The 142956-nt window shown below is 46.1% G+C and overlaps 3 protein-coding genes, 1 long non-coding RNA gene and 2 pseudogenes across 13 annotated transcripts; 3 read left to right on the forward strand and 3 right to left on the reverse strand.

Moving 5' to 3' along the window:
• The first annotated feature begins 257 nt into the window (after positions 1–257).
• On the forward strand, positions 258–46785 carry LOC105465826 (uncharacterized). 2 transcript variants are annotated; one of them, XR_011613835.1, is made up of 13 exons: positions 258–437; positions 5939–6069; positions 6805–6939; positions 7169–7333; positions 8480–8598; positions 31854–32015; positions 37295–37449; positions 39940–40014; positions 41331–41452; positions 41909–42374; positions 42563–42651; positions 43001–43088; positions 43330–46785. It is a non-coding gene; the product is annotated as an uncharacterized lncRNA (long non-coding RNA). The 2 variants fall into 2 exon arrangements; XR_011613836.1 differs by having other exon boundaries at positions 41909–42049.
• Positions 46786–48062: 1277 nt separating this feature from the next.
• Positions 48063–48656, reverse strand: LOC139355407 (coiled-coil domain-containing protein 74B-like). The gene is made up of 3 exons (XM_071079874.1): positions 48519–48656; positions 48393–48449; positions 48063–48193 (listed from the first exon to the last, which is right to left on the reverse strand). The coding sequence occupies exons 1-3, from the start codon at positions 48617–48619 to the stop codon at positions 48124–48126; spliced, it is 228 nt and encodes a 75-aa protein (XP_070935975.1). The 5' UTR covers positions 48620–48656; the 3' UTR covers positions 48063–48123.
• On the reverse strand, positions 48190–68364 carry LOC105465828 (sphingomyelin phosphodiesterase 4-like; annotated as a pseudogene).
• Positions 68365–69467: 1103 nt separating this feature from the next.
• On the reverse strand, positions 69468–77665 carry LOC105465824 (tubulin alpha-3 chain). The gene is made up of 5 exons (XM_071079875.1): positions 77554–77665; positions 75067–75289; positions 73971–74119; positions 72636–73316; positions 69468–69850 (listed from the first exon to the last, which is right to left on the reverse strand). The coding sequence occupies exons 1-5, from the start codon at positions 77554–77556 to the stop codon at positions 69554–69556; spliced, it is 1353 nt and encodes a 450-aa protein (XP_070935976.1). The 5' UTR covers positions 77557–77665; the 3' UTR covers positions 69468–69553.
• A 176-nt stretch (positions 77666–77841) lies between these two features.
• LOC139358937 (uncharacterized) lies at positions 77842–83236 on the forward strand. 9 transcript variants are annotated; one of them, XM_071080954.1, is made up of 5 exons: positions 77842–77951; positions 79591–79681; positions 80461–80653; positions 81139–81256; positions 82896–83236. In XM_071080954.1, the coding sequence occupies exons 4-5, from the start codon at positions 81224–81226 to the stop codon at positions 83100–83102; spliced, it is 240 nt and encodes a 79-aa protein (XP_070937055.1). In that variant the 5' UTR covers positions 77842–77951; positions 79591–79681; positions 80461–80653; positions 81139–81223; the 3' UTR covers positions 83103–83236. The 9 variants fall into 9 exon arrangements, 4 of the variants coding, with proteins under 4 accessions (XP_070937055.1, XP_070937054.1, XP_070937053.1 ...); XR_011614418.1 differs by lacking the exon at positions 80461–80653 and having other exon boundaries at positions 81139–82724; XR_011614416.1 differs by lacking the exon at positions 80461–80653 and having other exon boundaries at positions 81139–82228; positions 82579–83236.
• A 10609-nt stretch (positions 83237–93845) lies between these two features.
• LOC105465822 (L-lactate dehydrogenase B chain pseudogene) lies at positions 93846–95009 on the forward strand (annotated as a pseudogene).
• The last annotated feature ends 47947 nt before the right edge of the window (positions 95010–142956 follow it).

Below are 142956 nucleotides of genomic sequence, written 5' to 3' on the forward strand. Positions count from 1 at the left end.
ATATACTGAAGTTAGGCAAATGCGGTTCCTGGACTAAATGTTCTGATTGGACAAGAGAAAAACTTCTAGGCCTATTCTGATTGGACTTTATTTTCACGCTGTGATTGGTTGTCTTAAGACTTGCTCTTGTCCAATCAGAACATGATAATAAAGTCCAATCAGAGTAAGCCTGGAGGTTTTTTTTCTCATCCAATCAGAACATGCAGTCCAGGAACCTTCATTTGCATAACTCAGTGTATGAAGATGCTGAAGGGAAATCGTGCTTTTCCAAGTTATGGTATCTTCTTGTTTAGCTGCTGGGTGCCTGGCTTAGAGGACCAGGAGTCCTCTAAGGAGGCTAGGCTGTATGCTGGAGGCTAGAGACGTGGCACCGCAACACCATCGCTCGCCTAGCTGCCGTTGGTGGTGACAAAGGAGACTGCTTCACACCTGGAGCGGTAGGAGGAGGAAAATAGTTTTGGGAAAGATGGAGGGGATTAAAGAGGGTTGTTAGTGCCAAAAGGAGAAAAGGATAGCGAGTAAGAAGAACACACTGCCAAAAAACGGCGGGGAAAAGATGGTGGGGGAAAAAAGTGGGTAGACAGACGTGGAAAAACAGGGTGGAGAGCGGAAGGGAGGGAAGATTTTGCAGAAAGACGGTGGGTAAAAAGTTTGTGGGTAGATGGAGGGGGAAAAGAGGGTGGCAAGTGGGAGGAGGAAAGAGAGGGTGGTGAGGGGGAGAAAACATGGGTGAGCAGTAGGGAGAGAAGCTTTTGTGAAAAGACAGTGGGAAGAAAAGTTTTTGGGTAGATAGAGGAGCAAAAGAGTAAGTGGGAAAAGGAAAAAGAGGGTAGCCAGCAGGAGGAAGACAAGGCTTTGCGAAAAGACAGTGGCAGAAAAGAAAGTGAAGAAACAAAACATGGCGGGTAAAAAGTGGGTAGATGGAGGGGGGAAGAGGGTGGCAAGCAGGAGCAGGGAAAGAGGGTTGGGAAAAAGACAGGAAAATAGTTTTGGGGTAGACGGAGGGCAAAAAAGAGGGTGGCAAGCAGGATAACAGAAGAACGAGTAGGAAGTGGGGAAGACTTTGTGAAAGGACGGTGAGGAAAGTTTTGGGGGGTAGATGGAGGGGGAGAGAGGGAGGTGAGCGGGAGTGGGGAGAAGGCTTTGAGAAAAGACGGTGGGGAAATGTTTTTGGGTAGATGGAGAAGGGAAAGAGAATGTCAAGGAGGAGCGAGGGGAAAGACGATAAGGAAAACAGTTTTTGGGTAGATGAAGGGGGAAAAGAGGGTGGTGAGCAGCAGGAGTTGGGAGAAGGCCTTGGGAAAAGATGGAGGAGAATGTTTTTGCTTAGATGAAGGAGCAAAACAGGGTGATGAGAGCGGGAAGGAGAAAAAGGGTGGCCAGGGAGAAGGGGAAAAGATGGTGGGAGAAGACAGTGGGGAAAGTGGGTAGTGGGATGGGGAAAAGGGTGATGAGCGGGAGAGTAGAGAAGGCTTTGCGAAATGACGGTGGGGGGAAATGGTGGTGAAAAAGTTTAGGAGTAGATGGAGGAAGAAAAAGGGTGGCGGGAGGAAGAAAAAGGGTGGCGAGAGGGAGGGGGGCAAAGGTGGTCAGGAAAGGAAAGCAGGTAAATAATGATGGGGGCAAAGGTTTGGGGTAGTTTTTTTGTTTTTGTTTTTTTTAAATAAGAGGATTTGTATTTTTCCTTTTGAGCAGTTTGAATTCTTCATGTTTTGTGTATTAACCGCTTGCCTGATGGCGTAGTTTGCAGATACTTTTTTCCATTCTGTGGGCTGTTTCTTTATTCTGATTGCTTCCTCTGCTTTGCAGAAGCGTTTAAGTTTACTGTAATTACGTCTTTGCTTTTGTTGGCTTGTGCTTTTGATGTCTATTTGAAAATTCCTTGTCCTAACCAATTTCGTGAAGCGTTTATCCTATATTTTCTTCTCTAGTAGTTTCATAGTTTCATAGTTTCATGTCCTGCATTTGAATCTTCATTTTGAGGAGACGTTTGTGTATGGTAAGATAACAGCCTAGATGGATTCTTGTGCAAGTGGGTTTTGGGTTTTCCTAGCACAATTTATTGAAGAGATTGTCCTTCCCGAATGTGTGTTCTTGGTGCCTTTGTTAAAAATTTGTTAACAATAAATGCGTGAATTTATTTCTGATTTCTCTATTCTGTTACACTTGTCTGTGTCTTTCATTCCTCTCTTTGCCTCTCACCCCTTTTATTGATAGTACCACGCTGTTTTGATAGAAACGTACTTACTGTAGATCTGTAGTATAATTTGGAATCAGGTAATGCGATGCCTCCAACTTTTCTTTTTATTCCAGATTATTTTGTCTATCTGAGGTATTTTGCATTTCCATGTGAATTTTAAGATGGTTCTTACTATTTTTATGAAGAATGTCTCTTGTAGTTTAAGAGGGATTGCATTCATTCTGTAGATCACTTTGGATGATATAGATATTTTAACAATATTCTTCTAGTGCATGGACATGGGATACCATTCTATTTACTTGAGTCTGCTTTAATATCTTTCATCCATGTTTTATAGTTTTCATTGTGGGATCTTTTGCCTTTTGGATTAAGTTTATCTCTAGATATCATTTTTTTCATAATGAAATAACTTTCTTGATTTCTTAGGTATTTCACTATTGGTGCATGGGCGTGGTACTCATTTTTATATATTGATGATTGTATCTTGCAGTTTGACTAAATCTATTTCTAGTAGGTGTTTTCTGGAATCTTTAGGGTTCTTTCTCTATATATATATGTTCATGTCACCTGCAAACAGAGACATTTTGACTTCCTTTTTTCCAATTTGGTTGCCTTTTATTGCACTCTCCTGTCCAATTGCTCTAGCTAGGACTTCCAGTACTGTGATGCATAAAAGTGATGTAAAAGTAGCCACACTTGTTCCAGATCTTAGGGGAAGAGCTTTTAACTTTTCCCCATTGATTATGATGTTTGCTGTGGGTTTGTCATATATGGCCTTTATTGTGCTGAGATATGTGCCTTGTGTACTCATGTTGAGTTTTTTTTGTTTTGTTTTGTTTTTTTGAGACAGAGTCTCGCTCTGCCACCCAGATTGGAGTCCAGTGGCGCGATGTCGGCTCACTGCAACCTCCACCTCCTGGTTTCATGCAATTCTCCTGCCCCAGCTTCCCGCGTAGCTGGAACTACAGGCACCCGCCACCTTGCCCAGCTAGTTTTTTTTTTTTTTTGAATTTTTAATAGAGACGGGGTTTCACCATGTTAGCCAGGATTGTCTCGATCTCCTGACCTCGTGATCCGCCCGCCTTGGCCTCCGAAAGTGCTAGGATTACAGGTGTGAGCCACCGCTCCAGTCCATGTTGTTGAGTTTTTATCATGAAGCAATGTTGATTTTTTTCAGCATCTACTTAAATGATTATATGGTTTGTGTTCTTGATTTTCTGAATGTGGTGTCACACATTTATTTATTTGTGCTTATGGAATCATCCTCATATTCCTGGGATGAATCCCACTTGATCATGGCAGATGATCTTTTTATTGTGTTGTCAAATGCAATTTTCAAGTATTTTGTTGAGGATTTTTTGCATCTTTATTCAATAGGGATATTTGTCAGTGGTTTTCTTTTTGTGTTGTGTCCTGCTCTGGGTTTTGTACCAGGGTCATGCTGTCCTCATAGAACAAGTTTCAAAGCCTTCCTTTCTCTTCATTTTATGGGGAATATTTTGAGTAAAATTGGTATTAGCTCTTTTAAAAATGTTTGGTAGAATTCGAAAGTAAAACCATGATTCTTCCGTTTTTCTTTGCCGGGAGACTCTGTATTACTGCTTTAATTGCATTACTCATTATTGGTCTGTTCAGGTATTTTTTATTATTCTATCTTGGGAATTCATTATGTGTCTAGAAATTTATTCACTTCTAGATTTTTAAATTTGTTTATATATGGATGTTTTTAGTAATCTCTTACAAGCCTTCATATTTCTGTGAAGTCATTTGTAATGTCTTCTTTTTCATCTGTGATTTTGTTTTTTTCTTATCCTTAGTATAGTTAAAGCTTGCCAATTTTGAGTTTTCTGAAACACCCCAGCTCTTTGTTCGTTGACTTTTTGGTTTTCTTGTTTCTGTTTTTAAAATTTCTTCTCTAATCTGTATGATATTTTTTTCTACGAATTCTAGTATTTGATTTTGCTTGCTCTTTACTGGAACTGTACAGTCGGGTCGGCTATTTGAGATCCTTCTACTTTTCTGATGTGTAGGCATTTATAGGTATGCACTTTTCCTCTTACAGCTGCCTTTGCTGAATCCCACAGGATTTGTTATGCTGTGTTTCTGTTCTTATTTGTTTTGATAAATATTTAAATTTCCTTTTTATTTTTTTCATTTATCAGTTGTTCATGAGCATGTATTTTAATTTCCATATATTTGTATCGTTTTTAAAGTTTCTCCTGTTAGTGATTTCTAATCCTATTACGCTGTGGTCAGAAAAGATACTTGATATGAATTCAGTTTTTAAAGATGTATTGTGACTTGTTTTTTGGCGTAACACATAGTCTGTCCTGGAGAATAATCCATGTGCTACTCAGTAAACTGTGCATTGTGCAGTTGTGAAGTGGAAAACTGTTAAGTCCATTCACATAAAGTTTAACTGTTAGGTCCATTCATGTAGAGTAAAGTTTAACTGATGATATTTTGTTGTCTGGATGATCTGTTCATTGACGATAATGGGGTGTTGGTTATAGTGGAGTGTGGAGGTTCTCTATTACTATGTTGCAGTCCATTTGTCCTTTAAGGTCTGTTAATATTTGCTTCTGTATTTCGGTGTTTGAGTGTTGATTGCATATGCACTTATAATTGTTAGACTGCTGTTTACTTCTTTCTCATTATATATAATCTTTATTTTTTATTTTTTTGAATTAAAGTCTATTTTATCTTAGTATAGCTACTCTTGCTTTTTTGTTTCCATTTGTGTGGGATATCTTTCATCATCCCTTCGCTTTCAGTCTCTGTATGTCTTCATAGGTGAACTGAGTTTCTTGTAGGCAGTATATAATTGGGTCTTGTCTTTTAATCCATTCAGTCACTCTTTAATTCATTGACATTCAGGGTTATTACTAACAGGTAAAAACATACTACTGCCATTTTTTACTTGTTTTCTTGTTGTTTTGCTACTTTTTTGTTCCTTTTCTCTTCCCTGATCTCTTTTTCTTTCTTCCTTTCTTTTCTTTCCTCCTGGTCTTCCTTCCTGTCTTTATTTGTAGTGAAGTAATTGTTTCGGGTAGTGTGTTTTAATTCCTTGCTGCTTATGTTTAGAGTGTCTATTACTGATTTTTGTTTTCTGGTTACCATGAGGCTAAACAACATAATTATAATAAGTTACTTTAAACTGAAGAAAACTTAACTTTGATTGGTCTCAGCTACTCAGGAGGCTCAGTTGGGGAGGATTGCTTGAGCCTGGGAGGCCGAGGTTGCAGCCAGCTGAGATTGCACCACTGCACTCTCCAGCCTGGGTGACAGAGTGAGACCATATCTCACTAAATAAATAAACAAATACATAAATAAATAAAAATACAGTAGCTTATACTGAATTCTGATTGTAAATTTTGAGATGATATTTTAAGATATAGAGAAGAAAGTGAAAATCATTCGTTATCTCATTACCCAAAGATAACTACTTTTAATGTTTTGGTACATATGCTTCCTAATTCATAACCCTCTCTCTCACACATACACACAAATGTACACATAAAATAGATAAATTTTTCACGCAGAAATTTTATTGTAACATTTTCAGAAACACAGTTTTGTAATTTTTTATTTAAAAATACTGTGATTAAGTTTTGTGAATAATATATAAAATATTATACAGCTTAATTTTAAGGTTTTGTTTTATGCTCTTTGGGGTGGCAGGTTCACTTCTTGCTAAAATGAATCGTCTCGGTGTCTGATTTTCCTTCTCTCTTCTAGGCTGTTGCTTTTGAAAGGGGAGCCTGGATCTCCCTCCTGTTTGCTTGGGGGCAAACACATAGTATCATGGCCTTGTGAAGACAGGTTGCCTGCACCAGATAGCGACACTGGCTGTAGTTCTGAAAATAAAGGTAGTGTAAGAGTTTTTGTCCGGTGATTAATATAAGATGTAAAAGTGGTTTCAGATAATCATAGCAAATGATTTAGATAAAACCGTGCATTTTAGATCATTGTAGCCAATGATTTAGATTTAACTCTATGTGTACCTTTTAATTAAGAGCTCAAGATTTCTATGCAGTATGTTCATTGTCTGCTTTATCTGTAAAGCATAAAAGCTGATACCAGGTGAGTTAAAAAAATGGATACATTTTGCTATCGGAAGGAAAAGGTATTACCCGTACAGTCTTGCCAAGGAGGCACGGATTACTGAAATTGGCTTCTGGATATTTCAGTTTGGGTATGATAGCCTTAAGTTGAATTTTTTGGTTACCGCTTGATAATACTTATTTTAATAACTGATTGTGTGTGTTTAGTAATTGTGTTAATGAACCCTCCTGTCCTAAAAGCAAAAATGAAGATGTTCAAGGGAGCATGAATTGTTAACATCTCCTTTAAACAAATAGGTTAGGTTAAAATTTTTTTACAGAGATTTACAGTATTACATGTCAGTTTATTACAGTATTACATGTCAACAAAAATGGCAGAAGCTCTCTTAACTGACTGGCCAGATGGATTAGATCTCTCCATTCACTCAATAAAATGTCCAGGATTTCATACTATATTTTCAATTAATGAGGAGTGTTAGACTTTATGTTGCTCCAATTTATGGATACCTACTCTCTTGTACTTTATATCCAAATTTATAGATCTATTTGAAGAATTCAGAGAATCTATGGAAGACAGCTCTGCTTGCCCTGAAGCAAAGAAACCCAGGGACCTGGCTCCGCAACCTCTGAAGTTGATGTTAGGTCCAGCTAATGTTTGTCCTCTAAAAAGAGTGAGTAAGTAAAGCCCAAACAACTTGCATGGCATTCTTTCGTTAAATCAAAATAATAACCATTCAGATCTTAAGAGGAGATTATAGATGTTTAAATATATGTCAGTTACCCAGGATTCTATGTAAGCCATATTCAGATTCCTTTATTTGAAACACTTTAATAGCTGCTTTTATATTTGTGGTGTGTAATCTGTTTAGTCTATCAATAGACTGTTTTATTATCTTTTTTTTAGAAGTGGAATTTTCTGTCAGTTATACTAGTGCTGCATTCCAGTAGCTACACTAAAGAATGTGGAAAAAAGATGAGTCTTTCTGATTGTCTGAATAGAAGTGGATCATTTCCACTAGAACAGCTTCAAAGCTCCCCCCAACTTTTACACAATATCCATTGCTTAGAGGTATGTGACTGGACCATGTGTTTCTTTGCTTTTTTTTTTTTTTTTTTTTTTTTTTTTTTTTTTTTTGAGACGGAGTCTCGCTCTGTCACCCAGGCTGGAGTGCAGTGGCCAGATCTCAGCTCACTGCAAGCTACGCCTCCCGGGTTTACACCATTCTCCTGCCTCAGCCTCCCAAGTAGCTGGAACTACAGGCGCCCGCCACCTCGCCCGGCTAGTTTTTTTTGTATTTTTTTTAGTAGAAACGGGGTTTACCGTGTTAACCAGGATGGTCTCGATCTCCTGACCTCGTGATCCACCCGTCTCGGCCTCCCAAAGTGCTGGGATTACAGGCTTGAGCCACCACGCCCGGCCTTGAATTTTCTATTTGAACTTCCTTCATGGCCTTTGTTTTTGTTTTTGTTTTTGTTTTTGAGACAGGGTCTTACTCTGTCACCCAGGCCATGGCACATTCATGGCTCACTGCTGCCGTGAACTCCTGGGCTTATGTGATCCTTCCATATCAGCCTTCCAAGTAGCTGGTACTATAGATGTGCACCACCATGCCTGGCTAATTAAAAAAAAAATTACATCAGGCTGGGTACGGTGGCTCACACTGATAATCCCAACACTTTGGGAGGCCAAGGCGGGTGGATCAGTTAAGATCAGGAGTTTGAGACCAGCTTGGTCAACATGGTGAAATCAAATCTCTACCCAAAAATACAAAAATTAGCCAGGCGTGGTGGTGCACGCCTGTAGTCCGAGGTACTCAGGAGGCTGAAGCACGAGAATTGCCTGAACCTAGGAGGCAGAGGTTGCAGTGAGCCGAGATCTCACCACTGCTCTCCAGCCTGGTTGACAGAGTGAGTTTCAGTCTCTTAGTATGTCTGTCTCTGTCTCTCTCTCTCTCTGTCTGTCTGTCTGTCTGTCTATCTATCTATCTATCTATGTATGTGTGTGTGTATGTGTGTGTATTTTAAAAATACATTGGCCAGGCTGGTCTCGAACTCCTGGGCTCAAGTGATCCTCCTCCCTCAGCCTCCCAAAGTGTTGGAATTATAGCCATTAGCCACCATGCCCACACTATTTTTGTTATATATTTTCTGTATGATGATTCCCCTATCCACTTTTCAGATACCTAACTGTTGATCAGTTGTGCTGTCATTGCAGCTGCCCTCTCAGATGGGCTCAGTGCTAAACAGCTGTGCTGCTTCACTACATTAACTGTCAGAGATGAGCCAGTCTTGCTGAGGTCTTACTCTAGTGATTGAGACAAACAATACAAGAAGGTAAGAATTGAGTGAGGCTGAGACAAGATAGTTTACAAATGGGTTTCTTTTATAAAGGTGCCAAATTCTAGATGAGAAGCGCCTTCATATGCTGTCATTATGTCTGTGGTAATCATATATTTAGAGCATGAATGTTTCTGTGGTAATTTCAAGGGAGTAAGAAGGGAGAGGGATTTTGTTAAGGAAACACTGCTGGATGGCCACCAAAACTCTCTGGGTGACTCTAGTTTGATGACTATCACAATCCAAGGATTCTTCATCTTTGTATGTCCAGAAACTTGCTGTTAGGCCCCCAGAGTCATCCTGTTAATTGTAATGAAACTCAGAGGAGACTAACATACAAGCCAGATTGTCAGCTGATAATAAAATTAATTATTTCTGGTAAGCAAAATGCTCATATCTGCCAACTAGAATATTCCTTCCCTGCTATCAGCATGTATCGGAGCCAAATTTGTCATTGGAAGGTTTCTTAATTATAGAATTAAAGGAAAGGGCAGTGAGAAGTCTTTCATCCAGGCCATAGTAAACCGTGAGCATTTCATTCCCCCAACGGTGGAGGGCAGTGGGGAGGTGATATTTCTATTCACCAAATTGAGTGTTTCATTACTGGATGAGCAACTCCCGATTCTTCTAATGGTTAAAGTTGCTTTTAGTTGGTTCCAGGCCAATTCTCTTCCTCCTACCCTGAATCTTTTAAACAGAGTATGATAGTTTATTAGATTTCCACTTACTAAATTTCTATCATTCTTAAATTATACCTAGCCTTCCCTAATTGAACTTTAGGGTATTCTAAAACTTTCAATTCAGATGTTTATACTTTCTTGGATTACTGTGTGATATAAAGCTTATCTTATTATATGTGAATTCTCTCCATTTATGTTTTCACTATAAGCTTTTCCTATATTACCAAGTTGCTGAACATCTGTTCTAGTCTACGTCATGAGTTAGCTAGGACGTATGAGACTAATGGCTTTTTTACTTTGTCATTTACTTGTCACTTTAGTGATAATTATGTTTTTTGCACTTTTTTATTGTGGCACAGCTAGATGCTTACATTTACTGTTTCTGCTTTAGAATGTATTTGGTAGAAGGTGAATAATTATAAACCTGGAAAAGAATTTACCAACTTTCTGGATACTATCATCAGGGCAGAGTCCTTCTTACAAGTACGATTTCATTTGCTGCTTCCACACTCCACCACTCTTCACTAACATTTATTTAGATATCCATTGGCTAGGTGTGGTGGTTCACACCTGTAATCTCAGCACTTTGGAGGCCAAGGTGGGTGGATTGCTTGAGCCCAGGAGTTCAAGACCAGCTTGGGCAACATAGCAAAACCCCATCTCTACAAGGAATACAAAAATTAGCCTGGCATGGTGGCATGCACATGTAGTCCCAGCTACTCAGGAGGATGTTAGGGAGGATCACTTGAGCTCAGGAGGTCAAGGGTGCAGTAACCTGTAATTGTGCCACTGCACTGCAGCCTCGGTGACAGTGAAATCCTGTCTCAAAAACAAAAATAAAAGCCGTTTTTTCAGTACCTGACACCTTTTGTAGATAACATTTGTTGAATTTGAAACTCATTATAAATAGAGCTGAGTTAGATTTTTATCTTTGCACTGTTGGATTTGAAGAAAGAATATGTAAAAAGAAAAGAATAGTAAGAGATTTTGGTGTGGTTCAGTTCAGGTTATGACAGAATCTAGTGTGTGTCTGTGGGAGTGGGTAGCTAAGGTGGGGTGAAGGTGAAGGTTCTTTGATTCAAAGTCAAGGAACTGTGAAGCTGAAATGTTGGTTTCATTTGCGTGGACACTGGTGTCACTGAGATGTTGATGACAGGACATGATGCAGAGTTCTCAGGTCCTCAATCTGGATGAGTTTCCAAGTGATAGCAGAGATATGAGAAGATAAAATAGAGGGTAGTGTAACTGGATAGTATGAACAAAGGAGAAAGGGTTTTTTACACAAGGAAGGAGGACTAATGGTTTGGAAATAGGGTTGAAGATAGCTTTTGTGTTGTATTCAGAAAAACAAGGGATAGTCATGAGAAAAACTGACCGTAGCAAAATGCAGTGAAAATATGAGGGTCTTTCATCTTAGCCTAACAAATTCAGCTTTTAGCAGTAATTTGGCTAATGAGGATCTTTCTGTAGCTCACAAAGTATTTGTAAACTTTTTATTTTTTATTTTATTTTTTGAGATGGAGTCTTTCTCTGTCGCCCAGGCTGGAATGCAGTGGCGCTATCTCAGCTCACTACAACCTCAGCCTCCTGAGCTCAAGCGATTCTCCTGTTTCAGCTTCCCGAGTAGCTGGGACTACAGGCGCGCACCACCACGCATGGCTAATTTTTTTTGTATTTTTAGTAGAGACGGAATTTCGCCATGTTGGCCTTGCTGGTCTCGAACTCTTGACCTTGTGATCCACCTGCCTCAGCCTCCCAAAGTGCTGGGATTACAGGCGTGAGCCACCATACCCGGCCCGTAAACATTCTTAAACAAGACAATTTTTTTTTTTTTGTGGCACCTGATTAAATAGAAGATCCATTTGATTTCTATATGTTATTAGCATTATTATTATTTTTAGATGGAATCTTGCTCTGTCGCCCAGGCTGGAGTACAGTGGCGCAATCTTGGTTCACTGCAGCCACTGCCTAGCGAGTTCAAGTGATTTCCCTGCCTCAGCATCCTGAGTAGCTGGGATTACAGGTGCCCACACCACGCCTGGCTAATTTTTCCTGTTTTTTAGTAGAGACGGGGTTTCACCATGTTGGCCAGGCTGGTCACAAACTCCTGACTTCAGGTGATCCACCCACCTCGGCCTCCCAGAGTGCTGGGATTACAGGTGTGAGCCACTGTGCCTGGCCTATATATTATCTTTTAAGTCTGATTTCCTTGGATTTATTTCTGATTTTATATTTACCTTCTCAAAGAAGGGGCTTATATTCTGCTCCACATTAGCAGTGGGAAGCTTGGTATACGGCAGTGCTTACTTCTGGTTGTTAAGGTGGGATATGGAAATGTATTCAGAGGAAACAGTATCCTGGTTTGGTGGTGAAGGTGAGCTAGAAGATGATTAAGAAGACAGAGAAAGCATACTTTGTAGACTATGAAGGTGTATGTTTAGGCTACCACAGAATAGAGGTTCTGGAGACTGCAATTGAGATTTGGAAAGGATAGGATCAATTAAATGGGACAAGAAGCATAGAGACAAGGAAGAGTAAGTGACTAAAGGGGCTTACATATTGGGAAGTGACTAAGGGTAACAGGAATGTGAAATAAGGTAGAATTAGCTAAACATTACTTTCTGAGGCCTGTAGTAACTAGTTATTGTCTTGTTGTATAGCTTAACTACCCAGCTCTGTCTAATAAATGAATAGTATTTTTAAAGTCTATTAAAATATTTTTACATTTTCAGTGTGTTTTGTATGGGCCTGGTCAGTTACACCTATCAGCAAACAATTTATTTTCACCGGAGAATTTTGCATGGGAAAGTCCCCACAAATCCACACTAATGTTGTTATATTTATTTTGGAATGTTAATTTTTCAATCTGTCCTTATTGATTTATCATTTTCCATACAGTTACAACCATAGTGGACATAAATTTAAAAATCAGAATATATAATTAACATTGCATACTAATTTTCATGTTTCCACATAGTCATAATGTTAGTAATAGTGGCGCCATAGTCCTTAGTACCTTAATGTATTTAGTAATTTATTATTTCTCTCTCCCTTTTAGAGACAGGATCTTGCTCTATTGCCCAGGCTGGAGTGCAGTGGCATAGCTCACTGTAACCTTGAACTCCTGGGCTCAAGAGTTTCTCCCACCTCAGTCTCACAAATAGCTGTGACTACAGGCGTGTGCCACCAAACCTGGCTAATTTTTAAATTTTTTGTAAAGACAAGGTCTCACTATGTTGCCCAGGTTGGTCTCGAACTTCTGGCTTGAAATGATCCTCCCACCTTGGTTTCCCAAAGTGTTGGGATTACAGGCATGAGCCACTACACCTGGCCTCTATTATTATTTCTAATTTCTTTTGTCAGAATAAATAACAGTGTCGAGCATCTTCATAATGTAGAATATTTTTAAACTCTTCCCTTGGCATCCATTTATAGGAGTGAGATTACTGGACGAAAAGAAAGGTACTGCTCCTTTGCCAATGGGATGTACATTGCAAATTCTTGGAAAGAAGGAGGATGCAGTGGATGGAGTGCTTAAATAATGAGTCTAGCAGCCATGAGGAAAGAATTGGGGTTTGGGAGATATACAGTGACGGAGACTAGTGATAGGAGGATGAAGTGGCCTCAAAGATGTGAAGGCCTGGTCTAGGATAGTTATGGTGGGATTGGGAAGGAAATGAATAAGGATATTTTGAAGGAAAACAAAATTGATAGGATATGGTGACTGAAGATAAAGTGTGAAGGAAGCAAGATGACGTGAAGCTTTCCAACTTGAGATAGTAAATGAACTAGGGATATTTTGCCGGGAGGATAAAAGACTTAAGATTTTCTGGTTCCCCTCCAATATTTGAAGGATTGTCACATAAAAGGAGATCTCTGTGAGGCTGCAAGGAACAGGTAGATAGACGGCAGTATCTCATTAGAGGTAGAGCAGACTTATGATGGAATAAAGAACTTTCAGAGGTGATAGATTTCTTGACAGTGGAGTAGGTCAGGCAGCGGTTTAATGACTGCCTATTCAGGATGTTTATGTAGAAAAGGTTCACACGGAGGGTAGAGCTGTGTTTCTCAAAATTGTTTTTAAAAAGAAAAAAACCAGCTGGGCATGGTGGCTCAACGTCTGTAATCTCAGCACTTTGGGAGGCCGAGGCGGGTGGATCATTTGAGATCAGGAGGTAAAGACCAGCCTGGCCAACACGGTGAAACCCCATGTCTACTGAAAATAGAAAAATGAGCCAGGCGGTGGTAGCACATGCCTGTAATCTCAACTACTCGGGAGGCTGAGGCCAGAGAATCGCTTGAGCCTGGGAGGCAGAGGTTGCAGTGAGCTGAGATCATGCCACGGCAACCCAGTTTGGGCAATGGAGCGAGAACGTGTCTTAAAAAAAAAAAAAGTAAAATCCTATGTCCCCTTATCATGTGAACATAAAAACATCATACCTTTCTTTCTTTCTTTCTTTCTTTTTTTTTTAATTTGAGACTAAGTTTTGCTTGTCTCCCAGAGTGGAATGCAATGATGTGATCTCCGCTAACTGCAACTTCTGCCTCCCGGGTTCAAGTGATCCTCCTGCCTCAGCCTCCCAAGTAGCTGGGGTTACAGGCTCCCGCCAACACACCTGGCTAATTTTTGTGTTTTTAGTAGAGACAGGGTTTCGCCATGTTGGCCAGGCTGGTCTTGAACTCCTGACCTCAAGTGATCTGCCTGCCTCAGCCTCTCAGAGTGTTGGTATTACAAGCATGAGCCACCGTGCCCGGCCCCTCATACCTTTCTTTAATATGGTGACAAGGGTAGGGTAGGTGGGGAAATAAAGATTTTTCCTTTTTTTTTTTTCGATATGGGATCTCATTCCATTGCTCAGGCTAGTGTGCTAGTGTATGATTTGGACTCTCTGCAACCTCTGGTTGCTGAGCTCAAGTGATCCTCCCGGCTCAGCCTCCTGGGTAGCTGGGACTACAGGCATGTGCCACCATGCTTAGCTAATTTTTATATTTTTTAGTAGAGACCAGGGTTTCACCGTGTAGCCCAGGTTGGTCTCGAACTCCTGGATTCAAGGGATCTGCCCACCTCAGCCTCGCAAAGTGCTGGGATTACAGGCATGAGCCACTGTGCCTGGGCAAGATTTTTCTTTTCTTTTCTTTTTCTTTCTTTCTTTCTTTTTTTTTTTTTTTAGATAGAGTCTCACTCTGTCACCTGGGCTGGAGTGTAGTGTAGTGGTGCCCTCTCGACTCACTGCAACCTCCACCTCCCGGGTTTCAGTGATTCTCCTGCCTCAGCAGGAGGAACCTGGGATTACAGGTGTGCACCACCACGCCTGGCTAATTTTTGTTGACCTTTTCTTCATCTATAAGACCTTTCACCTTTCTCTTTGATTATTTTTAAGCAAAACTCAGCTCCCATTTCAACTGTAAAAAAAAAAAAAATGGTACCATTATGACACCTAAAAAATTAATAGTACTTTTTTTTGGACAGAGTCTCACCCTTGCCCAGGCTGTAGTCCAGTGGGGTGATGATAGTTCATTGCCACCTCTGCCTCCCAGGTTCAAACAATTCTTCTGTCTCAGACTCCTGAGTAGCTGAGACTACAGGCTCATGCCACCACGCCCAGCTAATTTTTGTGTTTTCACTAGAGATGGGGTTTCACCATGTTGGCCAGGCTTGTCTTGAACTCATAACCTCAAACGATCCACCCACCTTGGCCTCCCAAAGTGCTGGGATTACAGGCGTGAGCCGCCGTGCCAGCCAATAGTTCTTAATATCTTCAAATACCTAACCAATGTTCAAATTCCCCTTAGCTTCAGTTATAAATAGCTGGTGTTTAGCTTAGTTAAAAGATGAGCCCAGACTGATTTTTCTGTATGTTCTTATCCCTATAGCGGTTTCCTACATTGGTAGGAGAATAGAGGGCAGAAGTTTCTTAAGGCCTGGAAAATTGTTTTTAATTTTTCATATTCATTATTACATTGTTTCCATATACATCTGATCACTTTTAGACGGAAATGGAGCGTTGGTGGGTAGTAAACATCTTGCAAGACTGTGCTTCTCAAAATACGGTCCTTGGATCATCAGCATAACGTGGAAACTTGTTAGAGATGCAAATCTCAGGCCTTGCCCTAGACCTACTGAATTAAACTCTGGAGTTGGGGCTCAGTAATCTGTTTTAACACTACCGTAATTCTGGTGCAAGCTGAAGTTTGAGAACCACTATTATAAAGAAACTCAAATATTTGTTTAATCTCTTCTGCCTAAATTACATCAAGAATTGTACGTTTGAAATTGCCCCCCACCCGCCTTTTTTTGAGACAGGGTCTTTCTCTGTCCCCCAGGAGTACAGTGATGCAGTCAGTCTTAGCTCTCTGCAGCCTCGACCACCTAGGCTCAAGCGATCATCCCACCTCAGTCCCTGAGTAGCTGTGACCACAAGCGTGCACCACCACACCTGGCTAATTTTTTTATTTTTTTGTAAAAACCAGGTCTTACTGTGTTGTCCAGGTTTGTCTTGAACTCCTAGGCTGTCCTCCTGCCTTGGTCTCCCAAAGTATTGGGATCACAGGCATGAGCCACCACATCCAGCCCAAAATTCCTGTCTTTTATTTGTGGTTCTCCCTAACCTGCTTTCCCTTCTATGGGCTGCTGAGCCTGGACCCATATTTATTCATTCTCTATTCCCCAGATGAGCAAGAGATTTTAACAAAATATTATGTTTGCATCTACAATATTTGGCCAACTTGCAGTGTAAGTCTCTGGTACCCCTGAAATAGCTGCCTTACAATTTTCTGTATTCTCTCCCCCCAAAATCTTAGGGTTCCTCTTTTATTAGTGTCATAAGTAAGGGAGACAATTTTAAAAGGAATTCTGCTTTCTAAAGTTCTAAATAAATGGACATACATGTGGATAATTTGGTTGTCATATCAGTATTTGGCATTATATAGTATAGCTCAAGTTTTCACTTATTCTTTTTATTTAGTAAACATAGGTGTAATGCCGTATTTCTGTCATGTGACCATATTCTATATCACTGTCAAAAAGGGAGTAAATTGTAGTTATATATCATAAGACAAGGGTAGAAACCTTGTCAACAGTGGTCCTCGAAGCGGAGACATTTCTGGTTGTCACAGTGACTGGGAAGAGGCTGCAACCATCATTTAGTATGTGGCAGGTGGGGATGCTCAGTGTGCTCCAGTGGGTAGGTAATAAGAGGCAGTCCTGAACACTGAATTGTTTCATCCAAATGCCAAAGAGGCTGCTCTGAGCAATCATCATTGCTTCAAATTGTTTCAGACACGGTTGTCAAGTACTGCCAAAAAGTTCAGGTACAGGTACGCCTGTAATCCCAGCAGTTTGGGAGGCCGAGGCCAGCAGATCACTTGAGGTCTGGAGTTTGAGACCAGCCTGGCCAACATGGTGAAACCTTGTCTCTAGCAAAAATATAAAAATTAGCTGGGTGTGGTGGCGCATGCCTGTAATCCCAGCTACTCAGGAGCGTGAGGCATGAGAATTGCTTGAACCCAAGAGAAGGAGGTTGCAATGCTTCGAGACTGTGTCACTGTACTGTAATGTGGGTGACAGAGTGAGACTCCATCTCAAAAAAAAAAAAAAAAGATACAGTTTTGCAAATAACTGGCTATGTGCAGATGCTCGCCTGTTTGAATGGTGTCCTGATTCTTCCTTGATTGCCCTGGCCCTGAACTGTCATGGTGGTAGGCAGTAGTAGAGTCATCATCATCTCTGAAACTCTTTAAGATTATACATTTACTTTTCCTTGTGCATAACCATTGTTGAGTACCTAGATAGGAGGGTAAAGCTATGAATTCAAATTTGTAAGTCTTTACCTAATCCATTTATCGTGGGATTGAAGGGCACGGGTGAGTAGATGGATGGATTTAACTAATACCCATATGAGCTGTAAGAGGCTCCATCCATTGATCCGGGGAGAATATCAAATAGCTGGATAGCCAGATCTGTTTTTCACTAGAAGAATGAAAAAATTGTGCTAATTCCCATTTAGGATTCAATTGAATTCAAGTGAAAATTGCATATATATTTATATATATTTATATATTTAAAATATGAATATATATAAGAATATATATTTAATATATATAATTTATTTTAAAATATATATATATATATATTTTTTTTTTTTTAAACCGAGTCTCATTCCATCATCCAGGCCAGGCTGGAGTACAGTGGCACAATCTTGGTTCACTGCAACCTCTGCCTCCCGGGTTCAAGGGATTCTCCTGCCTCAGCCTCTTGAGTAACTGGGATTACAGGCGTGAACCACCATGCCTGGCTAATTTCTTTATTTTTAGGAGAGATGGGGTTTCACCATGTTGTCCATGCTGGTCTTAAACTCCCAACCTCAGGTGATCTGCCCCCCTCAGCCTCCCAAAGTGCTGGGATTACAGGTGTGTGCCACTGTGCCTGGCCAAATTCAAGTGAAAACATGTTTTAACAGCATTTTAGCTCAGGAATTCAGGCAAAACTGAGTTTTGATTTGATTTTTGGTTTCCTTCCATCTTTGTTGCAATGTTAGTGACAGTATAGGAAATGATTCCTAAAGTGATTTTAACGTTTATTCCTTTAAACCATTTTGATTTGGTTGGGATAAATTAGTTCAATTTTTTTTTCTATTTTACTGTACCATTTTGTCCATTTTCACATTTTATTCTGAATTTTGCTCTTGAGACAGAATCTTGCTATATTGCCCAGGATGGAGTGCAGTGGCATAATCTCGGCTCACTGCACCCTCCACCTCCTGAAGTGATTCTCCTGCTTCAGCCTCCCGAGTAACTGGGATTACAGGCACCCACCAGCACACCTGGCTAATTTTTGTATTTTTAGTAGAGATGAGGTTTAACCATGTTGGCTAGGCTGGTCTCAAACTCCTGACTTCAGGTGGTCTGTCCACCTCAGCCTCCCAAAGTGCTGGGATTACAGGTGTGAGCCATACACCTGGCTGGAATTTTTTTTTTTTTTTTAAACAGTCCTGCTCTGTTGCTCAAAATAGAATGAAGTGGTATAGTCTCACTCACTGCAACCTTTGCCTCCCAGGCTCAAGCGATCCTCCCACCTCAGCCTCTTGAGTAGCTGGAACTACAGGCATGCACCACCACCCCAGCTAATTTCTGTTTTTTTTTTTGTTTGTTTGTTTGTTTGTTTGTTTTAAGACGAGCTTTTTTCCATGTTGCCCAGGCTGGTCTCAGACTCCTGGATCCAAAATACCTACCTGCCTTGGCCTCCCTAAGTGCTGGAATTACAGGTGTGAGGCACTTGCGCCCGGTCCTGAATATTTCATGTCACTTTTATGTGAACTTTTTTCCCCCCTTAACTGTTAACGGAATACTTGTTTTTCTAGTGGTTTTTGTATCTCTCACGTGAGAATTTTCGTACCTGCTTGGAGCTTAATAGATATTTACTAGTAGGATCTGGTTGGTTAGAATGTTCAATGAATTCATTTTAATGGTTCCCTGGAAGGCTAAATGTAGTTTTATGATTAATCACTGTGATTTTTTAAAAAGTGGTTTATACATTGGAGCACTGATAGTTTTACAACCTTCACCAACATTTTCCTTTATATTCAACTTTAGCTTGGAAATTGTGAACACTTTTGCTCCTCTGTATCTGAATATTATGGTTTCTTATTGCAGAGAGAGAACTTTGGGTGGATCTGTGAACTTTGTATCTAGTGTGTAGGGTGTGTAGGGTAGCTCCAGTGTGTAGGGTAGCTGTCCACTACTGCAGTGCGCTTGAAGAGCAACTACTAGTATTTTCTTGCTGCACTGTATTTGAATTTCTATGGGAAGGTAGTACACATTACATTTTCCCCATTTGGATTTTTGTGAAGGCTGTCCACTTTATTGGCTTATTATTTAAATTTTATGCACAAATATTAAGGTGGGCTATGATCTTATTAGCATTGTTAAAATAACCTCACATTTTCGAGTTTATGATTTTTTTCTCATCAGAATAACAGACTTTCATAAAACAAGTGAAAAAACAAATCCTTTTCTTCAGGTCCAGGTACCACTACATCGACCTGTGTTAATACTGGCCCTAGGCAGAAGTCTGTTGTTAGCGCTACTTTTTGTTCATCCCATTCCCAACTCCTGGCAGAAATGAAAAATACCTTGTTGCTTCTTCACGTCTCCATTTCTGCCTTTTAACTGCCCTAATTCTCTTGGGACCTAGTACCCTCTTATTGTTTCATAGTATATGATCTGGACAGAACTATAGGTTGGTGGAAAAGTAATTGTGTTTTTTGCTATTGTTTTCAATGGCAAAAACTGCAATTACTTTTGCACCAACTTAATATTATCCATGAAGTGTCTGTTATAGTCTCCCGTTTCCCAGCTTCCTATCTCTACTAATACCTACATGTCTTGTGTTATACATTTGCCTAGAGGCAAATAGGTTTAAAAAATAGTGATAATCTTTGAAGCCAGGGGGTCAGATTTTTTTTTAATTGATGTGACTGTTTGCTTGTGTGTGCACAGAATGTTAGACTTCTCTGGTTGGAAAACTGATGGTCACTTCAAGCTAAATATGCCCCCAGCCAAACTCCTGAGGTTATCTTTGATTTGCTCCTTCCAAAATCTTTCTCATTTCAGGTACTGGTATCTATGTCTTTCCAGCGCTGTCCAGAGACTTTTAGCATCACTTTGGACTCTGCCTTCTCCGCCTACCCCTGCCTGCCGAACTCCATATTTAGTCGGCAAATGCTGTCTGCTCTATCTTCCAGATGTGTCCCATGTCCCATTACTTCTGTAAAGATGCTGAATGATTGGGTCCCCACTGCACCTACACACTCTGTACCTACACCCTCTGCGCCTACCCTTTCTGCACCTACATCACTGCATCTACATCCACTGTACCTACACCCTCAGCACCTACAATCTCTACATCTACATCCACTGCACCTACACCATCTACACCTCCACCATCTGCACCTACACCATCTGCACCTACAGCCTCTGAACCCACATCCACTGCATGTACATCATCTGCACCTACTACCTACTACCTGCTGCACCTACATGCTCCGCACCTACACCCCCGAACCTACATCTACTGCATGTACATCATCCGCACCTGCTGCCTACTACCTGCTGCACCTACACCCTCTGCATCTACCACACTTTCTTGTTTATGCCACTTAGCCACAGCTGGCTGGCTTACACACACCAAGCATGCTCCTCCTCAGATCCCTTATGCTGGAATATTGGACTCTGGATAACCACATGGCTGTTTCTCTCACTTGTTAAATGTCTCTGCTCAAATACCACCTTATCAGGCCAGGTGCCTGGCTCACACCTGTAATCCCAGCACTTTGGGAGGGCAAGGTGGGAGGATAGCTTGAAGCCAAGAGTTTGAGGCCTGCCTGGGCAACATAGTGAGACCCTACTGCTACAGAATTTTTTAAAAAAATATTAGCCACGCATAGTGGTTCACATTTGTAGTCTCAGATATTTGGAGGGCTAAGATGGGAGGATTGCTTGAGCCCAGGAGTTTAAGGCTGCAGTGAACTACAATCACACCACTGTACTCCAGCTTGGGCAGTAGAGTGAGACAGACCCTGTCTCAAAAAAAAAAAAAAAAAAAAAATGGGCCAGGTTCGGTGGCTCATGCCTGTAATACCAGTACTTTGGGAGGCCAAAGCAGGAAAATCACTTGAAGCCAGGAGTTAAACACCAGCCTAGGCAACAAAGTGAGACTATCTCTACCGAAAAAAAAAAATTCAAATCAGCTAGATGCTAGGTAGAAGCACTTGGCTTCTACAGGTAGAAGGATCTCTTCAGCCCAGGAGTCCAAGACTGTAGTGAGCTAGGATTGCAGCACTGCATTCCAGCCTGGTCAACAGAGCAAGACCCTGTCTCTTAAAGAAAGAAAAATCACCTTACCGGAAAGACCTTTCTGACCATTCTATATAAAAATTTTTTATAAAATAAAATCCTGTTCCTCCTTATCCTTTTTGCTCTGCTTTAGTTTTCTTCTTTCTACCCATTTATTTGTTTATTGACTGTATCTCCTGCTTCGAATGTCAGCTCCAGCAGGGCAGGGATTTTTGTCTCCCTCTCTCTCTTTTTTTTTTTTTTGTTAATCTGAGGCGAGATTTTGCCGTGTTGCCCAGGCTAGCCTCGAAATCCTGAGCTCAAGTAGTCCTCCTGCATTTGCTTCCCAAAGTTCTGGGATTATAGGTGTGAGCCACCATGCCCTGCCAGTGCTAGAACAGCACCCAGTGCACAGCAGGTGCGTAGTGAATATTTGCTAAATAAATGAATGAATGAAACATCAAAGAAACTGGAAGCATTGGTTCCCCTGGGGAAGGGAACTGGCTGGGGCAAGACTTTCCACCAGTAATCTTTTTATATGTTTTTGAAGTTTAACAATGGGAATTTTATAAAAAGTTTTAAAAAGTAACTTTTTAGTAAAAAAGGGAGAACTTGTTAAACAGCATTGAATTCTGCTGGAGAAGTCAAGGTTCAGATTGAAAGAGGTATTTTGAATGTGTAATGTGGAGGCCACTGCACTGTTAACAAGAGCTGTTTCAGGGGAGTAATAGCAGTGACAGCCAGTTAGAGCTGGCTGAGGGTAAGGTGGGGAGGATAAGATGAAGAACAGATCTTTCTCCAGGGATTTGATGTGAAAGCAGGAGAGGAATTGGAGGGGCCTGATGGAGTGGACTGTGGGGACATTGAAATATTTTAATTTTATTTTTATAATTTAAGTTATTGAATAGATAATAAAGTCACCTATTTCCAAATTCACAAATTATAAGGCCTTAGCCATAGACCACCTGTGAATTGCCTGGGCCAAACCAGGCAAAACACTTTATGAAATAATGCTTCAAATGAAATGATTCATGGAGTTCTAGCCCTGAAATTCTCTACTGAGTCATGATTAATTTTGATTTCTAAGTAGTACAGATACTTGTTACATAGATGTGGTTAATAATAATTACTGGAAAGAATTTCATTTGCTTGGCATTATGATTTCACTCCAATACTTAGGTGTACTGATAAGTGCTTACTTCAGCAGCGCAGATATCAAAATTGGAATGAAACAGAAAAGATTAGCATGGCCTACATGAGCAGATTCAGTATATATTCTTTCAAAAATAGGTGACACACACTTTTATTAACCCCAGTGGTAACTTGCAGTGGCCAAAACTGATTTTTTAAATTATAATTTCTTATTACTATTTTGAGACAAAATATTGTTCTTTCACCCAGGCTGGAGTGATGTGGTGTGATCACAGCTCACTGCAGCCTCAAACTTCCCAGGCTCAAGCAATCCTCACAACTCTGCCTCCCTCATAGCTGGGATCACAGGTGCTGGCCGCCATGCCTGGCTAATTAAAAAAAATTTTTTTTCTAGAGTTGGTGTCTCGCCATGTTCCTCAGGCTAGTCTTGAACTCCTGGGCTCAAGCAGTCCTCCTGCCTCAGCCTCCCAAAGTTCTGGGATTACAGGCATGAGCAACTGTGCCCAGGCTATGATTGATTGATTGACTTACTTGAGACCAGGTCTCACTCTGTCATCCAGGCTGGAGTGCAGTGGCGTGATCACGGCTCACTACCACCTCAACCTCCTGGGCTCAAGCGATCTTCCCACCTCAGCCTGCTGAGTAGCTGGGACTACAGGCACACGCCACCTTGCTGGGCTAATTGTGTGTGTGTGTGCGTGTGTGTTTGTGTGTGTGTGTAGAGATGGGGTTTCACTATATTGCATAGGTTGGTCTCAGACTCCTGAGCTCAAGTGATCCACCCGCCTCGGCCTCCCAAAGTGCTGGGATTGCAGGCGGGAGACAACATGCCTGACCTGATTTAAATGCTAGAACTTAAAACATTAACTGATTAGCTCTTTTCAAAGATAAAATAATGATGGCTTTTCTTATTTATAGTTTTATTTTATTGCCCCAGATTTTCAAGAGTAACCATAGTTTTATCATTAGAAAAACAAAACAAACAAACAAAAAAACACCCTAAACATTAAAAAACTCCTTGGAACGCCATCTGTACTCCTCCATTATGTCATTTTTCTTTTTTTTTTTAATTTATTTATTATTATTATACTTTAAGTTCTAGGGTACATGTGCATAACGTGCAGGTTTGTTACATATGTATACTTGTGCCATGTTGGTGTGCTGCACCCATCAACTCGTCAGCACCCATCAACTCGTCATTTACATCAGGTATAACTCCCAATGCAATCCCTCCCCCCTCCCCCCTCCCCATGATAGGCCCCGGTGTGTGATGTTCCCCTTCCCGAGTCCGAGTGATCTCATTGTTCAGTTCCCACCTGTGAGTGAGAACATGCGGTGTTTGGTTTTCTGTTCTTGTGATAGTTTGCTAAGAATGATGGTTTCCAGCTGCATCCATGTCCCTACAAAGGACACAAACTCATCCTTTTTTATGGCTGCATAGTATTCCATGGTGTATATGTGCCACATTTTCTTAATCCAATCTGTCACTGATGGACATTTGGGTTGATTCCAAGTCTTTGCTATTGTGAATAGTGCTGCAATAAACATACATGTGCATGTGTCTTTATAGCAGCATAATTTATAATCCTTTGGGTATATACCCAGTAATGGGATGGCTGGGTCATATGGTACATCTAGTTCTAGATCCTTGAGGAATCGCCATACTGTTTTCCATAATGGTTGAACTAGTTTACAATCCCACCAACAGTGTAAAAGTGTTCCTATTTCTCCACATCCTCTCCAGCACCTGTTGTTTCCTGACTTTTTAATGATTGCCATTCTAACTGGTGTGAGATGATATCTCATTGTGGTTTTGATTTGCATTTCTCTGATGGCCAGTGATGATGAGCATTTTTTCATGTGTCTGTTGGCTGTATGAATGTCTTCTTTTGAGAAATGTCTGTTCATATCCTTTGCCCACTTTTTGATGGGGTTGTTTGTTTTTTTCTTGTAAATTTGTTTGAGTTCTTTGTAGGTTCTGGATATTAGCCCTTTGTCAGATGAGCAGATTGCAAAAATTTTCTCCCATTCTGTAGGTTGCCTGTTCACTCTGATGGTAGTTTCTTTTGCTGTGCAGAAGCTCTTTAGTTTAATGAGATCCCATTTGTCAATTTTGGCTTTTGCTGCCGTTGCTTTTGGTGTTTTAGACATGAAGTCTTTGCCCATGCCTATGTCCTGAATGGTACTACCTAGGTTTTCCTCTAGGATTTTTATGGTATTAGGTCTAACATTTAAGTCTCTAATCCATCTTGAATTAATTTTCATATAAGGAGTAAGGAAAGGATCCAGTTTCAGCTTTCTACTTATGGCTAGCCAATTTTCCCAGCACCATTTATTAAATAGGGAATCCTTTCCCCATTTCTTGTTTCTCTCAGGTTTGTCAAAGATCAGATGGCTGTAGATGTGTGGTATTATTTCTGAGGACTCTGTTCTGTTCCATTGGTCTATATCTCTGTTTTGGTACCAGTACCATGCTGTTTTGGTTACTGTAGCCTTGTAGTATAGTTTGAAGTCAGGTAGCGTGATGCCTCCAGCTTTGTTCTTTTGACTTAGGATTGTCTTGGAGATGCGGGCTCTTTTTTGGTTCCATATGAACTTTAAAGCAGTTTTTTTCCAATTCTGTGAAGAAACTCACTGGTAGCTTGATGGGGATGGCATTGAATCTATAAATTACCTTGGGCAGTATGGCCATTTTCACAATATTGATTCTTCCTATCCATGAGCATGGTATGTTCTTCCATTTGTTTGTGTCCTCTTTTATTTCACTGAGCAGTGGTTTGTAGTTCTCCTTGAAGAGGTCCTTTACATCCCTTGTAAGTTGGATTCCTAGGTATTTTATTCTCTTTGAAGCAATTGTGAATGGAAGTTCCTTCATGATTTGGCTCTCTGTTTGTCTGTTACTGGTGTATAAGAATGCTTGTGATTTTTGCACATTAATTTTGTATCCTGAGACTTTGCTGAAGTTGCTTATCAGCTTAAGGAGATTTTGGGCTGAGACAATGGGGTTTTCTAAATATACAATCATGTCATCTGCAAAGAGGGACAATTTGACTTCTTCTTTTCCTAACTGAATACCCTTGATTTATTTCTCTTGCCTAATTGCCCTAGCCAGAACTTCCAACACTATGTTGAATAGGAGTGGTGAGAGAGGGCATCCCTGTCTTGTGCCAGTTTTCAAAGGGAATTTTTCCAGTTTTTGCCCATTCAGTATGATATTGGCTGTGGGTTTGTCATAAATAGCTCTTATTATTTTGAGGTACGTTCTATCAATACCGAATTTATTGAGTGTTTTTAGCATGAAGGGCTGTTGAATTTTGTCAAAAGCCTTTTCTGCATCTATTGAGATAATCATGTGGTTCTTGTCTTTGGTTCTGTTTATATGCTGGATTATGTTTATTGATTTGCGAATGTTGAACCAGCCTTGCATCCCAGGGATGAAGCCCACTTGATCATGGTGGATAAGCTTTTTGATGTGTTGCTGAATCCGGTTTGCCAGTATTTTATTGAGGATTTTTGCATCGATGTTCATCAGGGATATTGGTCTAAAATTCTCTTTTTTTGTTGTGTCTCTGCCAGGCTTTGGTATCAGGATGATGTTGGCCTCGTAAAATGAGTTAGGGAGGATTCCCTCTTTTTCTATTGATTGGAATAGTTTCAGAAGGAATGGTACCAACTCCTCCTTGTACCTCTGGTAGAATTCAGCTGTGAATCCATCTGGTCCTGGACTTTTTTTGGTTGGTAGGCTATTAATTATTGCCTCAATTTCAGAGCCTGCTATTGGTCTATTCAGGGATTCAGCTTCTTCCTGGTTTAGTCTTGGAAGAGTGTAAGTGTCCAGGAAATTATCCATTTCTTCTAGATTTTCCAGTTTATTTGCGTAGAGGTGTTTATAGTATTCTCTGATGGTAGTTTGTATTTCTGTGGGGTCGGTGGTGATATCCCCTTTATCATTTTTAATTGCGTCGATTTGATTCTTCTCTCTTTTCTTCTTTATTAGTCTTGCTAGTGGTCTGTCAATTTTGTTGATCTTTTCAAAAAACCAACTCCTGGATTCATTGATTTTTTGGAGGGTTTTTTGTGTCTCTATCTCCTTCAGTTCTGCTCTGATCTTAGTTATTTCTTGCCTTCTGCTAGCTTTCGAATGTGTTTGCTCTTGCTTCTCTAGTTCTTTTAATTGCGATGTTAGAGTGTCAATTTTAGATCTTTCCTGCTTTCTCTTGTGGGCATTTAGTGCTATAAATTTCCCTCTCCACACTGCTTTAAATGTGTCCCAGAGATTCTGGTATGTTGTATCTTTGTTCGCATTGGTTTCAAAGAACATCTTTATTTCTGCCTTCATTTCGTTATGTACCCAGTAGTCATTCAGGAGCAGGTTGTTCAGTTTCCATGTAGTTGAGCGGTTTTGATTGAGTTTCTTAGTCCTGAGTTCTAGTTTGATTGCACTGTGGTCTGAGAGACAGTTTGTTATAATTTCTGTTCTTGTACATTTGCTGAGGAGTGCTTTACTTCCAATTACGTGGTCAATTTTGGAGTAAGTATGATGTGGTGCTGAGAAGAATGTATATTCTGTTGATTTAGGTCTGCTTGCTGCAGAGATGAGTTCAATTCCTGGATATCCTTGTTAACTTTCTGTCTCGTTGATCTGTCTAATGTTGACAGTGGAGTGTTGAAGTCTCCCATTATTATTGTATGGGAGTCTAAGTCTCTTTGTAAGTCTCTAAGGACTTGCTTTATGAATCTGGGTGCTCCTGTATTGGGTGCATATATATTTAGGATAGTTAGCTCTTCCTGTTGAATTGATCCCTTTATCATTATGTAATGGCCTTCTTTGTCTCTTTTGATCTTTGATGGTTTAAAGTCTGTTTTATCAGAGACTAGTATTGCAACCCCTGCTTTTTTTTGTTCTCCATTTGCTTGGTAAATCTTCCTCCATCCCTTTATTTTGAGCCTATGTATGTCTCTGCGTGTGAGATGGGTCTCCTGAATACAGCAGACTGATGGGTCTTGACTCTTTATCCAGTTTGCCAGTCTATGTCTTTTAATTGGAGCATTTAGTCCATTTACATTTAAGGTTAATATTGTTATGTGTGAACTTGATCCTGCCATTATGATATTAACTGGTTATTTTGCTCATTAGTTGATGCAGTTTCTTCCTAGCCTCGATGGTCTTTACATTTTGGCATGTTTTTGCAATGGCTGGTACCGGTTGTTCCTTTCCATGTTTAGTGCTTCCTTCAGGGTCTCTTGTAAGGCAGGCCTAGTGGTGACAAAATCTCTAAGCATTTGCTTATCTGTAAAGGATTTTATTTCTCCTTCACTTATGAAACTTAGTTTGGCTGGATATGAAATTCTGGGTTTAAAATTCTTTTCTTTAAGAATGTTGAATATTGGCCCCCACTCTCTTCTGGCTTGTAGAGTTTCTGCTGAGAGATCTGCTGTTAGTCTGATGGGCTTCCCTTTGTGGGTAACCCGACCTTTCTCTCTGGCTGCCCTTAAGATTTTTTCCGTCATTTCAACTTTGGTGAATCTGGCAATTATGTGTCTTGGAGTTGCTCTTCTCGAGGAGTATCTTTGTGGCGTTCTCTGTATTTCCTGGATTTGAATGTTGGCCTGCCCTACTAGGTTGGGGAAGTTCTCCTGGATGATATCCTGAAGAGTGTTTTCCAACTTGGTTCCATCTTCCCCCTCACTTTCAGGCACCCCAATCAGACGTAGATTTGGTCTTTTTACATAATCCCATACTTCTTGCAGGCTTTGTTCATTTCTTTTTCTTCTTTTTTCTTTTGGTTTCTCTTCTCGCTTCATTTCATTCATTTGATCCTCAATCGCTGATACTCTTTCTTCCAGTTGATCTAGTCGGTTACTGAAGCTTGTGCATTTGTCACGTATTTCTCGTGTCATGGTTTTCATCTCTTTCATTTCGTTTATGACCTTCTCTGCATTAATTACTCTAGCCATCAATTCTTCCACTTTTTTTTCAAGATTTTTAGTTTCTTTGCGCTGGGTACGTAATTCCTCCTTTAGCTCTGAGAAGTTTGATGGACTGAAGCCTTCTTCTCTCATCTCGTCAAAGTCATTCTCCGTCCAGCTTTGATCTGTTGCTGGCGATGAGCTGCGCTCCTTTGTCGGGGGAGATGCGCTCTTATTTTTGGAATTTCCAGCTTTTCTGCCCTGCTTTTTTCCCATCTTTGTGGTTTTATCTGCCTCTGGTCTTTGATGATGGTGATGTACTGATGGGGTTTTGGTGTAGGTGTCCTTCCTGTTTGATAGCTTTCCTTCTAACAGTCAGGACCCTCAGCTGTAGGTCTGTTGGAGATTGCTTGAGGTCCACTCCAGACCCTGTTTGCCTCAGTTGAAAATGCAGAAATCACCGGTCTTCTGTGTCGCTCGCGCTGGGAGTTGGAGACTGGAGCTGTTCCTGTTCGGCCATCTTGCTCCGCCCCCCCCCATTATGTCATTTTTCATACAACAATCAGCTGAGTTTAATCTACAAAATAGATCTCTTGGTACCTAAGACTCGGGGAAAACTAATGGATTGAAATGACTGAGATCAGAGAGCAAAGTCTAACTAGCTGAGCTTACCTCTCAAAATGATATTAACTAAGTGTGGAATTAGATAACTGATTGTTATAAAAAGTAGATTATAGAAATATATTTAGGCCAGCCTGGGCAACATAGTGAGACCCTGTCTCTACAAAAGATTTTTAAAAATTAGCCTGGCATGGTGGTGCACCCCTGTAGTCCCAGCTCCTAAGGAGCCTGAGGCGAGAGGATTGCTTGAGGTTGCAGTGAGCCATGATTGTGTCACTTCACGCTGTGCTCAGCCATACAGTGACAGAGCCTGTCTCCAAAAAAAAAGAAAAGAAAAGAAATACATTTAGGAGCATGATGTAAATCAATGGAATGTGGAGATTATCCTGCTTCACGAACTTAAACTGTTATTAATATAAAATGATCTCTAGCACTTGAATCACAGAATTTCTCTGACTTTGAGGATATCTCAGTTATCTACTTCCACTCAGTGAAAACCCCCAAACTAAGTGGCTTCAAGCAACAATGAGTTCTACGTGGGTGGGGCTCAACTGGGTGATTCTTCTCTACACGGTGAAGCTGAAGTCACATCTGCAGCTTCATTCAACTGGAAGCCTAGCTTGGGCTGTGACCCTGAAGATGGCTTCTCATTCTGCAGGGTCTCTCTCCACTGGGAACCCATTATCCAGTAATCTAGGCTGAAGCTCTTGACATCATGGAAGCTGGTTTCCAGGAAGGAGCTTTTCAAGAGGACAAGGGAGTATCAGGCCTCTGCTTGCATCATGCTTACTTTTTTTTTTTGAGACGGTGTGTCTCTGTGGCACTGACTGGAGTGCAGTGGTGCTATCTCAGCTCACTGCAGACTCCCACTCTGGGCTTAAGCATTCCTCCCACCTCAGCTTCCCGAGCAGCTAGGACTACAGGTGCATACCTGGCTACTTTTTGTAATTTTTGTGGAGGCTAGGTTTTCCCATGTTCTCCAGGCTGATCTCAAACTCCTAAGCTCAAGTGATTCACCTGCCTTGACCTCTAGTGCATGAGCCACTGCACCCAGCTGCATGTTGCTTTCTAACATGAAAAAAAAAAAAATCATGTTACCAGGTCCAGACTCCGTGTGGAACAGGAACTGAACAAGGGCGTGAACACAAGGATGCATCATTCATTAGGGGCCACCAGTGTGACACTCTACCCATGAGCAGTCACAGGCCTTTTGAAATTCTAGGCACTTGGATGTCTGGCCTTTCAGACGACGGAATAGCTAATAGCTGAGGCATGGAATCTTTCGGCCCGATTTGGTTACTTCCACACTGGACACATACGTGCTTGAGAATCTTCCATAACTCCTTTTTTAATTTTTTTAAAGAATGGGGTCTCACTATGTTGCCCAGTCTGGGCTCAAATTTCCGGGCTCAAGCTGTGCTCTTGCGTCTGCCTCTCCAAGTACTGGGGGATTACAGGTGTGAGCCACTGCACCCGGCCTTATAGCTCTTTTTCACCTTTTTGAGGCTTTTTTTTTTTTTTTAACATCCTTGTGTTTTACTCTGAGTTGTCTTCTGCCCCCATATGCTCTATATAAACTGCTGTTTTAGAAGTGGTTAGATTCAGTGACAATTTTATTGCTTTTTTCCTGTTTATGTTACTTCCTAAAGATACTATCAGTGTAGTGATGGACACACTAGGTGTCTTTCCTTCTTCCTCCCTTAAAGTTTTATTATTTCCTTCCAGTTATGATCCAGATGACTAAGCTACCCTTCCTTCATTCTGTATTAATTGAGTGCCTACTATATTGCCTTATTGGGGAGCAGAATAAATAAGCATTTGTTTTGCGGAGCCTATATTAGAGTGTGGGGAGTTGGACAGTAAGAAAATAACCAGAACAAAATAATTTCAGCCAGTGATAAGTGCTGGGGAGAATATAAAACAGGATAACATGATAGGGAGTGCGCCTGGGGTGGAGGTGGGAGCTCTTTTAGTTTAGGGGGCAGGTAAGACCTTTCTGGGGAAAGACACTTGAGCTGAGATCTGAAAGATAAGCCCTCTATCCTGAGAAGGTAACCAGCTATCCCAGTTTGCTTGGGACTGAGGGCTTTCTCAGGACATGGGACTTTCAGTGCTAAAAGTCCCAGGCAAACTGGAATAGATGGGTAGTCCAAGAAGAGAGGGAACAGCAAGTGCCAAGACCCAACATGAAGAAGCAGCATGGTATTTTGGAGGTGTGACAGAAGGCCAGTGTGGCTGAAAATGTAGTGAGAGAGGGTTGAGTTGAGGCAGATGATGCTGAGGAGGTCAGCAGATACTGGCCCTTTTGAGGCCCTGTCAGTAATTTGGATTTTATTGTAACTGTCTTGGAAAATAGCTCCAGGGTTTTAAACAAGGGAAGATATGGTTTTATTTACTTTTTGGGTGTTGGGGCTGCGGATACGATCTTCCTCTGTTGCCAAGGCTGGAATGCAGTGGTACAATCATGGCTCACTGCAGCCTTGACTTCTGGGGCTCAAGTGATCCTCCCACCTCAGCCTCCCTTGTAGCAGAGACTACAGCTGCATGCTACTGGACGTGGCTTTTTTTGTTGTTGTTGGTAGAGACGGGGTGGTTTCAAACTCCCAGGCTCAAGTGATCTTCCCTCCTTGGCACCCACAAAGTGATGGGATTACAGGAGTGAGCCACTGTGCCTGGCTTTATTTACATTTTCAAATGATCACTGGCTACACAGAGAGGAAACCATTGAGATGCCCGTGGAAGTGGGGAGACAGGTTGGGACGCTGGTCCAATCATCTGTCTTGAGATGATATTGACTTGGCCCAGAGTGGTTGGCAGGAAGAAAGCCCCTTGTGATGACAGACTCCTTCTCACTCCTCCCAGCTCTTCCTCTCCTTCCTGAATCAGCAGCTTCTTTCCCTGAAGAGCGTCTTTGCTGAAGCAGGGATTCCCAGCAGATTTACCATTTTGGAGCAATCCTCAGCCCTACTTGTGTTGCACAGGTGCTTTATCAGCTTTTCTTTGCAGTCTTTTCAAAGTACGCAATTACAATAATACAGCATTTTGTTTGTCTTTAAGGTATCCATTGATTTTCTCAGAGGACCGGATTGATAATGCTTCTGAATGCCAAGCTTAAAATCATTGATTTTTATCTTGGATGCCTTTGAAGAGGTATATTTAGAATTGTGTGACATAAATGGAGCTATACTTGCTAAAGGTTAACCTAGCAGGAGCGTTGAGGTAAGACAATGAAGTAAGAGGTGGACGTGTTGAGTTTTAGGTGACAGGAGGCTGTTCAAGTTGAAATTGTCAGTGTGGAGGCTAAATGAAGCTGAATTCCAAGATTGTTGAGTTGGAAGAGACATGAGTGGGATAAGCTTATGGTAAGTGGTCTGGATCTTTTTAGCAATACAGAAAGTCAGTTGGAAAAAAAAAAAAAAGCAAGCCACGATGCTGCTGAAAGTCAAGCTTAATTGCTGCAGCAGTTTTGGAGTTACCACTCCAAAGGTTTTTCTGGGGACTAACCAAGTGAAGAATGAAGAAACTGCCAAGCACCAGCAAAGATCCACTTGAAGTTGACATGTGTTTTTAGCAAAGTCAGCCTTTGATCAGGCTTACTCTGCCAGGGGCCGAGCAACTGGTGCTAATGTTAACTACTGTTCAGAGAGTTTGGATTTTAGTCACTGATACTTTGAGAAGACGTTATTCTCATGTTTGTTCTTAACAGTAAATAAAAGACTGATTTGTTGTTTTCCTCTTTTTTCACTTTGACCTGTCAGGGGCCTGTAAGTAGTAAGCATTGCCTGTGGAATCCAGTATAAGGAATTTTAATCAACAATTTTTCATAGACCTATTAAACTTGGCTTGTTACATTTAGAATCTGAGCTGTTAGGAAAAATGAAAGCTCTCAAACTTAGCATAATCGCTTTTGTTTGTAGTAGTTTCTATAGCATATTGAAGTTTTAAGGTATATGTCTACTCAGGTGCAGTTTTTGAAATATTTTTGAGGAACTACTACTCACAATAATATCCTGAAGTAGAAATTTGCTAACTGAATGGAAACAGACACCATGTTAGGACCTCCTTTTTTATATATATTAGGTTGAAAATGGTGTATTTGTAGCCAATCCAGTTCAGGAACGTACAATACTAATGAGAAAAGAGGGCGAGTGTGCAAAAAGCATTAATGAGATGCTTCCAACTAAGTAGACTTTCTCGATAGAGTCTCCCCGTCAGCAGCACTCGCTGCCATGGCTGGTCCCACCATCTCCAACACTCTGAAACAGGATCAAACAGCTATGTTGCTCTGAGCTTCCCAGACTTGTTCCCCTGTATAGCCCTGTTCATCTGTGTTTTATTGAGCACTTACTCTGTGCTTTACAAAGCCCTTACCTATGCATACTTGACCGTCTTTTTTCTTCCAGTCATTGTCCAGATTTTTATTCCAGTCAATACACGTTGCAAGCTATGGACATAAATTTGCATGAACCTATAAGAATGCAAAACGGCCCCATTTTTAACTGTAAACACTTTATCATCATCACTGTTAGTATAAATTAGTTGATTTCCTGTTTTGCATATGCTTTGTGAATGTGGAAACCTGATACTTAGCATCATCTTTGCTAAATACAGTCTTGACCAAGCAAGTAAAAGCTTTCTATAGGAGATACTTTGTTTTTAGAATTTACCATTATTTTTGTAGTTTAATGTTTTAAAATAGATGTACAGAGTGTGAAAGTCAAAACAGTGTACAAAGGTTTATGCAGAGAAGTGTTATTCCCACACTGTTGATGAATTCTATATTCTGCCCCCACAGGTAACCACATTTGTTTTCACTTATTCTTCCAGGGTTTCTTCATGCAAATATAATCACATTATATATGTTCTTAATTTCTACCTTAATAGAAGGTAGCAAACTATATATGCCGTTGCGTACCTTTTTTTTTTTTTTTTTTTTTTTTTTGAGATGGAGTTTGACCTTGTCACCCAGGCTGGAGTGCAGTGGCGTGATCTCAGCTCACTGCAACCTCCGCCTCCCGGGTTCAAGCAATTCTGCCTAAACCTCCCGAGTGGCTGGGATTACAGGCGCTCACCACCACGCTTGGCTAATTTGGTGTATCTTTAGTAGAGATGGGGTTTCATCATGTTGGCCAGGCTGGTCTCAAACTCCTGACCTGGTGACCCACCTGCCTCGGCCTCCCAAAGTGCTGGGATTACAGGCGTGAGCCACTGTGCCCGGCCCACTGCACTTTTTTTAAAGTAGGAGGAGTTCTTAACCAGCATAAACCTTTAAGGGATTATGAAACACACTCCCTCAAAGTTTTAAATACCATTTTATATGTTTCTGGTCATAACTTTCATCAGATTTTCAAAGTCATCTGTGACCCCCCCAAAAGATTAAAAATCATCATTCCATAAGAGTTTACACATAACATACGAAAATACCTGGATTTGTAACAAACCATGAGCTGTAGTAAAAAGACAAGGCTAGAAAAAGATGCCATATGTAGAAAAATGCATCTGAATTAATATGTATTTAATGAATTCAGTGTAAGTTTATGCTTTACTTTTATAGTTGGAAATGCTAGAAACGGAAAATATTTATGATTAATTCATTATGAGACTACGAAGTTAAATACTTACACCAAATGAAATACTTATTAGTCCACACTAGAATTTAAGAACAGTATTTTATTTTCATAGGCTTCTATTGTATCAAATATAAATGATAAAATGGTTAATAGTGGTTATAATTTGCATAATTGGATACTTTGAACTGTAGAAAATACTTTTTAGAGGACAATTTGTTTGTTTTACCTGAATAAACATTGTCATGACAAGTTGAAGGCTTGATCTGGGCTTGTCCCATGGGAGAAAATTAAATCTTACTCTAAAAAATGGAAATACTAAAGGAATGCTTGTTGAAAATGTGTGCAATATAAAAAAAAAAAAAAGCCTTCAGAAGGCAAGGGTATATTTAGAACTTGGTAGAAATTGGTTTGTAAACATTTAATTTCAGTGTATTTTTTTTTTCTTTTTGAAAGACGAGCTCTTGCTCTGTTACTCAGGCTGGTCTCGAACTCCAGGGCCCAAGTGAGGATTGTACTTTTATATGCATTCTCTGTTTATTAATAACATGATGTCACTACATTGAAATTCACCAGTTATAAACTGAATAAAGTTTTGAAAATTAGGTGAACATTCAGGAGGTCTGTAAGTTTTTATTCCTTTATAAATTACTACCTATTACTATGTTAATAAGAGTGTGCCTGTTAAAAACATCTTGGTAAAAATGTTATGCTAACAAAGTTGCTAATTTTTCAGTTATTCTCCTTTTTGGGTTTCTTACCAGTGGAAATTTATCCTCTTGGATTTATGTCCTGAATGAAGAATATACATCTTGGGGCATGCAGCTTAAAAAAATGAAGCTTTTTAGAAGCACAGGCATTCAAAACAAATACCAGACAGATTCATTTTTACTTACTTTTCTAATCTAAACCATTTAAAAATGAATTTTCATCTATCTAGGCTACTTTTTTTTCTTCTGAAGATGGAATCTTGCTTTTGTCACTCAGGCTGGAGTGCAGTGGCATGATCTCAATCTCAGCTCACTGCAACATCTGCCTCCTGGGTTCAGGTGATTCTCCTGCCTCAGCCTCCTGAGTAGCTGGGATTACAGGCATGCACCACCACAGCCGGCTGATTTTTGTATTTTTAGTAGAGATGGGGTTTCACCATGTTGGCCAGGCTGGTCTCGAACTCCTGACCTCATGATCTGCCCACCTCGGATTCCCAAAGTGCTGGGATTACAGGTGTGAGCCACCGCGCCCAGCCATTAAGTTATATTTTGTAGCCTGACAACTTTCTAAGTGAACCACTCTGATTTTCTGTTGACATCATCAGTTCTCACTAGGCTTGTGTACGGAAAATCCATAAACTCACTCCATGTTTTAGATATGCCAGTAAGGGAGATTAAAGTACATTTTGCGCCTCTTCACTAGAAACAATAATTATTTTCCTAATGATAGTTGATTTCATTGAGTCTTTATAAAAGAAAAATAAAATATATATAAAGGGTTATAATAAGTTACACAGGTATAAAACTGTTATGTAATATTTGAAAGCTTTCATTGGGGTGAAACTTTTGGCTGATTTTATGTTGCAAGCTGTTAATGAGTGTAGTATCACAAACCTGTCAAGAATTTGTGCTGTATAAAATGGAAAAAAAAGCCCAAGATCTTGATTGGAATACAGGTTGTTCATCCCAAAGCAAAAAATCCAAAGTGCTCTGAAATCTGAAACGTTTTGAGTGCTGACGTGATGCTCAAAGGAAATAATTTCACTAATCTCAGATGTAATAAGTAAAAATAAATAAAAATAAAGGAAATGTTCATAGGAGTATTGTGGATTTTTGATTTTTCTTTTTTTTTTTTTTTTTTTGAGACGGAGTCTCGCTCTGTCGCCCAGCCCAGGCTGGAGTGCAGTGGCGCGATCTCGGCTCACTGCAAGCTCCGCCTCCCGGGTTCACGCCATTCTCCTGCCTCAGCCTCCCGAGTAGCTGGGACTACAGGCGCCCACAACCGCGCCCGGCTAATTTTTTGTAATTTTTAGTAGAGACGGGGTTTCACCGTGGTCTCGATCTCCTGACCTTGTGATCTGCCCGCCTCGGCCTCCCAAAGTGCTGGGATTACAGGCGTGAGCCACCGCGCCCGGCCGGATTTTTGATTTTTCAATTAGGAATGTTCAACTCTTCTTTTTTGTGATGGAGCCTTGCTCTGTCGCCCAGCCTGGAGAGCAGTGGCGCCATCTTAGCTCACTGCAAGCGACGCTTCCCAGGTTCATGCCATTCTCCTGCCTCAGCGTCCCCAGTAGCTGGGACTACAGATGCCCACCACCACGCCTGGGTAATTTTTTGTATTTTTAGGAGAGACGGGGTTTCACTGTGTTAGCCAGGATGGTCTCAATCTCCTGACTTTGTGATCCGCCCGCCTCAGCCTCCCAAAGTGCTGGGATTACAAGCATGAGCCACTGTACCTGGCCAAGGAATGCTCAACTCTTAAGTGTAATGCAAATATTTCAAAATCTGAAAAAATCTGAAATCCAAACACTTCTGGTCCCAAGCATTTCAGATAAGTGTATTCAACCTATATCGGTTTTTTAGTGGAAACACAAATAGAAGAAGAATCTCTTATTTTGAGATTTAGTCCATGTGATAATTTTTTTGGAATAATTTGTAGAGAGGCATGAGGGCATATTGAGGATTGGGAACACCTTCAAGAAATGTTCAGATCATATCATAGGAGGCCATATAATAATAGGCCATATAATTGGGGTCAGGCTGTGGAGTCAGAAGATAATTATTTTTTTTTCCTTATCTATTACTTCTTGCTCTGTTTTCCTAATCTGGATTTACATTAGTTTCAGTTTGGGGCTCCCTCATTATACCCAAATCTGTTTTGGTAATCAAATTAATTTCTGTGTCAAATATTTGGACTTAGCGTTTTCATTCCTTTCTGCAGCAAATACTGACTGTGGGCTGCCTCTCTAAAAGTGCTGCAGAAGGCGCATACCTATGGCACCAACTTGGTGATGCTGGTGCCTCCTCCAGGGGGATCAGGCAGCTTTGCCACTTGCTGTCCTTTTGGTGGAACAGATGGTTTGTGATCTTTGAAAAGTAAGTGATTTTTACTTGTGGCTCATTCCTTGATTTATCTCAAATTCTGAAATTTAAGGCTTTCCTGTTATTTTAAACTTACTTTGTTAAACAGTTGTTTGTGGCCGGGCGTGGTGGCTCATGCCTGTAGTCCCAGCACTTTAGGAGGCCAAGGCGGGTGAATCACCTGAGGTCAGGAGTTCAAGACCAGCCTGGCCAACATGGTGAAACCTCATCTCTACAAAAATACAAAAATTACTTGGGTGCCTGTAATACCTGCTACTTGGGAGACTGAGGCAGGAGAATCACTTGAATCCAGGAAGCAGAGGTTGCAGTGGGCTGAGATCGCACTGTTGCACTCCAGCCTAGGTGACCAAGTGAGACTGTCTCCAAAAAAAAAAAAAAAAAGTGTGCAATAGCTCTGATTACAAATAGTACCAATTATCAATATAAGGTAGGAAGATTTAAAAATATAATTTTTGTGGTTGACATAATAGTATAGTTTTGAAAACTCTCCTGTAAAATTAGTCGAGATAATAATCAGTTCAACAAAGTTTTAGAAAATAAAGTATTTTCACACATTATTTTCGGATGACAGCAAGAACTCTACTCACTATGATAGAATTTCAAAGCTATTAAAATAAGCATGTAAAACACCTGTTTTAGGACACATACAAACTATTAAGCACACAATATAGAAAAAATGTATAGAAACATTTTTTTGTTTTTTTTTTTTTGGTTTTTAACTTGGAGATATGATTTTAATAACTAGATAAGAAATATAGGAGATTTTTATTGGTTAAACTCTAAGTAACACAGGACAATGCCGGAGAGAAGCAGATATTTTAAAAATTGGACTCAAGCGGCATGTATATTCACGTCTTTACTCTTAAACCTGTCTGAAAAACACTTAGAGAAATAGCATTCTTGGTATTATGTTGGTCCAGTGAGGATGAGAAGGTATTTTGACCCAAACATATGGATACAGGCTTCAAGGACACAGTGAGTTATACCATCTGAAGAAACGGGAAACGAAAAGCTGTGTGGCTGGGAATCGGCAGTTTGTAACAACAGCTGGTGCTGTGGGCAGCAGTCTAATAGGGAAACTACTCAGCAGCAAGCCTTGCACACAGACAAAACAAAATCCACACCTGTGGTTGTTTACAAAGGGCAGAAGGGGCCACGGAAGACACATCGTTAATATGGTGGAGAGCACCATTAGCGGTTCTAGCAAAATAAAAAAGAACATGACATACTTTGAAATTCAGAGCCTGACATTAACAAGCTACAGTTTTGACAACTCGTAGAAAGAGATGGTCTCTACAATTTTGAATCTCCAGCACATTTCACAATGCCTGCCTGGCACATACTATGTACCAGGTAAATGTGTGTGGAATTGAAATCAACATTATGTCATATGCACAAATGTTTATACCTCGTTCCAAAAAGGGATAGGGAGGTATTTTGTGGCTATAAGGGAAGAATTGATAAAAACATAAATGTTGATCATGGAGATTTGGAGGAGAAAGACCTCCTGGATTTAAAGCCTGGCTCCTTAACTGTATGACCTAGATAAGTTATTTTTCCTCTTGGAATTCTTAATTTTTGTAAAATGTTCATAATGATGCTTATCTACTGGAGTTGTTAAAAAGATCGGATGCATTTTGTAGACAAAGGGTCTTGCAAAAGGTCTAGCACATAGAAGAGTCTCCGTAAAATTAGGTCCTCTTCTTTACATGCTTCAATTGTGTGTCACTCTTTTTTACCTTTATTAGATTAGTCTAAAGCAGGAGTCAGCAAACCATCCCTCTCTGGCCAATTTCAGCCTATTTTGGAAGTAAAATTTTATTGTAACATTGGCGTGTCCATTTGTTTATGTGTTGTCTGTGGCAGCTTTATGTATGTAACAGTGGAGTTGAGTAGTTGCAGCAGCATCCTTACGGCTTGCAAAGCCTAAAATACTGACTTATTTTTAAATGTACATATATTTTTATAAGGAGACACACTATAGTAATTAAAGCAGTGTATTTTTGGTTTCAGAATGGGCACATAGTTAAACGGAATAATGTATAGAAAAAAAATGTTCCTCAGGCCGGGCTCAGTGGCTCACTCCTATAATCCCAGCACTTTGGGAGGCCAAGGTGGCTGGATCACCTGAGGTCAAGAGTTTGATACCAGCCTGGTCAACAGGACAAAAGCATCTCTACTAAAAATACAAAAATTACCCAGGCGTGGTGGCTCGCCTGTAGTCCCAGCTACTCGGGAGAAACAAACTCAAGAGACACAGTGCTAAAGTTGTGTTTGAAAGTGGCAAATGGAATAAGATCAATGATCAAAACTTGTGTGTGTGTGTGTGTGTGTGTGTGTGTGTGTGTATGCATGCTGGTGTGGATCGTTAATTATTGACACATTTAACTCATGTAGTCTTCACAATAACTGTATAAGGTAGGTATGTACTTTTATTATTTCCACTCTACAAATGAGAAAACAGATACTCCATGACTTTCCCAGGGCCACCCAAAAGTGTTAGAGCCGGAATTCAACCTCTGGAGCCTGAAGTCCATGCTATCGCTGCACTGTCCTGTGGTAAGGGAAAAGGCCAAGGTGTCTCCTGGTTTTAGAGCTAGTATTTGGAAGGATTGCAGCTGAGCTATGTTTGCATGTATACCAAACCTTATTGAGCACTGACAAACTACAAAGTGTTTCTTACAAACATTTTTACCTTGTGATGTTAATGATCGTAACCCCCCTTGCAGTTACCCTTTTGATAATTCATGTATATCGGGAAAAGCCTTCATGCAAAAGTTGCCATTTTGGAAACACTTTGAAAACTCTGGTTCAGTGTTAAATTTAGGAAGATGTGTGGTGACAGTTTTCTTTCTGTGGTCTTATGCGTATATTTTCCATCTCTTTACCACTAATTACCACTAATATGCAACAACAACAAAAGGGTGTGATTGTTAGAAAAATCTTGTAAAGAGCCTAAAACTTTAAAACTTTGAAAATAATCTCCAAACTCATTAAACAGCTTAATATTTGTTTCCAAAGTCCTAGCCTCTGGCTTGGTGTATCATATTTTGGATGGTCAGTTTACAAGTCATGTAGACCTCATTGCTGCTGAGAGCTCACTGGGCCTTAGTGTTCTTGTACCAGGATTGCATAAGAAATAAACACGTTTCTTTGGAAAATTGAAAATTTTAGCAAATTTTTCCTGAAATATCTTGCCAGTTCTCTATGGCATTCTAGTTTCCTTGAAAAGAAAGAAATTTTGTTTTGTTCTGTTTTAAGACAGAATCTGTCCTGTCACCTAGGCTGGAGTGAAGTGGCGTGATCTTGGCTCACAGCAGCCTCCACCTCCGGGGCTCCCCGCTCAGCCACCTGAGTAGTTCAAACTGTAGGCACGCACCAACATGCCCAGTTAATTTTGTTTATTTTGTATAGGGCCAAGGTCCCACTATGTCCCCCAGCCTGGTTTCAAACTCCTGGGTTCAAGCAGTGCTCTTGCCTTCACCTCCCAAAGTGCAGGGATTACAGGCATGAGCCATCGCACCCAGCCAGAAAGAATTTTTTGTACTATTTAAGTCTGGGACCCAGTATAAGAAATTTCCATATGCGAAATCACTCTGAATAAACTGCAGTTGAAGATACTGTTCATTAGGTTGTGTGATGGCGCCTGTAACAAATTATCAAGGTTTATACCATAAAAAGGTTTATTTCCTGTAAGGAACTGGTACATTTGTTATTCTGAGAAAGGGAACACTATGTAATACATTGGATTTTCTATTTGCCCTGGCTGGTAGGAAGCTTATGTCTAAGTGTTGGGCTCAGTTACTAGGGCTTTTTGTTGTGTATTAATGTTAATTGGTCTTCTTTTATCTGGTTTTTTTTTTTTTTTTTTTGAGATGGAGTCTCCCTCTGTCACCTAGGCTGGAGTGCAGTGGCACAATCTCGGCTCACTGCAAGCTCCGCCTCCCGGGTTCATGCCATTCTCCTGCCTCAGCCTCCCTAGCGGCTGGGACTACAGGTACCTGCCAGCTCACCCAGCTAATTTTTTATATTTTTAGTAGAGACAAAGTTTCACCATGTTAGCCAGGATGGTGTCAATCTCCTGACCTCATGATCTGCCTGCCTCAGCCTCCCAAAGTGCTGGGATTACAGGCGTGAGCCAATGCGCCTGGCCTTACCTGGATTTTTAATGTAAATTCCTTATATCCTTTTTGGAATTAGGTCACACATAAATCAATTACTATCTATTTCTGTGAGACTTAACTCCTTCTCACATAGGAGTTAAACCACATTAAAAATTAAATCCTGGCTTTTTCCAAGTCCCAGCCTAGGGCTTTGCCATGTAAATCTGTGGGAGTAGGGATGTGGGTTTTCAACATTAAACAGCCCTTGTATCTTTGAGCAGTGCTTGTGTACAATGTGTGTACAGGTAGCTAGTGGCATCACAATTGAATAAAGTATGCTGTTTTTGCAGGCACGTGTTAGGACTCAGTGAACAACATGTTATGGACGCGCTCGAATGAATCTATCAATCAGTGGTGTAACCCTGGGAATCAAGCCTTCCATTACGTCTGCCAGAGACTTGGAGTCTGTCACATCATCGCTGAGCCCAAAGGTGAGGTGCACTCATGGTCTTGCACCACCATGGTCATCCCATCACCTCAAAGCTATTGCAGGGAGGCCAGGCAGGAAAGAGACCCCGCCTACTGGGAAGAAGGCAGGCGTGAGCAGACCAGGCAACCAGTCCGCAGGAGCCACAGGCCAGGCCTTCCTAAAAGATACACACCTGTTCCTGTCTTGCCTGTGTGAATGCTGGGGGCAGCGTGTGCTGCAATCAAGGGAGCTCCAGCTTAACTGACCTACATGGCTCGCTCTCCCTGCGGAGCAGCAGTGTGATGAAAACCTTTCACAGGATTCCATCTCTTAGTACGGAATTGTTGGTAAATGTTTTTAAAGATACCGTTCACATTTCTGTGGTCTTTCTCCTCTTGTCCCCAGCTTGAAGTTGTTGAAGTTGGGGCTTGTCTCTTTGATCCCACATATGAAACCTGCATTGTGCCACACAGGGACAGACCCTTGCCTTGGGAGGGACTGAATGATGACTTCATGTGGCCCCTTCATTTTACAGAGGAGGAATCTGGGTCGTACCATGCTGGCAGAGTTGGTGCAGACCACTCAGAGAGCAGGAACTAGGAACTAAAGGCCAGCTGCTGCCCGGTAATCTAATGCATACTTCCTTCAACTTGAATGGGTTGTGAGCCATCCCTAGGGGCTAGCCCCCCACCTCCTCATGCCAGGGGTTTTTGTTTGCTCCATGGCAACCATCTTTCCTGTCCCTTCTTTCTCATCACCCTGCTCGCTTTCTCCCTGCCTCAGTGGCCTGTCATTGCTCTCTATTGAGTGCCCCTTCCTTCATGGCTCTCCTGGACCTCAGCCAGGCTGGTGTGCTGGGTGGGGACAGCACCTTGTCACCAGGGACAGCTGCTTTGCAGGGCCTGTTGGCCAAGGTCCCGCAGCATTGGACTCAGTGGTGTGTGCAAATCTCTCTTCTCCTTTTGTGTTGCAGCGAAGATGCCGTGAGGAAAGCTGGCATGGCGCACAGTAAATCCAGCAATGATACGGAGAGCCATGTGTTCCTGAAGGCCAAGCCCCGGGTAAGTCCATAGCGGGTGAGTCCCTCTGGCAGAGAGGCTGGGAAAGGAGAGTGTCACAGGCTCTGGAACCTCTCTGTGGGGGGTTCTAGGGAGACGGAGTGGTGTGGTTGCTCGTTGATTGATCACAGGGAGTCGGGATGGGGTGGTTGCTCATTGATGACTGGGAGTCTGGGTGGGGTGGTTGCTCATTGATTGATTATAGGGAATCAGGTTGGGGTGACTATTCATTTATTGATCACAGGAAGTCGGGGCAGGGCCTGTTGGCCAAGGTCCCGCAGCATTGGACTCAGCGGTGTGTGCAAACCTCTCCTTTTGTGTTGTAGCGAGGATGGCAAGAAGAAAGCTGGCGTGGCGCACAGTAAATCCAGCAACGATAAGGAGAGCCATGTGTTCTGTATCTATCTCTGTGTCCATGGCTTTGGCCTCTGAGCGCATGGCTCTGCCCTGATGGTCATCTTTCTTTTCTTAAAGGGTAGCACATGTTTGAGGTTGAGTAGTTCTATCAGCCTATTTCCTGCCTCTCTAGTTTTGGGAGTTCTTTGATTTTGTCTAGTCTCTAAACTTTCTGGTCCAAGCTGGCAGTGTTTCTGCTGGGAGAACATTCTAAAATCCTTGTGGAACTTCTCCGTATGTGATGGAATTCATGGCATCAGATGAGGTTTCTCCACAGATCTTTCCTGGATAATTCTGTCTCTCTTCCTCACTTCTGTGAGATGATTGAGGGGATTCAGGAGTCTCATGTGTAATCTCTTTGGCACTAGGGAAATTTGCAAGACATGCCACACCCTTGGCATTCCTCTACAGAACACACTTTCCTAACAGTGAATCTCCTAGTTTTAGGATTTTGGTTTTTTCCAATCTAAGCAGTCTGAGAATTTCCCAAATAATCAAGTCTAGGTTCCTTTGGCATAACAGTTCTTCCCTCAGTTTATCTGGTTTTTTGTACTTTTAAATTCTTTATATTTTTTATTATACCCTCTATTCTCTTTCCTCTTGCATTTACTATAAGCAGGAAAAAGAAACCAAGCTGAGTCGTGAATGCTTTGATTGGAAGTCTGCTGAGCTGAATGTGCAAGCTCATTACTTATGATTCTGCCTTCCACACAGCTATAGGACACAATCCAACTAAATTTTTGCCATTATATAACAAAGATCATCTTTGGTCTAGTGTCCAATAACGTGTTCCTTGTTTCCTCTGTGCCCTTAGCATCACCTTTAATGTCCATGTGTCTCAGCATTCAGTTTATGATAATGTGTGTGTTCTTGAAGAGAACACAGACTTTCTGTATGAAGTTGCTCGTTTCCTTTAAGGCAGAGTCTGGGTGACAGAGTCTTTAACATCCACATTTCTATAAACAGTGTGTTGGAAGGCATCCTAGGCCTTTTCTGTCATGCTTCTCACAAGTCTACCATCGCTCCTTCATTATCCAGTTCCAAAGTCACTGCCACATTTTTAGGCACCCCACTCCTGGTAACAAAATTCATGTTTCCTGTGGCTGCTATAACAAGTTACTACAAACTTAGTGGCTTAAAAGAACAGAAATTTAATCTCTCACAATTTCCAAGACCAGAAGTTCAAAGTCAGTACCATGGGCAAAAAATCACAGTGGCAACAGGGAGGCTACAGGAGAGGAACCTGTTCCTCACATCTTTCAGCTTCTGGTGACTGCTTGTACTCCTTGGCTTGTGGCTGTATCACTCCTGTCTTCAGGGCCAACATCACAGAGTAAATAAATTCTCCTTATGTTCCATCTTCACATTGCCTTTTCCTCTGTGTGTGAATTTCTGCCTCCCTCTTAGGAGGATACATGCAATTGCACTTAGGGGCCACATATAACCCAGGATAAACCTCCATTTCAAGATCTTTAACTTCATCACACCTGTAAAGAACCTTTTCCCAAATAAGGTAACATTTACAGGTTTCAGGAAATAGGACCTGATTTCTTTAAGGACTGTTATTTAGCCTCCCACAGATAGAAAGTTAGTGATTGTCAAGGGCCAAGGATGCTGTTGGGGGAAATGGAATTTTCATTTGGAATGATGAAAATATTCTAAAATTGGACTGTACATGGTGGCTCATGCCTATAATCCTAGCACTTCGGGAGGCCTAGGCAGGCGGATCACTTGAGGTCAGGAGTTTGAGACCAGTCTGGCCAGTATAGTGAAACCCCGCCTCTACTAAAAATACAAAAATTAGGAGTCGTGGTGCACATCTGTAGTCCCAGTTACTCAAGAGGCTGAGGCAGGAGAATCGCTTGAACCTGGAAGCGGAGGTTGCAGTGACCTGAGATCATGCCACTGCACTCTAGCCTGAGTGACAGAGGGAGACTCTATCTCATAAAAAAAAAAGGAAGAGAAAAATGTTCTAAAATAGATTTTGATAATACTGCACAACTCTGAATGTAGTACCAGAAACCACTGAATGGCATGCTTTAAATGGGTGAATTGTCTCTCAGCCAACCTATTACATAGAGATTTGTAATGGAACCAGTAAAGGTGATGGATAACAGGTCTGTCCTTCCTTGGTGGCCAGGTCAGGACAGGCATGATCTCCTTGGGTAGGGGGCACTGCTGTGGCTGCCCAGTCCCTTAATAATGAAATCTCACACTTGGACAGAACTGGGACAGAAGCAGTGGAGCAGGCTGTCTGGGGGCATTGGCCATCTTAGAGAAGGCCCTCCATGTGGCTTCCTCCAGGAATCCAGATCTTTGGGCTGCCTTTTGTTTTTTTTTTAATTTAATTGCAAGATTTAATAGAGTGAAAACAGAGCTTCCATGCAAAGGGAGGGGACCCAAAGGGGGCTGCCGCTGCCTGCTCGAATGTCTGGGTTTATATCCTGATCATTGTCCCTCCCCCTGTGCTCTTAGGCGATATACATGATTTGACTATTTCTTTACCTCCTGCTTTAGCCTTATTTGTATTTTACTGAGTCCTCTTTACTACCTGATTGGGTGTGAGCTGAGCTACAAGCCCCATGTTTAAAGGTGGGTGCGGTCTCCTTCCACAGCTAGGCTTAGGAATTCTTAATCGGGATCCTTGGGCTGCTCTTGCTGCAGCCTGCCCATGGTCCGGGTCCATCTCAGCTATGTGAGGGCACACTCGGTGGTGTTAGAGTGTCTTGTGTGTGCTTGACACACCCCTACTCACTTCTATAGGAGAACACAGAGGACATAGGAAACCTTTAAAACATACATGTGATTTTCTGGTCACAGTGTTGGGTTCAGGCTGAGCTGCTTGGGGCAAGTGGGGCACCCCCCAACCCCCGGGGGAAGCCCAAGTCCAGGACACCGGCTGCCCCTCAGAGGGAGGGCTGGCTTGTGGGGGCTGCCGGCTTCCCAGCACCAGCTGGGCCTCAGCCCTCCCGGCATTCCTGCTGAGCACTGTGGGGCACCTGTGCTCAGCGGGGCACAGGGGCATCAGGGATCCTGCTGCAGGCACCCCTGTGCCGCTCGCATGAGGACCATGTCCTCACCGTGAAGGATGAAGAGCAAGACCCTCAGGACCTGCGTCCTCAGAATACCATGCACTGCACCACCCATTGAGAGGCGACCTGACAGCTGGCGGGGCCATGCAGTGAGTGCCTCCCTGTGCTGCCCGCCACTCTGGGCAATGGCCTGCAGCCCTCTGGTGATAAGAGGGCTCCCCTTTTTCATGTGTACTACCCCATCATTTGTGATTGTTATGATAAAGTCATGATTCCTGTGTGCATCAGGAGTTGTCACTGTGTGCCCTTCTCCATGAACCTGGGCCTGCTGTCCTGTCAGGAAGCTGTCAGCCTTGGGGCCAGCCCTGACCTCAGCCCTCCTTTTCTGACATACTGTCCCATTACTTGGCTTGTGGTTCATCCTCCAGCTTCCTGGCAAAGTTCCCGCCCCCTGAAGCAGGAAGAGGCTGAGATTAATGCCAAGGAAATGGGGCTGTGGGCCTGGGAGGACTGTGCTGCCTGCCGGGCGAGGGTGGCACTGAGCTGGCCACTTCCAGACAGTGGACACAGCTGTGCTGTGGTGGGAGGGGCGGCGCAGGTGTGGCCACGGCACTCTGGAGACAGCCTTCTGAGGCCTGTCAGCGATATTGTCAGGGCGGGAGGGGACAGCGTCTTGCCCCCAGGAGAATACAGTCTGGGCAGGAGACCCAGAGTGATCGTGTGTTTGGAAGGCAGCTCCAGCCCAGCTAGGGGACCAGGAAAACCCTCCTGCTTCCAGGGGGGTGTGTGCGGCTCTGCCTATGCCTGTCTTCCAGGGCAGTTGGCAGGTCCCAGGATAAGCAAGACTCCTTGCTGGCCCAGGAAGGTCCCTGAAGGCAGCAGGGGCTATGAAGAAACACCTGATAGCCAGTGAGGAACAAGGCACATGACTAGGAAAGAAAGAGCTTTATTTTCAGTCTTCAAAAGGTAGGGCAATACTTCTTTTTTCTTTTTTTTTCCTTTGAAACAGAGTCTCGCTGTGTCGTCCAGGCTCGAGTGCAGTGGCGCGATCTCGGCTCACTGCAAGCTCTGCCTCCCAGGTTCACACCATTCTCCTGTGTCAGCCTCCCGAGTAGCTGGGACTACAGGCGCCCGCCACCATGCCTGGCTAATACTTTTTGTATTTTTTTTTTAGTAGAGACAGGATTTCCCCATGTTAGTTAGCCAGGATTGTCTCAATCTCCTGACCTCGTGATCTGCCCGCCTCTGCCTCCCAAAGTGCTGGGATTACAGGTGTGAGCCACTGCGCCCGGCCAAGGTAGGGCGATACTTAACTTCGTCGTGTGCTTTTGTGTAAATACCAAATAGCAAAATACTAGAACACAAAACAGTTTGTCAGTTTGGAGATCAAGTACTTTTTCTATATTGAGTGTCATTTATCTTGGAATTTAGCTGGGTTGAAAAGTAGTGGAATTAATCAGGAAATGCTATGGAGAGCCAGTCTCCAGCTGCAGGTACGTGTGCTTGGCACTGACCAGCTGCAGACACAGATGCAGGCGGCTCAAAGCACCAAGCGGGGCAGGTGCCAGTTCTGCAGTGCCTGCAGCCTCTCCTGCCACTTGGCAAAGTTATTATTCAGGGTCTGCTTCAGTTCCGGGCAGGAGGGCACGTACTGTCACAGGTGTGGGGCTCAGAAGCAGGCTGGGGATGGGTGGAGGGACTGTCACCTTGAGCATCCCCAGGAGTGGAGTGTGCTGGGAGTAGGGCCTGCATGGCCCTCACTGGGACCCAGTGAGACCACAGCCGCCTCTGTTTCTGTGCTGCCACCCCTCCTTCCCCACTCCCTCCCTAGGGCCCAGGCTATAGGGCTGACCTGCTGTCTCCATGCCAGGGGACTCACCATTTCTTGAAGAGGCTCTTGGTGGAGACCTTGGGGAACTGCACAGCTTCCTGGTGCCTGGGTGTAGGAATAGCAGTGAGCCCCAAACAGGCCCCAGGGATGGGGCAGGGGTGACCAGACACTCACCTGGGAGAGCTAGACCCAGCCTCCTCTGGGGCCACAGGGGCTTCTGGCCCTTTTCCAGGAGGGACTTGAGGTACGCAGCCAAAAGACAGGGACGTCAGCATGGTGGGGCCCGCGGCAGCGCCAGGCTGCCCAGGCCCACCCCCACCACCCAGGGCCTCACCTCTTGGGCCTGCAAGATGTTGACGTTTCACAGCTGGCAGATGAGCACACGGTGCGGAAGTGTGGTGGGCTTTTGCAGGTGTGGGCTCAGGGTCTTTGGGGGGTGTGCACCCATCATCTCCCAAGCCCAAGGGTGGAGCTGTGTAGCAAATGCCCCCAGCCTTCTCTGAAGACAGCAGCTGACATCGTCAGGGCTGCTGCAGCTTCCCCACTCAGTTAGAGGCAGAGAGGACATAGCCCAGGGCAAGCAGCAGTGCCAGGGAGGGCCAACTCAGAACAGAGAGGCCTCAAAGAAGGCCAGCAGCAGCCAAAACAGAATCTGGTAGCTACTGAGGCTGAGCCTGGGGCCATGGGTGTGGCCAGCTGCCTGCTTCTGCCCATGAGGCTTAGCAGGTGCCTGCTGGCCACCGCAGGCTAGTGAAACGACAAGAGACAGAAGCTGCCAAGGAAGTCGTCCCAGGAACACAGAGTTGACCGCAATCTGGCCTGCAAAGTGATGCACAGACAGAGGCAGGAGGGCATGGGGTGGTGGCACCACAGACCTCAGGACAGCAGCACCCCACCCCCACAGGCCACCTTGGGCAGGAGCATTGAGAACACTTTCTGAAGAGGCCAGGTTGTCCCTCCTGCCCGTTCTCTGTGGTTGATGGCAGACGACCACTGGAAGAGCACACAGACCAAGATGGCAATCTTGTAGCTCCAGATGGGCTGCAGCTCTGGGTGCCCCTGGTACTCAATGTCAAACATTTGCAGCGCATTGATGATCTAGAAACTCAGGCCACAGGGACAGGTCAGAAGACACAGCCCGGACACAACTCAGAGGAGTGGAGCTGCATCTGCTCATAGGGGAGGAAGGAGCTGGGGACAGTTAAGGGCCCAGCCTGCACCTCTGGGACAGGGGCTTCTCACCTGGTACTGACCCGGAAACAAGAGGGTGAGTCTGTCCTCACCCCCAATGCAGTCAAGGAGCTGCTGCTTTCTGTTCCCATCCTGGGTGGTGCCCAAGGCAAGTGAACTGTGTGAGCTGTGCTCCACTGAGTTGCCAGAAAGAAGCACCAAGGAGAAGGGTGGGGACTGGTCTTCACCCCACCAGCCACTTAACAGTGAGACATGACGCTCAGGGTGTGGGCCTACCTCCCACAACACTGGCTCCATCTGAGTGGGGCCCGGGACTGACCACAGGCTGAGGGGGAGTGGATCCTTTGAGGAAGGAGACCCTGATGGCCTGAGGCAGCTCCATAGTTCGTACCAGGAATATCTGGCGCAGGTACTCCAGGGCCGCCCCCAGGTACTTGTCTGTCTCTGGACACTGTCCTGCCCTGTCTTGTCCAGGTCGTTGGCTGGGTAGGAGCCGTTGGTGTCGTGGGGCCAAAGCCCGGCCATGACAGGAAGGAGTAGCCAGGGGGCTGTCTACACACTGGTCTGAGATGGACATGAGGATCAAGCAGAGGATGAGGGGAAGGCAGCCCCTGCTCTGCTCTGTGCTGGTGAGGGTCAACGGATAGTTTGGGGGTCACCGAACATATGTCTGGGCCAGAAGGGAGAGGAGACAGGGCCAGATAGGTCACCCACTGCTTCCATGAGAAACCGATTCTAGGGTCTGGCAAAGTTGAGTCTAGGAAGGGCTGGTCTGTGCTCCACAAAGCAGGGCCTGGGAGAGGAACCCAGGAGGCCACCTGGGCCAGGGCCAGGCTGACCCCAGCACAGGCCGCTGACTTGGTCTCCAACCACTGGAGCAATGTCCATGCTGGGGAGCCAGTGGCATGGCTGTGAGGAGAGGGGCCGAGACTCACCATTTCTCCAACACACACTGGGACTGGGAGTCGCTACCTGGAGCCTGCTTGTCAGGCGCATACCGCCATGGCTGCAGGTAGCTCAGTCACATTTCCAGGACCTGTGGGAGGCGTGAGCTGAGGGCCCAGTGGCTGGGGGCCAAATCCTCCGTTGGCCCGGAGTCTGGTCCCAGGCGGCAGCTGGGTGGGACTGGCTCTTCCCACGTCCCCCAGAGGGCGCAGGAGAGACTCAGCCCTGTGAGGTGTGGCTCTCTTGCCGGCTCTTCAGAAGCCAGGGCCTCGGGTGGGCTTTCCCAGCCCAGGGGGCCCAATGCTCCCTGGTGGGGTAACGGCTACAAACTTGCCTGACACTAGAGAGGTGGGACAGGGCAGGGCTTTCCTATACCTGAGGGTTGGCTTTGGAAACTGAAACGGAACCATGTGGCCCTCCAAGAGCTCCCTCTTCTCCAAGGATCCCTCCTCTCCAAGGCCTCATAACAACACTTGTTCTCCTCCGCATCCACTCCAGGGGACCTCCCTCATTAGGGTACACAGAGGACACAGGCACCCGTTTGACAGGGCCAGTACAGCTCTGAACAATGCGCCCAGTGGCCAAAGCAATGCTGCAGGAAGAGGTAGCGTTTCTGCTGGATGAACCTCGGGACGGCGTTCGTTCCTGCAGGGAATAGGGTGGGTCACCTGCTGCTTGCCCAGTAAGGAGGCCCTGCTCATAGATGAGTCCAGAACTCATCAACAAGGGTCGGATCTGCTGGGGGAGAGCATGCATCTCTGAGGTATGCTCAGAGCTGGCCTAAGCTTCACTCCTCAGAGGAAGAAACCAAGGTTCAGAGAGGTCAGGGAACCTCCCAAGAACACACAGCACGCAGGCGGCCAAGCCAGTGCAGCTCCTGCACACACCTCACCTCAGTCCCACACAAATAGCCCACTCTGCTGGCCCTGGTGGGGCTGGGAGTCAGGGTCACCCCAGCCCTTCTCCAGACAGGTGGGGAGGAGCAAGAGATGGCAGCACAGTGGGGCCTCTCTGGCCAGTCTGGAGAGAGGCTCTGGGAGCTAGAGATCAGCTGGCAGCCCCACCAGGCCATCTGGGCAGGGTGAAAAAGCACCTTCCTAGCCCTCCAGAGGCCTCTCTGCTCTGTGGGCAGGAAGGGATTCCTCCTCACCCTGCCCCCCACCATGCCCTGGGGTGAGGTTGCTGTGGGCGACACCTGAGGAGGGTAAGAGGAGGAGACAGCAGCTGAGGGAAGCCGCAAGGGCCAGCCACCATTTCAACTCCTCCAGGGCGCTGGTGGCATGGAAGTGGGAGGAGAGCGAGGCCTGCTCTGGCTTCAGGCTGTTGGCAAAGGCAAGCAGGTGCTTCAGCAGCATGCACACCACCAGCACGTGTTCCCCAGTGGGCCTGAACCACTGCTAGGTGGAGAAGGAGGAGTCAGAGATGGGAAGGACTGTGGCACCCACAGCACTCAGCCTCCAGGTCTTACCACATCCTGCTCTGGGCCATTTGCTCTACTTTCCCACAGGAGGCACAAACCAGGCCGGGAGTGGGGCGACTGTGCCCTGGGACACCACTGTGCCTGGTACCCAGCGGATCTACCTTGCACTGCTTGGCCTAGACGGCAGCCAGCTCATGGTAGGGAAACACTTGGCCCAACACCCACACAGCCCACCCTGGGCAGGGCTCACTAAGAGAGACACATCTGTGGGGGCCCTCCCACCCCTGACCTCTCCCCTCCCCACTGCTGTCCACCTGCAGTGGGTGGCACAGGATAGGGCTCACCAGGCTGTGCCCGCAGGCACTGCTTGATCCTCAGGGCAGGAGAAGGCCGGCATCACCCCCAAGTTCTGAATCCGGGGTCTCCCACCTGCCGCCCAAGTGTGTGCAGAAAGCACATGGAACTCAGGCGCGGTGCCTCAGACCTGGAATTCCAGCACTTTGGAGGCTGAGGCAGAAAGATCGCTAAGGCCAGGAGTTTGAGATTAGCCTGGGCAGCACAGGGAGACCCTGTCTCCGTGAAAGATTTTTAAAAGTTAGCTGGGTGGGGTGCTGCACACCTATAGCTGTAGTGACTCAGGAAGCAGGGGTGGGAGGATCACTTGACCCCAGGAGTTTGAGAGTGCAGTGAGCTAGGATCATGCCACTGCACTCCAGCCTGGGTGACATAGTAAGACCCTTTTCAAAAAATAAAATCCCATGGCTTCACTTTCCTCCCCAACTCCTTCCATCTGCTCCTCATCCCGGACACAGCCAGACTAGGGATCAGCCCAGGAGAGGCTCCAGGCATCACTTCCTCTGTTGCCCGTGGACCTGTGGTCAGGAAAACCCCAAGATGAGCACAGTCGAGTGTACAAGCCAAACCTTTGATTTGCAGCACACAAGCAGGATCCTGGAGACGCAGCCTGAGAGGAAAGCCTTTTTGCTGGCTGTGGACTTCCTCTGGTTGCTCAGCATTGGGAGGGCAGGTGGGAGCATCCAGTGGATGAGGGCACCGAGGGCGGGACCCTGAGTCTGAGTGGACATGCTCGCCTCTCCACACTTGCCCTCCAGCCCTTTGCGCCTCAACACATCCGTGCTGCTGAGGCTGGTACAGGGCATGGCCTCTAGGTATATCCTGGGATGCTGCAGACCCCTCAGGGGCCACTGCCCACGTCACCATCCACTCAAGTCTCCCTGTCAGGAAAATGTCCCACAGGTCCAGGTGACACACCCCACAGATCAGTGTCTGAGTCTGAGGATCGAGCTGTGGGGTGAGGGGTATTTTCTTCTTTTTTGAGACAAGGTCTCACTCTTGTCACCCGGGCTGGAATGCAGTGGCGTGATCTTGGCTCACCATAGCCTCTGCCTCCTGGGCTCAAGGGATTCTTCCACCTCAGCCTTCTGAGTAGCTGGGACCACAGGTACACACCACCACACCTGGTTAATTTTTGTTTTTTTTTTTTTTTGTAGACACGGGGGTCTTGTCATGCTACCCAGGCTGGTCTCCAAGCAGTCTGCCTGCCTCAGCCTCCCAAAGTGCTGGGATTTTAGGCATGGGCCACCGTGCCCAGCTATTTACTTCTATTTATCTGTACTGTTAAGCCTTTGGGCAGTAAATTTGCGTTGTTTTGGAAGGAAGGCCTATGCATGGTGGCTCATGCCTGTAATCCCAGCACTTTGGGAGGCTGAGGCAGGCAGATCACCTGAGGTTAGGAGTTTGAGACCAGCCTGGCCAACATGGTGAAACACCGTCTCTCCTAAAAATACAAAAATTAGCCGGGCGTGGTGGCGTGCACCTGTAATCCCAGCTGCTAAGGAGACTGAGGCAAGAGAATGGCTTGAATCCAGGAGATGGAGGCTTCTGTGAGCCGAGATCATATCACTGCACTCCAGCCTGGGCAACAGAGGGTGACTCCATCTCAAAAAAAAAGAAAGAAAAAACAAAAAGAAAAAAGTATGAGATACCTGTATCTATAGTACCCGACCAGAAGGGCACCGGCAGGGTGGGTCTAGGGTCCATCTCCTCCAGTCTCAGCCCTGGCCCTCCCTCCGATCCCGACCTGGGATCCTGAGTCATGACATCCTCCTTAACCTCCTTACAGCTCAGGGGAGCAGATGACCTCCACATGGGAACTGGAAACCCACCTTCCCCCACTGGTGCACTCAACCCATCTCACCTGGTCCTTCCAAAGGGTCTGGAGGGCTCACTGCCCATGTCCCCAGCTGTCACCTGGAACCCTCTCATGCTATTTTCCTACAGGTTTGCTGACCCAAACTTCTCCCTCAGCTTTGCACCCCTCCTGGGCCACGTGCCCACATGGAGTCCCTGGTGACAGTTGCACCTGCTTGCTGCTTAAGGATATGTCCTCAAAGCCCCACGTTTCCCACTGGGCCAGCCTTGTAGTACCTCAGCTCACCCCATGTGGGCTTCAGTAGTCACCCCTCCCACCATAGGGTTTGCCAGATGCTTCCTGGAAGCTGTCGTCCTCACCTGGTGGCCCAAGCCCTCTAGTCCCTCCTCTGCAGTGGCTCCTGCAGAATGGGGTGCCCCCGTGTGCTGTGGCTGGCATCCCAGGCCACCAGCACTCAGGGCCCAACACGTTTTCTCACCTTGTCCTCAAATTCCCGTTCACTCATGTGCTCCTTCCCAGGTGAACAGGACAGACCCCTGGCTGTGAACACAGCTCGTCTCCCCGACTCTCACAGATTCATTAACTCTGCCATCCCTGAAATCCCCTACAGGTCTGAACTCTGCTTCACTGACCCCAAATCCATGCACACACTTGTCATTTCTGCCTAGATAGCTGCAACCTCTATGAGGTCACCACTTACACTCATCCACCTCTGGAGGTGTGTGTGAGTGGCCAGAGCTCCCCAGGTGAAGGCCGGGCCGTGTCTGGGCTGTCAAAGACTGACAGCCTCTGTGGGCTACAGGGTCAAGCCCCAAGTTCTTCCCACCCCCCTGCCTCACACGCAGGCTGTGGGTCACAGCACCTCCAGGCGGGGTGACAGACACTTCTGAAGAAGGCAGAAACCACACCACCCGGGAGTCCCAGGCCTCTGTATCTTCCCAAGTGCCAAGCCCTGCAAAGTGGGGGTGAACCTTGCCACTGCAGAGGCCTGATGATTCCAGCTCTTCACACCAGCACCAAGCACGGGGCCCCCAACAGCAGATGCTTGTGACACCTCCACTGGCTGGGAGCCTTGCCAGCCGGGGCCATGCACCTCATTCTTCCTCATAGCCACACTTCCGCCCACACCAGGCTACTCTGCAAAGCCAGGGGCCAGGCCAGGCTGGAGGCTGACCCCCACCTCCCCAACACAGGGATTTCATTCTGCCTGGAGCTAAACTCTTGAGTCACCTGCAGCTGACCCCTTGCTTTGCCAGGCATGGACATGCACTCTGGGCGAGGGGAAAGGAACAAAGAACCACAGCCGGTACTTGGTAGGCTGTGAAGAGCCTGGAGGCTAAGTTGGGCAGGGCTGTGGAGGGTGCTGGAGACACAGTAGTGCAGAATCTCCAGCTGAGATAACCAACAGAAGCCGGAAGACAGAAGAGCAGAGGACGAGAGGTTGGGTTGGGGAACAGGAGAGATGGGACCAGACATGGGAGGGCAAAGCAGAGCAATGAGAATGAGACCAGAAGTGAGAAACGCCACAGTGATAATCCAAACAGTCTCAACAACCACGGGTCAGTGTAGCACCCCCGCTCCACAGCCAGGCCAGGGCTGTGGCCATGCACTCATCAGCCTTGGAGGCCCAGGCAGACACCCTCCAGGCCACCTGGGTGGCCACTCACTGTTGCTGGGCCCTAAAGACCTCTCCAGCTCATTGGAAGGGCCCAACTTGCTACCATTCCAGATTAGATCCACCCTCCCCAGTGCCTCAGGCCATACTGTCACACATACGCATCAGAGTTCTCCAAGAGCCCAGGGCCCTCACTGGGACATGCTGCCAGCCACCAAGACCTCGAGATCCTGAGGCTCAGAAAAGAAACCAGTGGAGCATGTTCCAGGAGGTGAACTCTGCCCAGAAAAGACACACGAAATTGACTGGATTTCCCTGGGTTGTCTTGAGAAATTTACCAAAGTGGTATAAGACATGATTAATTCCTATGTGTCTAAAACCCAATCAATGTCCCCTCCATGAGTGGGCTCTCTGAGAACTAAGGACGAACACAGGTCCCTCGGCACCAGGCCCTTCCCTCCACCCCTACAGTCTGGAGGTCAGCTGAGGTGGTGTGCACATCAGCTCCAAATCTAGGAGGCAACCTCTCCTGTAGCACCAGGAACTTTCACCCTCCAGATAAGGTGGGCTTCCAAGGGCAGGAGCTCCCAAGGATCTGGCCAGAACCACACACACCCAGAGGGAGCAGGAATCTGAGGCTGAGCTGACTCCCAGCCAAGACCCTCCAATTTCCTCCACGCCCTGCAGCACCGTGGCCTGCCAAAGCACACTCAGCCTAGCATAGCCAGAGCGACGCGCACATCCTGCTCTGACAGCAGTATGCCTCCTGCCTGAGCAGTGCACCCACTGGTGTCCACATCAGGAGAGATCAGAACACACCTACTAGACATCAAGACAGGCAGAGCAGGGTGGTGGTGGTGCCCTCCACACCCTTCCTCTGTGCCAGATCTGGGTCTCAGGCAGGAATCAGACATACAGGTCCCCAGCGTGGTGTCTCCTCACTTGCAGGGGGACAGTGGCCTGCAGCACCATGGCTGTCCTTACTGCCCACAGGGCCACCAAGGAGCAAGCACACACCCTGGACTCAACCAGGGTGAGGGCGATCACCCCAGGAGCCTCACTTCTTGCGTCTGGAGACAAGGGCTAGCAGGGATGGGCAGTGATTTCTGTATGGCGGGTGCGGCACAGGCCCAGGCAAGTGGCAAGGGACCTTAGAGGACACAGACATCCGTAGCTGCCTTTCTCTCGTTCCCACCCACCCAGTTTTCTCACTTTTTTTTTTTTTTAACCTCAGTTGGAAGAAGCAAAGAGTGGATTATTTCTGGGTACTTGGTACCAGCACTGCAAGTCATTCTGAGCAGGGCCCACCCACCCCTAGGTCTGGCCAAGAGTACGTGAGTGTGGACAAGGGAAAGGCACCTCTTGCCTTCTCCAGGGACAGCCACCTGCTTTTCTGTCTGGCCCGTGAGGACACAATCTTCATAGGTGACAGCCCAGAAGAGCCTTTCTGGCTGGCCTTTGAAAGTAGGTGTGTTTCCACTCCGAAGGCAGAAGGAGCCACAGGAACACAATGCAGTGTAGCAGCCCCTGCTCCTGCCAGGCCAGAACCACAGGCAGGAACATTGAGGGTCCCAGAGCCGCATGGGAGGAATGGGCCCTGGGAACAACCAGGCCCCCAGGCGCACGCAGCTAGTCTGCTCTGGGAGCAGGAAGGGCACTCCATGTGGCTCTTGGTGACTCAGGAGGCCCCAGCAGGGGTCCTCCGCTTTTCCCCGTTCTCCCATGCGATGCTGAGGGTAAGGATTTGGGGACCCTATGCTTTTAAGACAGCCTCCACACTGCAAAGCCTGGGGCCGTAGAACTGGCTGCAGAGACTGTGGCAGAAGCAGATCCACAGCTCTTCCCCGGAAGCAGAGGAGTGACAGGATGCTCTTCTGAACTCCATCACCCACAGAGCCTTTATTCTAGAGGAAGCCCTCAAGAATGGTGTTAGTGACAAAGCCAAAGTCTCCGAAGCACACTGATGCACAGACACTGTGGGCACCAGACTACGTGACTGATGCCACCTCAGGCAGAATCCTGGATCTGTGTGAGCCAGGCTGCTCCACGGAGGGTGACCGACAGGGGATCTACCGCTTTCTCACTCTGACTAGTCCGGGGGATGTTAGCTCCATGGACAGCAACAGCAGGAGTGACCCGGGGTCTCCGCCACCTCCATGCATCTGTGACTAGTGTGCTCCCCAGAGAGGGAACAGGAAGAGGTAAAGTGAAGGGAGAGAAGGCAGGCCAGGCCTCATGCAGGAGACACACCGTGAGAGCGGCTGCTTGTTCATGCTCTGGAGGAGGTGGGGGAGTAGGGGGCACAGCAAAAGGAGGCTCCAGGTCACCACCGTGGGCAGACGTCTGCCCCAGGCAGCCACTTCATGAGAAAACACCAAGTTGCTGCTAATGGTCAAGGAGACGAGAACGTGGCTCCCAGAGACGTCACAGTTCCGCCACACCCAGAGCAAGAGCACCACAGCTTCATCTGTTCCCCTGCCAGGGAGGGGGCTCCAGAGAGGCCAGGCCTCAAGTGTCCACACAACAGGGTGCAACGCCCCCTGCCCCCCATCAGGGACTAGAGAACTATGCCCACCTCTTGTTTGGCTTCTGAGTGAGGGGTGGGTGGTGAGTTTCTATTCCCACCATCCAGCCTGGGCAAACTCAGGCAGGATAAGAAGCAACAGGCTGAGCAGGGTCAGAAGGAGGAGGAGGGAACAAAAACTGTGGAAACATACCTTGGCGTAAGGGGACTGCATATTTTGGCACATCTCCGAGGAATACTAGCGAAGCAACATTTCAACAAAAACCTGCAAAAAAGCATTAGTCAAATTATTCTCAACAATGGTGCCAAGACCGTTCAGTGGGGAAAGGACAGTGCCTCCAACGTAGAGCTGGGAACGCGGAATATCCACATGCAGAACAGTGAAGCTGGGCCCTTCCTTCACACCATTGCCAAAAACTGAAAGTCAGTAAGCAACCCAAGGATAAGAACTAAAACCATAAACTCAGAAGAAAACATGGGAGAACGTTACACTGGATTTCACGATGATTAATTAGATATGACACCCAAAGCGCAGGCAACGAAAGAAACAGACAACCAGGCTTTATCAAAATCAACACTCTTTTATTAAAAGATACTACTGATAGAGTCAAAAGGCAGCCAGCAGATGTGGTGGCTGATGCCTGTCATCCCAGCACTTTGAGAGACTGAGGCAGGTGGATCGCTCGAGGCAGGTGTTCAAGATCAGCCTGGCCAACATAGTGAAAATCTGTCTTTACAAAAAATACAAAAATGAGCTGGGTATGATGGGACACATCTATAGTCTCAGCTACTTGGGAGTCTGAGGTGGGAGGATCACTTGTTCCCAGTAGTTTGAGGCTGCAGTGAGCTGAGATGGTGACACTGCACTCCAGCCTGGGCAACACAGAGTGAGACCCTGTCTCAAACAAAAAAGAAAAGCAGAAGTAACTCAAGTGTCCACTGGGAGATGAATGGATACACATAATGTGGTACATCCACACAATAGAACACTATTCAGCCTTAAAAAGGAAGGACATTTCTGACAATCTGTAACGTGGATTAATCTTGAGTCCATTATGCAATATGAGATCTAGGAGTCAAATCCATAGAAAGAAAGCAGAATAGTGATTGCCACGGGCTGGGTGGGGAATTGTTTAACGGTTTAGTTTCTTTTTTGTTAAAAGAGATGGGGTTTCACTATGTTTGCCAGGCTGGTCTTGAACTTCTGGCTTTGAGCAATGCTTCCCTCCTTGGCCTCCCAAAGTGCTAGGATTACAGGTGTGAGGCCCCCGTTCCCAGGCCAGTTCAGTTTCAGTTTTGCAAGGTAAAAAGCATTCTGGAGATGGGAGGCACAGCAACGTGAATGTACTTAACACTACTGGCTGTACACTTGGAAGTGGTTAAGACAGTACATTTTATGTATATTTTAAAATTAAAATTTTTTTATTAATTAAAAAGCAAAAAGAGCCAGGTGTGGTGGCTTACACCTGTAATCCCAGCACTTTGGGAGGCTGAGGCAGGTGGATTGCCTGAGGTTAGGAGTTCGAGATCAGCCTGGACCAACATGGTAAAACCCTGTCTCTACTAAAAATGCAAAAATTAGCTGGGCATGGCAGCGTATTGGGGGAACCAGCCCCCAATATTTCAATGTAGATTCTTTTCTATTTTCCCTAAGTGTCAGCCAGTCTGAGAAATAAAGGGAAAGAGTCCAAAAGAGAGAAATTTTAAAGCTGGGTGTCCGGGGGAGACATCACATGTTGGCAGGTTCCATGATGCCCCCTGAGCCACAAAACCAGCAAGTTTTTATTATGGATTTCAAAAGGGGAGGGGTGTACAAATAGGGTGTGGGTCACAGAGGTCACATGCTTCCAGGGCAATAAAATATCACAAAGCAAATGGGGGCAGAGCAAGATCACAGGACCAAGGTGAAATTAGAGTTGCTGATGAAGTTTCATGTCCCACTGGGATGCATTGTCCTTGATGACATCTTGTCAGGAGACAGGGTTTGAGAGCAGACAACCGGTCTGACTGAAATTTACTAGGCAGAAATTTTCTAATCCTAATAAGCCTGGGAGACGGGGCTTATTTCATCCCTTACCTACAACTGTATAAGACAGACACTCCCAGAGCGGCCATTTTAGAGACCTCCCCCTAGGGATGATTCTCTTTCTCAGGGCTGTTCCTCACTGAGAAAAAGAATTCAACAATATTTCTCCCATTCACTTTTGTAAGAAGAGAAGTATAACTGTTCTGTCTGGCCCCTCAGGCAGTCAGGCCCAATGGTTATCTCCCTTGTTCCCTGAAAATCGCAGCCATCCTGTTCCTTTTGGATGCCCAGATTTCATATTGTTCAAACACACATGCTCTATAAACAATTTGTGCAGATAACGCAATCATCACAGGATCCTCAGCTTATGAAGATGACAGGATTAAGAGATTGAAGACAGGCATAGGAAATTATAAGTATTGATTGGGGAAGTGATAAATGTCCATGAAATCTTCACAATTTATGTTCTTCTGCCAAGAACACAGAGCCAGTCCCTCCATTTGGGGTCCCTGACTTCCTGCAACAGCAGCGGGTGCCTGTAATCCCAGCCACTCAGAGGCTGAGGCAGGAGAATTACTTGAACCCAGGTGGAGGTTGCAGTGAGCCAAGATCTCACCATTGCACTCCAGCCTGGGTGACAGAGACTCCATCTAGAATAATAATAATAATAATGCTTTGGTCTGGAAAACAGCAGAACCTTCCAGTTCTGTCCTGTAAGCTTGCCCTGCCCACTTCACAGCCAGCACAGCCCACAGTCCACATACCCGAGAGCCATCGGGGCACGGTGGTCCCCTCTGAACAGGAATGATGGTTCCTACCATTCCACCCCTGGAAGAAGCTGTGAAATGGCATGGAGGCTTCAAAAAATGCAGCACCCCAGATACTAGGAGTTATGTACAAGGTGGGAAAAAGAATCCTATCTTATCTACATTCCAGACTGTCAACAGTGAGGCTGAGGCTACCAGGTCAGCCCTAGGATCCAGTGTCAGAAGCAGCACCTGCCGATTCTCTGAGGTGTGCCAAGAACACACAGCCAGGACCTGAGAGGTGGCCAGCACTCAGGAAGTGAGCCGGCCCATACCATCCTGAGAGGCTGGATCGCCTCTGGGCAGACAAGGGACTCTGTCACCTACTACTCAAATCCTCTGAATCAGTTGAAGGCCTGTGGAGGCTGCACAGACCCCTCACCATTCAGTGTCATAAAAATGCTACTGGGGCAGGGCTTAATATCCACATGGTGGTAATCACAGGAAACATCTCCAACAACACAGGAAATGGAAACTAAAAGACGGAAACAATTATATCACCACGGGCAAACCGAAACAACTCCCGTGGACAGGAGATCCTGGGATGAAAAACATTGTCAATGACATATAAGCTAGATTGGTGGGCAGATTTATTTTCATGTTTTCTAAATGTCATAGCAGGAAAATATCAACAATTTAGAATCAGCCCCTGGCTGAGGGGCCGTCTCTGGGACACTCTTCCACATAGTGGAAGGTGGCTGAACAGTTTCTTTTCTTTCTTTCTTTTTTTTTTTTTTTTTTTTTTTTGAGATGGAGTCTAGCTCTGTCACCCAAGCTAAAGTGCAGTGGTGTGATCTCAGCTCACTGCAGCCTCTGCCTCGTCTGGTTCAAGCAATTCTCTGCCTCAGCCTCCTGAGTAGCTGGGACTACAGGCGGCTGCCAGCATGCCTGGCTAATTTTTGTGTTTTTAGTAGAGACAGGGTTTTACCATGTTGGACAGGCTGGTCTCAAACTCCTGACCTCACATGATCCACCCACCTCAGCCTCCCAAAGTGCTGGGATTACTGGCATGAGCCACGGCACCTGCTGGCTAAACAGTTTCTTTTGAAACAGAAGCTGAGACCAGCTGGGCTCTCACCTGGAGCAGTTTCTGACCTCCAGATCTTGTGGGAGGTGGGGGTCCGCATTCACAGACGTCTGATGAGAGATGTCTGGCTTCGGGAGGCTAGTGTGGTGGAGGCTGTAGGAAGCAAAGGGCATGGCTGGTGTCCTGAGGGAGACACGGAAACAGGTCCAAGTTACAGGCTCCCACTGGCGTAGTCAGGGACAATCTGGACATCAAAATCTGTGGCAGTAGGGACTGATTACAACTTGTTCAATAACACAATGCTCCCCGCCGCCCCGTGACCCACACCGACATCCCTGAATAAATAGCAAAGAGAGAAGTGTTCCTTACCACAGAGTGACCACTGACCCACCAATCAATGTAGAAGGGATGAAGTTAGAGAACCACCATTTGGCAACCACCCTATTAAGAGCTGATTTGGTCCAGAATCAACACTGAGGTCAGGCATGGAGGCTCACACCTGTCATCTCGGCACTTTGGGAGGCCAAGGTAGGAGGATTTCTTGAGACCAGGCATTTGAGACCAGCCTGGGCAACAAAGTGAGACCCTGTCTCTACAAAAACATTAAACCATAAAATAGCTGGGCATGGTGGCATGTGCCTGTAGTCCTAGCTGCTTACAAGGCTGAGGAAGGAGAATGGCTTGGGTCCAGGAGTTGAGGCTACAGTGATGCATGATCATGCCAACTTCACTCCAGCTTGCGGTGACAGAGCAATACCCTGTTTCTAAGAAAATAAGAAATTTCCAGCCTGGGCAACATGGCAAAACCCTGTCTCTACAAAAATACAAAAATTAGCCAGGTGTGATGGTGCCTGCCTATAGTCCCAGATACTTGGGCTCAGGCAGGAAGATCACTTGAGCCCAGGAAGTTAAGGCTGCCGTGAGCCGAGATCACAGCACTTCACTCCAGCCTGGGGTGAGAGAACAAGAACCTGTCTCAAAATAAAATGAATTTGAAAAAAGGAGAGAATCAACAGCAGATGCTAATACTAGTGAAATTACAAAGTCCTCATACATCTTCCTGATAAATCCTCATTACCAATTTATTTTTCTTTATTTTTTGAGACAGTGTCTCATTCTGTTGCCCAGGCTGGAGTGCAGTGACGCAGTCACAGCTCACTGCAACTTCAACCTCCTAGACTTAGGCCTCCCAAGTTGTTGGGACCACAGGTGCACACCACCATGCCTGGCTAATGTTTTTAACAGGAACAAAATCGTGTTATGTTGTCCAGGCACTCATTACTAATTTTTATTGTTGAGATAAGGTCTCGCTCTGTAGCCCAGGCTGGATGACAGTGGCACGATCTTGGCTCACTGCCGCCACTGCCTCCAGGGTGAAAATGATCCTTTCGCCTCAGCCTTCCACATAACTGGAATTACAGGTGCACACCACCATGCCTGACGTAAATTTTGGGTAGAGATGGGGTTTTTCTATGTTGTCCGGGCTGGTCTCGCACTCTTGAACTCCAGTGATCCTCTACCTTGGCCTCCCGAAGTGCTGGGATTACAGGCATGAGCCACAGCGCCTGGCTTCATTACTATTTAATCTAGGCACAAAGTACTGATTTTACAGGGACAAACCTGGCCGACATTCTTTCTGCCCAGTGATAACGCTAGCATCATCAGCAATGGGGTAAAGACGCACTGCAGCCCTCCTGGTGAGACACTTGGCAAGGACCAGATGTCCCACTGCGGTGCTACTGCCAACAAAGCCCAAGCTGATATCAGCCCAAGGGGCAGCCCTCAGCAAGCCCCAGCAAATATCAGACAGCCCAAAGGGCAGCCCTCTCCCTGAGCCGGGAGAATCACTTGAACCCGAGGCGGAGGTTGCAGTGAGCTGAGATTTTGCCATTGCACTCCAGCCTGGGAAAGAGAGCGAGACCCTGTCTCCAAAACATACCAAAAAACAAACATGATGGCTGAATTTGGTGGCTCATGCCCATAATCCCTGCACTTTGGGAGGCTGAGGCAAGAGGATCACTTGAGCCCAGGAGTTCTAGACCAGCCTGGGCAGCATAACTAGACACATCTTACAAAAAGTAAAGGCTGAGGCCGGGCGCGGTGGCTCAAGCCTGTAATCCTAGCACTTTGGGAGGCTGAGGCGGGTGGATCACGAGGTCAGGAGATCGAGACCATCCTGGCTAACACGGTGAAACCCCGTCTCTACTAAAAATACAAAAAACTAGCCGGGCGTGGTGGCGGGCGCCTGTAGTCCCAGCTACTCGGAGGCTGAGGCAGGAGAATGGCGTGAACCCGGGAGGCAGAGCTTGCAGTGAGCCGAGATCGCGCCACTGCACTCCAGCCTGGGCGACACAGCGAGACTCCGTCTCAAAAAAAAAAAAAAAAAAAAAAAAAAGTAAAGGCTGGGTGTGGGGGTGCAGCATGCCTACAGTACCAGCTACTTGGGATGCCGAAGGAGGAGGATCACTTGAGCTCAGGAGGTCGACGTTGCACTGCACTTCAGCCTAGGTGACCAAGCTAGACCCTGTCTCAAAAAAAAAAAAAAAAAAGCCAGCGTGCAGTGGCTCACTGGCTCACGCCTATAATCCCAGCATTTTGGGAGGCTGAGGTGGGCAGGTCAGTTGAGGTCAGGAGTTCAAGACCAGCCTGGCCAACATGGTGAAACCCTGTCTCTACTGAAAATACAAAAATTAGCTGAGGGTGGTAACACATGCCTGTAATCGCAGCTACTCAGGAAGCTGAGGTGGGAGAATTGCTTGAACCTGGGACACTGAGGTTGCAGTGAGCCAAGATTGTGCCACCGCACTGCAGGCTAGGTGACAGAGTGAGACTCCATCTCAAAAATATATATATGTAATATATAAAATATGTATATTTAAATATATGAATTAATATGTTATATATTATATATTTATTATGTACAATTTATGTATTTATATATACATATATATATAATTTCTAAAAGAAAGAAGTAAAAAGACCCAAAATGTTAAAACAGGCAAAAAAAAAAAAAAAATCAGGCATAAACCGCTTGGCAGCTGGACTGTGCATCTGAGAGGTGTGAATCCGCCTCGCCTCCGAGTCCTCCACAGGATCAGCCACATTTCAGGGCCACTGATCACTGCCGCCACCCGGGCAGCATCTCCTCCTGCTGCCCCCTTTCTCCTTGCCACTCTCTGGGGGCACCTGTTCAACATATGAATTGTAGGTAGAGGCCCGGCCTGGTCTGCACGTGCCAGCAGATCTGGGATGGGCCAGCATCTGCAGGGAGGGGCCTGCATGCAGCCTCCCGGGAAAGGTGATAGGCCAGAGAGACTGAGGAGAGTCGGAGGTGCACAGGCAGCTGCTGCTGGAGCAAAGGGGTCTCCTGGGAAGTCAGCCAAGAGGCCCTGGGTTAGGGCCCACGGAGGCCCCAGCACAGCCAGACATGAGAGCTCCTGGTTCACACTCCCCCACTGTGCAGTCCGGCATCAGGCCCAGCCTGTTTGGACTGGTACAACAGACTCTTTGACCCAGAGCCTCCCTATCAAGACCTGCTGGTAACAATCAGGGCAGCTTTACCTGGGAGCTGGTGAGGGTCTGGCCCCCCTGGGCTGGAGGAGAGTGTGGGGTGGGGGCACATTGCCTTCAGTGGGCAGGAACCACAACAGGTACCTGTCCACCAGGATGAAGTAGGTACGCCTGAAGTACAGACGTGGAGGGACACGGAGTGGCTGGAAAACCAAGCTATGTGTTAGTGTGGGCTCTGGACACCGCCTGGCCACCAAGCACCGGCAAGTGCAGGGAAGCCCAGGGCCCGGCCCCGCCCCTCCCAGCAAGAGGCATCTCTTCCCTACTTTTTGAGTGATGAGGCTCAAGGCAAAGGAGAATATGTAATACTCCAACAGATCTGACAGCAGCGTCAGGGGTAAACACACAGGGTTGCTGAGTCACCCACAGCCTCCCTACCTCAGGGCCACCAAAGGATACTCAGGACTAGGTTCAGGCCAAAGCCCCCAGTGAGGGGGAACTGGACCTCATTGTGGTACAGGGGACTGTTGAGGAGGACGTGCTCCTGGATGGACGGCTTCAGAGAGATGCAGCGAGGCTGTGGGCAGGTGCTGGTACGTAGTGCCTGATACCTGGTGCCCCACACACAGCAGCCTTTGGGAAGGCTGCTGGGGAAGACGTGTACACAGAACCAACCTGTGGGGACAGTGCCCTGTCTCTGAGCAGTGCCTGAACAAGAGTCTTTGCTCAGAACTTCTCCTACCATCTCATAAAAAGCTGCAGACAGCAAGGGTAGCAGCCATGCAATACCCATGTCCTTTCCCTCTCATATCCCCCGAGCAAATCACCCCTCAATTTGTCCTTGGAGGACTGGAGGAGACTGCCCGTCACCGCAGAGCTGTGCAAGGTCCACTGTCCCGAGCACCACTCTCACCACTGTGGTTTACTTACAGGCAGAAAGGAGATGGGAAAGTCAGCCTTACAGTCTTCGGCTTGAAGCTTATAAACCAACTTCATCAGTGGGCCACTGAACATTAAATTGACCAAACAAACAAAAACAGGGCAAATAAACTGCAAATTATCTTGCTTTGATTGTTTCTTAAGAAATCGAGAGAGTGATTTACAGGTGGAATCACCATGAGAAAGCACCCAGCCTCTCTCAGGTGACAAACCTCCCCACCCAGGATTGAGAAACTCCACGATGCTGTACTCCACAGGATCCAGGTGCCCCTGTAAGAAGCAGAGGTTCCAGCCAACGAGGACACCATCCAGGCTGCCGAAAATGCTCTCTACCAGCCATGGAAGATGGTATGCAGATCCTGAAACCGTGTGCGGCGAGGCTGCAGGCAGGCCCAGCACCCGGCTCTAGTCCTGCACTGCCTGCTGCCCAGCTCCCTCCGAGGAGGCCACTCCCTGGCTGAGACCCACGGGATCAGCCCTGCGCCCAAAGGAACCCTGGTGTGATGGTGCCAATGAGAAGAGAAGCTTTGGATTCTTCCAGTGTGGTACATGGCATACCAAGCAGCGTTGCTTTAGATTTGGGCCAGTTAAGTAAGTCAGTCTCTTAACAAAATACATTTTTGTGTGTGTGTGACAGAAGACTAAGGAAAAATAAAAACAATGAAGAGAACAAAAAAACTAAAATTAAAATTAAAATAAACAAACTACATATTTTTTGAGACAGGGTCTCACTCTGTTGCCCTGGCTGGAGTGCAGTGGTGCAATCACGGCTTACTGCAGCCTTGACCTCAGTGTCTGGAAGATGCAAGACCCCAGTCAGGGTTTGAGCCTGCAGGGGGAACATGCAGCTAACCAAGTCACAGGGTGGTCAAGGTACTGTCTCAGTCAGGACGAAGGAAAAGCTGGGGGGATGAAATGGGGGATCAAATACTGTGAATCAAGCAGGGGACACATGCCCTGGTTAGAGCCCACAGGACTGACCCTGCCAGCCTGCAGCAGAAGAGAGTCCTGGCCAAGGCACTCCACATGGGGGGCTGTGACCCCACAGGCAAGCCTGCTACCCGGGCACATTTTTCTCCTGGTGGGTCCCCTCACTCGGTCTTGCTAATGCTATCAACACCCTGAGCCCAGGGAAATATATTCAAGTAAAGCTCTGGCCCAAGTGTGGTTGCAGATCTTTCTTGGCTATCTTCACACAAAAGAGTAAAGTAAGCAAATTACAAATCAAAGAAATTCTGAACCCGTGGCCTTCATCTGAGTGAGACTCTGGCGGTCAGAAGGAAAGTCTCAAGCATTCAGACTGTGACAGGAACCCAGTCGTTAAACCCAAGCAGCTAAACCCAAGAGCAAGAGGCTTGACCACTATTTGCAGAACTCTCGGGTAGGTAGGAAACAATGTAAGAGTTTCCAAAATCGGAATCAGAAACCCAATTCCAGGACTTGGTACTGCAGTACTTCCTGCCTGTCACTGTCTGGGGCAGCTCAGATGTACGGTCCAGCATGAACACACCTAGAGGATGAGGCGGCAAGCCCCTGCTGCTGCTGCCACTGCTGGCACCGTCAGGGCAGACCAGGTCCAGGCCAGGTGTGGACTGGCTGTGCCTACCTTCCCCTAAATGGACCTGTGATGTGTGTCCTTTCAAAACGTTCCCATGGCAGTGTGCTCCTTGCATGGCTTTGCTCCTGGGATACATCCTAAAGGATCCCCTGCACACTGCCAAGGGCTTCCGGAGCATGACCTGTCTTGACTGGTTCTGAGCCTCAGGACTCAGGGCTGATGCAGGGCCTCTAGCTGAAGCGGCCTTGATGGAAATATGTAGACACAAATGTTGCTCAAGGAGCATGAGTACAGTAGATGCTACAGTTACGGGGCTCGCCCATTCCTAATAATTGTGATTTGTGCCTCCTCAGAGAGAAACACAGGCAGCACTGCCCTCGGGGGAGTGCTGGCCCTGGCGGAATGCAGCAGCCACAAAGGATCCAGCCAGAGGATGCCCCACCTGCCCAGCACTACCAGGCTGCCCAAGGGGTGCAAGCGTGGGAAGAGCCCAACACGGAGCAGCACCTCGGATGGGGCAGAGACTTGTCACATCACTGTCCCCAGCAAAGGCTACATGTTGTCTCCTTCAGTTGATGATACACCTTTCCGAGATGCAGAGCATCCAGGTCAGACAATCTCTACCATTTTTTTATTATATTAAGGCACTAACTTAGAATGAGGTTTTGTGCCACAGCTGAGGTCATGCTACAGCTGAATTAACCAGGCCCCTTCACCATGGGTCAACTTCCTGGCCCTGATTTGGGTTCTGAGAAAAGGCATCTGGATTGGCAAGTCTTTTATAAAGACGTCAGCAAAGCTTCACTTGAAGTGAAAGTGGGAGGTTTTCTACCAAGACCATTGATTGACGGTCAGGGAAGAGGGGCCGGGTGGCCATGTGTGTGCACAGAGGGCAAATACTGTCTTCCAGGTTTCTGTGGAAGGCTGGGTGGGGTGTGTTGTGACCTTCTGTGGGTCACGAATGCTGTGCAAGACACAGTAACGCTTTTTCCCCCTTATAAAATGTCCTGACCTTACACATCTGACCCACAGCTTTAGGGATTTCATGGACAAGCCCCATCCACAGACCTCAGATTTAAACACTCCACTTCTAGGCTCTTTTTTTTAGCCAGCATCACCCATCAATAGAGAAGCCCTCAAAATTGCAAATTCAGTTGAAAACCCTGACTCTGCTTTCCTAGAATTTAGGAAATCTATACACTGAACACTTGGCTTTGAAGAAACAGTTTTCTGTGTCAAGTTCTGTGGCAGCTCCTTAAGTATGTACCATCCCGCTGCACCCAACCCCACGCCAGCAGGGCAGGCTGGCACCCCACCGCTGTCCATGCAGGCTCTGGGGGTCCCACGTGCTCTTGCAGGCAGAGCTAAGCAGCATGACATACAGAGGCATTGGTTTTATACAGAACCTTTAATTGCAAAGAACTTGAAAGCAGCCATGCTGGGGGTGGCAGTGGAGAAACCAACACACCCTCCCCTCAGTATTCTTCACCTTCCTCAGCCTCAGCTTCCACGGAATCCACGCCCACCTCTTCATAATCCTTCTCCAGAGCTGCCAGATCCTCACGGGCCTCGGAGAACTCCCCCTCCTCCATGCCTTCTCCCACGTACCAGTGCACAAAGGCCCGCTTGGCATACATGAGATCGAACTTATGGTCCAGGCGAGCCCAGGCCTCCGCGATGGCCGTGGTGTTGCTCAGCATGCACACAGCCCGCTGCACCTTGGCCAGGTCTCCCCCAGGGACCACCGTAGGGGGCTGGTAGTTAATGCCCACCTGCCGGAGAAGGGGAAGAAAGCAGTCTGTGAAGCTTATATCAAACCTAGAAATGGTGGCTACTTTTCCTCAAACAGAAGACGCCCTGTAGGTGAACAGGAGAATTCTCAGTTCACCGCACAAATGTCACTAAGCCCTTCTCTGTGCCAGGCAGGGTGACAGTTTCAGACAACATATGTTTCCCAGGCTGGCCTCAAACTCCTGGGCTCAATCGATCCACCCGCCCCAGCCTCCCAAAGTGCTAGGATTACAGGCATGATGCAGCATACCCAGCTTTTTTTTTTTTTTTTTTTTAGAATAAAGTATTTTCTAAAGGATTTCTGTGCCCCTTTCTTAGGTGGTAGAATTCATGTGGAAAAGGCAGGTTGAACTTAGTAGGACTTTCATGGGCATTTTGGGGAATCTTGTAGGTGGTGTATATATTTACTTTAACTTGGGCATTACTATAAACTGCTTCACTACATCCTCCACTCCACTGTCTCATGAAGGGTTTGATTTAAAAAAGAATGATTTTTTTGTGATGAAAACAGCAACAGTTACAGTGGCTCACACCCATTATCCCAGCTCTTTGGGAGGCCAAGATCATCCACTGCTTGAACTCAGGAGTTCAAGACCAGCCTGGGCAACATGGCATGACCCTGTCTCTACCAAAAATACAAAAAATTAGCTGAGCATGATCTCATGCACCTGTGGTCCCAGATACTCAGGAGGCTGAGGTGGGAGGATCGCCTGAGCCTGGAGGGCAGAGGTTCCAATGAGCTGAGATCTCACCACTGCCTGGGTGACAGAGCAAGACCCTGTCTCCAAAAAATAAAAAATAAAAGGCCAGGCATGGTGGATCACGCCTGTAATCCCAACACTTTGGGAGGCTGAGGTGGGCAGATCACAAGGTCAGGAGATCGAGACCATACTGGCTAACACGGTGAAACCCCATCTCTACTAAAAATACAAAAATAAAATTAGCCAGGTGTGGTGGTGGGCGCCTGTAGTCCCAGCTACTCAGGAGGCTGAGGTGGGAGAATGGCGTGAACCCAGGAGGAGGAGCTTGCAGTGAACCAAGATCGCTTCACTGCACTCCAACCTGGGTGACAGAGTGAGACTCCGTCTCAAAAAAAAAACAAAAAACAAAAAAACCAGCAATGTCTTTATTTCTCTTCTGGGAAGTCTAGTAATTTTGGCCTGGGTTTGCCTCAGACACAAAATCTGTCCCCACTTTCCACTGACACAAAAGTAACCTTGCTGTCCTCTTTCAGCTTTATCAGTAGTTGGTTACTAAATCTTGTAGCATTTCTCTGTTGAGCCTGTGCGTCCTTGTGCTGTGCTTTCCCTGCTGCCTCTGGCTTAGACCCCCACCACCTCTGTCGGGAGAGACCACTGCAGTCAGCTCTGACTGGGATTTCCTACTGTGAGTATCTCTTCCTCTCCTTCAGGGGTTAGCACAGCTGCTGGACTAGCCACCTAATTTTGGAAGTTCTTGTCTGAACATAGCCACCATAGCCACCACACTCCTTCATTTGTAGATTGATTTTGCTATCCAACAGCAGAGTGGGGTAGGCATGACAGTGGTTGTGTGACCTGTAAGGCCTAGAATTTTTACGATCTTGTCTTTTTTTTCTTTTTTTTTTTTGAGACAGAGTCTTGTACTGTCACCTATGTTGGAGTACAGTCAGGTGATATCTTCTCACTGCAACCTCCACCTCCTGGGTCCCAGTGATTCTCCTGCCTCAGCCTCCTGAGTAGCTGGAATTACAGGTGCCCACCACCATACTTGGCTAATTTTTGTATTTTTAGTAGAGATGGGGTTTTGCCCTGTTGGCCAGGCTGGTGTCAAACTCCTGACCTCAGGTGATCCGCCTGCCTCGGCCTCCCAAAGTGCTGGATTAAAGGCATGGGTCACCATGCCCAACCAATTTTTGTATTTTTATTGGAGAGCTGTGATCACCACACTGCACTTCAACCTGGTTGACAGAGTGGGATTCTGTCTCAAAAAAGTAAATAAATAGGTTCAAGCACAGTGGCTCATGCCCATAATCCCAGCATTTTGGGAGCTAAGGCGATCAGATCACTTAAGGCCAGGAATTTGAGACCAGTCTGGCCAACATGGTGAAATCCCTTTACTAAATACACAAAAATTAGCTGGGTGCGGTGGTGCATGCCTGTGGTCCCAGCTACTCAGGAGGCTGAGGTGAGAGAATCACTTGAGCCTGGGAGGCAGAGGTTGCAGTGAGCCGAGATCACACCACTGCACTCCAGCCTTCTCAACAACAACAACAACAAAATAAGTAAGTAAAGTTCATCACAGATATGTAGTATAATGACTCAGAGAGTTCAAAAGACATTGCTGGGCCAGGCGCGGTGGCTCACGCCTCTAACCCCAGCACTTTGGGTGGCCGAGGTGGGTGGATCACCTGAGGTCAGGAGTTCAAGACCAGCCTGGCCAACATGGCAAAATCCTGTTTCTACTAAAAACATAAAAAGTAACCAGGCGTGGTGGTGGGTGCCTGTAATTCCAGCTACTTGGGAAGCCGATGGAGACTGCAATGAGCTCAAATCACACCACTGCACTCCAGTCTGGGACACAAAGCTAGACTCTACCTCAAAAAAAAAAAAAAAAAAAAGACATCACTGAATTAATTATCACTCTGGTTCACTAATTTATGCCCATGCGCCTAGCCCATGGAACGGGGGTAGTTTCCTCAAAGGATGCGGGCCTTCAGGGGCAGCCTTACTCTGTGTGTCTGTTGCTTGCTGAAAGATACAAGAATTCCACACTACCCAGTCATACCTTAAATCCAGTTGGGCACCAATCCACAAACTGGATGGTGCGCTTGGTCTTGATGGTGGCGATGGCCGCGTTGACATCTTTGGGGACCACATCCCCCCTGTACAACATGCAGCATGCCATGTACTTGCCATGGCGAGGGTCACACTTGACCATCTGATTGGCTGGCTCGAAGCAGGCATTGGTGATCTCGGCCACGGACAGCTGCTCATGGTAGGCCTTCTCGGCTGAGATGACTGGGGCGTAGGTGGCCAGGGGGAAGTGGATGCGGGGATACGGCACTAGGTTGGTCTGGAATTCCGTCAAGTCCACATTCAAGGCCCCATCAAATCGCAGAGAGGCTGTGATGGAGGACACGATCTGCCCAATCAGACGATTAAGGTTGGTGTACGTGGGACGCTCAATGTCCAGGTTGCGCCGACATATGTCATAGATGGCTTCATTGTCGACCATGAAGGCGCAGTCAGAATGTTCTAGGGTCGTGTGGGTGGTCAGGATGGAGTTGTAGGGTTCCACCACGGCCGTGGAGACCTGGGGGGCTGGGTAAATGGCAAACTCTAGCTTGGACTTCTTCCCGTAGTCCACCGAGAGCCGCTCCATGAGCAGAGATGCAAACCCAGAGCCAGTGCCGCCCCCGAAGCTGTGGAAGATGAGGAAGCCCTGCAGTCCCGTGCACAGATCCGCCTGAGAGAAACCAGACAACGTGAGCCAATGCCCGTGGAAGCCACACCACCAACCTCCACCAAGCCAGGGCCACTTCTCTTTGCCTCTGAAGACTTGATATGGATTGAAATCATCCATAATAAACACGCAGTACACTCTGAAGCAAAGAAAAGCAGACAAAGATCTACAGACAAATCACCATGCATGCTTCAGACTAAGACCACTGCAGACTCAATCGGACTCAAGATGCTGGTCTAAGTTTTTTTTTTTTCCTTTTTCTTTTTTTTTTTTTTTGAGATAGAGTCTCACTCTGTTGCCCCGGCTGGAGTGCAATGCCATGAGCTTGGCTCAGTGCAACCTCTGTCTCCTGGGCTCAAGCCATTCTCCTGCCTCAGCTTCCTGAGTAGCTGGGACTACAGGCAGGTACCACCATGCCTGACTAATCTGTGTATTTTTAGTAAAGATAGGGTTTCACCATGTTGGCCAGGCTGGTCTCAAACTCTTGACTTCAGGTGACTGCCCACCTTGGTCTCCCAAAGTGTTGGGATTACAGGTGTGAGTCACCAGATCCGGCCAAAGTGCTGGTCTAAGTTGTGACAAAATGACCTCCCCTTCACAATCCAAGATCTACCCTCCTGTGCAGGACAATGGTCACAGGAAGCCTTCTCTTCTTACCAGTTTGCGGATCCGGTCCAGGACCAGGTCGACAATCTCCTTGCCAATGGTGTAATGGCCTCTGGCGTAATTATTGGCCGCATCTTCCTTCCCGGTAATCAGCTGCTCTGGGTGGAAGAGCTGCCTGTAGGTTCCTGTGCGCACTTCATCTACAAGAGACCGAATGTACTGTGAATCTTTAAGGCCTGTACTCACCAAGATGAACACATTCCAGGACTGTTCACTTCTACAACGTACATGCTGTTCAAAGTACATGACCTACATGTTGTAGCTCAACAGTGGCAGTGTCTGGTAGGAAATGTCTCTGTGTGATAACCAAAGTGCAAATGTGTGATAATCAAACTGCAATTTATGACTCTAGGAAGTTAAACTCAGCTTGCAGTACAAATGTCAGCACTACCAGTTCCCAGTGAAGGGAAATAAGCTGTAACACCCACACACAGGTAACTGTACAGGTACATAATTCTTTCCTACATGTAGCTACATCAAAAGCTGTAAGTTAAAACTCTTACAAACTGGGAAGTCACCAGGTCAATGTGACTTCTGCAGCAGTCCCATCAGGGCACCCTGTGTGGCCTGGGCCCCACAGGCTTTCAGGTGACACTGTCATCTCATATGGGGCCACTGAAAGGGGCTGTCTCTTTGCAGTTCTTCTTGGAAACTACCTTGGGCTGCTAATCTGGAGGAAGCAAATGACTGTGCTGTACTTAACCTTCTATGCCTATGATGCAGGTCAAGACTCTTGTGCACCAGCATAAGAGAGTGCACAGCATTTAGGATGGAACCAATGCCACTGTGCCCTGCAGGCAGAGCCACTTGAGCAGGGCTGAGGCAGCCAGAGGGAATGTCTCCACAGCCCATCTTATTGCTGCCAAAGCAGCTTTTCCCTGTAGGTCAGGTTTTCCTAAATGAGGAGCCGAGTCTCACAGACACTTTAATCATGAACCTTTCCGTTTCTCTCTTAACAACACCATGGGCATATGCTTGTCTATCTCATACCTTCTGCAGGAGGATTCAAAGGAGCCCACATGGGGCTTTACCGATGATGCTCTCCCACCCTCCCAGGAAAGCTGCCATCCAGGGCCCGAGCACCTACCAACCACAGTGGGCTCCAGGTCCACAAACACTGCTCTGGGCACGTGCTTGCCAGCCCCAGTCTCACTGAAGAACGTGTTGAAGGAGTCGTCCCCGCCACCAATGGTTTTATCACTTGGCATCTGACCATCGGGCTGAATTCCATGTTCAAGGCAGTACAGTTCCCAGCAGGCATTGCCGATCTGGACACCTGCCTGCCCCACGTGGATAGAGATACACTCGCGCTGTGAACCGGAACATAAATGTAGACCCGTTCATTTCAAGGCAACTTGAAGCTATATGGCATGCAAAATATTCTAATTTAATATTTGTATAGTGCTTCAGTATCTAGTGCTTTCACAATTGATATTTCCTAGGAGGGTTAGGTGACTAACCCCTTAATCCCTGTGAAAACTTACTTGCTCTAAACCATCCTAGCTGCTAAGTTCCAGAGGTAGCCCTAGAACCTAACGTTTGCCACTACACAAAAATTCGATTATTTTAAAACTTGGAAGCCATGCAATGCCAATAATCAACCCCACATTATAGCCAGTCACAGTAATGCTCTGAAGAGTACACAGCAGTTTTTGATTATGTCCTGATCAAAGGATAAGGTAATTGGGTTGGGTAAAGAAATAGAGACTAGGTCCCAGGTCACTGTGGTCCAAGCCCAGGTGTTCAGTATGTGTCCTCTCTCTGCCCCCCCAGATCTACCCTCCATCATTCACCACCTGCTCTTTGCTCCCAGAGGCTGACCCATGAGGACAGTGTCAGAGGCCTATCTTGCCCTCTAGCTTCGTGCTGGTTTGTTCAATGACAGGCAGCAGCAGGAGACCAGGAGGCTGGAGGAGGCATCAGGGTACTCTCCCCTTGGCCCCTTCCTGCTCAGCTTTCATGGGTGATCCAAATCCCTCCATCAAGGCCACACTTTTGGCAGGTGGCCCTCTTCATAAAGTTACCCTCTCAAGTTTTTGTAAGCACTCCCTCCTCTCCATCCCTTGAGGCCTAGGAGTGTAATGGCTCCCAGACGTCATCAGTGCTGGGACACTGCACTGTCCTTTGGTGGTTTCTTTAAACCCTGCCAAGCCGGGTGTGGTGGCTCATGCCTGTAATTCCAGCACCCTGGGAGGCTGAGCTGAGATCGCTTGGGACCAGTTTGAGACTAGCCTGGGCAACTATGAAAAAAAAATTATTATTTTTTTGAAACAAGAGTCTCACTCTGTCACCCAGGCTGGAGTGTAGTAGCACAATCTCAGCTCACTGCAGCCTCTGCCTCCCAGGTTCAAGCAATTCTCCTGCCTCAGCCTCCCAAGTAGCTGGGACTACGGACCACTATGCCCAGCTAATTTTTTGTATTTTTAGTAGAGACGGGGTTTCACCGTGTTAGCCAGGATAGTCTTGAGCTCCTGACCTTGTGATATGCTCGCCTCGGCCTCCCAAAGTGCTGGGATTACAGGCATGAGCCACCGCACCCAGCCGAAAAATTTAAACATTAGCCAGGTGTGGTGGCACACACCTGTAGTCCCAGTTATTCAGGAGGCTGAGGCAGGAGGATCACTGGAGCTCAGGGGTTCAAGATTGCAGTGAGCCGTGATCCTGCAACTGTGCTCCAGCCTGGGCAACAGAGCTGTTGAGCCGTCTCAAAAAAAAAAACAACAGATACTTGACAGACCACGGCCATAGCTATTCAGACTTGGGACTTACAAATCTGTTCTTTATGTGAATGTGTTGGTGGTTTTGTTTTTTTTTTTTTTTTTTTTTTGAGGCAGGGTGTGTGTTTTGTCACCCAAGCTGGAGTGCAGTGGCACCACCGTGACTCACTGCAGCCTGGAAGTCAGTCCTGGGCTCAGCTGACCTTCCCACCTCAGCCTCCCGAGTAGCTGGAACCACAGATCCAGGCCACCACCCTGGGAATTTTTGTATTTTTAGTAGAGAAGGGTTTTCGCCATATTGGCCAGGCTGGTGCAGAGCCCCTGACCTCAGGGGATCCCCCGCCTCCACCTCGCCAAGGGCTGGGATTCCAGGCGTGAGCCACCGCGCCCACCCACCGTGTTGCTTTTAGGTGAATGAGGCAATGTTTTAGCAGCGTCTGAGCTTTAATTCCTGATCTGACCAATGTCCACAGCCCCAGCCTCCATCAGCTAAGGCTCCTGGGGTTCCTCAGTGGTTTCCAGTAGCACTGAGACGTTTGGAGACCGGAAAGCAGGAGCAGCGCCCTCTTGTGTTCAGGAGGTGACCCCACTGTTTGCTCTCTGGGGGACGGGACACCGTCAATGCTCCCCGTCCACCGACTCAAGGCCGGCAGCTTCCTCTAAAACAAAAGCTGCCGTCCCTGCCCTGGAGCCTGCAGACCCAGTAGACGACCCCGTGTCCCGCCCTGGGCCCCGCGTCCTTCTCTGGCCTCCTCTCTGCACCCGCAACAGCATCCCTCCGTCCAGCCACCTTAAGAGGCCAACTTCGTCTACCCTCCAGCCTGGACGTCTGCGGGTCAGGAGTGACCAGGCCTTACCATGTTGAGCTCCGCCGCTGCTGCAGTCCAACGCTACTACCCGACAGAAACGGCCGCTGCAGCTGCACACGTCCAACTACAGCCTCCCACCGCACGCTGTCTGGGATTGGCCCGCTGGTGCCAGGCCACCATTGGTCCAGAGCTCTGGGGAGGCGGGCCAAGGCTTCGATCCCAGTTTCAGTTGGCTGTTGCTCAATAAACGTAGTGGGGACGCCCTCTGATTGGATGCAGGATTGGCGGGAAGGCAGCAGGCTCAGAGGGGGCCCTCTGATTGGATGCAGGAGTGGCGGGAAGGTCGCGCGGTCAGAGGGCAGTGCATGGGCTGAGACGTTTCTGGGGGTCCCCTGAGCTGGGTTGGAGCAGCTACTGCGCCTTTGTGGGTCAAGGAACATTGCTTTGTAAGTAAGCTCTCAGCCTGGCAGTGGCTTGACCACGAACTTGTGCCGCTGCCTCCTCCCCAGTTGCCCCAGGCTGGCTCCTCTGGAGGTGCCTTATTCAGATCTTTGCAAACAGGGCTGCCTTTGAGAGGCCTTCCGGGCATCTACCCAACTCTCAGCAGCACTACAATCACCCCACCTTCCCACCCGGCACCCGGGAAGTGGCGGGATTCGATCACTTTTGTGATCTGAAAGGAAAAAGTGGGTGGGTCTCGGTGGCTCACGCCTGTAATCCCATCACTTAGGAGGCAGAGGCGGGTAGATCACCTGAGGTCATGAGTTCGAGACCAGCCTGGCCAACGTGGTGAAATCCCATCTCTACTAAAAATACAAAAACTAGCCGGGCATGGTGGGCGCGCCTGTAATCCCAGCTACTCGCGAGGCTGGGGCAGGGGAATTGTGTGAACCCAGGAGGCAGAGGTTGCAGTGAGCTGAGATCGTACTGCATCCTGGGCGAGCCTCCGTCTCAAAAAAAACAAAAAAACAAAAAATTATAAAAAAGGAAGAAGCAGAGGTAAAATTAATATAGGTGGAGAGGTTGGGCCAGGTGCAGTGGCTTAGGCCTGTAATTCCAGTGCTTTGGGAGGCCTCCGCGGGAGGATTGCTTGAGGTCAGGAGTTTGCAACCAGCCTGGTCTAGGTGGTGAGACCCGCCCTGCCCCCGTTTCTACAAAAAATAAAAACATAATAAAATTAGCCGGGCATGTTGGTGGGTTCCTGTAATCCCAGCTACTTGGGAGGCTGAGGCACAAGAATCGCTTGAATCTGGGAGGTGGAGGTTGCACTGAGCCGAGATTGTGCCACCGCACTCCAGCCTGGGTGACAGAGGGAGACTCCGTCTCAAAAAAAAAAAAACAAAAAACAGTTTATTTGGGCCAAGTTTGAGAATTGCAACCCTGGAGATGCAAGTTGCCTTAATATACACTGTAATTAGCAGCAGTTACAAATGGGTTTTTAAAGGAAAAGAAGGGGCAGTTTCTAAATTGTTTACCAAGAATTTTAAAAATAGAGATGGAGTCTTGCTGTGTTGCCCAGCCTGGTCTTGAACTCCTGGCCTGAAGGCTGGTCTTGAACTCCAGACGGAGTCTTGCTGTGTTGCCCAGCCTGGTCTTGAACTCCTGGCCTGAGGCTGGTCTTGAACTCTAGCCTCCCACCTTGGCTGGCCTGGCCAGAGGAATGTATATTAAAATAACATAAACTGTTTATTGGCTCTGTATTGTCTTTCGTATCACAAATTCCAGTAGCAGGAAGATAAAGCTAATCAGGAACAAAATGCCTTTAAACAATCGCTGGGGCATGGGTATGCAGTGTGCTCCTGAAGTCACACACTGACTGAATATGTGAAGTCCCACGTTCCTGTCTCTCTCGGCCTGATGCATTCTGCACACCTCACGTAACTCAAAGTGCTTTGAACACTTTTTCTTTTCTCTTTTCTTTAGTGAGAAGGACTGGGTTTACAGCCACCGGGAAAGGGGAAGGCACAGCCCTGTCCTGGGAAGAGCAGAATGGGGACACAATACTCATATCGAAGGAGTCTGGAACAGTCACCTGATTCTTCCTTATTTATTTATTTATTGTTGATTCATTTATTTTTTGGACAGTGGTTCTCACCATGTTGACCAGGCAGGACTCAAAACCCCCGGACTCAAGTGATCCTCTTGCCTCAGCCTTCCTTGCAGGCTGGGACTACAGGTACGTGATTCTTCCCAGTTTGATTCTTCCATTCCTAAAGATCATCTTAACAGTATGTATTCAGTTCTGGGAACGGCACCAGAAGAGACGTGCTGGCTTTCCCCCAGCTCATCACCAGGGTTCAGCACCCCATCATGGCATCTCCCTAGAGGGTGGTCAAGGAGGCCTTTAACTTTCCCTCCTGAGAGGAGAGCAGAGAAGAGAGAGGGAGCTCCCCCAGTGGGATGGGACTCATGAGGTCCGGGAATTGAGACTTTTCTGTGGGCTTTGGGGACCTCTGAACAGTGCGATCAGGTCTGCACTTAGAAGGATGTTTTGGTACAAGGAGGAGGGACAGGGAGTTCGTTCTGTGGAGAGCCAGGGAAACTTAAGGAGGCCTCTAGCCCCCTCCTCTTCTCCCCAGGAGGGTAAATCCTTCCATCTTAGTTGGCTCCGGGTGCCCTAAAAAAAAATACCATTGACTGAGTGGCTTAAACAACAGAGTTTTAGTTTCTCACAGTTTTGGAGGCTAAAAGTCCCAGAGGCCTCTTGTCCTGGCTTGCACACAGCTACCTTCTCACTATGTCCTCCCACAGGGTGGGGGAAGGCAGCGCTCAAGCTCCCTGGTCTCTTATAAGGACACAAATCCTATTGGATCAGGGCCCACCCTTATGACCTCACATAATCTTCACCATCTCCTTATAGTCCCTGTCCCCAAATACAGTCACATTGGGGACTAGAGCTTCAGTGTCTAATAATGGGGGGAACACAGTTCAGTCCACAGCTCTCCCCTTCCTCAGGGCTCCAACCACGTCATGCACAGAACTCAGCTGTAGCCCGTATCACACGGTGCTCTTCAGTACAGTCATGCGTCCCTCAGAGGCTGGGGTACGTTCTCGGAAATCATCAGGCAATTTCGTTGATGTGAGAACATCATAGAGTGTCCTTAGACCAACCTAGATGGAGCGGCCTACTGCACACCTAGGCCACATGGTACAGCCTATTGCCCCTCAGCTACAGACCTATACAGTAAGGATTTGTGTATCCAAACACAGAAAAGCTACAAGAAAAATATGGTATTATAATCTTATGGGACCACTGTTATATATGCTGTCTGATGTTGTCCGAAACATCATTATATGCCACACGACTGCAATATTTATTTTTCCGGTCATAAAAGTAACATATTCCCAGAGAGAGTGTGGAAAATTAGCAACAAAATATTTATTCGACTGTAAATGCCAAAAGAAAAATTGAGTCTTGGATGTGCCCATTTTTACTGTAAGTTATGATTCCATAACTGACTTGTAGTAAACAGTATTTCTGGCCCCTAAGTATTGCTACCTTGTGTATTTTATTTAGTATACAGTACTAAAAAAAACTTGTCAATTATTAAATCCTTGCAGTAAGTCAGCTAACAAAGTTTACATATAGTCACAACGCAGAAAGGAGCACAAATGATTTCCTCTTTTGCTCAGATTCAAACAGGCTTGAGTGACAACTTGAGGAAAAGGACACTTTGCCAAGATTTTATGCAGCAGCTGGTGGGTCCAGAGAGGCAGCATGGTGCGACAGGAGAATGAGGACCTGCGCAAGGTAGGTGACTCGGTTCTGGGTCAGAAAGGCTTACGAGCCTTTGCAGAGTTTTGTGAGGTTGAGTTCATACAGATGTTTAAAGACCTCTTTGGGACTCCTGCTCATGGGCTGTCCCTGCTGCATGCCGGACACCAGGGCCAAGCCTGGTTCTAGGGTCCAGCTGGTTGCTGCATAGCTCGCGTCAGCTGGCTGAGCTTGGCTCCCAGTCATGGCTGCCTACTAGCGTCCTGCCTGCGGCAGGCACCCACTTCACAGTCATCTGTCTTCTCCAGTTCAACCCCACAAAGTAAGCAGCAACTCCTCCACCCCTGCCAATTTTGATGAGGAACCATGTCTGTGATATCTGCAGTGACACGCTGTGCCTGACACCAATGACTCCCCCTTCTCTCTCCACCATGCCCCCCTGCTCTTAGAAGGGGTGTCTTTGTGATGACATGGAGCTGCAAAAGAGACCATTGGTTAAAATGTGGGTAATTCCCCCATAACTCCTTCATACATTTGGTTTTTAGTAAGATATGTGAAACTTTATGTTCAAATGCCAGTATAGTAATAACACAATTAGGTTCTGTTTTCTAAAATACATTCATTTATTCACTTAAGTCCTTGGACCTATAGTTTGTGATCTGTCCTCTAAAACGTGCCAGATTTTAAACCCAAATTGCTTCTTAAGATCATCTGTGGTGTCATTCCCCTGCAGGACTTGTCTGGGACTGCAGCGTGGGCTGTGTGGCGTCTCATTGCTTAACGTAGTCACAGTAACTCTGAGCCGGGCAGAGAGGCCTGGGGAGGCCTTTCCTCCCCGTGGGGGGGCTGCCCTGCCAGCTTGCTCCACGTCTCCTCACTTCCAGTCTTAGTCCAGCAGGTGTGACCGCGACTAAACAGCCAGATTGCTGAGTAGATCGGCTTCAGGGAGGTCAGGGTCATCAGGGCAGCAAGTGGTAAGGTTGGGCTGTCAGTGCAGCTGATCTCACGGTAAGTCCAGCTATGGCTCTCCACCCGAGGGAGACTTGGATTTAAATCTTTTTCTTCTTAATTTTCTTTTCTTTCTTTCCTTTTTATTTTTTTTAAGAGATGAGGTCTCACCATTTTGCCCAGGCACTGGTCTTGAACTCTTGGGCTCAAGTGAGCCTCTCTCCTAAGCCTCCCAAAGTCTTGGGATTACAAGCATGACCCGCCGTGCCTGGCCTGATTTAAATCTTAAGTACTTTGTGTGTGTGTGTGTGTGTGTGTGTGTGTGTGTGTGTGTGTGTTTCTGTTTCCGCTTATGTTTAAGTAACTAGATTGAGTGCCCAAATACTTTATTCACCTTTGCACTTGTGTAGAGGACATCAGGCAGAGGTTGGCGTTCCAGAACGAGCTGTCCTGCTGGAAGCAACTCCATGCAGTTGCAGGGTCTTGCTTGGTGTGGGGTTGGTGCTCGGCACCTGAGCCCAGGTGGTCTTCCCATTGCCTGTCTGGCTGGGGTGAGGTGAGCACAGGGCTTTTTCCAAGCAGGGGATTTCTCCAATCTTTGACTTTAATGTGTAACCAGCATTGGCTGTCACTTGTAACTCTTTAATATAGTGTAAGACTAAACCTTCCAGGCCTTTGTTAAGCAAACATAAAACATCTATAATTGTGATTTTTTTTTTTTTTTCAGCAATTGGTTGAAGCCTCAGAGTTATTGAAATCCCAGGCCAAAGAACTCAAAGATGCCCATCAGCAGCAAAAGCTGGCCCGGCAGGACTTGTTGGAGCTCAGTGAGCTGGTGGTAGAGCTCTGCTCCCAGAAGCAGAAGGTGTGGGACAAGGAGGAGGAGATGGAGGTGTCCATGCAGAAAGTCAACACGATGTGGCAGGAGATCTGAAGATCCACAAAGCTCAGAAAGAGGAAGCTGTTTAGATGTTTCAGCGATGGTATTGACTGAGCTCTTTTTCATTTTTTTATTTTTATACTTTAAGCTCTGGGGTATATTGTATGACCTTAATAAAACGTCTTTGAAAACTTGAACTGCATTGTGTAAATTACTTTAAAATGGATCTTAATAATGTTTTAAGCAATGCTTAGTTTAAAGCAATGCTTAGTTTAAAATTGGATTAAAGGCCAGGGGCAGTGGCTCACACCTCTAATCCCAGCACTTTAGGAGGCCAAGGTGGGCAGGTGGCTTGAGATCAGGAGTTTGAGACCAGCCTGGGCAACATAATGAAACCCCATCTCTACTAAAAGTATAAAAAACTGGCTGTGGCCAGGTGCAGGGGCTCACACTTGTAATCCCAGCACTTTGGGAGGCTGAGGTGGGCAGATCACCTGAGGTCGGGAGTTTGAGACCAGCCTAATATGGTGAAACCCCGTCTATACTAAAAACAAAAATTAGCCAGCCTGTGGTGGCACATGCCTGTAGTCCCAGCTACTCAGGAAACTGAAGCAAGAGAATCTCCTGAATTCAAGAGGCAGAGGTTGCAGTGAGCCGAAATCACGCCACAGAACTCTAGCCTGGGCCACAGAGGGAAACCCTGTCTCAAAAAAAAAAAAACAAGAAAGAAGAAAAAAAAGAGTAACTGGGGTTGTGGCATGCACCTGTGGTACAAGATACTCAGGGGTCGGCCGGGCACAGTGGCTCAGGCCTGTAATCCCAGCACTTTGGGAGGTTGAGGCAGGTGGATCACAAGGTCAGGAGATTGAGACCATCCTGGCTAACAGGGTGAAACCCCGTCTCTACTAAAAATACAAAAAAAAAAAAAAAAAATAGCTGGACATGGTGGTGGGTGCCTGTAGTCCCAGCTACTCAGGAGGCTGAGGCAGGAGAATGGCGGGAACCTGGGAGGTGGAGCTCGCAGTGAGCCGAGATCGTGCCACTGCACTCCAGCCTGGGCAACAGAGCAAGACTCTGTCTCAAAAAAAAAAGAAAAAAGAAAGAGACTCAGGAGTTTGAGGTGGGAGGATCACTTAAGCCTGGGAGGTGGAGGTCGCAGTGAGCTGAGATCGCACCACTGTACTCCAGCCTGGGCGACAGAAGTAGACTCTGTCTCAAAAAAATTATATTAAAATTTACTTAATGAACTCCACGAATGAGAAGGCCTGGAAGCATATGCTCATGTTCCTTTCAGGTTCAGGGCTTTTTGCCCTTTAGCCACAGAATACCTATTTGTTTTCTTAGACGGTTTATTTTGGAACCCAAATATATTTATTGTTGTAGCCAGTTGCCACTTGAGTTAACGAAACCCCTAACTAAGGATTACCGTTCCACATATGGATGCAATGATACATTGCCTGGGATTTGCTCTCTAATGGTTTGGGTGTAGGCAGAGGTGAAGCAGGCTCAGCTGAGTTGCTCACTGTCAAAGCTGGGTGCCAGGCACACGGGGTTCATTACCCTCTCTTCTGTGTGCATTTGAAATCGTGCATTTAAAAAGTGAATCAGTGTTTTGCAGATATCAGAAGTACTTGTTTTCACAAATCAGTCTCCTTTCTTGAAATCTAATCTCAAGTATCAAATTAAATTAAAATTTGAACTTGCTTTATTACTAACGGACCATTTCAGCTGAGCCCTGAAGTGTATTTCGGAAACTTTAATTTGTGATAAGATTTGATGAAGGATGGAAAAATACAAAGGTCTTTCAAGGTCTTGTTCTCTTAGAGGTCCTTTGGGTGAAGATCTAATTGGTGAGGCTGTGCTTCCTTTGTGTTAATGAAAAGCGCATCTTCCTTTTGCATCTGGAAGCTCAGCTCAAGGACCCTGTTGCTGAGGCCTCAAAGCAATGCAAAGTTCATGAGCACAGTGCAGACTGAGCAAGAAGGAAGTGAGGCCCTCGAAGTGGGTCTGGGTTAGGGTTTTTACTCCTTTTTTTTTTTTTTTTTTTTTTTTTGAGATGGAGTCTCACTCTGTCACCCAGGCTGGAGTGCAGTGGTGCAATCTCGACTCACTGCAAGCTCCACCTCCTGTGTTCACGTCATTCTCCTGCCTCAGCCTCCCAAGTAGCTGGGACTATAGGCACCCACCACGCCCAGCTAATTTTTTGTATTTTTAGTAGAGACAGTGTTTCACCATGTTAGCCAGGATGGTTTCGATCTCCTGACCTTATGATCCTTCCGCCTTGGCCTCCCAAAGTGCTGGGATTACAGGCGTGAGCCTCCGGGCCAGGGTCTTTACTCTTAACTGAGAGTTACGGTTAAGAGTAAAGAGAGTAAGACAACGCCCGGCCAGGGTCTTTACTCTTAACTGAGACAGAAAGCTCATCCTTGCTGATGCCATCACGTGGGCATCACCTTGTGTAATGTGCTGGTCCCAGCGGGGCATTATCCAAGGCAGTTCCAGACAAGACAGGGATGTGGAGAGGTGGGGCAGGCCCCTGCCTTCTTGACTGCTTTCATGTTTGAAAGTCAAGGGGATTAATCCATTCTCCCCCAGCTATGAAGATTTACCTTAGCCGGGCATGATGGTACACACCTGTAATCCCACCTACTCAGGAGGCTGAGGCAGGAGAATTGCTGCAACCCGGGAGGTGGAGGTTTCAGTGAGCCAAAGTCGCAACATTGCACTCCAGCCTGGGTGACAGAGTGAGACTCCATCTCAAAAAAAAAAAAAAAAAGGAATTACCTAATTACCTGACGCCAGGTGTGGTGGCTCATGGCTGTAATCCCAGCACTTTGGGAGGCTGAGACAAGTGGATCACCTAAGGTCAGGAGGTCAAGACCAGCCTGACCAACATGGTGAAACTCCATCTCTACTAAAAGTATCAAAAATTAGCTGGGCATGGTGGCGGGCACCTGTAATCTCAGCTACTCGGGAGGCTGAGGCAGGAAAATTGCTTGAACCTGGAAGGCAGAGGTTGCAGTAAGCCGAGATTCCACCATTGCACTCCCACCTGGGTGACAGGGTGAGATTCTGTCTCAAAAAACAAACAAACAAAAAAGAATTACCTGAGACTGGATAATGTATAAAGAAAAGAGGCTTAATTGGCTCACAGTTCTGCAGGCTATCCAGGCTTCTGCTTCTCGGGAGGCCTCGGGAAACTTACAATCATGGTGGAAAGGGACACAGGCACATGTTAGGTGGCCAGAGCAGGAGAAGAGAGAGAGCAGGGAGATGCTACACACCTTCAAACAACCAGATCTCATGAGAACCCACTCACTGTCACAAACACAGCAAGGGGGAGATCTCCCATAATCCAGTCATCTCCTACAAGGTCCCTCCTCCCACACTGGGGATTACAATTTCACATGAGATTTGAAATTATATCACCAATTTTTTTTTTTTTCTACATAAAAATTTCAGGCAGTTCACAATAAGTCCTAGTAAACTAACATCTAATCAACTCCTATCCTGGTTCAGTCCAATCAATTCATATCCTTCTTCATACCCTGGTTTTCTAAATTCAGTGCAGTTCAGTTTTAGAAAAGCTCCTTAAAACCCATGACCTGCTGCTGACCAGAGAAAAGACAGGCTGGCCATCGTCAGGGCCAGTTGGTGGGACCAAAGGGTGCCATGGAGGCCAAGGAGGGACTGAGCACAGAAGGCCACAGTGGCTGAGCCTGGGCAAGAGCTCAGTGGGCAGGTCTCCTGGCAGCGTAGCTCGGCCTGGGTCAGTGGATGGGTCTCCTGGCAGTGTAGCGTGGCCTGGGTCGGTGGACCAGCCTCCTGGCAGTGTCGTGTGGCCTGGGTCGGTGGATGGGTCTCCTGGCAGCTTAGCGTGGCCTGGGTCAGTGGACCAGTCTCCTGGCAGTGCAGTGCAGCCTGGGTCTCCTCCTATGTGAGGCGGGTGTGATGGGTCTCCCCTCTCCCTCCTGCCTCAGTAATCTGTCAACTCTTCCTCTAGCATATGTACCTGAGATATCTGTTCCTCTCCATCGTCTTTGCTCCTGCCTGATCCAACCACCAGCAGCTCAGCTTGGCTGGACCTCAGCATGCTGGTACCTGCGCCTCCCTGCCCCTTTCTCAGCCCTTGAGTCTCCTCTCCACATGGCAATCAGGGTGAGCTTGGCAGGCTGAAGTCAGAACACATCACTTTCACAGCCAGGGCCCCCGTCACTCCACAGCTCTCCAGCAGCCTGGAAGCACCTCTCCCGCACCTTCCCCACCACCACCCCAGACACGCTGGCCTCTCTCTGTGCCATGAGCACCTGCAGTGCATTCCCACCTCACCCCCTCACCCAGGCCTTGTTCTTTGCCCCTGGCCTGATACTCACTTAATAGGTCACCACCTCCTAGATGCTGTCCATAACCACCAGGCATGCTCTCCATTCCTTATGACCCAGCCTGTGCTTGTGTCTCATCTGCTCCTTTACTGGTTGGCTGTCAGTACCCCCACCCATGAGAGCAGACGCCCCAATGTCACCTCAGTCACCAGAAGAGGGCTGGGCACAGAGTCAGCCCTCAAAAGAATGTTGCATGGATGAATGAACAGAGGGGGGGCAAAGCTTCTGGGGTCCCAGGAAGATCTGGACACATCTCCCTGCAAGGCAGCCCCTAGAGTTTGGATCACATTTTGCAGGTCAGCAACATCATTCGGGGTAGTCCGGCATGCAAATGGTCCTTGGGAAGGTGTCAGCACTTGCCGGGATGAAAGGACAGTGTGAGCCTCGAAGACACACACATTCATCACTTTATGTGAACCTTCCTCTGCAGGTGAAGCAAGGAGGCCAGGGACCAGGTGCCCCTTTAGAGCATCCGCAAGAGATTTCCAAAATAAAATGCAAGCTTGAGATGAACATCTTATTTTGTGAAGAGGAATTGGTCAGACATGAGGCCTCCCGTGTGCTAGCAGTGAAAAACCTGAAGGAGGTGCATGATTCAGAAAGTCGGCAGCTGGTTGTGAAGAGAGAAATCTTGATGTTAAAAGATAAATTAGAAACGTCAAAACGAGAGCAGTAGGTTTTCATGTGCTCCTCAGTGCAGAAAATAATAGCTTATGCCCACGCCATAGATATGAATATTAGTGAAGTTATGAGCCCCTAAAACTGTTTATCTCATTCACCTTCGCAGGCATAGTAAGATGGAGGAGGCAGTAGATACAAGAAAAGATAAATATGCACAAGAAAGAGCAGAGCTGTTGGAAAACAAGAAACTGATGCTGAAAATGAGAAAGTAATTAAGGCCAGGCACGGTGGCTCATGCCTGTAATCCCAGCACTTTGGGAGGCTGAGGAGGGTGGATCACTTGAGGTCAGGAATTTGAGACCAGCTTGACCAATATGGAAAAACTGTCTCTACAAAAAAAATAGCTGGGTGTGGTGGCACAGGCCTATAATCCCAGCTACTCAGGAGACTAAGGCAGGAGAATTGCTTGAACCCAGGAGGCAGAGGTTGCCGTAAGCCAAGATCGTGCCACTGCACCCAGCCTGGGTGACAGAGACTCAAAAAAAAAAAAAAAAAGTAATTAAAAATATCTCGCTGGGCGCAGTGGCTCATGCCTGTAATCCCAGCACTTTGGGAGGCCGAGGTGGGCGAATCACCTCAGGTCAGGAGTTCAAGACCAGCCTGGCCAACATGGTGAAACCCCATATCTACCAAAAATATAAAACTTAGCCAGGTGTGGTGGCGGGTGCCTGTAATCCCAGCTACTCAGGAGGCTGAGGCAGGAGAATCGCTTGAACCCGGGAGGCAGAGGTTGCAGTGAGCCAAGATCACGCCACTACCCTCCAACCTGGGTGAAAAAAGCAAAATTCCATCTAAAAAAAAAATTTTTTATTTACAATTTCCCAGCTAATTTTTTGTATTTTTAATAGAGTTGGGGTTTCACCATGTTAGTCAGGATGGTCTCGATCTCCTGACCTCACGATCCGCCCGCCTTGGCCTCCCAAAGTGCTGGGATTACAGGCATGAGCCACCGCACCTGGGCAATTTTTTCATTCTTGAATCTTTTTTTTTTTTTTTTTTTTTTTTTTTTTTGAGACGGAGTCTCGCTCTGTCGCCCAGGCTGGAGTGCAGTGGCGCCATCTTGGCTCACTGCAAGCTCCGCCTCCTGGGTTCACGCCATTCTCCTGCCTCAGCCTCCCGAGTAGCTGGGACTACAGGCGCCCGCCCCTGCGCCCGGCTAATTTTTTCTATTTTTAGTAGAGACGGGGTTTCACCATGGTCTCGATCTCCTGACCTTGTGATCCGCCCACCTCGGCCTCCCAAAGTGCTGGGATTACAGGCGTGAGCCACCACGCCCGGCCTCATTCTTGAATCTTGGAAGTTTAGTTTCTTTTTGAAATTCAGTCACGTACTGCATAAGAATGTTTCAGTCAAGGACAGACTGCATATACAGCAGGGGTCCCACACAATTATAATACAGTTTATTTATTTATCTATTCATTCATTTATTGAGATGGAGTCTTGCTCTGTTGCCCAGGCTGGCATGCAACGGCACGATCTCGGCTCACTGTAACCTCCACCTCCCGGGTTCAAGCAATTCTCCTGCCTCAGCCTCCCAAGTAGCTGGGATTACGGGTGTGTGCCAACACACCTGGCTAGTTTTTCGTATTTTTAGTAGAGTTGGGGTTTCACCGTGTTAGCCAGAATGGTCTTGATCTTCTGACCTCGTGATACGCCCGCCTTGGTCTCCCAAAGTGCTAGGATTACAGATGTGAGCCACCACGCCCAGCCGATACAGTATTATTGCTGTACTTTTTCTATGTTTAGACCCCAAAGTTCTCACCACTGTGTTACAGCTGCCTGTGGTATGCAGCACAATACCATGTTGCACAAGCTTGTAGCCCTGAAGCAATAGACTGTACCTTATAGCCCGGGTTTGCAGCCGGCTGTGCTGTCCAGGCTTGTGTAAGTATACTCGAGGGTGCTAGCACAAGGACACATTTTTCAGAGTGTATTCTGATTATTACATTATGCATGACTGTATTTTAATTCTTTTTTGAGACAAAGTCTCACTCTGTCTCCCAGGCTGGAGTGTAGTGGCACGATCTCGGCTCATGGTAACCTTGGCCTCCCGGGTTCAAATGATTCTCCTGACTCAACCTCCTGAGTACCTGGAATTACAGGCACCTGCCCCCATGCCCAGCTAATTTTGATATTTTTAGTAGAGACGGGGTTTCACCATGTTGGCCAGGCTGGTCTCAAACTCCTGACCTCAGGTGATCCACCAGCCTCAGCCACCCGAAGTGCCGGGATTACAGGCATGAGCCACCATGCCCGTGGTAAACAGCATCTTTTAACTGAATAAAAACACCCTATTTAATAGCCGGGTGTGGTGGCTCCTGCCTGTAATCCCAGCTACTCAGGAGATTGAGGCATGAGAAGCACCTGAACCTGGGAGGCAGAGGTTGCAGTGAGCTGAGATCGTGCCACTGCACTCCAGCCTGGGTGACAAGAGCAAAACTCTGTCTCAAAACAAAAACAAAAACAAAAAACAAACACACAAGGAAAACAACCTAGTTTTTAAGATCTTTTTAGATCAAATATGTTACTTCATTTCAAAATTAAAATACAGGGCCAGGCATGGTGGCTCATGCCTGTAATCCCAGCACTTTGGGAAGTCAAGGCAGATGGATGACCTGAGGTCAGGAGTTTGAGCCCAGCCTGGCCAACATGGCGAAACCCTGTCTCTACTAAAAATACAAAACATTAGCCGGGTGTGGTGGCAGGCACCTGTAATCCCAGCTACTTGAGAGGCTGAGGCATGAGAATCCCTTGAACCTGGGAGGCGCAGTTTGCAGTGAGCCGAGATCACACTACTGCACTCTAGCCTGGGTGACAGAGTAAGACTCTGTCTCAAAAAAACAAAAACGAAAACAAATAAAGGTACTAATTACCTGAAATTACCAGGTCTATTAGTTTTATTTTATTATTATTATTATTATTATTATTATTATTATTATTATTATTTGAGACGGAGTTTCACTCTTGTTGCCCTGGCTGGAGTACAGTGGCGTGATCTCGGCTCACTGCAACCTCTGCCTCCTGGATTCAAGTGATTCTCCTGGCTCAGCCTCCTGAGTAGCTGGGATTATAGGTACCTGCCACCACTCCTGGCTAATTTTTGTATTTTTAGTAGAGATGGGGTTTTACCATGTTGGCCAGCTTGGTCTTGAACTCCTGACGTCAGGTGATCCACCCACCTTGGCCTCCCAAAGTGCTGGGATTACAGGCGTGAGCCACCGTGCCCAGCCTTTATTTTTTTGAGGCTGAGTCTCGCTCCGTCACCCAGGCTGGAGTGCAGTGGTGGGATCTCGGCTCACTGCAACCTCTGCGTCCTGGGTTCACAGAGATTCTTATGCCTCAGCCACCCAAGTAGCTGGAATTACAGGCATGTGCCACCATGCCTGGCTAATTTTTGTATTTTTGGTGGAGATGCATGTTGGCCAGGCTAGTCTCGAACTCCTGACCTCAGGTGATCCACCCACCTCAGCCTCCCAAAATGCTGGGATTACAGGCATCAGCTATCATGCCCAGCCAAGGTCTATCAGTTTTAGATTTAGATTTGAATTGAAATGTGACTTAAATTAGATACAATTAAAAAAATCTATATCATGAACCTAAGTTCATGTTTGGAAACATGTTCTAAACTAGTTTGGAAAAATTTCATGACAAAACTCAAAATCTTCAAAAGAACTTCCAGTGTTAATAATACTAGCATACTGCAGGATGCCACATGAGGAAGCTGTGGGGTGAAATTGTCTCACCTCAGCTTTGTTCCGTTGTGGATAAACTCACATGCCAGAGGGTGTGTGGTCAGGGCTGTGCATTGCAGGTGAAGCCAGGTGACCACTTGCCGTTGGTGATCACTGCGACTTGTCGGACTCCACCTCTCCATGCGGTCACCACTCCAGCCTTGGATGCCAAGGGCAGGGGTGCTCTGGCCAGAGGCCAGCTGGGAGTGGAGTGGGGGTCTGTGTAGAGACACAAGGGGTGATAGGATCCAGGAGTAAGAACCATGGGAACCTCAGGCCAGGCAGAGTGCACTTTTTGAGTAAAGAACTTGTAAGGAGAGTCTGAATCCTGTGGAATATGTCTTCATCCCCCTATATCTTTCCTTGTTATCACAGACCAGCTCAGCCAATGAGCAAGAAACACAAGCATTGAAGCCAGAAGCATCCCCACCAATTCCTGTGGTTGCAACAGAGAACCGCAGGAAGTAAGACAGCACTGTTCTGCTGATGCTCTCACCTGAGGTCTGCCCTCACGTCCAGGTGACACAGCTGCCCTTGGTGACCAGAAGCCATTCACCTGGTCCGTGTGTAACAGCTTACAGTGAGGACCTCTGTCCAGGCATGCAAGCCCACCTCCTTTTGAGAATTACTGTCAGTCCCTCAGCTAGGTGAGGGAGGCCTCTGCAGATGTCTCAGCATTTCAGCAATTTAAAAATGCAAAACTCTTCATGATGAATGAACTCTAGATATAAGTGAATCCCATGAGGAGTCTGACGTCTCAGAGCAGTGCTGAGATGGGCCAATGCTCACCCGTCCTGCTTGTCTCCCTGGACATGGTTCGACCCCTGCAGAGGTCGCCTGCTGTGCTGTTGTCTGTTACGCAAGCCCTGACTTTGACGGAACCAAAGGTCGGGGCCTTGATTTCACCTGAGATGCCTTCTTAGTTTTAGAAAATAACTTTCGTGTAAGTAAAATGGACTTATTCATTTTTACGTACACACACTAAAGACCCTCATGTTCTGTTGTGAATTTGTTGAGAATGATGTGCAATTCAGGAAGGTGTCAGAACCCTGCCTTTTCTTAATTATATCAATGTGACACAAATGCATTTTATTTATTTATTTATTTATTTTTGAGACGGAGTCTCACTCTGTCGCCCAGGCTGGAGTGCAGTGGCATGATCTCGGCTCACTGCAAGCTCTGCCTCCGGGGTTCAAGTGACTCTCCTGCCTCAATCTCCTGAATAGCTGGGATTACAGGTGTGTGGCACCATGCCTGGCTTATTTTATTTTATTTTATTTTTGTAGAGACAGGTTTTTGCCATGTTGACCAGGCTGGTCTCCAACTCCTGACCTCAAGTGATCTGCCCACCTTGGCCTCCCAAAGTGTTGGGATTATAGGCATGAGACACTATGCCCGGCCAACTAATGCATTTTATTTGGTAGTGTTCAGTGTTCAATTTCCCCATTCCCCTTTTCTCATTTCCAAAACCATATTCTCTTCTCCAGTGGCAACCACTGTATTGTATGTATCAGCTTCCTTCTCCAAATTTATTTCTATCTATCTCTTTGGACTTAGACAACCTTATAGAACCATGTGGCTTGTGGGTGAGAATTATTTTCCCAGCATTAATGCCGCTATCCTGAATGTGCAGTTCTGAACCTTGTCCTTTTCACAGATGCATCTTGGAGAGCCGTGCACGGTGGTACACACAGGGCTCCTGATCCTTTGTACCATCCTTGGCTTCTCCTGGAGTATCCGCCTTTTCTCTTTGTATAAACATCAACACAGATCATAAAATCTCCAGTTGTGGCAACACCCTAAGTTTCAAGCTTAGTGAGCATTTAGTCCTAGATACTAGGATGCATTTTGCTTTTTGTTAATGCAGACATGGCCTCTGTTTATGGCTTCAACCACAGGCTGCCATGCCAGCTAGGGATGAGATTAGCAAGATTTTGATGCAGCCGACATTGTCTTCTCCACATAACTATTACAACAGTCTTCAGAGCCATCTCCTGTGCACAATGGCAGCTCTTAAGGAAAAACTCATTGCACCAGTTGTGAAAGAGGCAACTGTCCCAGACAACAAGTGTTGGACAAATGGGTGTGGTGTGTGCTATCAGCATCTGGGAAAGTCTTTGGTTGGTGAACTTGCTGTTGTGGATTTTTTGGAATATAAACTGAAAGGAGACATGATGGATCGATCTGCAGATGGGAGCATATTTCCTCAGACACCTAAAATTATGGCAGATAAAGATTATTCTATTCTATGACTGCCAATTATAAGATTGTAGCGGTAACTGCAGGAAGTTCATCAGCAAGCGGGGGAGAGTCGTCTCAATCTGGTGCAGAGAAATGTTAATGCCTTCAAATCTGTTGTTTCTCAGAACATCAAGTACAGTTCTAATTGCATCATAATTGTGGTTTCTAACCCAGTGGTCATTCTTACATATGTTACCTAGAAACTAAGTGGATTACCCAAGCACCTTGTGATTGGAAGTGGGTATAATTTGGATTCTGCTAGATTTTGCTACCTTGTGGCTGAAAAACTTGGCATTCATCTCAGTAGCTGCCATGTATGGATTTTTGGGAGAACATGGTAATTCAAGCGTTGTTGTTCGGAGTAGTGTGTGTGAACATGGCAGGTGTTTCTCTCCAGAAATTGAATCCAGAAATGGGAACCAACAATGATCATGAAACTTGGAAGGAAATTGCATAAGACGGTGGTTGAAAGTGCCTATGAGGTCAACAAGCCAAAAGGATATACCAACTGGGCTACTAGATTAAGTGTAGCTGATCTCGTTGAATCTATGTTGAAAAATCTATCCAGGATTCATCCAGAACGAACAATGATGAAGGGGATGAAGGGCATTGAGAATGAAGTCTTCCAGAGCCTTCCATGTATCCTCAATACTCGGGAATTAACCAGCATTATCAATCAGAAGCCAAAAGATGATGAGTTTGCTCAGCTCAAGAAAAGTGCAGATACCCTGTGGGACATCCAAAAGGACCTAAAAGATCTGTGATTACTGAGCTGTGTAGGCTGAAGAAATTTTAAAACTACAATGAGATTAACCCTGAGCCTTTAGTTTTCATCCATGTACACGGATCACAATTTTCTTTTGTTCTCTTCAATATGTGAATTTGGGCTCACAGAATCAAAGCCCATGCTTGGTTTTATGCAAGGACTCATAATTAAATTAACTATTATAGTATGCTTCTAAAAAAAGAAGAAGAAAGAATTTGTGTGAGACTAATTAAGGGTTTTGCTTTTGAACTTAGACTCTAGTAGACTTAGGGGCCAAGTTGAGAGCTTGTTTATGTAATTAACATATTTGATGCCCAGCAGCAGCTCTGCAAAGTGCTCTTGTGTTACTCACAGTCACGATGGCCCAGCCCCTTTCCCGACCTATTCCCACCACTGCTCTCTGGAGTTTGTGTTAATCACTCCCTTAATTCTTGCAAATGGCTTGACCCCTATGTGTGTTTTCCTGAGAACCGTATTGTTTTTTGCTACATCTGAGCTTTATAAACAGGTGACCCTGCATAATCTGCTCCATACTCCTTCGTTCAGCTTAAGGTCTTTTTCCATTACCAATAGAATCATAATGTGTCCATTCTCCTGAGGAAGGACAGTGGACCTTTCCAGGGTTTTGCTATCATGAACTGTTTTCCTGTAGATGTTTCTTGCATGACTCTTGGTCACATGCACAAGGGCTGCTCTAGGTGCAGCCCAATCCAAAATGTGGCCGCAGTTCAGTCCCCAAGAGTCAGTTGGTGCTGGTCCTGCAGGAGGCCAGGAGCTCGAGCCAGAAAGAGCATCAGCTCTGGCACCACGGTGTTCCAGCCCAGAAGACCTCTTTATTGGTACCAGTGCTCCCCCACCAAAGGAAGCTTTTGTTTGTTTATTCTCTGGCTGCAGCTCCATCAACTGCATAGGTGGTTTTCACCAGTTTTTTTTTTTTTTTTTCTTTAAATATAGAGTCTCGCTCTGTCACCCAGGCTGGAGTACAATGGCACGATGTTGGCTCGCTGCAACCCCCACCTGCCAGGTTCAAGCAATTTTTGTTGTGCCTAAGCCTCCTGAGTAGCTGGGATTACAGGCACGTGCCACCACCTCCTGCTCATTTTTGTATTTTTAGTAGAGACAGGGTTTCACCATGTTGGCCAGGCTGGTCTCAAACTCCTGTCCTCAAATGATCTGTCCGCCTTGGCCTCCTAATGCCCTAGGATTACAGGCATGAGCCCAGGTTGGCAGGTTTATTTTTATAAATGTCAAGGTTTTTGGAATTGTGAATCTCTGCTGTACTGGGAGCTCCAGTGTGCTGCTGTGGCTGACCCAATTCACCTATTGAGAATTATTACAAATTGCATAGTCCATGGCTCTTCTATAAAATCAGAGAGCAAAATAATTGTAGAAAATCTTCCATTGCCAAATCATCTAGTAGGCTGGGCGCAGTGGCTCATGCTTGTAATCCCAGCACTTTGGGAAGCTGAGGAGGGCAGATCACTTGAGGTCAGGAGTTCGAGACCAGCCAGGTCAACATGGTGAAACCCCCCTCTCTACTGAAAATACAAAAATTAGTCAGGCATGGTGGTGTGCACCTGTAATCCCAGCTACTTAGGAGGCTGAGGCAGGAGAATTGCTTGAACCCAGGAGGCAGAGGTTGCAGTGAGCCAAGATCACGCCACCACACTCCAACCTGGGCAACAGAGCGAGACTCTGTCTCAAAAAAAAAAAAAAAAAAAGTCATCTAGAGATACTCAGGATTATTTGTCTCTGCTTCTAGTCATGGTTATTAGTATTTTCTTAGATTCTGTCTTGCATTCTTGCCCTGTGCTTGGATTTGATATGATCATATTCCCTCAGTGCTTGCCCCATTTTACAGATGAGTAACCAGCCTGAGGTCACCCAGTGCTGCAAGACTGTCCTGGGGCTGGAGACCAGACTTGTGCTGGCTCGGGGCACACACTCCTAACTAGGGGTCAGTGGGCACAGTTGTTCCGAACAGCTGTGGTATTTTCCTTCATGTTCCGTGATAGCGTAAGCAGTTTCTTTTGTTAATTCAACTCATGAGCATTTCGATTGGCTGCCAAGACCTATGCATGTCACTGTGACCACTCACCTGTGATCAATGTGCAGGCTAGTTCCTGTGAGGAGGTTTGGAAGCTCACCCACGTAGGATGAGGCCCAGGCTTGCAGGGATAAAAAGGAAGTGAGCTTCTGCAGCAAAGCTTTCCTGTTACAAGGCCCCCCACCTTGCCCTGGAGGGAATTTTTTTTTTTTTTTTTTTTAATTTTATGGAGTCTCTCTCTGTTGCTCAGGCTGGAGTGCAATGGTGCGATCTCAGCTCACTGCAACTTCTACTTCCCAGGTTCAAGCAATTCTCCTGCCTCAGCCTCCCAAATAGCTAGGATTACCAGCACAGGCCACCACGCCCTGCTAATTTTTGGATTTTTAGTAGAGACAGGGTTTCACCATGTTGGCCATGCTGGTCTTGAACTCCTGGCCTCAAGTGATCTGCCCACCTTGGCCTCCCAAAGCACTGGGATTACAGGCATAAGCCACCATGCCCGGCTATCTGGGCTTTTCTTGGTGAGACCTGGTAATTATTAGATTGCCTCTTTAGCATGTATGTTTCACAGTGACTTCTCCTCTGTAATAAACAAGCTTTGAGGGTAGTGTTCTTTCTTTTTTCCAGTGTGTTCCTTTTCTTGCCACGTGTTCTCCTGCACAGACAGTGCCCCCTAGGTGTGCCCAGTCCCTCCTGAGCAGTCCAAGGGGCTTCATGGCCGGGACACGTAGCGGGGGCGTAGGAACAGCCTACAGAGGCCACACCAATGTGGGAAGGTGTGGGAATGTAGGCTCATCTTCCATTGGATCAGCCCTCAGTGACTGTGAGGTGCAATAACCAATAACCACGCCCCTGTGCTGTGGCATGCGACCCTGCGACCAGCCCTGGGAGGCCTCTCCTCCTGGGAACAGAGGGTGTCAGGGTGGTGCGGCTGCTGCTCTGAATGGTGTGGGACTCTGGAAGCCCCCAGGCAGAAGCTCGCTCACTGAAGTTTGGGGCTCCTGGGCTCCCTGCCTCCTGGGCTGAGCGTCTGGCTAGTGGGGAGAAGTCAAGGCTCCTGAGCTCAGTGGTGTCTGAAAGCCACTGTGCTGCGCCGCTGTCTACGTGCCTGTCCAGCTGTGCATGCTATGGTGCCCCGCATGGGGGGACCCGCCACTGGCTGAGCTGCCACCTTTCCCCTCCACCACCTACTGCCATGCATGGACCCCTCCCTGGCACTGCCCTGAGCCTTCCTGGGCAAACATATCTGTGTCCAGACAGCTCTGCCTCCAGCCTGGGCGGGGCACAGGGAGCGCTGTCCGGGGCAGCTAGAAGGAGTGTGAATGAGTATCATGAGGCCGGTGGCCTCCCTGGCCTGGTAGAATGTGGACAGTTTGTTTTCAGGTCCCAAAGCCCACCGTGGTGAAGAAGGGATGGCAGCAGGCATCCATGGTCATCTGACTGCAAGCTCTTTCTGCATGATCTGCCTGAAGGAAAACCCACCCAGCCTGGATCTCAGGTCTGTGTTCGAGGCAATGCAGATCTCAGGGCTCCTGGGGAGAGGTGGAAGCTGGAGGGGAGGCTTGGGTCAGGGTAAGGGGATGCTCAGGGGGGTCAATTTCCCCGAGTTATATGAGGAGTTGGGTTCTGTTTGCTACTCACTGAGACCTCATTGTCCCTGGTAGGACAAGGGCAGTGACAACACCTACTGAAGAGAGCCATGCAGGGAGAAGACTGTGGGCCATAACAGGCAGCCCAGCACCCGGCAGGGGCTGCTCTGGACCCCTCAGCTCTGAGTCAGGCAGCACAGCCTGGGCTGCTGCGGGAACAAGCAACTCAAATGGAAGCATTTCCATTTCCTCCCACAGTCCGCCAGGGGCAGGCCCCTGCTGGCACAGTCACATCCATGAGTGTGGGGCGAGCATCGGGCAGCAGGTGGTTTGGGGTCAGCAAGGGTTTGCTTCCTGTTCTGTACCCGGCACTGCAGTGAGTCAGGACTGAAAAGTGCATGTGCGAGTGTCAGCCACTTTTGAAAAATGAACTATCGGCTATTGGAGTGAACTGCGGCGTTCACAGGATGGGATACTATCCAGCACCCAGAGTGACACATTCAGACACGCAGCAGAGGTGCCATGCAGTGCGGGTGCCCTGATCCAGGTTACAGGAAGCATCACAGCAGCTAAGCCAGGCCCTTAGGCAGAAGACTCCCTAAACGGGGGCCGGGCTATCACTGGCGGCGCTGGTGACATCTCCAGTCACTTTGCCACAGTCCAGCTGTGCACACGGGGTTGGTGCTGTGGTGCACACACATGGTCATGCCTGTGTGATTTGCCTTCCCACAGTGGTGGCATGAAGTGCCAGCTGGGTCCTAACTCCAGCTACTCAGTGCTGGCATCTGATCCCCAGATCAGAGCCACCCTGAGAGGTGGAGGGCACAGCCTCCTCTTGCAGTAAAGGACACCAAACACCACTATGAGGCAGCCCACTCAGCAGGGCCCCAAGGCCTTCTATGTCCGCCAGCAGCCCGTCCCTGTCCCAGCCCAGGGGGCCTGGCCCTGAACAGCTTGGCACGAGGAGGGAGAAGAATTATAGGAGTGACTCCTATGTTGAAATAAGCACAGTTTTATCTCTGAGAAACTGCAAGATCTTCAGAAACTGGTGTGACCAGAAGCCTAGGAGACAAATGGACTAGGGACCTCGAGGCACGTTCCTGGGGTACTTACTGCCCTCACCAAGTTAGAAATAAAATTTGGAGAGAATACTTGGAGCAAAATATCTTCTCCCAGATGTCGGTGTCATCACCTTATGACATGAATTGATGATAAGCCATCTAGAGATCTGGGCACTTCGCTGAGTCAGGAAGGAAATGTAGCATGGTTTATTCGGGGTGGGCATTTCCTATTACGTGATGTGGACTTCATCCACATCCCATAATAATAACCCTGAGGGCTGTGGGCAGCTCTGAGCAGAACAAGGTGCAGCCATGGTGGAAAGCAGGCCATGATAGAAAGGAGGCTGCAGAGGATTTCATACCAGTCGGGGAAATTGCTCTACCCATGTCCGGGGAGCCAGGTGAGTCGAGAAACTTGGGGCAGGACTAGATAGATCCACCCTGGTGTGCCGGTCCTGTGTACACTTTAGTGCTCTAAGCACACTGTGGGTGGAGGAAGGTTAGGATGCTCATAACCCCCGTATCCCCTCCTCAATGCCAATGGCCACTCTCACTGTCTCACCACTCCAGTGATGAGATATTCAGCTTTCTCCCTCCACCATCCTAGAGGTCTTGACCTTTCCAGCACTTTTCTGAGCCTGTGCGCACTGATCTTGACTCTATTCACAGCACAGCAAGATCCAAAGCTGCTGCAGGATGATCCTTGGAAGTTTTTTTTTGCCTGATAATGACCCTGATCCTGCTTCTCATATCCTTGGTGTCGTCCTGGTTCAAGGTAAGGTGGCCAGACCTGTGGGAATGAGTGATGGGAAGACACCTGGCCCCTCCTAATCCTGCCATCCTCAGAGGAGGGCCTGTCAGTGATGAGTAGGAAGGGGTGGTTGGGCTGCTTTAGGACATAAGGATTTTAGGAAGAAACTGTTCTCCCCACCCTAACCAGGCGATATTAGAGGTAGGAAAATGACGCAGTAGCTTAAAGATCTAGAGTGTATTATTTTGTGCTCCCATCCCCCAACTCTTGCAGTTTATGTACAAGATACAGCAGGAACTGAAGCAACTGGATGCCCAGTGTGAGTGTGAATTGAAATGGTGGGCCTCCTCCCGGCCTCCCGCCCCTTCCCCTCTCCAGGTCTTGACCATTTTTCCTCCATAGGTCGCTTAGCTCTACAGGGTCTGGCAGGTGCTGAACGTATGTGAGATACTTTTTGGGGAGAAATGCTCTGGCAGATGGTAAGGGGAGCACAAGGTGGGGTTGAGTGGTGAGGCGTGAGAATTGGGAAAGGATGGGATGTTTGTCTTCACAGTATTGACACTAGTGGATTTGCTGCCTGTGAATCTATGAGGGTTATTTTAACCAAGCCCCCACTTGCAGTTGATGCTGACATCAAATTTGAGTCATTCTGCCTCACAATATTCTGCCTTGGTCGTGTCCACTCAGAACGTATGCCCGGGGAGTTCATGTGCTCCCCATGGCAATGTGTGAAGGATGCAGTTGGTGGGTCAGGTTGAATCATCCCGCTTTGTTGGAGGCTCAGTTTGGTGGCTGGTGCAGCTCCCAGCCCCAGAAGAACTGACCTGCCTTCCTCTGCAGCATCCTCCTGTGAGCCCTGCCCGACAGCCTGGGTGACGCTTGAGGGCTCCTGTTACAACTTTTCCAAAAACACACACACCTGATTCCAAGCCAAGGATCACTGTGCTGAGGAGGGAGCTCACCTGGCCATCACCAACAGCCAAGCAGAGCAAGTGGGAAGAGAGAAGGGGCATTTTAGGGAACTTTCAAGGCATTGCAAGCTCCTGTTCCTGATCCTTGTAGAAATGAGTGCAACTTCTTCATTCTACTCCTTGTAATTTATATCGACTTCAGGACATAGAGTGGTCACTATTCACTGGTGCCTGGCTTCTGAGCTAGAATGGCTTCTGAGCTGTCTAGAATGCCCTTTCTCCTTTAATCTGCGTGGATGATTCCTACTACTTCATGAACAGCTCAAACATCATCCATTAATATCCCTCCCTCGATCTCCTTAACTCTGGACTCTACTTACAGATATGGCACCATTACCCCACACCATGAGGAATCCCCCGGGCAGGGACTGAATTTTACTTGCTTTTGAGTCCACAGTGCCTGGTACCGGGCTGGACATACAGCAGGACTGCACCTTTGTCAGTGGAATGCATTTGATTGCCAGCACTATTGCTTCTGAGCGGAGCCCAAATTCCTCGCCCTGTCTTCCATGTCCTTGAATGATACTCCTCACTACCACTCATCCATAGCGTGCTCTTATTCCCTCACTGAACCGTCAGAAATATCTGGAAGGCAGCTGCCTTTGGTATCCCCATTTTACAGATGAAGAGCCTGAGGATCACAGGGGCCATGATTTACTGAGCACATATTCCATGGTCAGGTTGGAAATAAAATCGATCCAGAGCTTTCATCCAGTGTATGCAACCACTACACTGGACAATGCTCCCTGCCTGTGGGGACATCTAGGTCTGGTCTCATATGTCTTGACTCAACCTGCCTTCTTTTCATTTAGAATTTCTTGAGTCTAGCTAAGGATGCTACCTACCGAACTGGCCCTAGGAAAGGATACTCAAAAGGCATCTACAAGTAGTAAGATGGCTCAGCCCTCACCTTCATGTAAGTATCCCTGTGGGGACTCAGAGCCCCTCAGCCCCAATCAGATTCCTCTGGAGCTGGGGAGATGTCGTCCATTAGATGGTTTCTCCACTGTCTCTATTCTTTTTTCTTTTCTTTTGAGACGCAGTCTCACTCTGTCACTAGGCTGGAGCGCAGTGGTGTGATTTCGGCTTACTGCAACCTCGGTCTCCCAGGTTCAAGTGATTCTCCTGGCTCAGCCTCCTGAGTAGCTGGGACTACAGGTGTGTGCCACCACGCCCAGCTAATTTTTGTATTTTTAGTAGAGATAGGGTTTCACCATGTTGGCCAGGATGGTCTCGATCTCTTGACCTCACAATCCACCCACTTCAGCCTCCCAGAGTGGTGGGATTACAGGTGTGAACCACCAAGCCCAGCCTCCATTCTAATTTGCTATAAACCAAACTACTTATCTATGGTTCTGATGCTTAATTTTATTTGTTACTTGCAAGCATGTGTGTTTGTGTGTGTGTGGCACATGCTTGCAAACCATAGATTAAACAATATAAAACAAGAATTCATTTTTCAAGATCATCACAATACCTGTAACATGTTAAAGAGGAGAGCACACTTTATGGAGGAGGGTAGAGAATGGAGGACTTCCAGGCTTTTTAAGAGGTAGACCTCCTCTGGAGTTATCTAGAGCTCCTAGTGAGCACACTGGAAGAAAGTGCCTGGGGAATCCCCTCCTAACTTTTCAGCATGGCATTTAAAAGCCCTCCTAGACCAGCTATCACCTGTCTTTGAGCTTTCCTTGATTTCCATGTACCTTACAAGAATTTCACCCCGGCCTGCTGGACCTCTCCTGAGAACTCCTGGTAGTCTTCATGCCATTGCTTCTGCTTCAGCTCAAGGATCAAGGTTTCTGGGCTGAACAATTGCTGTAGATCTAGACTTACCCTTCTCAACCTATGTTCTACTCAAGCCCATGGTGCCATCTTTCTACAATGTGTCTTTGACATGGCTTAGAAAACACCCACACAGGCCAGTGCGGGGGCTCATGCCTGTAATCCCAGCACTTTGGGAGGCTGAGGCGGCCAGATCATGAGGTCAGGAGATCGAGATTATCCTGGTTAACTTGTGAAACCCCGTCTCTACTAAAAATACAAAAAAAATCAGCCAGGCTTGGTGGCGGGCACCTGCAGACCCAGCTACTCGGGAGGCTGAGGCAGGAGAATGGCATGAACCCGGGAGGCGGAGCTTGCAGTGAGCCGAGAGTGTGTCACGGCACTCCAGCGTGGGCGACAGAGCAAGACTCTGTCTCAAAAAACAAAACAAACAAAAAAAAACACCCAAAACACCCAAACACCCAACACACATGGACAAAGTCCAGACTTACTCATGGCACTGCTCAGCGCCCACACATTGGTGACCACTGATCTTGACATTCTCACCTCCTACCCTCCCATGTGCTGTCTGCCTCTTTACAGCAGGTAAGTGCCGAATGAGTCCTCTTTTAAGACATTGACTGGTATCTTATTCTGATGTTGCTCTTGCCATGCCATCTGCCTGTAACATTTTATATTTAGTCTGGTGAACTGCAAGTGACTTTTGTGGAAGATCCATCCTGTGTCCAGCAAGAATTAATGAGAATCTCCTACTGTCCCAGCCATACTCTATTGAGATTTTTGGGATTCTTTCTCCTTTAGAATCTTCTTTTGTTTATGCATGTGTTATGCACCGAACAGGTTGCAGCTTGAGGGGAGAGAGGGTACACACCTACATGTCTCTTACATACCTACACGTCTCCCGTACCCATCAGAATACTTGGTATGTGGCAGGTGTTCAACTTAAGAAAGAGGGCAGGGACGCGTTCCACAGATTTAGCACCTCTTCTATGCCAGATACCGAAGAGCCTCATGTCCTCAAATTTAGACCCGGGGATCCAGAGTTGTCAGGTCACTTATCTATATCAGCCTCATCTGTATCATGTACAATGCAAGAAGTTGCACGAGATGATTGCTATGAGACAGTAGCACTCAACAGGAGATGGTTTTCCTCTCAGGGATCCTTGGCACTGTCTGAAACTATTTTGGGTTGTCTCGATGGGGATGGAGATGCACTCGTGTCGTGTGGGTGGAGCCCAGGGATGCTGCTCACTACCCTTCAGTGCACAGGACAGCCCCTCACCACACAGGATGATATGGCTTCAAATGTCAATAGTTCACTGTGGTCAAAACTCTGCTATAAAACATAGCAAGTATTTTTTTATTTATTGGGATTTCTCAACAATCCAAGAGGCTGGACCTTCACTCTGGTGGGCAGATCTTCCTCTGGGATCTTGATGGTGAGGACCAGCTAGGCATGGCTTAGTGTGCCCTGTCCCTGCTTGTGATTTGGAGACTTAACTAATTCTAGTTCATGTTTTCACAGTAATTGGCAGCCTGAAAAATCTTGTACATATGAATGTGTCTACATGGGGAAGGCTAGTTCCTGGCTCACGGATCCAAGTGAGCACTATTGGAAGAAACGCTGGATCTGCGAGAAGCCACAGATTTGCTGAGCTTGCTTCTTTTCTCTGTCCCCAGGCTTGTAAAAGATTGTTCTGATATGTGACCTCATAGCAATTTACTAACTGCTCTGCAGAATAGGAAGTCTCTGAGCCCCATTCTCCCTGGTAGGACTTTCTCCTCTTTTGCCTCCACTCTAGTTCTGCGTGAGGAATGTGTAAAAGGACACCTTGAAGAAACAATAAGCAAAACGTAGTGTGTAAGACTGTCTCCAAAACAATCCAGGTTTCCTAGACAAAAAAAAAAATGGCATGAATAAAGGAGAATGTCTGATTACCAGAATATAAAAAAATTATAAGAGGTACAACTAGATAAACCTGGGTACTATGACTGGATTTTGATTTGATTCTTGAGTAAATCACAACATTTGAGTATGCAATGGGTATCTGGAAGTAGTAAGTCTTTTAAAAAGTAATTTATTAGGTGTGCTAATAGCATGATAGTTTTCTGTCTTTATCTATACCTATATCTATCTATATATCTATCCACCCTATCTATCTATCTATCTATCTATCTATCTATCTATCTATCTATCTATCTGAATTATATGGTAGCAAATCATACTATGAAATTATGGTAAAGTTTTGTAGTATGTGAGATTTTACTTAAAATAATAAATTTAAAAAGTGGATAGCTTATATATAAAAAAACAGAATTTGTCAAGTGATTATAATTGTTGAAGCTGAGACATAATTCATTATATATACATATTTTTCCTTTGTGTCTGGTGGCTTTTTCTGTATAATACTTAAGTTAATCATTGTAATTTGTAATAACTCATATAAAGTAAACATGATTCAAAAAGAAACTCAGCAAAGTAGTAATAGAAAGAAAATGTGCGGTGGCTCATGCATGTAATCCCAGCACTTTGGGAGGCCGAGACAGGCAGATCACTTGAGACCAGGAGTTTGAGGCTAGGCTGCCCAACATGGTGAAACCTCCTCTCTATTAAAACTACAAAAAAAAAATAGCCGGGCATGGTGGGTTCATGTGATTCTTGTGCCTTAACCTCCACTGGCTGAGAAAGGAAATGCCTTAACCTAAAAAAGGTACCTGCCCGGAGTCCTACCATCAATATCATACTGAACAGTGTAGTGTTAACAACATTTCATTTAGGCCGGGCTCGGTGGCTCACGCCTGTAATCCCAGCACTTTGGGAGGCCGAGGCAGGCAGATCACAAGGTCAGGAGATCGAGACCATCCTGGCTAACACGGTGAAACCCTGTCTCTACTAAAAATACAAAAAATTAGCCGGGCATGGTGGTGGGCGCCTGTAGTCCCAGCTACACGGGAGGCTGAGGCAGGAGAATGGCGTGAACCCGGGAGGCGGAGCTTGCAGTGAGCCGAGTTCACGCCACTGCACTCCAGCCTGGGCGACAGACCGAGACTCCGTCTCAAAAAAAAAAAAAAAAGAAAGAAAGAAAGAAAAGAAAAAAAAAACAACATTTCATTTTAGCGCAGGCAAAATACATGGGTTCTAGCAGTTACAATTTCTCCTTAACATTATACTGAGGGTCCCAGCAAAACTGGAAAGGAAGATACAAAACTATCATTGTTTCACAGATGACATTATTGTGTTCTCAGAGACCGAAGGATCTATGCACACCTTTAGACTCTTTTTTTTTTTTTTTTTTTTTTTTTTTTTTTTTTTTTTTGAGACGAAGTCTTTCTCTGTCCCCCAGGCTGGAGTGTGGTGACGCTATCTCGGCTCACTGCAAGCTCCGCCTCCCGAGTTCACGCCATTCTCCTGCCTCAGCCTCCGGAGTAGCTGGGATTATAGGCGTCCGCCACCACGCCCAGCTAATTTTCTTTTATTTTTAATTTAATTTTATTTTACTTTTGAGACGGAGTCTCTCTTTCGCCCGGGCTGGAGCTGGAGTGCAGCGGCAAGATCTCGTCTCACTGCAAGCTCCGCCTCCCGGGTTCACGCCATTCTCCTGCCTCAGCCTCCCGGGTAGCTGGGACTACAGGCGCCCGCCACCGCGCCCGGCTAATTTTTCTATTTTCAGTAGAGATGGGGTTTCACCATGTTAGCCAGGATGATCTCGATCTCCTGACCTTGTGATCCGCCCGCCTCGGCCTCCCAAAAAGCTTGGGATTACAGGTGTGAGCCACCGCGCCCGGCCGCACACCTTTAGAATCTTAAGTGTGTAGCAAGTTTTCTGAATTCATAATCAGTACAGAGATTAATTGGTCTTATAAATCAAGAAGAAACTAATAGAAAAAGAAATATTTAGAAAGATAACATTTCTCATAGCACAGACAGATTAAGGGGTCATAATGACTGCAGATAGTTCAATGTTTTTGAGTGAAAATTCCAAATTTATGTATGAAGATACATAAGTGGACCTAAATAAATGGAGAGTTATATCACATTTGTGGCTAAAAATTCAATATTATGAAGATGTTAATTATGTATTATTGTTCTAAAAAGCTATATTGTCTGGGCATGGTGGCTCACGCCTGTAATCCCAACACTTTGGGAGGCTGAGGTGGGTGGGTCACTTGGGGTCAGGAGTTTGAGACCAGCCTGGGCAACATGATGAAACCCTGTCTTTACTAAAATTACAAAAATCAGCTGGGCGTGATGGCACATGCCTGTAGTTCCAGCTACTCAGGGGACTGAAGCAGGAGAATTGCCTGTACCTGGGAGGTGGAAGTTGCAGTGAGCCGAGATCACACCACTGGACTCCGGCCTGGGTGACAGAGCGAGACTCTGTCTCAAAAAAAAAAAATAAAAGAAAAGAAAAAAGAAAAAAAAGAATGGAATCATATTTATAAACCTATTAATAAAACATTAGTAAAAAGAAGATATACTGTGTTAATGGATTTGAAAACTTTATATTGTACTGATGTTCATTCTTCTTCAGTTGTCTATGAATCTGATGCAAACATACTTTTGAAATATATCAAAATTTGGAGGAATTGAAGCTGATTTCAAAATTCCATGAAAGGATTTTTTTCCAGGAGTAGGCAATGATCTCTTGAGCAAGAAGTAGGTAGAGGCCGTCCCAGGACATTGTCATGACTTGGCTTCAGTGCTGATGATCACACATAAACATCTCACCTTGGGTATGCAGGATAATGCAAAGGATTATTTGGTTTTTATTTACTAATGTAATTTAATGGTATAAACACAGGATAATACATTTTCTGACCATGTTGTCTTTTGATCTTTTATGGATGTAATTACCTCATTCTTAAAGCATGATCTTTCTGTGTTGACCCTCCACACGTCAGCATCAACAGGAAGCAGAGGTGAGGGGCCCACGTGCAGCATAAGAAGGGAAGTCTCAATGTGAATAGATTATCCATCATTCATATGGCATTGCCTAAGACCAAACCAGGAAACCATAAAGTCACCACATCAATTGGAGGCAAAGGCCATATCCACTAGAAGGGCCCACTGGCCTTGCAGGACATGGTGCCAAAACACTTGAAGGACAGATGCATGGCTGTCGTTGGGGAGTGGGCCCATAAGTGGTGTGGAGCCAGGTGCTGACCTGTAGTGACCATCCTGGGTGCCAGAAGCAGAGAGTGCACAGATGAAAGAACACCAGTCACCATCCCTGCCCCTGTTGAATACTGTAGACCAGAGATGCCACTTGGAAATGAACACATAAGATTGAATAAGCAGATGCAGGCACAATTCATACTGAAGGGTTGGTGCTGCCCCATGTGTATGCCAGAGCCCTGAACTCAGCCTGGGTCCATGCCCAGTGGTCCCCAAAGTTATCTTGTTAGCATCTCTGGCAGTCAAATTGAAGTCAAAACCATGAAAAAAATGTCTTGGCAAATGGGCAAAGGAACAAGTCTCACAGCTACTTCAGACTTCTGATCAACCCTATGTGTGGGACCAAGGGTCTAGATTGTGTCAAAGGGGACAAGAGCTGGCCTGAACAGATGGCAGGTACTGGAGGGGAATTTGGAAATGTTGAGGTAGGTGATTTCCTGACTGGGCCCTACAAGCTTCACTGAGGGCCTGATAACACTCCTGCAATGCACTTGCAGCCCTAGCTGAACCCAGGCACCAGAGGGTGACTTCCTTTGAGGCAAACACTCAAAAGCTTTGGTCTCAGAGGTACAGAATTCAGGCAGGTGCCATGTTTTTTAAGTCAAAAGGCAGTATGGTATCCCTTAACAATATCCATAGCCAACTTTAGTGTTTCTGAGGCAATAGGCAAGGTCTTCTCAATGTGGAGAATACTCTTGGGAAGTAGATATTGCAATTGTGTCCATTTTACAGATTAGGAAACTAAGGCAAAGTCCTTAGTTGCCCTCCAGTTCCTGACCCTCTTCATCTTCCACTCAAGTGGGAGATGTAAGTAAAGAGGTCCACATCTTTACTGACTTTGCTTGGGTGAGCTAGGCCTCTCCCCATCTGGGATTTTCTGACCACCACCAAGCACACATTTTACTGGATTGGGCTCTTTGAATAGGACCAGGAGGGCAGCTACATGGGGACTGCAACTGCACTGTACATGTGAATTTCCATTCTTGATATTGCAATTCAAAGTGTGATCTTTAGACCAATCTCTAGAGACAGCAGTCCCTTATTTCTTTCAAGAATTTGCTTTCAGGCCAGCCACCGTGGCTCACACCTGTAATTCTAGCACTTTGGGGGGCCAAGGCGGGCAGATCACTTGAGGTCAGGAGTTCAAGACCAGACTGAGCAAGATGGGGAAACCCCATCTCTACTAAAAATACAAAAATTAGCTGGGCATGGTGACAGGCTCCTGTAATCCCAGCTACTCAGGAGGCTGAGACAGGAGAATCGCTTGAAACTGGGAGGCGGAGGTTGCGGTGAGCTAAGACCAAGCCACTGCACTCCAGCCTGGGTGACTCTCAAAGAAAAAAAAAAAGAATGTGCCTGGTTTTGGTTTTTTGCAGGACTTTCAATAGCCTTTACTGTGCTAGTAAATGTGGAACAACCTCCAAGAAGGGTAGAAACAATGTAGCATTCATCAACCTATGAAGGCACAGAACCCTCTCAAGCCCCTCAGATCATCTACCAGGTGCTGCACCCCACAAAGCAATTTCTTTTTTTTTTGAGACGGAGTCTCGCTCTGTGGCCCAGGCTGGAGTGGAGTGCAGTGGCGCGATCTCAGCTCACTGCAAGCTCCGCCTCCCGGGTTCCCGCCATTCTCCTGGCTCAGCCTCCCGAGTAGCAGGGACTACAGGCGCCCGCAACCTCTCCCGGCTAATTTTTTGTATTTTTAGTAGAGACGGGGTTTCACCGTGGTCTCGATCTCCTGACCTTGTGATCCGCCCGCCTCGGCCTCCCAAAGTGCTGGGATTACAGGCGTGAGCCACCGCGCCCGGCTGCACAAAGCAATTTCTAAAGTGAGTTTTATTTCAATAGCTTTTGGGCTCCAAGAGGTTTTTAGTTACATAGGTGAGTTATGGAGTAGTTAATTCTGAGATTTTAGTGCACTTGAATAGTGTACATTGTACCTAATAGTGTACATTGTAGCTAATGTGTAGTATTTTATCCCTAACTGACATCCCGCCCTCCCTATTCTGAGTCTCTGAAGTCCATTATACCACTCTGTATGCCTTTGTGTACTCCTAGTTTAGCTCTTTCGTATAAATGAGAACAAGCGGTGTTTAGTTTTCCACTCCTGTGTTACTCCACTTAGAATAGCAGCCTCCAGCTCCATTTAAGTTGCTGCAAAACACATTATTTCATTCCTTTGACTGGCTGAATAGTATTCCATGATGTATATATGCCACCTTTTTTAATCCACTTGTTCATCGATGAGCACTTATGTTGGTTCCACGTCTTTGCAATTGTGAATTGTGCTGCTATAAACATATGTGTGCAAGTGTCTTTTTCATATAATGACTTCTTTTCCTCCAGGTAGATGCCCAGTAGTGGGATGTGTGTAATGAACCATCCCAAAACCTAGTGACTTAAAACAACAAACTTTATTTGGCAACAGATAACTAAAACAAGGGTAAACATCTTGGAGTTCACTCTATTGGGAGCCATGAGTGTCACAGTTCATCCCGTCTTAGAACGGAAGCTCCCTGACTTCAAGGAACCATCCAGATTTGGATGTGGCGGTGTCAGCTGCTGGTGGGCATGAGGTGGACAGCCCATCTCATGTGACGTCTTCCCCAGGTAATACCCAGGTTTCTGGATCCTGCGCTGCCCCGGGAAAGAGATTCCCACCCACCCACCCACCCAGCTGCCACCACCACCAGCAAAAACAAAACACAAGAAAGGCTGAGATGAAAGGTTTTCTCAGGCAAGTGTGTATGACAGTAGTGTAACACAATAGAGTGACTGTCATTGTGGAGATTTTAGATAGGCCTGGACGGGGCCAGACAGGCTCTCCCAGCATTCAGCTTTGGTTTTGTATGTGCATGGGTGTCACTGGCGTTTCCCAGCCATCCTAATAATACTGTGATGATACTGTGGGTTCCTGACACCACACCCAGAGAACAGCACAAGCGCACGGTCATGAGGCAGGGCCACTGTCTGGACTCCGGTGCCTTTCCTGCTCGATGTGGAATCCTTGCCTCACCTGTGCTCATTAGATCTTACCACCCTGCATGAGGACTCCTACACTGTCTTTGCTTTATCAAAGAGGAAACCACGGCTTACGGAGGGTTCTCCCGAACTTACAGGGCTGTTCTCATGGTATGCTCCATGGCCATGTAAAGGAACTAAAGCAGTACGTTGTCATGCGCCAGTCAGAAATCTTGCTCAGAATCAAACTCCTATGTCATCACAAATAATCAATTGTTTAAAGTATTATCATTATCCTGATTTATGTTACATGTTTTTCACTTGGTCAATTTTTCAGTCCTGGTTACTAATTATACAACTGAAACATGGACCCACACATAATTTCAGATTTCACTCTTCCATGAACTAGTAGAGCTGATTGATTTTGTTTTAGCTGCTGCTGTTGCTTTATTGGCACTATTCTGCCACACTGTGGCAATGTGGAGATCCAGTTACTTACAGTTCAAAATCACTTGAGGTATGACTATCTTTTAACAGATTTTTCTTTTTTTTCTTTTTCTTTCTTTTTTTTTTTTTTGAGACGGAGTCTCCCTCTGTTCCCCAGGCTGGAGTGCAGTGGTGTAATACCGGCTCACTGCAAGCTCCGCCTCCCAGGTTCACGCCATTCTTCTTCCTCAGCCTCCCAAGTAGCTGGGACTACAGGTGCCTGCCACCATGCCCGGCTAATTTTTTGTATTTTTAGTAGAGACGGGTCACGGTGTTAGCCAGGATGGTCTTGATCTCCTGACCTCGTAATTCGCCAGCCTCGTCCTCCCAAAGTGCTGGGATTACAGACCTGAGCCACCAAGCCCGGCCTTAAAAGATGTTTTAACCTACAAAACATTTAACAGTAGCCTCTACATAGCTGCTTCACTATTTGTTGGTCCTAGGTAATTATTTGCTGGAAGGCTTTAGATTATTGCATTGATCTCCCTCCTAGTTATAGGTCTGTTCAAATTTTTATTCATTTATTATTCAGTTTGGTAGGTTGTGTATTTCTAGAATTGGTCCATTTTACCTAGGTTATCCAATTTGTTGAAATAGCTCTAGAAAATTCTTAATAGTCTCAGGCATGCAATTCTTATAGATATAATCCCCTGTAATTATTAGGGGCCCTATTAAGGTGCTGGTAAAGTTGGTGGGGAATAAGCATTTTCTATAGTCCTATAATTGGCCTTATGATTTGTGAGCCTGTGCTTGTGGGCTGTGACTTTCACAAGTGCTTTTTAGTCCTCCCACCTTGATTGAGGCAGAAAGGGTAGAGGGGAATGGCAGTGGGTATTTCCTTTGCCTGAGATCATTTGGGCTCTGGTAGGATCCCAGTCACTTATGTTTTGGTAAGATAGGTTATTTTGAAGGCAGATCATGTTAAGAAGCATGCTCCGGACACAGTGGCTCACGCCTGTAATCCCAGCACTCTGGCAGGCCAAGGCAGGTGGATCACTTGAGGTGAGGCATTTGAGACCAGCCTGGCCAACATGGTGAAACCTCGTCTCTACTAAAAATACAAAAATTAGCTAGGCATGGTGGCACATGTCTGTAATCCCGGCTACTTGGGAGGCTGAAGGAGGAGAATCGGTTGAATCTGGGAGGCAGAGGCTGTAGCGAGCTGAGATCGTGCCACTGCGCTCCAGCCTGCTGTGACAGAGTGAGACTCTGTCAGAAAAAAAAAAAAAAAAGCATAGTACTGACATAATTTCAATTAACTGCCCTTCCCCAGGCATATTTTCCTCTACCTCTGCTGGATGCACACAGGGTTTTTTTCTCTGATTTTCACTTTGAATCTAGAATACTTTCTGGATATAAAACTCATAAGCACATGAGGACCCCTATGAATGAGTTCCCTCCTATTTTATACTGTCAAAATTGCCTACACTCAGCCTTGAACAATTGGTCAATTAAATTTTGCATTTCCTACCTGTGTAGTAGCTCACACAGAGCTCAAGGCTCAAAGTTTTTATTCAAAGTTCGGTCGTCATTCTAGGCATCCTTCTGTCTGTCTCAGCAGTTTGGGCAGGGATATTCCCTGTCACCGTTTTCTGAGGAATCTAAGATGAGTTATGGATTTTAAATCAGTTCAGATTTTTTTTTTGAGACAGGGTCTCACTCTGTCACCCAGGCTGGAGTGCAGTGGCATGATCTCAGCTCACTGTAACCTGCGTCTCCTGGGTTCAAGTGATTCTCCTGCCTCAGCCTCCTGAGTAGCTGGGATTATAGGCGTGCACCACCATGCCCGGATAACTTTTGTATTTTTAGTAGAGACAGGGTTTCACCATGTTGGCCAGGCTGGTCTCGAACTCCTGATCTCAAGTCATCCGCCTGCCTCAGCCTCCCAGAGTCCTGGGATTACAGGTATGAGCCACTGTGTCCGGACAACCCTAGATTTTTTCGAGAACTTTTGTACTGATCTTCAATATTCTGGTCTTCCCATTTGTTTCCTAAAATCTAGACTTAGAAAGTTATAATTAATAATTAGTTTATCCAAACAATATGGTATTGGATGAAATATTGTTTCCATCTGAAAGTGTATTTTGTCCCATTCTCACAGCAGTGCCTAAGGGATCGACCCCTTAAAAACACTAGGGACTGAGTATTTAACTAATTTCCCTGGTAGGCATTTTAAATGTATTGTCACAAGTTGATAATTGAGAAATCAAGCCCATTGCATGGGATTACACCAAGAGAGAATAATCAGAAGCTTATAATTGGTTTGCTGCAGACCGGATTTAATCAAGAAGCAAAGAAAACTAATGATCAGTATTTACTGATGCAAACAGCACAATGTGAAAATTTCTATTAGCTAATGTCAAAGCAGAATGGAATAAATCAAAAGATTGAATATGTTCTTAGAAAATAATGTCACCTAGATGCCACTTCTTATAAATGATATCCTTATAAATTTCCATAAATTCCCAATGTTTTTTGTACTCAGCAAAAGCTACTTTTCTAAACCTGTAAAAACAGCATATCTAACAATTGTCAGTCTTCTGAACAACAGTGTGAGGGCTTACCTAACACACATCAAGGATTTTTCTTTTGTTTTGTTTTATTTTGGTTTTTTTTTTTTATTTTTTTTGAGACGGAGTCTCGTCGTTTCCCCTAGGCTGGAGTGCAGTGGCGCTATCTGGGCTCACTGCAAGCTCTGCCTCCTGGGTTCCCGCCATTCTCCTGGCTTAGCTTCCGGAGTAGCTGGGAGTACAGGCACCTGCCACGGCGCCCGGCTAATTTTTTTTGTATTTTTAGTAGAGACGGGATTTCACTGTGTTAGCCAGGATGGTCTCGATCTCCTGACCTCATGATCCGCCCACCTTGGCCTCCCAAAGTGCTGGGATTACAGGCCTGAGCCACTGCGCCCAGTCAAGGATTTTCTTTTTCTTTTTCTTTTTTTTTTTTTTTTTTTTTTGACAGTCTAGCTGTTGTCACACAGGCTGTAATGCAGCGGCAGGATCTCAGCTCACTGCAACCTCCACCTCCTGGGTTCAAGTGATTCTCTTGTCTCAGCCTCCAGAGTAGCTAGGATTACAGGTGCCTGCCACTGCACTCAGCTAATTTTTTTATTGTTGGTAGAAACGGGATTTTGCCATGTTGGCCAGGCTGTTCTTGAACTCCTGACCTCAGGTGATCTACCCGCCTCTGCCTCCCAAAGTGCTGAGATTACAGGCATGAACCACTGTGCCTGGACCATACATCAAGGATTTTCAAACTGATACATGGAAGAGCATAGAGTTAGCAGAGACAAGCAAATAGTTGAAGACAAAGAAGAAGAGTCTTTAATGAGCTGGCATGTATACTGAAAGCTGACTAAATATAGAGCCGTCACTGTAGACTAGTGGGGGAAATATTAAGCATTTTTTTTTTTTTTTTTTTTTTTTTGAGACTGAGTCTAGCTCTGTTGGCCAGGCTGGAGTGCAGTGGCACGAACTCGGCTCACTGCAAGCTCCGCTCCCAGGTTTGCGCCATTCTCCTGCCTCAGCCTTCTAAGTAACCAGGACTACAGGCGCCCGCCGCCACACCCGGCTAATTTTTTGTATTTTTCATAGAGACGGGGTTTCACCGTGTTAGCCAGGATGGTCTTGATCTCCTGACCTCGTGATCTACCCATCTCGGCCTCCCAAAGTGCTGGGATTACAGGCGTGAACCACCACGCCCAGCCTATTAAGCACTTTTAAACCTAGGGCAAAGTTAACTGGTATTGGTATTTAATTGGAAATGCATTGTATTCCCCTCTATTCTCCATACAATAATAAAGGCACTATAGATTCAAATATGAAAGATAAAAGTAGAACGTTTAGACTCACAAGCAAATGTTTATCTGACAGAGGGGCCAGATTTTTTCTTTATGTCACTCAAGCTAGAGTGCAGTGGCTAGTTACAGGCACAATCACAGTGCACTGTGGCCTTGAACTCCTGGCCTCATGCAATCCTACTGTCTCAGCCTCTTGAATAATTGAGACAACAAGCACTCCCACAGTGGCCTGTTTCAGCAGTTTTTTTTTTTTTACATAAGAAGAAAAGTAATCAATAAAGGAAAAGGGTCTGACAAATTTTAATGTATTGAACCTAGGAGACTTAAAAGACAAGAAACACGGTGTAATAAAAATATGCACTATGCACAATACAAAGGAAATTAGCATGCAGAGTAGAAAGGAATGAACACACAATTACCAAATAAGAAAGCAAAATATACTTAACATAAGATAAAAGACCATATATGAAAAAAAGAATCTATTTCCTTGGTAATGAGGAAATAGCCCAATAAAATGTTATACAGATAATATTTGACATGGATTAGAAGGACAAATAGCAAGCTGAGACTCCTAAGTGGTGATGACCACGGCAGGCACAGCCCTCTGTGAGCCTGGTGACCATGGCAGTGCCGGTGGGGCCGCGAGTGTCTGGGCTCCTAGGGAGGCACCTGCGGCTCCCACGGGACAGATGAGGACGCCAAGGCCAGGAGGCCCTGCTGCCACCGTGGGACGGCCCCTCTAGCCCCCAGCTTTCCGTAGTTCTCTGGGCCCCTCTGCAGTGGGGACTGGATCCTGAGGGGCTGAGCTTGAGGGACCCCGAGCTCGGGCCAGGACGCTTCCCTTGCGGATGGCGAAGCTGAGGTCCAGAGGAGGGCAGGGGCAGCTTCCAGGGCTCCCCAGGAAAAGGGAGCCGACCTCGGGGTTGGGGTCACAAGGAGCACTCCCGTGACCTCTAGGGCAGCCCTAGAGCCGGGGAGGAGGAGACACCGGGGGCTTTTCATCCACCCCCGGGCAGAGGCTTGGCCTGTGCCGCGCGACCCAAAGCTGCTTCCAGCCAGCCGGAGCCGCGGCCCCTTTAGGAGGGGGCTGTGCCTGAGCCTGGGCGCCAGAGACGCGAGGGCGGCGGGGCCGAGTTGCTGGCATCAGAGCCAGGCCTGGGGAGAGGCGTCCTCGTCGTCGTCACATCAGGGCCAGGGCAGAGGCAGCGGCGGTGGCGGCAGCTTCCACGGGGCGGTGGAGGATGAGGCAGCCTCGCCGGTAAGTGGCGGGCGCTTGCAGCCCACAGGGGACTCGCCCGGGCCGGACCGGCTTCTTCCCTGCGGCTCCCTGCCTCCAGGCCCTGACTTCCTCGTGGGCATCTGGGGGCAAAGGACACATCTAGTTCATTTTTATAGCTGCATAGTATTTCATGGTGTATATGTACCACATTGTCTTTTTCCAGTTTACCACTGATGGGCATTTAGGTTGATTCCATGTCTTTGCTATTGTGCATAGTGTTGCAGTGAACATACACGTGCATGTATCTTTGTAATTTATGTTCTTTTGGGTATATCCCCAGTAATGGGATTGCTCTGTCTTTAGGTCTTTGAGGAATTGCCACAGTGTTTTCCACAATGGTGGAATGAATTTACACTCCCACCTGCAGTGTATAAGCATTCCTTTTTCTCCACAACTTTGCCAGCATTTGTTTTTATTTTTATTTTGTAAAATTTTATTTCAATGGTTTTTGGGGAACAGGTGGTTTTTGGTTATGTTGGGGTGATCAGACCCAACACCAGGCTGTGGAGGTGACGAAGTCCAGTGGAGTCAAAGGAATGAGAAAAGACAAGAGAGAAAGTGGGACCCGGGGGCCAATCCTAGTATGGAGGCTGGGAAGGCCTGGAGAGCTCTGGGAGCCCACGCTATTTATTGATGATCAAACAAAGAAACAGGTGGTGAGGATGTGGGGGTTGAAAGGAAGTGATGTATCAAGAGCGAGTAAACTACAGCTGTGATGGTTTAGCATTTTCTTTGAAACATACAGCTACACGGGATAATGGGAGTGCTAGAAGCCAGGAGCCAGCAAGTCTGGACACATTCCAAAGGCCATGAGGAGATTTACCCTGGACCCTGGACATGTTCCAAGCCCTGCCTCAGCTTCTCTTTCAACACTCAGCTTTCCTCCCAGCAGGTTACAAAGATAAGTTCTTTAGTGGTGATTTCTGAGATTTTGGCGCACCCATCACCCAAGCAAGTACACACTGGACCCAGTGAGCTTCTGTTATTATTTATATTTACTTATTTTTTTGAGACAGAGTCTCACCATGTCACCTGGGCTGGAGTGTGGTAGTGCAATCTCAGCTCATTGCAACCTTCAGCTCTAGGGTTCAAGCAGTTCTCCTGCCTCAGCCTTCAGAGTAGCCGGGATTATAGGCATATACCACCCTGCCTGACTAATTTTTGTATTTTTTTTTTTTTTTTTTAGCAGAGATGGGGTTTCACCATGTTGGCCAGGCTAGTCCCAAACTCCTGGCCTCAAGTGATCTGCCCACCTGAGCCTCCCAAAGTGCTGGGATTATAGGTGTGAGCCACCACACTGGGCTAACAATGAGTTTTTTCCTTCAGGGGTGGGTGAGTGTGTGTGTGTGTGTGTGTGTGTGTGTGTTTTGCCCTTCTTTCAAAGTGGAACACAGATTTAGGGTCTCAAAGTGCACCCTCAACCTGTGTTTTCATTAAAGGCATTTTATGGCTTAAGGTCTTTTGATTTGTTCTGAGATCATTTTCGAGTTGATTTGCATACATCATGTAAAATAAGGGTTCAGTTTCTATCTTCTGCATATGGATATCATTTTTCTGACAGCTATTTACTGAGTGGCGTCTGCCTTCTACATTGTGTCTTTGTGGTATGCTTTATAAAAGTGAGTTGACTATGGATACAGTTGTGTTTTTTGCCCGTGGTGGCTGTAGGTCTTTGTTTTTATGCAAGTGCCATGGATTTTGCATAACTATAGATTTGCAGTGTCATTTGATATCAGAGATAGTGAGTCCTCACACTCTTGTTGTTTCTCAGGATTTCTTTGACTATTCAGAGCTTTGTGGTTCCCTGTGATTTTGAGCAATGTGTATTCATTTTTGTTAATTTTCACATCATAAAGGTCCATAATAAAGAGGTATTCTGGGACATTTTCACACACGTATATATTAGGTAATGACCAAATTGAGGTACTTAGCATTTCTATTCCTTCATACAGGTATTATTTTTGGATGGAGAGAACATTGAAAATCCTCCCTTCTTGCCCTTTTGAAACATATATTATTTTTATTTTTATTTATTTATTTATTTATTTTTTTGAGACGGAGTCTCACGCTGTTGCCCAGGCTGGAGTGCAGTGGAGCGATCTCGGCTCACTGCAAGCTCCGCCTCCCGGGTTCCCGCCATTCTCCTGCCTCAGCCTCCTGAGTAGCTGGGACTACAGGTGCCCGCCACAGCGCCCGGCTAATTTTTTGTATTTTTAGTAGAGACGGGGTTTCACTGTGGTCTCGATCTCCTGACCTTGTGATCCGCCCGCCTCAGCCTCCCAAAGTGCTGGGATTACAGGCTTGAGCCACCGCGCCCGGCCACATATATTATTTTTAATTCCAGCCACCAGACTGAGGAAAAGAACACCCAAATTTATTTCTTTCATGTTAGGGCAGCTTTGTTTCTATAACCAATTCCTCCTCATTCCCCCTCTATGCCCCACCCCAGTAACCAAAATTGTGCTTTCTACTTCTTTAAGACAAATGTTTGAAGATTTCACATGAGTGATGACATGCACTGTTTGTCTTTCTGGGCCTAGCTCATTACATTTAACATAATGTTTTCCAGGTTAATCTGTGTTGCCCCAAATGACATTGTTTCATTATTTTGATAACTGAAAAGTATTCCCTTGTGTATATATACTAGAGTGAAGGGGGCCAGCCCCTCCACACCTGTGGGTATTTCTCGCCAGGTGGGATGAGAGCCTGAGAAAAGAAGTAAGACACAAAGTATAGAGAAAGAACAGTGGGCCCAGGGGACTGGTGCTCAGCATACAGAGGAGCTGCACCGGCACCGGTCTCTGAGTTCCCTCAGTATTTATTGATTACTATTTTCACTATCTCAGCAAGAGGAATGTGACAGGAGAGCAGGGTGATAGTGGGGAGAAGGTCAGCAAGAAAACATGTGAGCAAAGGAATCTGTGTCACAGATAAGTTCAGGGGAAGGTACTATGCCTGGATGTGCACATAGGCCAGATTGATGCTTTTCTCACCCAGACATCTCAGTGGAGTAAAGAATAACAGAGCAGCATTGCTGCCAACATGTCTCGCCTCCTGCCACAGGGCGGTTTTTCTCCTATCTCAGAATTGAACAAATGTACAGTCAGGTTTTATACCGAGACATTTGGTTCCCAGGGACAGGCAGGAGACAGAGGCCTTCCTCTTATCTCAACTGCAAGAGGCCTTCCTCTTTTACTAATCCTCCTCAGCACAGACCCTTCACGGGTGTCGGGCTGGGGGATAGTCAGGTATTTCCCATCCCATGAGTCCATATCTCAGGCTATCACATGGGGAGAATACCCTTGGACCATACCCAGCTTTCCAGGGCAGGGGTCCCTGCGGCTTTCCGCAGTGCATTGTGCCCCTGGTTTATCGAGAATGGAGAATGGCGATGACTTTTACCAAGCACACTGCCTGTAAACATTTTGTGAAGAAGGCACATCCTGCACAGCCCTAGATCCCTTAAACCTTGATTCCATACAATACATGTTTCTGTGAGCTCAAGATTGGGGCAAAAAGTTACAGATTAACAGCATCTCAGGGCAAAGCAATTTTTCAGGGTACAGGTCAAAATGGAGTTTCTTATGTCTTCCCTTTCTACATAGACACAGTAACAGTCTGATCTCCCTTTTTTTTCCCTACACTGCCCAGCCCTGCTGTGCTTGACTGCCCCCAGCAAGGCCATGCGGGCAGCTCCCTGCTCTGATGGCCCAAGTGGACCATGTGCCTGAGGCTGCCCTGTATGTTTTGTTCAAAGGAGGGGCAGAAAAACAGGGAAAAAAAAAAAAAAAGACTGCCAAGAGGAAGCTGACTCCTAACACCACCTCCCCTTCCACCTCCACCACCGTCTGTGCTGGCACCACCTCCACCTCCACCACCCCGGCCTCTACCACCCCAGCCTCCACCACCCCGGCCTCCACCAGCATGGCCAGCAGCCAGGCCTCACAGGAGGGCAGCTCACCAGAGCCCCCGCCCGAATTGCATAGCAGCAGCGTGATTATACAGTGAGCATGAGTATACAGTGGCCGGTGCCTTCACCAGGGCCCAGGCTGGCCGCGCCTCCCAGCCCATGGCCCCCGGCGTCTTTCTCATACAGAGGTGGCCCTCTGCGTTGTCTCCGAACAACACTGCTGCCAAAGGTACTGTGGCTGCCAGAGGGAGCCCGCAGTCCCCCTGCCCTGTCTGCCCCCCTGGGCAGCCCCAGACATGCAGACTCGGCCTGTGGTAGAGGGGAGCACATCGGGAGGGCTTCCGGGCCCCAGGTGGCAGGTGCTGCGGTTCAGGTTAGTTGCGTCTTCGTGTGAGCGTGTCCCACGGCACAGGATGTGTGTGCTTTCATCCCCCTGCTCAGTGGACATGCTCGGCCCCTGATCTGCCTGCACCCCTGCACCCGGCCCTGGGGCTGGCCAGCTGTGGAGATGGGGCGATGCAGCACAGAGTGCTGGCAGTGGCTCCTGGTCTTGTTACTGGGGGTGGGGCCCAAGCATCCTCACGTCCTCCTCGTAATGCCATCCCCAAGTCCATGCCCATCCTACCTGCCAGGGGCCCTTGAGGACATGGCCTCTGAGGTGGAGGCTTTGCCAGAAATCCTGAACTCCTGAGGGGTGCTGAGCCCAGAGCTGGGGCCTCATAGGCCCATTTTACAGATGGGGGACTGCAGGCTGCCCCTTGGTGTCAGCGGGACCCTCCCCACAACTGGTATGCCGTGCCCCTTGCCATCTAGCTCATCTTCCTGTTTTGTGTGCCCTCCCCGACTCCCCTAGGAAAATACAAAAAAAGGGCATGGCGACCGCCAAGCAGAGGCTTGGGAAAATTTTGAAAATTCATCGGAACAGGAAACTGTTCCTTTAAGGTTTGGAAAGCCAGGATCCTTGTCCTCCACTCAGGACCCCAGGAGTCCCGTGAAAACATCCGCCTCCCAGGAGGGTGCTGAGCTGCCTCACCAGGGGGGGCCTTGACTTCCGGCTGCCAACTCCCCAACGAGCATCTGTCCCTTGAGCCGAGGGAGCAAGCCCAGCGCAGCCTCTCAATTTGAAAATGGACGTCTTTCCTCAACGTGGCCCCTCAATTTGCAAATGGACATCTTTTCTCAAGTTGCTAAGAGTGACCTGTCCCAGAAAAGCGGCCCTGCAAGTTTGAGGACTGTTCATTCCACTTTAAGGGCAGCTGTAGGCCCTGCTGAGCACGGGTGTGATTGCGGGGCCTCTGTGACTCTGCTGAGCGCATGAGTCCTTCAAGGAAAGCGGAGGGAGCCAGTGCTCACCAGTCCTAGAGTCGGAGCTGGCCACAGGCTGGCAGCCTCCTGGGGCTTTAAAAAAAGGCAAAGAGCACAGAAAGAGGAGGAACAAGTGGGCTGTTTATGTCCCCCCTTCTCTCCCTGAGTGATTCTCAGCCAAGTCCAGACAGTGCTCGGCGGGCGAGGAACGGTCTGCCCCGAGCTCCCTGGTTGGCAGGTGGCAGCAGGATGGTGGGGGTGTCCGGCCTGAATGCCCAGGAGCATTTCTGGGGGGCAGCTAAGACTGGCAGCTGGGTTGGTGTGTTAGTGGGCAGAGGAGCCATTGTGGGGTCCCCAGGAAAAGGCAAGGGCTCAGCCACATCTTGGGGTCTGGGAGGCCCAGGCTAAGCCATATGGCAGGGACTGTTGCCCTCCTGGCCACACTCCGAAGCAGTTCTCAGCCAAGGCACCCCTGCCGCGGAACTGGCTGGGCAAGGACAGCGGCCAGGCGGTCTGAGGACTTACGGTCGGCACTTCTCTGTCCTCCCGTGTCAGCGTGTGGTGTCGCCTGCATGGGTCATACCTGGATGGTGTGTCTGCCATCGACATGGAGGGGCTGGATTTGTTTCTCAGGCAATCCTGTATTTTAATTTTAGATGTATTTCCTGAAGCATATTTTTCATAGAATGTAGCGTGTGAAGAGCTTTTTAAATAACTTTTTTTTAATAAGAGTAAAAGTATCTTTAGGCATTTCTGTAGAGTTCTTCATTAACATTTATATGAGTTTTTTGCAGTCAGATGGACAGTCGGGTTCTGATGCTTTTTCCTTCTCCTTTCCTTTTGTTATTTTTTTCTTTTAAGAACTAAGGTATCGCCTGAAAAACAAGTGATGTCTGTTCAGCCTTACACTCTCTTTACAGAAGCAAATAGTACACAAAAGACCTATTCCAGACTCATTTTGAAGGTGAATCTTCAACTTTAATACCAGCTCTTTGTTTTCCTTCTTGTATGATGAGGGGATGCGGGGATAGTTATTTTACTAGCAACCTGTGAAATATTTCCATGTTTTGTGATGCTATAATTTATTAATGTTTGTAGCTTTTTATATTTGTACATTTTTTATGAGCTTTGTTTATATACCCATTACCTGGATGTTTTGTCCACGGGGAGAGGCAGCTTGGCCTTATCCACTCCCACTTGTTCTGTTTGGAGGGACGTAGTCCCCAGGGCCCAAGGCTGGGAGAGGGGGTCTCGTGGGGCCCCAGGCTGATTCAGAACTGGTGTGTTTAAAGTTTCCTTTACCCTGGCCTTGTTGAACACTTATATAATCTAACCTGGACATCAAGCTCTTCCTTTTTTTTTAAACTTTATTATTTTGGCAACACATACATTTCTAACAAAGTTTATTGTGTTATTAAAGTGCTTTATTTCCCAGTTCATATGACTCTTGTATCGAGTCCATGAGGTCTAACGCAACTTAGATCAAAGTTTTTAAAAATATTTCAGGTTTTGTACAGAATGATGTCTGTGTCATTTCTGCCTCGACTGTAGTTGTTCATCCTGGCAGCGAGGGTGGTGGGGAGGCTGCGGCCACCTGTGTCCCTCATGGAAAGCCTTGGGTTGCCCCACCAAGTCACATGCAGCGCCCCGAGCTGGCCGGCAGGAGTGGACAGAAGAGACTCTCGGGGGCTGCAGGGGTGGTAGCAGCCTTTGAGACCCTGGCTCTGCCAGTCCCAGCCCTGAGGATGTTCTCGGGAAGTCTCTAGAACCTTCTGGACTCACAGATGTGGGGTTTGGCTGAGTCCAGTGGGCACACACATGTGCACCCCAGCACGGATGCGCACCCAGAAGCATTCAGTCCCTTGCATGATTCCAGCCCTCTATCACAGTGAACCAGCAGAAACAGCCCTTGCCTGACAGGCACTCAAATGGTGCGAGCCCAGAGAGGATGCCGAGTGCAGGGGTGGGGTTGCTGCTCATGGTACGTGGCAGGCAGGGCTGCTGGAACACCGGTGAGGCCTGGGTCAGTCTGTGCAGGGGGGCAGGGGTTGCATGAGTCGGGGCGCTGGTGACAACGTTGAGGACCACCGATAAACAGGCCATTTGGCATTTATCAAAGAAACACGAATAACCTCGGGCCATTTGGGCAGTGCAGACGCTGAGAATCAAGGGGTGTGATGACAGCTGGACTGGCCCAAGCCCCCACACATGGGGTCTTGCCCTGGGATGGGAGCTGAGAGTGAGATAAGATGCTGGGGACAGGAGTTTGGCCGGGATCACCCAAGGTCGCTTAGCTTGTAGGTCGCTGAGCAGGGTTGGCCCTGGCTGGTTCCCCAGTAGACCCTGAGCAGAGGGCCCTGCCATGCCGGGAGTCCAACCCACCACTGTGAGATTCTGGGGTGGGTTGTCAACCTACAGGTCTGTGGTCATTCACTCCGTGCAGTTTGTCATGTGGCACAGGAAACTAACTTAGGGCTGCCTGTGGGCAAGTCCCTTCTCCCTCTGAGCTGTTCCCTCCAGTCCCTGCTGGGTGATCCGGGGGATGCTCCCACCATGCATGGTGGTCAAGCCCCCAGGAAGGACCCCTCCAGGACCTGGGGGCTGCAGGGTGGGGTTGGGGTCCCAATGCTGCCCCCAGGTGGTGCCTGGGACCCACACTGGGGCTGCCCAGGGTGCCAGGCATTTTGGATGCCACTGAGCCGTGGGCACTCCCACAGCCTGAGCCACTCCGCTGGACCCCACAAGAGCTGGGTGTTCTCTGCACACCCCCAGGCTGCCTGGGCAGCTGGCCTGTCCTTGCCAGATCCAGCCAGAGGCTGTCCCGTGGCTCCCCCAGGAGTCCCTGCACCTTCAGCCCCGCAGCCACTGGGATAAAGTGTGCAGCGCTCTTCAGGCCCGGGCTCTGGAGCCCCAACCATCCTTAGGTTGGCTGGCTCCCTGGGCCCAGCGTCTGGATCTTGGTGGAGCTGTCTGGGTGCTAGTTGGGTCCATCCCCACAAAGCACTGTTGTGAGGACTCACCGAAGCTGGGCACCTTGGGCCCTGGAAGGGGCTTCCGCGGCTGCCCAGCATCTCCTGGAGCCCGTGCTGCACTGGGGCTGGCCTGGTGTCTACAGCCCAGCCCCCACTGAGTACCAGGCAGCCTGTGAGCCAGGTGTCATGCAAGGATCCTGCCCAGGGGTGCAGTGCACATACCTGGATCTGCATCTTTGGTGGCCACAGGCCCATGTGAGTCCAAGCACAGGCCCATGTGGGTCCAAGCATGCCCCTGGCTGTGGCTCTTCCCCTAACCTTGGTGTTGGTGCTGACCGCCCTGTGACAGTCAAGTTGAGAGGGTGAGGTCCGTGGCACAGATGGATAGACAGAGGCCCAGGCTGCCTCCTGGCCACTGGGCCCCCTCCCTCCACAGGGTAGGCTGAGGCTGAGGAGGGACAGCCCTGGGTACCCGGCGAGCCCAGCCAGAGGTGTCCACAGAATCCCTCAGGGGAGTGCAGTCCATTCCTGCAGATGCTGACCCGGCCAGGGCCCCTCCTTCACTTGGGCCTCCATCACCTCACCCATGGACCACCATGAGGAGCCTGAGTCTCACTTTTGAGGCTCTTTCTGCCTTCTTCGGGCATCTTACATCCCTTGATGTACACAGGCCGGGACTGAGATTAGGGCCACCAGTGTTATCCTAAGACTGGAAGACCCATGGCCTCCAACACGGCAGGTCCTTGTCTCACTGACAGCTGCGGGGTGGAGGGGTTCCAAGGACTCAGAGAGCCAAGACCCTCCAGCCCCTCCCCAAGCCCCAATCCACCTGCACCCAGGAACCCCAACACACAACATCAGTGCAACTCGGAAGCCCTCCTCAGATGGGACTTGAGTGCTCCAGAAACATCCTTCGCTCACTGTCCTTTCCAGCCCCTTCGCCACAGGTGGCTGTGTGGCTGGTTCTGCCCATCTTCCAGGAGCCCTCCTCCTGCCTTGTGTCCAGATGTCCTTGGGCTCTCAAGCCCCAGGATGGAGCAGTACCGTGGGGAACCCCATCAGAGCCCTGGGCTGCCTCACCAGCCTCTCCATCCCAGTCCGCTCCTCTCACCTCCACCACTGACTTTCAGCTGCTCATCCATGAGACACGTCCTGAGCAGCTTCTATGTGCCCAGCCCTGCACTGGGTGCAGGAGACACACGAGTGAATTACACCAGCATGGTGCCTATCCTGCTGGAGCTTAGGGGAAAGTCTAGTTGGGAAGACAAACAATAAACAAGTAAACATAAAGGTCTGTCATCATCCCGTGATGGGGGTTCAAGGATAGAGAGTAACCGTGTAGGAACTCCATGGGGGAAGCATTCCAGGAGACCCCTCTGAGGAGGTGACCTTCACACTGCAACCAGAGGCCTGAGAGGAGCCAGCCATCAAAAATCCAGGACAGGAAGCTTGTTCCGACCTCCTCCTCGAGAAAACAAAATCCACCTCCATTCACAGAGCTGGGACATAATGTCAATGAAGCCACAAAGTCAACAGGAAACGGCATTTCTCCTAAGAACCCACTGCAGCTACAAAAACCCCCTTTGGATGCAACTCCTTTCTAACTATTTAAAAATTTTGTCCTCTACAATGACAGACTACCAGCAACTTTGCAATTTGAAGTCTTATCAGTTGGAAGCAAACATCCCACTCTTTCCTGGGGAATCAAAGTCACTCTGACACATAGAAGCAACCTCAATTTCCAAACCAGGGCAGAGCTTCAGAGAAGGAGCTTCTGGAGATAATCCTGCACATCTATGTTAACCTGGTAGTCTCCAAGGAAAGAAGACCACTTTGTAGTCCAGACTAGATCTTGGCCCCTTTACACACAGCCCTAGTTGACTTTGAGCCCATCAAAATACTACTTCATTTAAATTTGCCTACACTTCACCCATCTCCAAATTTCTATGATTTTTTTTTCTTTTAGAGATAGGGACTGGCTCTGTCACTTAGGCTGGAGTGCAGTGGTGCAGTCATAGCTCAATGCAGCCTCAAACTCAAGCAATCCTCTTACCTCCGTGTCCTGAATAGGTGGGACTACAGGTGCGTGGCACCACATCCAGCTTAATTTTTTTTTTTTTTGTAGAGACTGGTCTCATGATGTTGCCCAGGCTGGCCTTGAACTCCTGACCATGAGCAATCCTCCTGCCTCAGCCTCCCAAATTGCTGGGATTACCGGCATGAGCCACTACGCCTGGCTGGCGGATCACAAGGTCAGGAGATTGAGACCATCCTGGCTAACATGGTGACACCCCGTCTCTACTAAAAACACAAAAAATTAGCTGGGCGTGGTGGCGGGTGCCTGTAGTCCTAGCTACTCGGGAGGCTGAGGCAGGAGAATGGCGTGAACCCGGGAGGCGGAGCTGGCAGTGAGCCGAGATCGCTTCACTGCACTTCAGGATGGGCGACAGAGCGAGACTCCGTCTCAAAAAAAAAAAATAAAAAAAAATAAGGGAAAGATTTTGGGGGACAATTGAGAAAGCCTGATTGTACTTTGCAATGTAAGAAGGACATGAGATTTGTCGGGGGAGGGGGCAGAGGCTGAATGATATTGTTTGGATATTTGTCCCCACTGAAATCTCTTGTTGAAATGTAATCCCCAGTGCTGGAGGTGGGGCCTGGTGGGAGGTGATTTTGTCATGGTGATAGATCCCTCATGGTTTGATGCTGTTCTCAGGCTAGTGAGCGAGTTCTCATGAGGTCTGGTTTTTTAAAAAGTGTGACATCTCCCCTGCCACTCTTGCTTCCCCTTTGTCTGCTGCCATGATTGTAAGCTTCCTGAGGCCTCCCCAGAAACAGATGTTGGCACTGTGCTTCCTGTATAACCTGCAGAACCATGAGCCAATTAATCTGCTCTTCTTGGGTATCTCTTTATATCAATGCAAGAACCACTTAATACACTACATACTACATAGAGATACAAGCATATGTACTGAAGGTATAAAGTATGATGATTATAAACCCTAATTTCATGGTGGTGTTTTTCTGTTTGTGGGGAAGTCAATATGCAGCCTGGGACTGGGTACCCAGAGGGCTTCCAATGTACCTATAATGTTTTATTTTTTCCATTGGATGGCGGATGCACAGTAGTAGTTCACTGAATTATTCTATATGCATTGTGTACATTTTAAATATTTCACAATATTTCCAAATAAATATTGAATTAGTTATAAAATGAAAAATAAAAGAAGGAAGCAATAAAGGGAACTCCGATTTGGATTTATTGTTGATCTATGAAGATGAATTGTGTAAGAATCTTGGCAGAAAGGAAAATTTCAGAACAGATTAATGGTGCTGAGCATATTTACATATACCCTAGACTTTTGGGAAAGAAATTTTAAAAAAGAAAATATATAAGAGTTACACTGACAGAGACTAAAATTTAAATTATAAGTATTCGAGTCCAAGGGATGTAAAATCCAACCAAGTGGCTGACACACAGTCCTTCTGTGCTCCTAACAATCCCTGGGGCTTTGTGCAGAGCTTAGATTTTACAGGCCCTCTTCACAAGATGGAAACAGGGCATCACTAAAAAGAAGCAAAACAGAGGCAGGAGCGATAGAGCCAGAAGACCAAGCCCAGAATAAGCTGATGCTCACCAGAATACTGGAGCCCACAGAACATTCCTGCAGAGTAGAAAACCTCCTTAAAGGCCCTGGCACCCGCCCAGGTGTGGGAAAGTCTGGTGATCTCCAGTAGCTCACAGAGGCTGAGAGCGATCACCTGGCTCCTGGTGGCCCCTGGGGAGCTCTTCCAGCAGGAGAGAGAGCAGAGTCTTCAAAAGCCCATCACCAGCCAGCTGGCCTGAGGGACAGCAGTTCCTGAGTGGCTCCTTGCATTATCAGTTGCATTTCCCTATCGTATATCTAGACTCCCAATTATAGGCCCAGTGCTATTACTCTTTATTATCTCCAGTGTCTGCCACAGTGCTAATCACGAAATACACTTTCCGAATATGTTTGTGGAGGGAGGGAGGGAGGGAGGGAGGGAGGGAGGGAGGAAGGAAGGAAGGAAGGAAGGAAGGAAGGAAGGAAGGAAGGAAGGAAGGAAGGAAGGAAGGAAGGAAGGAAGGAAGGGGCAACCCTCCTGGGGATAACGTTGCCTGTGCTCCCTGAAGTTCATGAGGCTACGAGTAAAGAATGAGGACACCCTGTTCCCCACCCTCCCAGCCTTGTGGTGGTGGCTGGGTGTGCAGGGATGGAGGCTGTGTCTTTTGCAAAGTGTCCTCCACCCAAGGGCATAAACTACATCGTAAGTCAAAACCAGCAGCGGGGCCTCCTGAGCCATTGGTGCATGTAGCTCCACGCAGTGCTCTGTGAATGTACTTCTGGATGTGTGCAGGTGCATGCGATGGAATCCACTTGATGCTATGAAGGGTGGTAACATTTGAAAAGGGATGAAGGGGAAGGAGAAGAAACACCTGTGCTCTTTTGTAGGCAAAGAAGCACCCTGCTTCCTTTGTAGGGGTAGTTTCAGAGGAGGCTGCTCAAACTGAAGGTTTAAAGAAGATCCAGGATCTCATTCTACTGAAAATGTCCAACATAATAAAAAATCATCATACCAAAAACCAGGGAAGTGTCCATTTGAATGACAAAGAGGCACCAACACAGATGTTGGAATTATCTGACAAGGATTTTAAAGCAGCCTTCATAAAAATGTTACAACGAGCAATTACAAACACTCTTGAAACAGGTGAAAAAGAGAAAAATCTCAGCAAAGAAATCAGACACATAAAGAACCAAATGGAAATTTTAGAACTTAAAAATACAATAACCAAAATAAAAACACTTAATGAATGGGTTCAACAGAATAGAAGGGAACAGAAGAAAGAATCAATGAACTTGAAGACAGAACGATAGGAATTAGTCTAAACAACAGAAAAGGCTGAGTGGGGTGGCTCACACCTATAATCCCAGCACTTTGGGAGGCCGAGGTGGGTGGATCACCTGAGGTCAGGAGTTGAGACCAGCATGGCTAACATGGCAAAACCCCGCCTGTCTCTACTAAAAATATAAACATTAGCTGGGCGTAGTGGCAGGTGCCTGTAATCCCAGCTACTCGGGAGGCTGAGGCAGGAGAAATATGTGAACTTGGGAGGCAAAGGGTGCAGTGAGCTGAGATCATGCCGTTACACTCCAGCCTGGGCAACACAGGAAGACTCTGTCTCAGAAAAAATAAAATAAATTTTTAAAATGGCAGAAAATAGACCAGGTGCAGTGGCTCACGCCTGTAATCCCAACACTTTGAGAGGCTGAGATGGGTGGATCACAAGGTCAAGAGATGGAGACTATCCTGGCCAACATGGTGAAACACTGTCCCTACTAAAAATACAAAAATTAGCTGGGCGTGGTAGCACGCACCCGTAGTCCCAGTTACTTGGGAGGCTGAGGCAGGAGAATCGCTTGAACCCGGGAGGCAGAGGTTGCAGTGACCTGAGATCGCACCACTGCACTCCAGTCTGGGGACAGAGCAAGACTCCGTATAAAAAAAAAAGAAAAGGCACAACATAGACCTGTGGCCAGGGATGGCTGGAGGTTGGAGAACAGCCTCAGGGACCTGTGGGACTGTAACAAAAAATCTAACATTCTCATCACTGGAATTTGAGAAGAAGCAAGGAGAGTGGGAGCTGAAGAAGTATTTAAAGAAATATGGCTGAAAGTAGTGGCTCACACTCTGGGAGACCGAGGTGGGCAGATCACAAGGTCAGGAGTTCAAGACCAGCCTGGCCAATATGGTGAAAACCCTTCTCTACTAAAAATACAAAAATTAGCTGGGCGTGGTGGCAGGTGCCTGTAGTCCCAGCTACTCGGGAGGCTGAGGCAAGAGAATCCCTTGAACCTGGGAGGCAGAGGTTGCAGTGAACAAAGATCATGCCACTGCACTCCAGTCTGGGCAACAGAACAAGACTCTGTCTCAAAAAAAAAAAAAAAAAAAAAAAGCCGGGTGTGATGGTGCACCCCTGTAATCCCAGCTACGTGGAAGGCTGAGGCAGGAGAATCACTTGAACTCAGGAGATGGAGGTTGCAGTGAGTTGAGATCATGCCACTACACTCCAGCCTGGGCAACACAGGGAGACTGCTTAAAAAAAAACAAAAAAAAAAGTAAATAAGGGTCAGGCATGGTATCCAGTGCCTGTAATCTCAGGGTTCTGGGTGACCAAGACAGGAGGATCCCTTGAGGTCAGGAATTAGAGGTATGGTGACGGTGACCTATGATTGCGTCACTGTGCTCCAGCCTGGGTGACAGAATGAGACCTCACTCCAAAAAATTTTTTTAGAGTTTTAAACTGAAAAGGAAAAATACATACATTCTTATTGATACAACTCAATAGCATGTAAACTTTCCAACCTAACCAATAGTGAATGCTTGGAAAACTTAACATTTTAAATTCAGGCCATTAAAAACAATTAATTTCGAATATGCTATATTATTTGCTGCTAGTTAGTGAGGGGTAGTTTAAAAAACATAAGACAATATCTTTCTATATATATACCCAAAGGCGGGTTTTCTCCCCTCAATACATGCATTCCTAAATATCTTCACCCATGAATATTTGGGAAAATATTCCTCAGTTATGTGACTGTTAAAATGAAACTTTACATCATATGTCATGGACAGAATTGCAAATTACATTGATGGAACTGCACATTAAAATGAGATAGTGCTACAGAACCTACTAGAATGGTGACGATCCGAAACACTGACAAAACAAATGCTGGCAAAGATGTGATGCAACCAGAACTTTAACGTATTGCTGAAGGGAATACAAACAGGTGTAACCATTTTGCAAGACAGGCTGGCAGTTTCTGATAAAATATACTCTTACCATCTGATATAGCAGTATCACTTTTTGCTTTTTACCCAAAGGAGGTGTAAACTTATGTCTACACAAAAACCTACACATGAATATGTATAGCAGCTTGATTCATAATTGCTAAAACCTGGAAGCAACCAAGATGTCCGTTAGTATGTGAATGGGTGAACTGTGGTACAACCAAAATATTATTCAGTGCTAAAAAGAAATGAGCTATCGACCCATGAAAAGACACAGAGGAAATTGAAATGCACATTGCCAGGTGACTAGAAGCCAGTCTGAAGAGACTATATACTGTATGATTCCAACTATATGACATTCTAGAAAAAACTAAACTATGGAGATGATAGAAGGATCAGTGGTTGCCAAGGGGTAGGAGGAAGGGATAAAGAAGCAGAGCACAGAAGATTTCCAAGGAGGTGAAAATACTCTGTATGATACTGTAATGATAGGTTCATGTCATAGATTTGACAAAACCCTCAGAATATACACCCAGAGCAAATCTAAAGGTAAACTATAGACTTTGGTTGATAAGAACATGTCAATGTAGCTTCAGAAATTGTTATAAATGTATCATTCTGGTAAAACATTTTGATAGCAGGAGAAGCTGTATGTATGTGGCATGGAGTAGACGGGAAATCTCTGTACCTTCCACACAATCTTGCGGTGAACCTAAAGCTCTTTTGAAAAAGACTACTAAAATATTGAAACTTTAAAATGAATCTTTTTGAATTATCAATTACATCAAAAAAAAAAAAAAAAAAAAAGACAAGTCTCACTATGTTGCCCAGGCTGGACTTATACTCACTGGGCTCAACTGATCCTCCTGCCTCAGGCTCCCAAGTAGCTGGGACTACAACCATGCCACTGCACCCAGCTAATTACATCTTAATTTATACTGCAAGGTTTAGTCATCAAACAAAAAGTAGTTGTTACTTGTTAAATACTAAATCAGAAATAGAGGCAACAACAAATAGAAGTATGGAAACTTACTGTGTTCATTAACTTGACATGTGCCTCTTAAACCAAACACATTGAACAATGTATTTTGAAAGCCTCGTTCAGGAAATTGGGTGAATAGATTGCTCTGATATTACTGTCAAATTCAACTGAATGTGTAGCAAAATTAATGGCTGTTTTTGAATACATAGGGTGGCTTTCTAACCAAAGATCAATTAAATGTAAACACAATCTAGCATACATCAAGGGACAGAAGGAAATAAGTATTGTACATAAATTAATTGTTAAAGAAGCTTCTATTTGGCTGAGATTTTAAGAGACAGGCCTCTCACTATATTGCCCAAGCTGGCCTCGAATTCGTGAGCTCAACTGATCCTCCCACCTCAGCCTCCCAAGTAGCTGGGACTACAAGGTACACAACACTACTCCTGAGAATTTTATTTATAATGCATACACCTGAGAGCATTTTCAAGATTACCATTTTCAATTGTCACTGTAAACTCACTCTGAAGAGGTGCTTTTAAAACCTAAAATTGAATAGTATTTAATTATTCTTCAAATTTAGTTATTTTATACAGAACTCCCCCCCCAAAAAAAGAGCAAGGATATCAGCTGTAAGACAAACAATACTAGCAATAAAATCTTACCAAAGCTCACTTAATACTGGTGACTGGTTTGCATTTCTTGATCCCAAACCTCTTTCTTATCCAGTGCATTTCCTTACCAAAGTAAAACTATCATAACTGGCTCAGTCAAGGTATGAAAGGTGAAACAAAAGAACAAAATAAACTGCGCAAGCAGCACTTCCAAACTGGTCCCATCAACAGAAAAAAGCAGAAAAGAAGAAAAGGCAAAGAAGGCCAATGCATGATGAGTTAAGTACACATTTTATACAGGAGAGTATCCATTTATGTTTGTGATATTAGGCATTAGATAAATCATCTTAATAATTTACCAGAGGCCTTGAAATTGTGATAAGTTAATACATGTTTTCTTCTAAGTAGCTAACTCAAAGCTACAGGTTCAAATACATAGTCATTTATTACACATTTAAGTGGTACCAAAATAAAAAAGTTATTTAAAATTTGCCATTATAAAAAAACTACTATAATAATCATATCAATTGGTTAAAATCAAATATAGAAAATACGATAATAGGCCAAATGAAGAAGTTACCTTAAGAAAAGTACGGTAAACTTACAAACAGAAAAGCCAGGGTTTGAAATAGTGCACAATATAGTGTAAGATACCATTCAGAAAAGAAGCAAACTTACCCATAAACTTTTAGTTACCTTAAATTGTAAAAGTCTTTGCAAGTTTGTCATTATAATAATTATAATCTAACTCAAGTAAAAGCCTTTGAAAGTTTGTAATTATAATAATTACCAATCTAACTCATATAACTGCATCTCATCAGTAGAAGATGCTTACAAACCAGAGTTCCTACAGCCTACTTCTCACTAGTTGTTACTTAATACTGAACATAAATAGACATTATAATTTTTTAGTTTTAGTATAAAGTTCTAACATTTTAGATGATACTAGAGATACTATCCTCAATATGAAGTATAGAAGATCTTAGATACTAGCCTAAAATATAATTTATTGTCACTATGTAGAACAAGCACTGTAAGGTGGCTCAAAATACATTAAACGAGTCACAAAGCAGAAGTAACAAGTTAAATTTTTATGCTTTCTGAGGATCTTCTGTTACAAATTCAAACTATTTAATAATTAAAATTATTATTAGTTGTATTATATATTAGACAACGCACAAGATATGTTTACATTAGTTAACTATATCTATTTGCTGGTCTTGATTCTCTTCTCCAATTGCTCAAAAAAGGGTTAACATTAGCTAAAAAATCTTACCATTCTGAACCAAAAATTGTTAGAAGAACTTAACCATTTCAAATGACAAGACATGAGGTATTCCTACAACACAGCAGGAATAATAAACAAATCACATCATTTTATAAACACACACACACACACACACACACACACACACACAGAAGTACCACAATAGTGCCAAGACTATTTAATAACAGGCTGGACACCTTCAGTAGAGAATTTCATTTTCTAAACTCTCAGAACGTTTGAACTGTTTCTTTTAACATTACTCTGTATAAGTACTCAGCACCTAAAATCCTCTAATATCCTCTGTATCCTCTACAGTGCTCAGCACTACGTTTTGAATACGGGAAACAGTGAACACATTTTTCTTCCTAAATGCAAACCTCCTGGCCTTCCTGTAAGTCTTAACACTCTGAAGTAAAAAGTTAGGTGTGTTGAAAACCAAGCCCACGGCCGGGCGCGGTGGCTCAAGCCTGTAATCCCAGCACTTTGGGAGGCCGAGACGGGCGGATCACGAGGTCAGGAGATCGAGACCATCCTGGCTAACACGGTGAAACCCCGTCTCTACTAAAAAATACAAAAAACTAGCCGGGCGCGGTGGCGGGCACCTGTAGTCCCAGCTACTCCGGAGGCTGAGGCAGGAGAATGGCGTAAACCCGGGAGGCGGAGCTTGCAATGAGCTGAGATCCGGCCACTGCACTCCAGCCTGGGCGACAGCGAGACTCCGTCTCAAAAAAAAAAAAAAAAAAGAAAACCAAGCCCACAAAAAATGGTTTATTTGGCTGCTTTTTTTTTTTTTTTTTTTTTGAGACAGAGTCTCGCTTAGTCGCCCAGGCTGGAGTGCAATGGCGCGATCTCGGCTCACTGCAAGCTCCGCCTCCCGGGTTCACGCCATTCTCCTGCCTCAGCCTCCCGAGTAGCTGGGACTACAGGCGCCCGCCGCCTCGCCCGGCTAATTTTTTGCATTTTTAGTAGAGACGGGGTTTCACCGTGTTAGCCAGGATGGTCTCGATCTCCTGACCTCGTGATCCGCCCGCCTCGGCCTCCCAAAGTGCTGGGATTACAGGCGTAAGCCACCGCGCCCGGCCATTTGGCTGCTTTTAAAAATTACTCTTCATTATTTAATCACGTATGAAGTCTATAAAACTGTATGAGCAGTTGTACCTCAATGCCACCTACGTTTTCCAAAGTACCAACTGTGTAATATCTGAGGCATTAATATTCAATAAATGCCAAGGTCTGGTGATGCATACAGACTGAAAACCATAACTGAGCTGCACTGGCATTGGAAAAACAAGACTTCAAACAGCCACTTAATTCTCTCAGTTTACGTCTCAGTAACATAAGATGACAAACATAAAGTTCGTGACCTCGAAAAATTCGGAGAACACAGAACAAAATTAGAATACAACTTGGCAAGTATTAAGAATAAACTATATTAAACATAAAAAGGACCAGGTGCAGTGGCTCACACCTGGAATCCCAGCACTTTGGGAGGCAGAGGCAGGAGGATTACTTTAGCCCAGGATTTCGAGATCAGCCTAGAGAACGTAGACTCCATCTCTACCAAAAAAATGTTTTTAATTAGGAGGGGCTGGTGTCACACACCTGTAGTCCCAAGGGATGTGGGAGGCTGAGGCAGAGGGATCACTTAAGCCAAGGAGTTCAAGGTCACAGGGCGCTATGATCATGCCACTGAACTCCAGTGTGGGTGACACAGCGAAAGCCTGTCTTAAAACAATTTTCAGCCGAGCGAGGTGGCTCACGCCTGTAATCCCAGCACTCTGGGAGGCCGAGGCAGGTGGATCACCTGAGGACAGGAGTTCGAGACCAGCCTAGCCAACAGGATGAAACCCTGTCTCTACTAAAAATACAAAAATTAGCTGGGCATGGTGGCAGGTGCCTGTAATCCCAGCTACTCGGGAGGCTGAAGCAGGAGAATCACTTGAACCCGGGATGCGGAGGTTGCAGGGAGCCAAGATCACGCCACTGTACTCCAGCCTGGGTGACAAGAGCAAAACTCCATCTCAAAAAACAAAACAAAAAATGTTCTGGCCAGGCACAGTGACTCATGCCTGTAATCCCAGCACTTTGGGAGGCTGAGGCAGGTGGATCACTTGAGGTCAGGAGTTCAAGACCAACCTGGCCAACATGGTGAAACCCCGTCTCTACTAAAAATAGAAAAATTAGCCGGATGTAGTGGCACTCACCTATAATCTCAGCTACTTGGAAGGCTGAGGCACAAGAATCACTTGAACCCAGGAGGCAGAGGTTGCAGTGAGTCAAGATCACGCCACTGCACTCCAGCCTGGGCAACAGAGCAAGATTCCATCCTTAAAAAAAATTTTTCTTTTAAATTATTTTAATGAAAAGGATCACAGCTGGGGTGAGGAGTCAGAAGAAATACATGACCTGAGTCTGAACAGATATTCTCCAAAGGGAAAAAAGAAAACATGATAATTTTTCTGGATTATGAACCTCTCTGAAACTCTAATGGAAGGTAAGACCAAAAAAATTGTTAATCAATACAATGAAGGGTCCTCTGATGAAGTGTGTACACACTATAAGATATTCAGTCATCATTTCCAAGTAGTCATTCAAAACAGATTTACAAATATGAATGATAAAACACAGAAAACCACTACTAATAATCATAGCATATGATTAGGCTAACCATACCTCCTGGTTCACCTAAGAAAGTCCATTTGATGCCTGTTGTAGCAAGTATTTTAATAGTATCCATGTTCACTTGTCCCAGTGGGAATTCTATGGTTTCCCACACATCATTAGATATTATTAAAACTATTAAATAATCCTTTGGAGGAGTGATCAAATAACTCAACACCTGGTTAAAACTGACACATACCTTCAACCCAAATATCCCAAATCAGCAAAATCCTACAAATCAATTCCAAGAATATGTGTAAACATTACAAACTTACATATCTTTTTGTTTTTATTTGATCACAAAAGTCTAAGTCAAGTTACAATTATGTACCATGCCAAATATTGAGAAAAATCCTTGGCTTGTAATAAATTATTTTAATGAATACGTAAAAACATTAACAACCGAAACTAGTCACAACTAGAACATTACATATGAGACCGTTGCAATGTCTGTTATTATCCATTTTGATTTTCACCAACATGTCCAAACCATTGGGACTAGGCCATCATTATACCAGAAATAAGCCTACCAGCCCAGCAGGTCACACTTAAATCTGACATCAAATCCTTCAGCAAATAATTCTTTAGTTATTTCCATAAGTGAATGAAGAGGCCATCAAAATCCCTTGTAAAATGTGTCTTTTGTGTGAATGCTTCAGGAGTTTAGACTTCAAAAAATGAATCTTCTTAAGCAACATAAACAACTCATTAGAGCTTCAAAAACTGTAGAAAAAGAGGGACGGCCATGTGGAAACCACAAAACTGTAACTTCTGCTCTGGAATCTTCACAAACCATTTCAGAAAATAAATTTGTACCTATTCATTAATAAATAACAATGCGATCACTCTTCTCTGACAGCATACATTAATGGAATTTCTTTTTTTACTGGATAGTTTCTGTTTTTTAGTGTTACACATGACACATCAGGGAAAGTTAGGTTATGATTAAATCAAGAGATGATAGATAAGCAAACAAACAAACAAAAATCCCATGCAGGAGGCAGGAAAAGAGGCTGACTGGTTAAAGAATGGCCAAATTCAACAATACGGACCAAGAGGGGTTAACATTTGAAAGAACAGTGCTTTACACCTCTGCTGACTAGAACTAAAGGGATTTTGGCTGGTTGCGGTGGCTCACACCTGTAATCCCAACACTCTGGGAGGCTGAGGCAGGCAGGTCATGAGGTCAGGAGCTCGAGCCCAGCCTGACCAACATGGTGAAACCCCGTCCCTACTAAAAATACAAAACTTTGCTGGGCGTGGGCCGGGTGTGGTGGCTCACACCTGTAATCCCAGCACTTTGGGAGGCTGAGGCAGGCGGATCACCTGAGGTCAAGAGATCGAGACCATCCTGGCCAACATGGTGAAACCTCATCTCTACTAAAAATACAAAAATTAGCCGGGCGTGGTGGCGTGTGCCTGTAGTCCCATCTACTCGGGAGGCTGAGGCAGGAGAATCACTTGAACCCGGGAGGTGGAGTTTGGAGTGAGCCAAGATTGTATAACTGCACTCCAGCCTGGCAAGACAGCGAGATTCCGTCTGTAATCCCAGATACTTGGGAGGCTGAGGCAGGAGAAACACTGGAACCCGGGAGGCAGAGGTTGCAGTGAGCTGAGATTGCGCCACTGAACTCCAGGCTGGGCAACAGAGCAAGACTCCGTTTCAAAAAACAAAATATTTTAAAATCTCAGGTATCAGCTGCAAGGCAGTGACTCTTTACCATTTCTTCCCATAACTTCTGCTCTGGTTTATAACCATGACTACCAATGAACCTTCTGGATACTAATTTGCATTCCTCAGGAATCCTTGGATCTGGAATATGAGGTCCTGTGCTCAGTGAGCCTCCTAAAAACATTGGAAAAGAATATATAAATGAATAGATTTGCATTATTCTTCCCAAGTTCTATGAGTTTGGTTAACATGAGCCACTTTTTATAGATTCCCTTCAACTCTCAGATTGGCTCTAAATCAGAGGTCAGCAAACATTTCAGGTAAAGGGCCAGATGTAAATATTTTTTAGGCTTGGCAGGCCATGTAGTCTCAATACAGTCTCATATAGTTGTGTCACAACTACTCAAATCAGTTTTTGTAGGGCAAAGAAGTCATAAAACAAAGACAAGTGTTACAAAAATAGGCAGCATGTGAACTGAGCCTGGTCTATTCTAGGCTGTCAACCCCTGGTCTGGATGGGACAATTAAAACTATTAGAACTATGCACGAAAAATTAATGCATAGTTTGAGATAATATGTCCTGCACATATAGTCTGAAAGCCCAAATCAAGATTGCCACACCCAAATTCTGCAGGGTAGAATGTCATATTGTTTAAACCGTGTTCTAAAGATGGATACATAACCATATGCAGTGGTAGGCAACTATAGTCCCACTATTCAGGAGACTGAGACAGGAGGATAGCTCGAGGAGGTCAAGACCAGCCTGGGTAGCAAAGGGAGACACAATCAAAAGAAAGAAAAAAACAAAGAAAGCTGGGTGCAGCAGCATGCCTACTCTCCCAGCTACTTGGGAGGCTGAGGCAGGAAGATTCACTTAAGCCCAGGAGTTTCAGGCTATAGTGTGCTATAATCACACTTGTCAATAGCCACTGCACTCCAGCCTGGGCAGCACAGCAAGACACCATCAATAAAAAAACAAACTGCGTCCTATATAAATCTTACACCATGTTAAACCACATCAAGCATGCCTTCCACTAACACTCCCAGGACCCATGAAAAATTCAGCTATTTTCATTTCAATATGTCTCATTTCAATACAAGGCCAGTAGTTTTGAATCTTTGCTGACAAAAAGAAATAAGCAAGGTGTAGAGTTTTCTTTAACACGTAGATCCCCTGGCACCAACCTAGACATACTGAATCCAAATACTTGGTGGACTGAATCTCAGGCATTTTTCCTTAAGTTCCACAAATATATTGCAACGTTGAAAACTACTAGATTTAGCAAAAAAAAAAAAAAAAAAAAAGTCATCAAAGATCAATGTATTACAATCTACCTGGATCACCAAACAAGTCAATTATTAGAAGTATGATCTAGGAAGCCACATTTTTTAAAAGCTCCTTGAGTGTTTATTATGTACACTGGAAAAATACTGTTCTGCTGGGCGCAGTGGCATATGCTTGTTGTCTCAGCCATTCAGGAGAATGAGGAAGGAGGACTGCTTGAGCCCAGCCTGGGCAATATATCAAGATCCCATCTCTAAAAGAGAAAAAAAAAATTTACACTGTCTTTGGAAGAAGCACTACACTGTTAGCCTCTGCCAACATTCCCTTAATCGTTCTGGCCTCACAGTCCCTCGGGTGCTACAATGGAACACCTCTGACAAGCAAAGAAATACAACTGAGTCAAACTGTTGCCTTAGAATAACATCCCTTTATTTTCAAGTTTATTATGTGTGTTGAATAAACTGTGCTGAAATATCCGGGGCTATTCCCAACTACTCAAATGGGACTAATAAGCTTTAATAGCAAGTCAGGTATATATTTAGTTGAACACAGGAAACCTGAAAATGAAGAATTATTCTTTTCTTTATTGAAAAGGCGAACATTAATATGTACCATACAAGAAAAAGAAACTTCTCAGCTGGGCATGGTGGCTCATGCCTGTAATCCCAGCACTTTGTGAGGCCAAGGTGGGCAGATCACCTGAGGTCAGGAGTTCGAGACTAGCCTGGCCAACATGGTGAAACCCCATCTCTACCAAAAATACAAAAATTGGCTGGGCATGAGGGCATGATGGCAGGCGCCTGTAATCCCAGCTACTCGGGAGGTTGAGGCAGGAGAATCGCTTGAACCCAGGAGGCAGAGGTTGCAGTGAGCTGAGATCGTCCTATTGCACTCCAGCCTGAATGACAAGAGCGAAACTCTGTTGCAACAAATAAATTAAAAAAAAAAAAAAGAAACTTCTCAGATTTTAAAACCAAGTAACATACAATTTAAACATCACCCCAATTTTTCTAACTCAAATATTTCATAACTACATGATACAAAAACTAAAGCTAAAATAAGATGGACATTTGGATATTTTTATGACATTAACATTTTCCCAAGAAGCAATGTTACTCCAAGAAACTGCATCAACAAAATGCTAGAACTAAAATCTGTCATTTACTCCAATGCAAATTTTTCCCATAAATAAAGACTGGTAAGTACTGAAGTGTTTAAACTACTTAATCTACAGGTGGTGGAGTAACCTAATATGAAAACAATCACAAGACAATTATAAAAAATAATCTCATGAAATTCTCATTGCTTCCAGAATAATAGCTTTTAATGTGTCCAAAAATTGTGATAAGTAGAAAATTTCCAGTTAGTAAATACTGCCTGGAAAAAAAATCAAACACACTCTATATTATGGTAAAGGCAAACCTAAATGCAATTAAGACATATAAAAATGTATTCATTCTTAAGGCAGTTGAATGTTATCATAAATGAGTAAAAAATGTTGTTTAATTTATAGTTTCAACAACAATTATCAAAAAGTTTATCTTCTAAGGAAAAATAAAGTATTAAATAAAAATGACAACTGATATTGATGAAGTACTGGCTTATATCCTTGAAACTCTTAAAAATATATTCCCATGTGTCATAAAATTATGGTCAAGTTGAAGGCTGACAAAGAAAAAGATGACCAGATATGACATGTGTTTTCTGTCATTCTTTGTTACATGAAATTATTATTTAAAAGGTGAAATACATAAATGAATATTTATTTTATACTTAAAAGTTCCATAACCCTTAGTTGTGTTGAAGTATTTCAGTTAGGAAGACAAGAAGAGAGAGGCGGCATCTTAAAATTGACGAAGAAAATCAACTTTACTCATTACTTGGACAAGTTGAACACTTACCATTTGATTCCTCCCTTTAAATTGAACAGTTAAATAAGAGAAAGCACATAAGAGGGCCTAATTTCAAAGCTTAAAACACACACACACACACACATTAAAATTGTTTAATAATTTTCTCCAAAGACAGTTTTCAAAGTAAATGAAGAACAACTGACAGAATAGCCTCAATGCATTCTTAATACAACGTTTTCCTATTACTACATTCCTATTAACACAAAATATTTGAGATCGGTAGAGCTTTCATTCATACTGCTTTTAGTGCTTGATTAAGTTTATAGTAACAAGGAGCATTGTGAAGCTTGGAACCAAATAAAACTGACAGCAAAATAATGAAAACCTTGTGCAGATTTATATAATTTCTAGTCACAAATAAACTAATAGAACACTAGTCAGTGTTACACAATTATCATACCTCATTTACATACTATTTGAAACATGGATACTCCAAAAAGTTAAGAGCATAGTAAGTTTGTGGTCTATCTACCATCAATACTAATTTTAAAATGAAAAAATAAGTAAATAAATATTCCAGCCCAGGTTTCCACAGACATTATAAAAAGATCAGAAAGCAAATATTTTAAGTTACTGTGGGTCACAAATCATTTCTAATCTTCTTCTTTCTTTTGCAATAACCCTTTAAAAACATAAACGCCATCAATATCTCTGTGGTGGAGTAATAAAAACCAGGCCGTGGTCCCAGGCTACAGCTTGCCAACTTACACTCTAGCCAAACTAATTTTATCATGATGCTTCAAGTATGCGATACACACGTTAAGAAGCTACTAGAAAAGAAGGTATATTGTCACCTAATGCTTTTCTATGA

The sequence above is a fragment of the Macaca nemestrina genome, chromosome 15 (genome assembly GCF_043159975.1).
Source record: "Macaca nemestrina isolate mMacNem1 chromosome 15, mMacNem.hap1, whole genome shotgun sequence".
Classification (NCBI taxonomy): Eukaryota; Metazoa; Chordata; class Mammalia; order Primates; family Cercopithecidae; genus Macaca; species Macaca nemestrina.

Coding starts and splice junctions, on each gene's coding strand:
- LOC139355407 (XM_071079874.1), bottom strand. CDS start 48,619: ATGCTGACGTCCCTGTCTTTTGGCTGCGTACCTCAAGTCCCTCCTGGA. Junction 48,450..48,518: donor GCTGGGTCTAGCTCTCCCAG/GTGAGTGTCTGG, acceptor TCCTACACCCAG/GCACCAGGAAGCTGTGCAGT. Junction 48,194..48,392: donor AAGAGCCTCTTCAAGAAATG/GTGAGTCCCCTG, acceptor ACCCATCCCCAG/CCTGCTTCTGAGCCCCACAC.
- LOC105465824 (XM_071079875.1), bottom strand. Junction 73,317..73,970: donor TGGACCGGATCCGCAAACTG/GTAAGAAGAGAA, acceptor GGTTTCTCTCAG/GCGGATCTGTGCACGGGACT. Junction 69,851..72,635: donor GGTGCCCAACTGGATTTAAG/GTATGACTGGGT, acceptor CTTCTCCGGCAG/GTGGGCATTAACTACCAGCC.
- LOC139358937 (XM_071080953.1), top strand. CDS start 81,224: ATGGTGCGACAGGAGAATGAGGACCTGCGCAAG. Junction 81,257..82,895: donor AGAATGAGGACCTGCGCAAG/GTAGGTGACTCG, acceptor TTTTTTTTTCAG/CAATTGGTTGAAGCCTCAGA.